Raw genomic sequence first — 144,179 nt, forward strand, 5'->3', positions numbered from 1 at the left:
GGGTCAAATAAACTATTCAAGTTGAAAAATCCTTTAGATACAAAATAGGTTCTACACAAATAAGGAGCTATGAATAGATGTATACACAGTTATGGGTTATGATCTCATGGAATGCATTGCCAAATATATCTCAAAGTGAAGAGGGGGGATAATATATATATATACATACACACACACACATATATATATATATATATATATATATATATATATATATATATATATATAACATTGAAAACTAGTTATAGATTTGGTGTTTAAAGAACCTTTAAAAGTTTGTTTTATGAAATAAACAACTAAACAAACCTTGGTGATAGATGATGACATTTCTACCATTTACAGTAGTTTTCCTATAGAGGTAATAAGTAGCAACAAAATTAAGATTTTGATGTAATCTGTTTGGCTAACATGACTCAAATGAAGTGTTGTAAAATGTCAAACATCTAAATTAAAATGTCACCATCTCATGTCATCAGAGTTTAATTTTACCTAGGCTGCAAATTAACAGAAGAGGGCCAAGTGGTGTAAAGAAACCAAATAGCTTTATCAGGTTAGATATTCTAATCTTATGGCCACGTAATCTGTAGATTGTTTTGCATTTTGTGATTTACTCATTTGTTTGGATAACTTTGGTGCCCCTACATACAAAATCAGCACATGGCAGAGGAGAAATGACCCTCCAAAAAGTATCACTTCTCTTGAGCCTTTTCAATTTTGGTCCACATTTACATGATATTTAAACCATGATTTTAGTATTCAGTGTAACTTGAACTGAAAAGAAAAATATTATGATGGTTGTGGCAAGCGTTCCTAAAGGACACCTGTTAGCGGAAAATAGTTTCCCCACCAAAGGTGCGGGCTAATAGAGCCCACAATCTAGTTGGGGATAACAGTGTTTTTTTTTTTTAAATTGGCCGCACCAGCGCTAGGACACTCACACCAGGAGGGAGCTCCAAGTGCTAGTGGTGATGTTAGTGCACACACATGCGCATAATGAGTGAATGCCGCAACTTACTCATTCTGTGCATGCACATGACATCAGACTCTCATTTTGAGCATTCAGTCTGCATGACATGGCTGCTTACAAAGGGCGCTCCCTCTTGGTGAGAGTGTCCTAGCACTGGTGGGGTCAATTTTTAAAAAAGTACGATTACCCCCAACCAGAGTGTGGGTTGTATTAGCCCGCACCTTTGGTTGGGAAAATTATATTTGGCAAACAGGTGCCCTTTAAACGTACGCATTGGAATTTCAGTGTGCCATATGAACTGTTGCTAAAAATGAACTAGGATGACAGCACAAATATTGTTATGATAAAGAAATGTTACAAAAAAATCCCGTTTCTCTTCCATGATCAGTATAGGATCGATACAATTTTCCTAAGATCACTAAGTCTGCTAAAATCTATTTTTGTCTTATTAATTTCTATTTAATATTGAATTATCTATTTTTCTGGATAATGGATTTCCAGGTTAGGAATACCATACCTACTGTATATATGAATTGATATATTCTAGTTAAAAAAACAATGCATGCTGTTATATTTACACTTATTACATTAGGCATTGAGATGATAAAACGATCAGGGTCAGCAGACTGTTAATGCCTCCCTACAGTGTGCTGGGGGTAGTAAGTATGGAAGTGATTTGAAGTAAATAATGATAGCTTTAAAGGAGAAGGAAAAGTACTCAAGCAGTTTATTGCCAATAGATTAGCCACAATAGTGCAAGCTATAACACTATATTTATTCTGCAGAATGCTTTACCATACTTGAGAAACTGCCATATTGGCTTGGTGTGACATCACTTCCTGCCTGAGTCTCTCCCTGCTCGCTCATAGTTCTGGGCTCAGATTACAGCAGGGAAGAGGGAGGGGGAGAGGAGCAAACTGAGCATGCTCAAGGCCGTACCCTGGAGGTTTAAGCTGAAAACAGGAAGTCTGATACAGAAGTCCATGTATATACAATAGAAGGAAAGAAATGTGGTGTTTCTTTTGACAGAGGATTCAGAGCAGCATTACTGCTGAGGGTTTACTTTTTGTAAAGCTTACTTAATTTTAGCCTTTCCTTCTCCTTTAAGGTAAAGATTAAATGGAATATCTGCAGTTCTGAGAGCTCTGTTTTCCCATAAGGTTCACTTCCCAAACAAAGTATTATTTGGGGGTTCTGCTTTGACTTGGTATATTTTATGGTTGGGCTGCATTTTGTGTGTTTGTTTTGTGCATGTACATATTATAGGTCTTGTTTCCCTTTGTCAAGGTAAATATAAACATTCTTTACATTCCATAAAAATTCTAAAGAAACTTATACTGAATATCTGTACAGCAACATCTCTCAATATTTAATTTCATATTATGGTATACTACGCTTTGCTCCATGATAACACCTTGTATTTTTTGGTACTAAAAGAACTGAAAAGTCAGTTCAAATCTGTATCTTGATAAATATTAGCTGAGCTATATACAGTACATTTGCTTAATTTTGCTTTGCTTTACTGACACAGTGTTTGCATTTTCAAACTTTACATAAGCCTAGTAAAAAATCATATAGTTACACTTTGGGGAAAACTTATACAAAAATATAAAGCATTTTCCCAAGCCTTGAACAGCGAGGAGCACCTTGACATGCAACTAAATAATGGATACTGAAATACTGATATAAATTACAGAAAAGAGAAAGCAGCAGCAATTTTTTAGGAGCTCCAGGGTCTGGTGTTAGGGTGGGTGTTCGGCCTGTTTAGGAGTATCAGATGAAGCACATACTGTAAATGCCTGTAGGTGACCAAAAAATTCCTTTTTTTAAAAAAAATAAAAATTAATGGATTCATGACCTTTTGCTGTAGCACCATATTTCTGGTCTCTAAGGATAATTGGAGGTGTAAATATATTCTTTTTTTAATCATTTATCTTACTAGAGCTGTGATTCTACACCTAAGGAAACCTGAATAATTTCAAAAGTGGTCTGCAGTTTTCTGAATTAAGCAATCTAAGGGGCTTTGAGTTTAAGACATCTGAGCCAGGTTTTGTATTTACCTAAACTTTATCCAATTGTTTTTGGACTTTTTCCTGAGTTAACCAAAGGCTGTATTTGTTGGAGTGAAAAGAAGAAGCTAAATGTAAGACTCCTCCCAAGAGAGCAGACTTATTTCTGTAACCTTATCTTAAAGAATCCACTTTCAGCTTACAAAGGGGTTAATGAATTTTACATCTCATAATTTATGGTAACAGATGAGGTCGCACCCCCTTATTTGGCAAAAGTCCCATGGGAACATAGCTTTTTTAGGATTTGCTTAACTAATGGATTAATTTTGGGTATTTTTAATATTCCAGTACAAATTCTTTCTACTTTTATTTCAAATCCTATAACATCTTAGTGTTACAGTAATTAATGCTTTCACTACTTGAATGCCAAATACTTGTTTTCAGTTACCCATACTGCCTTAAATTACTTTGTGTTTTATATGGTATCTCATTTACATTATTCAGTACAATAGTAACATAGAAGGTTATGTTGCATCAGAACCGGTATTGCATGGTCCCCGAATATTTTTATTTTTTTATACATAGTTATATCAATGTAGCACACTTAATGTTTGTACCTGTAAGACTGCTGGGTAAAGTAATCCCATGTGCCTTCCACTGCAGTACAGAGGAACTAGTTAATGCTGCAATCAGCAGGAAGAAAGGGATTTTCTCCAGCCAATGATAAAGGAGACAGCTGTGTCCTGCCCTCACAGCCAGGAAGAGGAATCAACCTGGAACAGGAGAAGGAAGAACCAGCGAAAATGGAGAGATGTGCTGGGAGATCTAGAGACAGTTTGTGTTCCAGCCTGCTGAGTGACCAGCCAGAGAGAAATGCTGCTGTTAACCTGCAAGGGGAGAACACTGCAGTGTCCAGCCTGCTTGGAGTTGTTTACTGCTGTTCCCTGGAGGAAGTTTTGTTGTCACCCATTGTGATACAGTCAGCCATCTTGATAAGGAGAAAGCTACAGTATCGAGAGAAGAAAAGTTCCTTCTCAAGTGTAAGTTATTAACCCTTGTGTTGTCAGTTTAAGGAACTTTGGGAGTTATAAAACAGACATTATTATAATCCATTGGAGGACGAGACATATTGTGCAAGGAGAGCTGACAGCATTGCTGCAAACGTCCAACTGCATCAGAGGGAGCACCATTTATACCCTTACCAAGGGACACATCACCATCTTTTGTTGTTGTTAAACCCATGGACATAATCCAGTTTCCCAGTTCAGCAGAAACCTAAATTGGAATTTGCTGTTCATTTAGGCTGCTGTGCCATTTGCAGCCCATCCAGTAATTGTCATACTACTGCTGCAGCTGTTAGGTTGTGCCTGTTGCACTGCCATCTTGTGTGCCTGGTTACTGGGTCCTTGGGGTGTCACCGGATTAAGGAAAGCAGACTCATATATACTACTGCCAACACCTAAGGGTGCGCTACATCAACCTGCAGCAATTTTCCTACAGTATGAACAATCCCAACATGGCCGGCCTTTCATCTTAATTGAGACCTTCCATACCCTTTATCTTCATATTCTAGATGGGCCTTACTGGTGTTTTACTATGAGAAACATTGCCCTCTCCTACCATGCATACACATCCTTTAATTTCAGGACAATACCTTGCAGGCCCTTCCTGGCATTGCCTGCTACAGCAAAGTACCCCTTGGCCTTTCTCCATGAAGGATTTGCCTAACCTAGTCCCATTAAGAGTATAAGTGGCTTGAATATTTTTATACACCAAATACATAACCTTACGATTTTAACAATAACCAGCATCTCTCTTAGCTGCAAAGATCCCCAGTTTTTCTAGTAGATAATCTATTAGTAGATAATCTAATTTGCTGATTAAGTTTCCTTCTACTAATATTTAGAGGCAGACATTTTGAGATACAGCTTTTATTTAAAACCAGTGTTAAGGTATGCTGAATAATTTCAACTTAGTTTTGTTATCTGACACAGTTAACATTTTGAAAGGTTCATAAGATATAATTAGGGATGCACCGAATCCAGGATTCGGTTCAGGATTCAGCCTCAGCAGGATTCGGCCGAATCCTTGTGCATGGCCGAACCGAATCCGAATTTGCATATGTAAATTAGGTGTGGGAAGGGAAATCACATGACTTTTTAATCACAAAACAAGGAAGTAAAAAACATTTTTCCCCACCTTTTCCATTCCCGCCCCTAATTTGCATATGCAAATTAGGATTTGGTTTGTTATTCGGCCGAATCTTTCACAAAGGCCCGAAAAAAGTGGTTTCAACTCTCACCAACTATGTTGGTCTAAAAGTATAAGGATAAGACAACATTTTAAATTCATTGAATTAAATTTTTTTCTTGGTTAGTTAAGTGTAGATGTACAAATTTGCTGCACACAAAGCAGTTGTAATCTCTTACCCAACTCACAGTTACATTTGAATACTGTGTGTGTATGTATATATAATATATATATATATATATAGAAGACAGGTTACCAGCACTCACAATTATTTGGTATATTCTGCCTGGGTGTCAACCACATAATTGGTAGTATTAGTCGTAGTAAGAAGTCGCACTCACAGGACTTAACAGGAAAAAGTCACATTTTTTTATTATTATGCAAATGAGCAACTAACATTTCGGCTGACTCCTCAGCCTTTCTCAAAGTACAAACACAGCCACCATCTTAAATACACATAATGGTGGGAACCTATCGTGACGTTCGAGGAGGAATGACACAATCACAGTGAAAATACAATAAAACTGCAAAGAAGGCCTATTGCAAAACCATGTAACGATAATATATAAAAGTGGTCCTATCGATACAAAGTATCTCCTTAAACTATGTGGCCAACAAACAAAATGTAGTAGTTTGTAGCCACCAGTGTGCATCATAGCAGAGATAAGTAAGAGTAAAGTAATGTGAAAACAAGTTTTATTGTATATACACTTGTGTCACTCCTCCTCGCACGTTACGCTAGTTTCCCAATTGAAAAGTTGCTTAGGATTTGCCATTCTAAAACATACTGACAGTTAACTTAAAGGTGAACTACCCCTTTAAGCTTTTGAAAATTTCCCTTTCCCAAAGTAAAAGCACTCTTTTATAAAAACATGAGGGAATCACCTTTAGGTGAAATGTGCAGGACTTTGTATTCACTAAATTAGTTTCCTCTTATTAAGTTATGAAAACTGAAACTTTCTGCACATACTTTAGAAACATTAGTAGAGGAAGTGCAATCACTTGATGCTACAAAGTTTAAGTATAGCCAGCACCTATTATTTCTTGATGTGCCCATAACTAGAATAACATGCCTCTTCAAAGGCTCTGTTTGGTCTGAACATGGTGTTCTTGCAAAGATGATGCATAAACCAGATGGCTTCTTGAATAATAAGAAACCAGGCTATAGGATAAAACATTGTCAATCATGAATCTTAAGTTTCAACACAGCGGTTCTACATTAATTGAAGAGTCCAGAAATGGCAGTAATTGGTATGCTCCTCAGATATGAAATGGGAGACTTTATATGAATGTACAAAAAGACATACTGTAATATTATTCAGGAAACAGAAAGCATATTATTAAGTAGAATACCTCTTCCAATAGAGCATGCAGGTGAATTCATGTCAAAGGTTCTGAGCCGATTGTTTATTCCCTGAACATCATTTTTAATTTGATAGCTGTAGTTCTCAATAGAATAAAAAAACACCCCTTTATGGTTTCTTTATGGTTTATTTTGCATTTGCAAAATACGTATATAAAACCCATGAAAAAAATAAAGTGTTTTTGCTGCCCATGCTTTTTGTGTAATTTCATCTCTTTATAAGATCCACAAAACACTAAACAGAAGGTAGCTTTAACTACAAACAGCAAAACAAGTTGGACTTATGACCTTCCTTGCATGTAGGGGTTTGTTTCTTTTTTATCATGAATATTGTAATTCTCTGACTACAGGTTGGTTCATCATGCCTTCTCCTTCAAAGCTGGTGGTGGCATATTGACAAATAGAGGAAAAACCTACCATCTATTTATTTCCTGTTATTTGTATAGTGCCAACACAATTATGCTGTGGTTTACAAAGATTATACATCATTCACACCAGTGCCTGCCTGCAGAGCTTACAATCTAAGGTATCTATCACATTCACACTCACTATGGCCAGTATAGTCCAATTAACCTGCCTCTGTGTTTTTGCCAAATGGGAGGAAACCAGAATACTCAGAGAAAACTCGCAGGCACAGGGAGAACATACAAGCTCATTGCACATAGTGCCCTGGCTGGAAGTGCTTCTACAATAGAAACTTGCATATTACTGAATCACACATCACAGAAGTTCCTGTGCTGTTCTGAATAGTCAACATATAATTCTATAGGGATGCATAGAACAAGAAAGTTATAGTGGGAGCACTTACCGATTGGGCTGCATTCCAATGTGCTGCACGCGGGCCGCAATCCCCCACGGCCTGTAGTTTAAGTAGAATTCGTAGAGGACGGAGCACCAGTGGAAGCCAAATATATATGTTAAAACAGTTGACAGTGGCGTGAAGCTACGAAACACATTGAGCGCATGGCCCCTATTGTATTTTGGGCACGCTGTATTCAGATTTTAACATGTTAAATAAACTTCAACTGTTTTAATGTATCTATTTGGCTTCCACTGGTGCTCCGTCCTCTACGAATTCTATAGGGATGCATAGCCATACCTTATTGCCATATTTCTTATTGGTACAACAATTTTTCAATCTTGCTTAAAACTGCAGCTCTGTGGAACAACACATTCATTTATGCTAAATTTAAGTTTAATTTTTTAGCAAATTCTTAAATGTGTTTCTTTTTAATTGCATTTATAATTAAGGCAATGTCGTGAATATTAAGCCCAGGGATTGACCTCTCGGTGAGTCAACAAATGACAAATATGAAAAAGTACAGCAAGTACTAGTCAGGCATCTATATGCAGAACTTAGAGACATTCAACAGAGCCTTCTTTGTAAGGGCTGCATAACAGCTCTCCCCATTGAGGTTTTGTGTTACCAGGATTAACCAATCACGCGCTGGGAAATTCTTTTCAACGTGAAGTAAGCAGCTAAAGCATGGGATGCAGTCCTGTGGACCTGATTTCATTTCACTGTGGCAACGACAAGGAATTTGCTATGAATTTTAATCTGTTAAATTAATCAGGAAGGCAACTAGGTAGAGATGTTATTGATCGGCTTTGTAGGTAAATGCTTGTATCAAAAAATATTAAGAAATCATAGATTTTGTATATGAAAACGATACAAGTTTGCAAATTTTCCATAGTAAAAATGAGCATGTCTATTTTGACCACTTTTCCTCTGGGTTAATACAATTATTGAAGAAATAAAATGTCCATTTTCAGAACTAAGTACAGAATAGACACAGATAGATAAGATCATCCATGCGATAAGTAAAAAATCAATATTGATGAGGTCATTTGTTGTGTTAATGCACCCAGTTATTTGCGGTTCTGGTAATACTGTCTGGTAATACTGTCACCAGGAAGCTAGAACAGCTAGAAGCTGTTTGCAAACAGTCACCAGTAGCATACAATTTTATTCTGACGCCAGAGACTGACAACATTCAGGTTCCATTTACCGTTTTTCTTGCTTTTTATAACTTACGAAGAATGAGACGTGGAGCAGCCTCTATTTTTAGATTTGGCCCATGGAGGTAACTTGTATTTTCCTTATGAAATGACAGCAGTGGAAACGCTTCATGCCGTGTCTGACATTAATAAAAAGGTGTTTTTACCACTGATTTTTTTTTTGTTCATAGAACATTTTTTTCCAGATTATAAATAGAAAGGTATATTACTGTCAAATGAAATGATTCCTCTGTGAAACATTTTACTATCTGTGTATTAACCGCAGCTTGCACCGTTGGGCAATAAAAGTTTATGTACCATGTGTATAAATATAGTATCTACAATACCCTGTATAGCTAGAATTCTTAAATGAAACAATGTTTTGTTGATGTTTTGCTTAGGGTTTGCAAATGTTGAAGTCTGATGCTCTGTACATGGGATAGTTTTCTCATCATCTATCTGTATTTGTTCAGTTTATGGTGTCTTGAAATACACAGATTGGACCCAAACATTGACCAGCCATATGTTTTATTAATATATTTAAACGTGAGTCCCAAAAGTATGCTTTATATATCTGCCAGCGGGGGTCCGCATCACTAGCGATATAAAAGCTGAATTTTCCAGTTTATTAACCAGAAATTGGTCTCTTAAAGTAACCAGGAGTGAATTTTTGCCGCCCAGGTAACTTCTGGGAAACTATTACCTAAGGCTAGATGATCACCTTGCCTCATGGCAGAAATGCCCATGACTTTACTTAATAACTTCATAGCTACTATAAATATATTCCAAAAGCAGTGTGTATTTTTACTTACAGCAGCAGTGGAATATGTTGTTGGAGATTCTCTCTCAATCCACAGCAAAAAGTTCAGGGACCCAAAAAGTGTGTTGGTGAAGACCAGTCCTGGAAGGAGTCTCCTGCTCACTAAAGAGTATGATCTCCCAAGCAGTCCCAGGGTTACGTTTATACACAGATTGTGGTAGGTGATTGGTGTACTCTTTTCAGTTATGCACAGGGCTAATGTTCTGATTTCTGTTCTAGTAAATATAGTGTATATATATATATATATATATATATATATAAATATATATATATAAAGTCCAAACTCTGGTGCACGCATAACAAATGCCTCTGCCTAGGTGCTGGTTATGATAAATCATAGATAAAGCAAAAAAAACGCACTCACAGGACTTTTGAAGGTGCAAAATCAAAAATGGTATTTATTTCAACGTTTCGGCTATTCACTTAAGCCGTCATCAGGAAGTGAGAAAACACACAAACAAACACTGCCATTTAAAGATCCCCATTGGCGCCAAAAACTAGTGTATGACGTCACAGGTGGGTGTGTAAGATGACTCAGAAAACATATGCAGTGTCAAAACCCACAATATTGTATTATTACATGTGTACATAATAAAACCGTGATATAGCAAAGTGCGAAGCATCATTAATAGTGTCCCCATCGTGTTGTTGCAAAAATGTGCCGTGATGCTCCACAACAACAATAAACAAATCATTATCACCAATGTGTCAAGAGTGCTCGAGTGAACAAACCCACCGGAGGATATGCGCGTTGTTCCGCATCTGTATCGCCCCTCACTGCAGCTTCCATCATCACATAAGCTACCTGTACAACCGGATCCGCTCAGAACTGCGCCCGTCATGCTTACTCAATCTGTTGTCTCCGTTCGTGTGCGGAGAACTCACATATCGCCTGCAAAGCTGGCACCTCCTCTCCCCTGTACCGTTAGCGAATGGGAAGCCCTACCGAGCGTTCAGCCGGTTGGACAACTAATAGCCCACGGATCAAGGAAGCTCTGGAGAACAGATGGGAAATTGTAAATACCGACACCAGCTTACCATTTTTTGGGAAGAAGACACCGATGTTGGCATATAGGAGGGGGCGCAATCTTAGTGACCATTTGGTGGTTAAGGATATAACAGTCAAGCCTTTAACAGGAGCGACTTGGTTGAATAGACCGTTGAAAATGGGTTGTTTCAAATGTGCCAATTGCCTGACGTGCAGTGGGATGCTGCAAGGAACATCGTTCACACATCCAAGAACTGGGAGAAAATTTTGTTTTTTTTTGTTTTGTTGAGTAAGCATGACGGGCGCAGTTCTGAGCGGATCCGGTTGTACAGGTAGCTTATGTGATGATGGAAGCTGCAGTGAGGGGCGATACAGATGCGGAACAACGCTCATATCCTCCGGTGGGTTTGTTCACTCGAGCACTCTTGACACATTGGTGATAATGATTTGTTTATTGTTGTTGTGGAGCATCACGGCACATTTTTGCAACAACACGATGGAGACACTATTAATGATGCTTCACACTTTGCTATATCACGGTTTTATTATGTACACATGTAATAATACAACATTGTGGGTTTTGACACTGCATATGTTTTCTGAGTCATCTTACACACCCACCTGTGACGTCATACACTAGTTTTTGGCACCAATGGGGATCTTTAAATGGCAGTGTTTGTTTGTGTGTTTTCTCACTTCCTGATGACGGCTTAAGTGAATAGCCGAAACGTTGAAATAAATACCATTTTTGATTTTGCACCTTCAAAAGTCCTGTGAGTGCGTTTGTTTTGCTTTATCTATGATTTATCATAACCAGCACCTAGGCAGAGGCATTTGTTATGCGTGCACCAGAGTTTGGACTTTGTATTGAGGAAACCCTGCTTAATTGAGGGGCTTCGCTTACTGGTCGCACCGCGTTTTTGAGACATACAGAGAGTACATCTTTTTGATTTGAACGAAGAGTGAAGCGCACCAAGTTCATCCACAAGTTTGGCATTCCGTATATCAGCTATGGATGAGGCATTATCACAATCTGAAGTAGATACAACTGGGGAATATACCTTTACAACAGAGGACGTCGAAAGAATATTGTTTGCAGATCTCCCGGCCTCTGCGGCCGCTGGTAGGACCCCTCGGGACTTATATCACAACTTGCTTTCTTTAAAGAAAAGGGAAATTGACTTGTTATTACACGGTACATATCTGTCCAACTATCATAGACAGAAGCTTATACCTAGGGGTTTTCGCATTAGAAATACTCCGACCCTTGGCAGGTCCAACGCTGAGTTCTGTAGCAAGTGGTGTAAAATCTTGAATAAATGTTCTTCTGATTTATTACTATTGGTGATAGAGTTTGTGGGTAAAGATTTGAAACATACCCAGACTGAAATAGAGGACTTTGAGTCCAACCACTTGCCACAGCTCTCACAGGACAAATCAATTGATTGGATTAAGCAAATTGAATCTAATGTGAATAGATACAAAACTGACTTGGTATCATTAAAGGAGAAGAAATTACTAGCGGTGAAAGAGGACTATAGGCAGAAGAAAGTCTATAGGTGGCTGTTGGGTATCCCGGAGTATAAAAGGAGAATAACTCGCAGATATAAACCATTAGCATTAAATACTGTGGATAGTTCAGGAGACTCCACGGACTCTGACCCCAATAACTCCAATCCCACACACCCCACTTCCCTCTCTGCATCCCCTTTTTTAGGACAGGCCCCCCAGACACACACCAACACAAATCCAGGAGGGGAGGGCCCACTAGGAGAGGAGGCAAAAAGACTCACAAAAAAACCGCCCCGACGGGGAACGAGGAGGATATAGTGGTGAATTTGTCTAGCCATATATTAACCTCTGGGGAAAGGAGTGTACTAAACAGGGGTTTGAAATTTGTCCCCACAAATCAGTCAGATGCTTTTGATGTATATAAAGATATCTATAGATTTAGACGCCAACTCAAATTAAAAGATTTTTATAAGGACAAAACTACTACCTACTCCAGTGACTTTATAAAAAAGAGTACTTTTGACCCCCCCAATATGGCTCCTGCGATCTCGACATTTACACATCTCCTGACAAAAGATTCCCTAGCTTTACATCAAACTGAGAATAAATACTACTCCAATTTAACATATATTGAAAGGGAAGCCCTCAAGACTTTGAAAGGAGATGAGAGGTTGATAATAAGGCAGGCGGACAAAGGGGGTGCCATAGTACTACTTGATAAGGACTACTATATCAAAGAAATTGAGACACAACTTGCTGACACCAACACTTATGTTAAATTGAGGGGGGACCCCACAATGAAGTTCAAGGGTACACTAGATGCGTCCATTAAGATGGCTTTGACGGCTGGATGGATTGATACATCCATAAGCCAATTCTTAACTACTGATCACCCTAAAGTTCCCTTCAGCTATACCTTACCCAAGATACACAAGTCCCTTATATCTCCGCCTGGGAGACCTATCATTTCTGCCATCGGATCCATATTCCAACCTATAGCTCAATATATAGATCACTTTTTACAACCCCTAGTTCAGGACATGGACTCATACATTAGGGACACTTCGCATCTACTTACCCTGCTTATGGATTTGACAATTCCTACAGACTGTTTGTTAGCAACAATGGATGTAGCCAGTTTGTATACTGTGATCCCACATGATAGGGGTTTGGCAGCTTGTAGAGACTCTCTCATAAAAGCACACAAAGGCTCTCCTCCCATTGAGTTTTTAGTGTCACTTTTAGATTTGATCCTGACACATAACTATTTTGCCTTTGGGGACACATTTACTACAACTCTCAGGGACAGCGATGGGCTCAAATGTAGCTCCATCTTTTGCAAATTTGTTCATGGAACAATTTGAGACACTTTGGTTACTACCCATGAGTAAAGGTAACATCATTTTCTATAAACGCTACATAGACGATCTTCTCCTGCTCTGGAAAGGGACAGAGGGGGAATTAAGGGAATTCCATCGGGCATTAAATGCATTTAACAGCCCCATTAAATTGACACTCGAGTTGGATAGGAAACAAGTGAACTTTTTGGACATTACCATCTTCAAACAGGGAGAGAAACTGGGCACTACTTTGTTCAAAAAACCCACAGATCGGAACAGTTTAATACAGGCACAATCACACCACCCACCACACATGTCCCGAGGGGTCCTTTATTCCCAGTTTCTACGAGTGATTAGAAACAATTCTGATCCCCTGCAGGCGGAACTACAGCTCTCTACACTTGCGGACCAGTTTGCTTCCAGAGAGTATCCATTGGGGCTGATCAACGAACAAAGACAACGTGCTACACGGAAAACACAGAGTGAGCTTCTATCACCCAAAAAATCTAAGACGCCTTTGTCTCCAGAATTGGTGTTCGTAACTGATTGGACAACTAATAGCCCACGGATCAAGGAAGCTCTGGAGAACAGATGGGAAATTGTAAATACCGACACCAGCTTACCATTTTTTGGGAAGAAGACACCGATGTTGGCATATAGGAGGGGGCGCAATCTTAGTGACCATTTGGTGGTTAAGGATATAACAGTCAAGCCTTTAACAGGAGCGACTTGGTTGAATAGACCGTTGAAAATGGGTTGTTTCAAATGTGCCAATTGCCTGACGTGCAGTGGGATGCTGCAAGGAACATCGTTCACACATCCAAGAACTGGGAGAAAATTTAAGATAGAACATAGGATGACCTGCACTTCAGACCATGTGGTCTACATGGCCTGGTGTCCATGTGGATTGCACTATGTAGGCAAAGCCTCTACGACATACCGTGAACGGATGAACAATCACCGTTGTGCTATTAGAGCTGCGTTAATAACGGAGAGGGCAGATCAACCTGTTGCTAAACATTGGCTGGAATTTAACCACACACTACCACAGTTCAGACATATGATCATTGATCATATTCCAAATCCAAGGAGAGGGGGGCACAGAGATTTGCTACTCCTTCGCAGGGAATCAATGTGGATTTTCAAGTTGGACACTCTGGTACCAAAAGGATTAAATGAAACACTCCCTATGGCCCAGTTCTATTGAGGTTCAGATACACTGACTAACTTGGTTTGAAATAAAACGAAATAAGCAAGGTTGAGGGGATCTAGTATTCGAGTTACAATGATGTACTTATAAGACAATGTATCCCTATACCTACTTCACTGCGTGAATAACGCTACAATGTATACTCATCTAAATAATGGGGCACAACAGATCAGCTTGCTATGATGTTAGGCTCTCAGAATAACTACAATATGACTTGCATATATGTGATAACAGCGATGCCACTACATTGCCCTGGCTGATATATGAGGACTGTTTGATATAGCTCATTATGTTTGTGATCAGGATATTTCTTGAAATGTTTTTAATTTTTTGTTTTATCCATCCTTTTGCCCTGTTTTCTAGACCCACGGTGGAGGTTATGCTGGCTACATATGAAGGTCGGCCCAACACTGGGCTTCGCATCACGCTACCTGTTATCACCATATAGACGATAATACACACTGCTAACCCTAAGTGCAATAGGCGAATCACCCTCCGAGCTCCCTGTGAGTAAACCTGTATTTTGTCACACGTATGTTTACCCGTACCTGAAGTGGTGGTTTTACCATTCAGGCGCATTGGTGCCAATCGGTGGCCTGTGCGCCTTACGTGGTTACCAGGGTAGTAACAAAGGAGCGAAGTTATCCGCTACAATATGACATACACAATGTCCTGTCTGATACGTGCTGTGGTGGGAGGAGGAGCCATACCGGCTGAACGCTCGGTAGGGCTTCCCATTCGCTAACGGTACAGGGGAGAGGAGGTGCCAGCTTTGCAGGCGATATGTGAGTTCTCCGCACACGAACGGAGACAACAGAGTTGTTTTTTGATCCAAATAAACACCTTTTTTGATTGTGATAAGTCCTGTGAGTGCGAGCTTTTCCTTATACTACTTAACCTTTTGAGCTTATTGCACCCAGGCAAGGATGACCCATTGACGAGTTGTGCTGGCCTCTACACTACTTTATATATATATATATATATATATATATATATATATATATATATATATATATATATATATATATATATATCATATATCTTTGGCACATAGAGAGAAAAACTTACATTTTGAGCATTTTGGAATACCCTTCTACCCCTGCAATGGAACAGTATAGGGCATAGCATGTCTTTCTAAGGGATCTTTAGTCCTCTAGAGAGAAACAGCAAATGGCTGCATCATTTCAGCTTACTACTATAATCTATTCCATTCATGTTTGCCAGAATGACATCAGCCCCACCTGAGAGCAATGAGTGCATCTTTCATATACGAATGGCAAATAAAATCACTTTTTCCTTCACAAATAAATAAACTTCAAAAGATGTTTCAACTGTTGCCAATCTACCCACCAAAGGCAAAGCCACTCATATGGTTTCTGGATTTGCTTTTATTTGTTTCCTTTCTTCCTTTTGGGCAAAAGATGCTAAACAGTGAACTTTGGAAGCACAAACACTAAGGATTTTGAAACTTGTTGATGAACTCAATGTGAGAGAAAATTTCCAGTGACGGAGCATTATCCCTTCTTGTACCAGATATAGGCTTTTCCACTTATTTGCTTATTTATGTTTTCTAAACCTTCAACACCCAGCTCTTCAAACATTCCTGTCTTGGGGTGTAATGCAGGTGTGTAGCTTTTGGCTAACCAAACAAGCACTTGCTTACATCGTTGGTATTTAGTAGAGCTCTCTAATAAATTAATGCTTACTTCCTAGGCTTGGTAACTCTCATTGATACCTATACTGAATGACACACTGACTATTGGAACAGATATTACAGTAGTGTGGATATCATGAGCTAGGGTTAGTAAGTTAGAAAATGTGCATTATGTGGTGTCTAAAAACTGATCTTCCAGTATATTTTCCATTTTACTGGGTTCATTTACAATGAGCAAAACACATCATAGGTGCAAAAACGTCACACATGTATAACACGGTGCAATTAGTGCTTTCCTAAATGGGAGTGCAGGAGGCTCAAGAGCTGTGTCTTTGTGCTTATAGCTTAAATCAGTCACGAAAAGGATGATAGCAGAGGGGCAAATGGCAGATTATGATCAGAAGTGGAGTAGCAGTGCAGAAGAAAAAGGGAGTGAGAAAATGGTTAAATCATGAGAAAATAGGGATGGGTTTAAGGGATAAAAAAATCAGACATGGGATGGTCAATAAGAATGAAGTGAAGAAAATGGGAGATCATTATTGAAAGGGGAAGGGGAAAATGTATAGAGAATTAAATTAAAAGAAGGATCATTTGAGGCTGAGCACAGGAAATAACAGTTTTCCCTCAAGAATTGTGGTAAACTAGGGTTTAGAATAATGGAATAGTATCCTCAATGTTAGTGGCTCATGAGCAATCTGCACAAGATGACTGGAGGCAAAACAGCATCCTAGCACAAACCTGAGTGATTTATCCTTGCTCATGGGTCAAAAAATACTTATGGTTATGCAAAAAATAAAGCTAAATTCTAGAAATGTATAACTATCCATTGACTGATAAAACTAGGAAGGACAGGGAAAGAAGTTCATTGGCACACAGGTAATGCTAGCAGGGTGAGACCCTTGCTTTAAATTTATTTAGTGCAGCATGCCACAATAAATTTAAAGCAAGGGTCTCACCCTGCTAGCATTTACATTGACGTGGTATGGTGGCTTATCAATATTATGATCATAACTTTGTAACAAAAAAACCCTGTTTCAAAATTACATGCACTTGCATATTTACTTGAATCATTTAGACAGGACTTTAAACTTTTTGAAATTGGCCTTAGGTGTGCATCCACAATCTCCCCTAGTTTTGATAATATGCTTGTCCAAGAAATCATCCGATTCACTCTTAAAGGCACCAATAGATCCTGCCATCTGAGCATCAGCTGGCAAAGCATTGCATTGTCTCATTTCCCTCACGGCGAAGATCCACCTACGCAGCTTCAAAAGTTCCTCTAGTCTAAAGGGGTGGCCTCTGGTTCATTGATCCTTTTTATGGTTAAAAAGATCCCACTTTTTTTGTCTATAATTCCATCTAATCTAAGAAAGCACCTTTTTTTTCAAAAGAATACAGGCTCGATCCTTGATAGTCTACCCTCTAGAAATCTTCCATCCCTCCAACCATTTTAGTTGCACATCTCTGCACTCTCTCCAACTCATTTATGGCCTTCTTAAGGACTGGAGACAAAAATTGCACTGCATACTCCAGATGAAGCTTTATCCAGGATCTATAAAGAGACAAATTTATGTTTTCATCCCTTGAGTTAATCCCCTTTTCATCACAATACTTTATTTGCTTTAGCAGCCATGGAATAATACTGCCTGGAATTAGACAACTTGTTCTTAATTAGGATACCCCAATAACATTACATTGAGGGGCCGATTCACTAAATTCGAGTGAAGGGTTCGAAGTAAAAAAACTTCGAATTTCGAAGTATTTTTTGGGCTACTTCGACCATCGAATGGGCTACTTCAACTACGACTACGAATCGAAGGATTCGAAGTAAAAATCGTTCGACTATTCGACCATTCGATAGTCGAAGTACTGTCTCTTTAAAAAAAACTTCGACCCCCTACTTCGGCAGCTAAAAGCTACCGAAGTCAATGTTAGCCTATGGGGAAGGTCCCCATAGGCTTGCCTAACTTTTTTTGATCGAAGGATATTCCTTCGATCGTTGGATTTAAATCCTTCGAATCGTTCGATTCGAAGAAATTATCCTTCGATCAAACGATCGTAGCATTTGCGTAAATCCTTCGACTTCGATATTCGAAGTCGAAGGATTTCAATTCCTAGTCGAATATCGAGGGTTAATTAACCCTCGATATTCGACCCATAGTGAATCAGCCCCTTAGTGTATAGATCACATTTATATTATTTCTGCCAAAAATTTTCCAGATTGCGTCCCAGTTTCTAATTTAGTCAAATTGCTCTGCAAAGTGGCAGCATCTTGCATGGTTTTTCACAATTTAGCATTATCAGCAAAAATAGAAACAATACTTTGGGGGGGGGGCTCATTTATCAAAGATCAAATTCAGAGTTCATGTGAATTTTTTCAATTCGAATATACTCACAATTCGACTGGGAGGATATTTAATATTCAATCAAATGGGGCTGACCTGAAAATTCGAATCGTTTTTGATTCGTATTTGATTTCTACAAATCATGTTTTTCTCGATTGTCAGAAAGGCTATTAACATCTCCAAATGGCTCAGTGGACCTCTGCCATTGACTTGTACATGAACTTGGCAGATTTAAATTGGCGAATATTTGAATTAGGACTGTTTACATGGTTGAGGTGTGCTAAATCTCACATTCAAATTTGCATGTCAATCGGGGGGAATACAATTTGAATGTGTGAATTTTGATACACGAAAATTCTAATTTTAATTTACTATTTGACCCTTGATAAATCTGCCCCTCAGTGTCCACCTCCAGGTTATTAATAAAGTTAAAAAGGAAAGGACCAAGAAAGATCCCTGTGGTACTCCCCTAACAACACTGGTGATTGATAGTTCAAGTAATAAATTAATCCAGTCAGAATTATCTGAACTCTAAGGACAGTAAAACCTTTGACATTTGGAAATTATATGTTCTTTACAATCAAGGGCACCAAAGTGTAATTCTGCATCCTACTTTGGTTAATATACAATGCAATGCTAGGGTTCTGCATTAGACACTGTTTAAGGAAGGAGTAAAGCAATCGTGCTTTTTTTGAAAATAAACAAAGTGATTTAATTAATTATAAAGTGCTTTACTTCCTTTTAATAATCTGCTGTATCTACATTAATTTCAAACATCAGACAACAACTTTTTATCCTTAGAAGTAAAATCAGGAAACTTTGTAATTCTGAGGGCCCCAGGGAACCGTGCATGGCTAAGATTATGTAAAGTATTACTCCACCATAAGGAGATCCTACTCAAGTTTTCTGCTCTATAGAAAAGTCTTTCACATTCTATCTTTCTGATATTGTTCCATGGTAGATTTTTTTGTTATAAAACTGTTTGTGTTTTTGAGACAGGGGCGCGCCGCCAATGAGGTGAGTTGAGAAACTCGCCTCAGGCGGCAATGCCGGACAGGTATCCAGGGGCGGCAAAGCCACTCCTGGTACCTTTAAGAGCCGAATTTCCGGTTTTTATATTCGGCTTTACTATTGCGAGAGAGCGCAATTGCGCTCTTCGCAATAGTGTTCTTGCCGGCAAGGGGAGGCGGCATTGAATGAACCGCCTCAGGCGGCGCATTAATTTGTGTTTTTGAGACAGGGACGCGCCGCCAATGAGGCGAGTTGAGAAACTCGCCTCAGGCGGCAACGCCGGACAGGTATCCAGGGGCGGCAAAGCCGCTCCTGGTACCTTTAAGAGCCGAATTTCCGGTTTTTATATTCGGCTTTACTATTGCAAGATAGCGCAATTGCGCTCTTCGCAATAGTGTTCTTGCCGGCAAGGGGAGGCGGCATTGAATGAACCGCCTCAGGCGGCGCATTAATTAGAATCGGGGCTGCTTTGAGATGTCCCATATCTCTTAAAGGAGTTTTTCACTTTCAAGCATGTTTTTCAGTCCATATTTTTTAGATAGTTTACCAGATATAAAAACTTTCCAGTTATCTTCTATTAGTGACCATTTTTCTAATTATGAAGTGTAAAGTTTCATTTTCCACCTTTTTCTGTTGTTCCTAAAGCAGCTGATTGTCGAGTTTGTAACTGTTTTTTAAATTAATACATGAGTTGATACATTTCTTATTTTTGGCTCAATGTAATAACTCACCCTGGTGGTCTAGTGGGAGGGGGCCTACAGGGACGCCTGCAGTCCCCTCAGCGGGGATGCCCGCCACGCTGTAATGTGTCCTCCAAATCTTCTTAGGATGCACGCAGCGCGTCTCTTCCTGGTTTATCGGCGCATCCGGGCTGGCGTCATGACGCCGGCGCGCCATGGCGCAAACTTTGAATGTATTTATGGGCACAGTTTGTATTTTCATATTGCCCGTTATAGGTTTTCTCATTGTGAGTTCCTGATGCCTCTGTGCTGTTCTAAGCTTGTGTATCTTGTGATTCTGATTCCTGTTGTTACCCCTGCCTGTTTTTGCATGATTCTGACTTCTTTATCCTAACCCTTGCCTGGTAACCAACTTCGCGTATTCCGTATCCCTTCTGATTGATCTCCTGGTTTGACCCTTGCCTGTCTGACTCCGTTTGTACTCTGCCTGCCCCGACCCGGCCTGATCTGAATTCGCTTTCTGTCTACACCTTGTACAACGATCTTCTGCCCAAAAGACTTTGCATTACCGTTGTGCCCCTTTGCTTGTTCAGAACCCCTCGCTTTGCACCTCTCTTAATAAGACCTGGCGGCATCCGATTAGCCAAGGGCTCCTCTCGAGGTGAAAGGCGGCTGTTAAAGGCGGAAGCAAGAGCCGAGAACAGGGTGTTTAGCATTGGTTCTGAATTTAGGGTGCCAACCGTGACACTGAGCAGAATCCCTTTAAAAAAATGTATTAAATGCAGCTGTTTGATTTGAATTGATACAATAGCTAATAAGATAATGTATCAACGAATGTAGCAAATTGTAACAGTTCAGAATTTGCACATGAATTACTGAGGTGCCAGACTGAAACCCCAGAGACAGGAATATTAAACTTAAATTTGGGAAAAACTGTAAAAAATAAAAGATGGAAAGCAACTGAAAAAAAATCTTTATTTCTAAACAATATTATAAAAAATCTTAAAACAATTCAACTGAAAACAGTGTTTGTAAGGCAAACAAGCCCTTTAAAGCACAAATATACATATAAGAACATTTTGCCTCCAAGCATATACCCAAAATACAAAGTAGGCATAAAGAGGACATAGGGGCACATTTTCGTTTGTAAGTGTGGTCCCCGCAACTTCCTATAGTAAGTTGCATGTTAAACCACTATCATTAAAGGTACATTTAGCAAAATGTGCTCCAGACCAGATGATATTTCTAGGGTTCCCTCAGCACCCTGCATCAATGGCTGCAGTTTAGTTGCACCAAAAGAATAGGGCACACAAGTCACTCACATACAGAACACAAAGGTGCATGGAAGATATTTTGGTCACGTTTCCATAATGTCGTTGATTGAATGATCTATACACCATTGTTTTCCTATATCTGTGTTTAGTTGATGAGCTAAGAGTGCCTTGAACAAATGTTGTACTTTCAAGTAGGGAAACTCAAAAGCAGATCACCCTACCCAATTTATCTCAACTTCTAATCTCAGGTAAATAAGATCTTTTAGCCTTCGATAAAGCATATATCAAGCGTTTCAAGTTCAATCTACTTGAATGTCCAACATTTGTTCTGACAGAGTTGTGATAATTTAATTATCAAGCCACCATACTATGTCAATGGAAACCCATATGGAGATCCTAACTATTTACCTCCCATCATATTTTTCATAGGCTGGCACCTCCCTGCTTTGGTTACTGACATATTGGTAACTTCTAGGCTATAGCTTGTTTAGGGAAGAGATCTTCAAGATCTGGGAATGTGCATAATCAACCCCCTCTTTTGGATATTTGTGCCCTCTTTTGGATATTTGTGTCACATGTCTATTGTACTTTTAACAGTTATTCTTGCAGAAAGAATTGACAAACTTCCCTCTGGTTGCAGCACCCCCCTGTCTATAAAAATGGGTGCTGGTCTTGGAGCAATGATGATATGTTTCTCCTGCAGCCTTCTAACACCATGCTGCTTTTGACCCTGCAGGATGATCTTATAGCATTTGCATATCATTGTTGCAGCTGATGGAAGGCTCTCAACAGCACACCTGATTGTTGGATCTGTGTGGTTTACAGTACCATTAGTAAACTATGCAAAACTATAAAATATATATGTTATAAACATGACTGAAATATATAAGAAAGGATTGTGGTGGTGTTTTAATAAGTGACAGCTGTGTCTGACATAGGCATCCCCTTTGATCAAATAAACAAAAGACACAAGGGGTCAATTACTTAACCCCTGGGCACAAATGCAAGAACAAGTGGCACAAGAGTGCACCCCTTAGTGCTCATATAGGAAGGACTTGTGCCCATGGGTCTGCTGTTCTCTGTACCAAGCGCTGGAGAAAAATTCTGATGTGGGCAAAGTGTAATTAAATGGCAGATTTCTGCCATTTTTCCCCCACACTGTTTGGGGACATTGTAAATAACCCCCATATTCTTTCTGCTGAAATACTAACATTCTCATTTTCCTTAACAAAAACCATGCAAAGGAATAGCTTCCCCATTAACTTATTGCAGCTAAATTGTTTTCTCCGTTGTTTGAATTCAGGCTTAAAAAACCTGGCAGTGTAAAAACAAATTCCAAAAGACTTCCTTTATTAAAACGTAATAGACTTTCCACTATTTTTAAGTTTTCTATTCTAGTAAATTTATTTTCGGTGCTGTAAACTGGTTTACTGTGTTTAAAGTAGAGTGTTGATCATTGCTTTTTCTATTTTATTAATAAGTTGTGTGAAGGAAATCTCTCTCTCTCTCTCTCTCTCTCTCTCTCTCTCGCTCTCTCTCGCTCTCTATCTCTCTCTCCCCCTCTATTACTTAACAATGCCAGAAAAAGAGTAATGAAACCAAAGTGACCTTGCATGTTGAAGGTGACCCAGTAATACATAGTTTGTAATTGGCACCTGCATGTGACCAGGAAATATTCAAAGGGTGCTGCCTTTTAAAAATGATGACTAGTCATAGCTATGGATAAATGCTAACATATAAAAAAGGGTGTGAGAAACCAAAGATGTGGAGAAAACTAGGAATGTATAGAAACAGTGTTCAATAAAAATAATTGCTATGGACTGCAGAACGCTCCAAGTTTCAGTTACTTTGATATGAATGTTTATAAAATTTCCCCCTAAAGTAAAATTAAAGTCAGTCCTCTAAGGGATGGCAGGCCTTATTTTACAGTGCATGTTCTAAATCACTACAAGGGAAAAATAAAACACAGGAATGTTCTGCATAGCAGACCTAATACAGGCCTGTGATGTAGAACCATGACCCAAAAATGGTTCAAAGTCATTTAAGAAATTATTTTTTATTAGTTTTCCATTAGTAAGGGGTCATAGAGACCCACTTTAAACAGCTGTTTGGACCCAAGATTGTATACAATGGTTGTATATTGGTGACCAACTAGATGCTCAATGACCCCACTACAAAAGTTGGTACTTTGATATGCCCATTAACGTCACAGTTCAAACTATTGTGAAATTCTTTGTTCCATCCTCTTAATATTTTGGCTATTTACCATATTTTTTTTCTTTTTTTTTTTAAAGTTTTTTTTCAGTTTTATTTGTTCAATATTCAAGTGAAAAGTTACGGTCAAGTAGTGCGATACAGTACGCAAAAATGAACGATACAATCTCCACCACACAGTGTGGACAGTTGCTGGTTAAAAACTTTATCATTTAGAGTATTTTCAAGATATAGTGCTTGCAACTAAAAATAAAAAACAAAAAGAAACAGATCAGCCATCACACCTGAACACTGACTAAAATCATAAAACATTATGTAGCGGTATTTTGAATTATTTTGTAAGTAGCCCATTTTTCCCAGATCTTAAGGTAGGTGTCTAAGGAGCCATCTTTCTCTGCCACCGCCCTTTCCATGGAGCATCTAATGTCAATGCGATTTTTGCATTCCTGCAAGGACGGTGACGTGGAAGATTTACAGTGTTTTGCGATCAGGGTGGTCGTAGCATTAAGGATGTGAAAAAGCTGTTGTCTTGTGGGTTTGGGGAGTTTCACTGGGTAGAGTTGTAGTAATGCCACCTCAGGGGCCATAGGAATTTGTGACCCAGTAGTTAGGCTATGAGATCAAAGACTTGTTGCCAGAGCGGGGTCATGATTCTGCATTCCCACCCATGTGTAAGAGCGAGCCTTGGGCCCCACAGCCTCTCCAACAACTCTAAAATAAAAATCTCCAAATAGTGTGGTATGATTTGAGACATACGTACTGGTGATAAGTGCCACCTGTAGATGAGTTTGATGTGCACCTCGTTATGGTTCATGCATTTTGTCACTCCCAGCGGTGCTGCTAAAATGCTTTGCCATTGTTGTGGGGTAAAGGTATTTTGGAGATCTTGTTCCCACTTGCTCATATATGAGAGTTTATCATTAGGGTCCTGGGCTAGGAGCTGTTTGTAACAGTTTGAAATACGCTTTTTCCCATTCCAGCCCTGTTTGAAGAGGTATTCCATAAATGTTTTAGTCCTAATAGTGGTATAGTCATTAGCAGCGTAGCAAAGCCAGTGGGTGATTTGTAGGTAGGCATATTGGTCACCCGGCCCAAGGTCATATTTCTCAGCCAGGCTATCAAACGTTGCAAGGGAGTTGAGTGAGTATATATCTGCTACTACACGTATCCCCCTTTGGCACCAAGTTGTAATTAGGATATGGGGAATGATTTTGGGTAACGCCAGCAGTGGAAACAATGGTGAAGGGAACGAGCCAAAGTTTCAAAGCGAGTTTATGCCATGTTTGTAGCGTAAACCTGGTGGTAGATAGCAAGCTGGTGAGGGGGCTCTGTGATCTTTATCCAGCCAGAAGTACTGCTCCAGTGATCGGAGGTCAGCGTACCCTGCTTCCAGGTCTATCCAATTTTTTTGCCCCAGAGGGGTGTGCATGTGCACTGCGGATTCCATTATCGATGCAGTATGGTAGAACTTTATATTTGGTATACCCAGGCCACCCTGGGTATACCAAATAAAATGCTTAAGTGTCCTCTGTAAAGTCTTACAATAGAAGGGCAGCAGCGAGATCTGGAGGATCCTAAATGAGTACAGTATCTGAGGCAGAAAGTTAATTTTAACGGCTACAATTCGGTCTAGCCAAGATATATATTCTCTTCTCCATCTATTACAGTCCTGGGTCATTTTATGTAGCAAGGGTTGTTAATTTTATTTAAAAATATTCTCAGAGTGTTTAGGTAGTTCAACCCCTAGATAGACTAAGAATTTCTCTCTCCAATCAAACTGAAATGCAGAATTAAGGGCTGCTAGGAAAGCTTGTGACAAGTTAATGGGGAGAGCTTGTGTTTTAGCAGTGTTTATCTTATACCAGGAGATTTTTTGGAATTCTAGGAGTCTCTTCAGGAGATTCGGGATGGATATAGTAGGATTGGTTAAGGTGAGCAAGATGTCATCTGCAAAGAGCCATATTTTCTGTATCCCTGCCTTTGTTGCTAGACCTCCCATATCTATGTCGGCCCTGATCTTCTTGGCCAGCGGTTCTACCATCAAGGCGAAGATGAGGGGGGAGAGCGGGCAGCCTTGGCGGTTCCCGTTAGTGATGGGGTCCGACAGGGGTCCCAGAGACACTCACCTTGGCAGTTGGGAAAGAGTACAAAGGCTGAATTGCTTTTATAAAAGTGGGGCCAAGGGCAAATTGCTGGAGTGTTTTAGTCATGTACAGCCAGTTAACCCTGTCGAACGCCTTCTCATCGTCTAGTGACAAAAGTACGGTGGGTTGTCTAGTTTGCTTAATTATGTGTAGTAAACTGTGGAATCTCCGCATGCTATCGGGTCCCTGCCTACCTAAGATAAATCCAACCTGGTCATTGTTAATCAAAGTGGGAAGTAACTTATTCAGTCTATCGGCTAATATTTTAGAGTAGATTTTCAGGTCTGTGTTTAGCAGTGCGATCGGGCGGTAGTTTTGGCACAGGTCAGATGGTTTATCCGGTCTCGGGATCGTGACAATCTGGGTGACCAAAAAATTCTGGTTTAATCACTCCTGTATCTTTAATATTATTATATAGCGAGGTTAGGTGAGGGATCAATATGTGTTTAAACTGCTGATAATATACATTAGTAAATCCATCTTCTCCTGGTGATTTGTTATGTTTAAGATTTGTTATTAAGCGTTCCACCTCTTCCTGTGTGATGTCTTTGTTCAAGTTTTCTAACTGCTGAGGGGTGGGATGAGGGAGCCGTAGCTCTTGTAAACAATGGTGTATTAGGGCCTTTGTGGGTTGGAACTCCGTGGGATCTTTATTTAAATTATAAAGTTTAGCGTAATGGTTGGCGAAGTTGACTGCCATGTGTTTGGGGTCTGTCAGCTTAGATGTGGGGGTTGAGAGGTAGGCTATTCTGGATTTGGCTTGTTGTTGCTTGATTTGGGAGACTAAAAGTTTATTGGCTTTATTCCCCATCGTGTAGTAAAATTGTTTTAAGAGTTTGAGTCTATACTGCGTTTTAGCTTAGGAGAGTTTGTTAAGTTTGGTCCTAGTTTCTGCTATGTCTCGTTGCCTTTTAGGGGTGGGTTTAAGCAAGTTTTCTTTTTCTAGTTTGGAGAGCTTAAGTTCTAATTGATGGCTCTGGTTGGCCGTTAACAGTTTAGACTTTTTGGCTAGGGAGATCAGTTCCCCCCTTGTGACCACCTTATGGGCTAGCCACAGAATTTGTGGGTCCGTGGTTGGCTGCTTATTGTCTATGAAATATTCCTTAATTTTTTCATCTAGGAGTTTTTTGTGTTCCAAGTTTGATAGGATTGACTCATTGATTCTCTATCTCCCTTTGCTTTGTGTATGGTAGGTGGGCCATAGTTCTATACACACAGGGGCATGGTCTGACCATGTATGGAGGCCGATCCACATCTTAGAGATTTGAGACGTGGTTTGTGGGTCTGCGAGGAATAGGTCTATTCTAGTGTGGGTATTGTGCCTTGGAGAGAAGTAAGTGTAGTCCCTTTCTCTTTGATTTTTAGCTCTCCAGACATCCGTCAAAGCAAGGAGATAGAGTAAGTCTCTGAACTTCTGTGCTGGGGTGTTGGGCGGGGTAGCACTGGCAGTTGGGTTCAATCTGCGGACATCTAATGCGGGGTCCAGGACTTCATTGAAGTCTCCGGCCATGATACACCTTCCCTGTTTGTAATTTAGTAATTTTGGTAGTGTTTTGGTTAGGTATTGATCTTAGTTGTCGTTATGGACATAGATATTGATCAGGGTAAATCTGTAGTTCCCAGTTTACATAGCAACAGTAAATATCTTCCCTGGGGGTCAGCGTTCACCTTGGACACCTGCAGTGGCACCTTAGACGCTATGAAAATTGAGACTCCCCTAGTTTTATTCGGGGAATAGGCATCAAAGCCAGATGGGTAATGTTTGTTGTGAAACCTCGGTCGGGTTGGTTCTGCAGAAATGGGTTTCCTGATAAAAGAGAATATCAGCTCGGGCCTTGAATGTGTCATGAAGTGCCTGGTTGCGTTTGTGGGGGGAGTTTAATCCCCTCGCATTAAGAGAGTAAAATCGTACCATTGTGAGGTTTAAGGCAATCGCTTCTCCCACCGTGAAACCCTCTAGCATGGAAATACAAGCATTAAATTGGCATGATGGCTGATCAACAATAAACAGGCAAAACAATAAACAACAATGTGCACCAGAATGCATGACTAACTGGGTTGTGGTTTACTAGTGAGGGACCACAAAATTTGACTCCTGGCTAAAAATCGTAGGAGTCCCGGGGGGTAGCAAAGGTGGGGTGAATCCGATCCTGGAGACACCGAGGATTCTCCCCAAGGAAAGTAACTCTCCCATTATATCACAAGGGGAGAGAACAAAATATAATGATCCTGATTAATGTGGGGTCAACTTCAAGGATTTAAAATAACAGGAACAAGGAGATAATAATAGTGAGACAGGTCTCCATAGTCACCTTTTAGCCTTCTGGGCCACATCTGCCACATCTTGGCTACTTTGTTGGGTGATGAAGGTCGGGAGGTATGCAGCTGGCGTCTTCGTTCTGGATGTGTCAGCTTGATGTTCCATTTGCCCAAAGCCATTTTGGCCTCCTCCGGAGTGGCTAGGGTGACAGGATTACCGTTTAGTAAAACAATCAGTTTTACCGGTAGCCCCAGCGGTATTGGATGCTGTGCTGACGGAGCGTCGCTGTGACCTCGTGATAAACTTTGCGTTTCAGGAGAGTGGCTCTAGAGAGGTCAGTGTATATTTCTAAGTGCTAAAATTTAGGTGGCCAGCCCTCCTTCTTGTGTGCCGATGATAGCAGCTGTTCCTTGGTTTTGAAGAACAGTAGTCGCAGGATGACATCTCTAGGGGCTTTTTCAGGAGCAGACTTCGGTTTGGGTAATCGATGGATGCGGTCCACTGTGAGTTATTCTGATTTGTAGTAGTTCCAGTAGGTAGGCCTCTAACTCTGCTGGTGGGATCGACTCAGGTATGCCACGGGCCCAGTCTTTCAAGTCGCTCACCTTGTCTCTGAGAGTGTCAAGTTCCGATTGCACCTTGGAGCATGTGTCAGTAAGCTCATTATGTGCGTCAGCCTGAAATTCGGCTCTTAAAGTTACAGGAGGTGGCTTTTTGCTGCCCTTGTAACTGGCCGTTCACCTTGCCTCGTGGCAGGAACGGCCCTGCTAATGCACCTGTTTCAGTTGCTGAGGATTAGCCTTGGTTCATCGGAGCGTGGTTACTTCGCGTCCATCTTGTGGGCTGGTTAGCTCCGCCCTCTTTTTTATTTATTTTTTGATGCAGGATGTGATTATTTGTGTCCATTGGGTAACATCATGTTCTTAGAGTCTGGTGTAGATGCACCAAACCTTAATCTCAATCCTCGGAGCCATAAATGTCAAAAGGTTTGACCATCTTTTGGATCTGTTTACCTGTCATATTAGTGTACACTCTCTTCTCCCCAACACGCTCTATTGATGTCTCAGACTTTAAATTGTAAATAGTAACTTAGAAATCTCTCTAGTATAAAACTTTATGGAAGCAGGGGAAGGACATAAGTCAGTACACACAAACCCAAATATGAGTGTATGGTGTGGGGTACCTTGATGTGGTTGGCAAGCTATAATCTTTACTATAATCTCTGCATTATGGTCATTTCCACTAAAAGAAGCCTTTAATAGATGTGACATTAGTAGACATAGTTGTTCGCGAACGCTTTGCATGTTTGCTTATTTCTATTTTGGTAGATCAGTGGCATTCCAGCAATGCTTAAAGGAACAGTTCAGTGTAAAAATAAAAACGGTGTAAATAGATAGGCTGTGCAAAATAAAAAATGTTTCTAATATAGTTAGTTAGCTATAAATGTAATGTATAAAGACTGGAGTTACTGGATGTCTATCATAATAGCCAGAACACAACTTCCAACTTTTAAACTCTCTAACTCTGAGTTAGTCAGTGACTTTAAGGGGGGCAACATGGGACATAACTGTTCAGTGAGTTTGCAATTGATCCTTAGCATGCATGTCAGATTCAAAAGCAGACAGTTATGGCCCATGTGCCCCCCCCTCAAGTCACTTGGGTTACTGCTTTGTAACCAGGGTAACCAGTAAGTGTAAACCAAGAGAGCTGCAAAGCAGGAAGTAGCGTTCTGGCTATTATGTTACACACCCAGTCACTCCAGCCTTTATACATTACATTTTTGGATAACTATTATATTAGAAACACTTTTTATTTTGCACAGAGAATATTATCTTTGGAAGGAGATATATATACAGTATCATTATAGAGCAGTACTTGATGAATGTGTTATAAACACTGGTGAAAGACAGTGAAAGTGAATAAACAACATATACTGTATTCCTATTCCATGTGTTTTTTGTTAAGACTAATTTACTGCAGCAAACGGACCTGTTACTTGGGGAAGTATTTACAGTACAATCTGTCTAAAACTAGACGCATTGCAAGAAAGTTATACAGGAAATCTGAATCAGACTGAGGATCAATTCCATTACAGAATTGTTCTTTAAAATCAAAATTTACATAACCCCATTTGATGTATGGGACTGTATGTTTTTGTGGCTCTCGATTTTATCACTGCAGTTTGCATTCCCCTCCTGGATCTTTTCATGAAGAATGTTTATACCTGTGGGCAATTGCTTAGTGCTGTTAAAGGCTCACATTCATGGGAACAGTGCGGAATCGCTGTGGTTGCCAAGGTAAGCAGGAATGGCATGCCACTCCACAGCCTCAAAAAGAAACAGTCTCTTCGTTAACAAGCTAGGACCCCTCGAGGCAAAAAATCTGTAGTTTTTAAGACTTAAAAACAGTGAAAAATAATACCAAGAGAAAACACTTTTTTAATGCTTGATGGCTTCTATTTATAGATCTGCGCAAGAATGGAATCCAGTCACTGTTGAAGTGTATTTAGCTAAAAAAAAAACCTTTTCTAGTTTCTGTAAAGGGGCACCCGGGACAAATGAGATGAGGCATGATGGCAATTAAATGCTGACATTCCTATTTGCACTGCAGTACTAAATTTGAGGAAGGGGCCCAACTTTTCTACACTAGGGCTGGACAGATTTTTTGTTGAAAAAAAATGTAAAGTTAAGTTAGATCTTTTACATTTGCTGTTTTTTTTTTCATTGCACATAGAGAAGCAGTTATGTGCCTGTTCTACAAGTGTTTAGCTGCAGGCACCTGAATAAACAAGTGGTTTATGTGACAGGTTGATTTTGTTCAGTTGCTTTGCTGTTTCATTTGGTTACTTTGCAGCATTGAAAGAATAGAGTAGCGTATTCACTGAGCAGCCCCTCACGGAAGCCTCTTGGTATCCAAAGCATGGCATGTAATCTCATTATTCCACTCCCATGCGTTCATATGTACCAAATTCCTAATTTTTTGTTTCCCCAACCATTAACATGTTTTTGAGCTGTTAGTTTATAAAGTATCTTTAAGGTTATATGATATATTTACAAGTGTTTGTAAATGGATAGGAAAATACACCTATATATGTAGAGTTTATTTTCTATTTCCCAAATTAAAAAGCCAGTACCACATACTTTGTATCTGTGTGTTGAAGCCTAAAACAGAAGCCCAAAACATAGTGTACAACATTTCTAGCCTAATTCTTTAGTTTACCTTTCCTTGTCCTTTAAATGTAGGCTTGCCTTGTTTGTGCTTCTAGTTCTTTTTGATTAGGGCCGATTTTCTAAAGCAAATTTTAAGCTGAACAACAAATTTGTTTTTGTTTGTGTGCAGAATTGCACAAGCGCCACAAGTGTGTGCAGAATTGCACAGGGCATGAAACGCAAAAGGCTATTGGAAATGCTTACTTTTTAATTTAATCTCAATCGTGTTTTTTTTACTTCGTATTTGTGGCCCTGTGGATTTCCTAGAGTGCCTGAAGGCCTCCATTGTTTTTATTGCTTATGGTTTACCGCTCCCCAAGCCAAGGGTCTGTGGCTGGTGCACTTGGACCACAGAGTCAATTTGGTGAGTTCTACATGTGGCACCTTCTCTTTTGTTAATAGAATTCTGAATTGTATTATACTGTATTATGAGCAATAAGATATATTGAACAGAAGGCAGGTAGATTCAGTATTGGTGATTGATTGGATATCCACAATATACACGTATCAGAAAGGATTTTATTTAGAGACAAGAACAAACCCAATACTTTACTTTAAAGTTGAGGGAGATTATGAATAATACAGAGTGGGTCTTATTTACAATGGACACACTGGCAATAATACAGTAACTACAACAACCTATTTGTTTGTGTGTTTTTATTTTTGCTTTCATTGGGCTTATGGAGGCTTTATAAACAAAGCTTATCACTAACTGGTACCTATGGGTTGCTACCCATATTCAAAATTGCCCATAGTATATGATCTTAAGTGTGTTTTCTTCAGCGCTTTTGGATTTCTAGGTAAAGGATAGTTTCACAATGGTTCAATGGGTAGCATTTCTGCCTTGCAGTGCTGGGGTCCTGAGTTTGAATCTGGCTTGTTCACATCAGGTTGGCACAGTAGGCCTGGGCCTAAAGGGTGGGAGAGCTGTTTTGTACTTTTAAAAATAGCCGGGACCCCCCTTGAGTGAAAGCCGCCAAAAAAACCTAAGAAACTGCCAAAGCATATTTATCAAGGGTCGAATTTCGAAATTGAAAAACTTTGAAATTCAAATTCAAAAAGACCAACCGAAATTAAGTTGAAGTTTTTTTTGGCTGAATAAATCCGTTTTCGATCGAATAGGTCCATATTCAGCCAAATTCGAATCGTACAAATCGAAGTAATAGCGCATTCGATCGAATTTGAATAGAAGTTTTTCCCCCAAAAAGACTTAGATTTTTCAAAGTCCACCAATTGACTCCAAATAGCCTAGGTCCCCCATAGGCTAAAACAGCAATTTGGCAGGTTTTAGATGGCGAATGGTCGAAGTCGGATTTGTAAAGCGACAGTACATGATGAATTTAGATATTCGAATTTTCGAATTTCTTTCAAATTCTTATCGAATTTGGACTATTCCCCTAGTCGAAGTACACAAAAAAATAGCTTGAAATTCAAATTTTTTGAATCGAAATTTCACCTCGTCCTTTGATAAATCTGCCCCTTAATGTAAGTTCTATTGACTCCAATATTTTTTAATTTAAATCCTGGTCACCAATGTTTTTCAAATCTTCTATGGGGCCATGACACCAATGTTTTTATTTCATCTTCAATGAGGCCCCTGACCACCAATATCTTTTAAAAAAAATCTTTCCTGGGGCACCTGACAATGAATGCTTTTTTTTTACTTTTAAGGATGGCCAGGCCACCAATAATGTTTTTTTTTTTACTTTTATGGGGGGCCGTTACAACCAATTTGTTTTTAATTTGTAGGGGGGGCCTGGCCACTTATGTTTTTTTTTAACTTGTAGGGGTACCCTGGACAGAACCCAGAATATTTGTCATACGGCCTGATTCCTGATGGCTGTCCTGACAGGAGTCTGTATGTTGTCCCTGTGTCTGCATGGATTTCCTACCACATTTCAAAAACATGCAGGAAAGTTAATTGGCTTCCGATAAAATCAGCCTGTACGAATGTGATAGGGAACGTAGTTTTTAAGTGTCACTAGTGCAAGGGCTGATGTGAATGATGGACAGTATCTGTAGTGCTGTGTACATGTGTTGCCACTAATCATTATTGGCACGCAAACCAATTTTCTTGATTTATTTATCAAAAATGAAGAAAATAGCTCCCTCCCTCTCTCTGCACTACTAGTTCTTCTGTTCCTACCCTACCCTAACCTCTGAAGTTTAAAACTTGTGGGTGGAGAATGTTGAGTTGTACATTAATTTATAGTTGAGCTCAAACAAATCTAAATTAATGTATTAACTTTGTTTCATATAGACATGCGTTTTACTCCTGAGCTCCTTACATCAGTCCAAAGATGTCCTTGGTTTCGCCCTGGTTGTTGCTGGCAGTTGTTTTTATATCATCACTTTTTGTCTTACACTTCATTTGCGGTAAACTATGTTATTTTTGTTTATTTCTTTTGTTTAACTGTATGACACTAGTATATGCATACACAGAGATGAAAAACAGCACCTCCATCCTGCACTGCCAGTAGTATGCCAATATGTTGCCTATCCATTAGTATTTTAAAATGTATTTATTCATATTTTGAAGAAGTTATTTTGTACTTGCACATGGAAGCTAAATCAAATTCTAATATGAACTCTTCATAATAGTCATGTCATGCTTTATGCCCAGTGCTAGAATTGGAGAGGGATGTGTAGGCATGACATCCCTCCGCTTCTTTATTTCTTTATTTTCTCCCTCAGGGAGGATTCAAAAGTTTTGAATCCAGGAATTTTTTTTATTGTAATACCAGAGCTTTCTTTTGCCCACTTCTGCATACATATAAAACGGAGAGGTTAAAAAGCACAAGTTAAAAGGGCAGATAGAAGTAGAGAAGGCATGGAGAAGTGTTATATAGATGAAAAAGTTGGAGGCATCAGAAATAATTATACAGAACAGGAGAGAAAAGAAAAAGCAAACGTCTTTGCTTTAAATTGCGTGAAACCAAATAGGGTTGGTGGGTGAGGCTTATTATAATAATGGGTGTTATTTGGAAACAGCGTCGGACTGGGGGGCCCGGGGCCCACCGGGACTGCTGGTCCAGGGCCCCCCGCCCCCCTACTGCGCCGCACAGAGTTCGGCACGACTGTGCATTTGCACCGCTCAAACGCCGCCATGCGCATGCGCGAGCGGCGCTTCTCGGTGCGCATGCGCAGGCGGCGGTGCGCATGGGCATCGCCGAAAACTTTTTTCCCCCATAATTTTTATATGTAGAAGGGGTCTGGCCCGGCGGGGGCCCACGAGGGTCGGGGCCCACCGGGTTTTTTCCCGGTGTCCCGCCGGGCCAGTCCGACACTGTTTGGAAAGTTAATGTTTATAGCTACCATTGATCGGCACACATACCTTCCCTCAACTTTTTTCTCCCAAAGTCAAGCAGTGTTTATGCCTGAGATCCTAGTAGTCTTTTTGACAGTGCATTTAGACCACAGTGGCCACACAATATCACAGTTTCTCATAAAAGTGAACTGAACTTTAAGTGGGTTATCAAAGGTCGAGTTTTCTTTTCTGCAAAAAATGTTAGTTTTCAAGCGTATTTTTTAGTCAAAAATCGATTTTTTTTTTTTTATGGGCTAGGCATTTTTTTTTTATTTTGAAGAATTATTATACCACAACCCTGGAAATAGCTTGAAACCATCTAAAACCTGGCAATGTCATGTAAAAGTCAATGGAATAGCCTTCATAATGTTCGAGTTTTTTCAGTGGGGTTCCCTTGAAAACTCTGTCAATTCAAGCGATTTGAGGTATTTTTAGCGCTGAAAAATCGATCAGTTCGAGTATTCAAGTTTTTCACCCCGACTACACTGATTCAAGTTTTTTACATTACGTTGTGAGTTCATTCAACAAAAAAAGTGCACAAAGCTCTCAGAAACTCGACTTTTGATAAATAACACCCTAAATGTTTTCTTTATATGCTGTCTGCAGGTGTCTGTTTATGCAAATGGTGGACATGGTGAATACTGAAAAATTAATAGCATGCCTTTTGCTATCTGTAAATTCTAATAAACTTTTAAGGCTTATTCTTACTAAAAACATATCTTCAGTTAAAACATGTATAATGTATGAAATAAACATAGGCTTTAGATGGTGGACCTGAACTTTTGGATGCTATATATATATATATATATATATATATATATATATTTTTTTTTTTTTTTTTAAAGTTAAATTATAACTTTTCAGTAGCAGCTGTCAATAAAAGCTTAAATGTTCTCTTAAAAACCAGGAATGTAGACTTACTCATGTTTATTTATATAGTTGTCAGTTACTTTAACTTCGTTTAATACTGATTTCATCACACGACAAAGTTCGTGCTAGCAAAAATATGAGAATATTTACCTATGTTTACCTATTCATGGTCTATTGGCAGTGTGAATAAAAAAGAAAGTTAAGAGATATTTTGGCAGTCTGTGTATAATCAAATGTTATGTATAGTTCATATATACCAGTAGCACACTTAAACAAGTAGCAATAGTCGTGGTTTTGTAGCTGCTCGCATGCTCTCATGCTCTAAGGCAGGGTTCCCCAACCTTTTTGTACCGTTAGCCATGTTGAAATATAAAAAGAGTTGGGGAACAACACAAGCATGAAAAAAGTTCCTGAGGATACCAAAAAAAAGGGCTGTGATTGGATATTTGGTAGCCCCTATGTGGACTGCCAGCCTACAGAAGGTTCTATTTGGCAATAAATGTCATTTTTATGCAACTAAAACTTGCTTCAAAGCCTGGAATTCAAAAATAAGCACCTGATTTGAGGCCAATGAGAGCAACATCCAAGGGGTTTACGAGTGTCATGTTGCTCATGAGCCACAGGTTGGTGATCTCTGCCTTAAGAGCAGAAAATCATACATTTTCTAGGCCACACTTATCAATACATATTCATGTTGAAAAAAGGCTGGCACAATCTGGATCACAGTCAAAAATTGCTGCTTTAAAACAATTTCATTGTTGAAAATGACATCTTATTGTGTTTTAAACAAAGCCTGGCATGTTTCATGCTCCTCATGGGTGTAACGGTTGCCACCCTAAATTCAGAACCGATGCCAAGCACCCTGGTCTTGGCTCGTGCTTCTGCCTGTAGCAGCCGCCTTTGGCTTCAGGAGGAGCCCTCAGCTACTCAGATGCCGCCAGGTCTTATTACGATAGGTGCAAGGCAAAGGGTTCTGAATAGGCAAAGGGGCACGACGGTATGCAAAGTCTTTTGGCAGAAGGTCGTGGTACAAGGCGTTAGACAGAATCGTAGTCAGATCAGGCCGGGTCGAGGCAGGCAGAGAGCAAGCGTAGTCAGGCAGGCAAGGGTCAAAACCAGGAAGTCAATCAAAGGGTTAAGCAGTATCAGAGTCGGTAACAGGCAAGGTCAGGTTTCAGAAATCAGAATGGTCGAATAGCCAGGCAGGGGTCATAACAGGAATCAAACAGGATCAGAATAAAGATAGCTCAAGCTCAAACACCACAGGATTAAACCCTATAACGGGCAAAGACTGGAAGCCCAAATTAGCTATTTATACAGTTCAAATTTCACAGCATTGCGCTAGTGTCATTACGCCAGCGTGCCTTTAAATATTGCAGAAGTGTGCCGCGCGCGCCCTAAGGAACCGGCGCCTGCGGCCTAGCAGTGGAGTGGCCAGAACAATGCGGCAGGCGTTTACAACACAATAAGATTTCATTTTCACCAATAACATTTTTGACTGTGATCTGGTTTGTGCCAGCCTTTTTTCAACATGGATACGTGATTACTCCCCTTAGCTGAAGCTTTGGGGCATGTGCACCCGGATCCACCTTTGTTCACGCTGAGTGGATCGATGGGATTTTTTCATTTTTCGGGTTATCACACTTATTACAATAATCTAATTGCTGTAGCAGAAGTATGGAAGCTACTAAATTGAGTTTTTCAGAGGTTCATCTCTCCTCTAAACCCATGTTTCACATTAATTGTGTCCTTTTATTTAAAGAGCCTGTAAATAACCTGGACTAAATTGAACTATGTATGATTTAAAGGGGTCATTCACAAATCAACTTGTAGCATGTTATAGAATGGCTATTTCTAAGCAACTTTACAACGTCATTATTTATTTATAGTTGTTTAATTTGCCTTCTTCTGAATCTTTACAGCTTTCAAAAACAAATGCTCTGTAAGGCTACAAATGTATTGTTATTGCTACTTTTTTATTACTCATCTTTCTATTCAGGCCTTCTCCTATTCATATTCCAATCTCTCATTTAAATCAGTGCATGGTTGCTAGGGCAATATGGACCCTATCAACCAGATTGCTGAGAGCTGCTAAATAAAAAGCTAAAACCACAAATAATAGAAAATGAAAACCAATTGCATATTGTCATAGAATATCACTCTCTACATCATGCAAAAAGTTAATTTAAAGGTGAACAACCCCTTTAATTATTTTGGTTGTGCATAACCTTGGACATCATAAGACCTTCAAGCTCAGCTCTGCAGGGAGTTTTATTATTCAGTTTGCTTTTGTAATGGAGTACAGTATAAATTACAATTTTAAAATCAATCTTTGTACATCTATCTAACATGAACATTTAATCCCCAGCACCTTAATCTTACTCTGAAAACACTGGAAAAATGACTTAATTAGTAGCCATTTTGGGTTACCCTAGAACTTTACTTATTATAGCTCTACCGTTGGCCTTTATTAAATCATTTTAACATGTTTAACTTTTGAGGTATTCAGTGGTACTATTTGGACAGAACTGATAAAAAATTAGCTATTACTATAATTGATAATAACAGTAACTAAAATGGTAATCCCCAACAGTGCAAGGTTAATACCGATGAGTGCATTTGCGTCCTATTCGCGTTAAAGCACAAGCCAAGTTGCATGAGGTTTCCCCCGGCTACAGTTATGCTCGAATCCTCAAAAATTGCATTTTGCCCTTGTTATAGTAAACTACCTCTATGCTATACTGTGACAAACTGACAAGTCTCATTTCATGTTTTTGTCTGTCATATAAAAAACCAAGTTAAAGTGCTTGTTAAAGCTTATCAGGAGCTGTCAGCCCATCCTCATACTTAGCACATACCATAATATTGTGAAAAGAGAATGTCAAAACACATACCACAGGAAATAATTACACTAAAAAATTTTGCAGTATGCTCCATGCCAGCTATTGTTAGCTAAGAATGCAGTTATTATTTTTAAGTTTTTTGCAGCATGTTAACAATTTATAATATGGTATAATGGTGGCATATTCATTAAATTTACCTGTAATGTGTATTCTTGCGGTAATAAGAGCTGCCAAGGTATTTTGGTATAACATGAAAAAATGCTTCAATGTAGTAAGTAAAAAACGTACATATGCTTTGTGCTTCTGTACCAGCCCAAAGCAACCACAGCCCTTTAGCAGTAAAGATCTGTGTCTCCAAAGATGCCCCAGTAGCTCCCCATCTTCTTTTCTGCTGATTCAGTGCACATGCTCTGTGCTGCTGTCACTTACTGAGCTTATGGAGCAACTAACAATATACAATGTATAGTATATAGTATACAGTATATTCTATACAGTAGAATATAAATGTCACAATATAAGGTTGATTAGTAATTAATACAGATAATTACTACATGGAAACCAGTGCAACTAGCATTAGAATTAATTAATCAGCCTTTTAGCATCATCTTATATTATAGGCCAACCTAATTTTCTGCAAAATTATTTGCAACAACCCCTAAACTTAGCTTCTCAACAGCTTCTCAGAGCCCACTGAGCATGTGAGTGTCGCAAACACTTTCCAAGATGGTGACCCCCCTGTGACAAGTTTGAAGTCCTGGATTATTTATGCTATTGAGAAGCTTTTTTAGGCTGGTGCAATAAGTTCAGTATATAAAATATGTCATTTTTAGCCATATTAATTTTTAAGGTTTAACAGCCTCTGTCAGTAAAAATATTTTCTGTTTTTTCATTCCTCAACTTCCTCCTGTGCACGTCATACAACCAAGGGAGTCAGTAATCCCCTGCCTGAGGGAGAACAGAAAAAAACTGTAAGCGTCCTTCATGTGAAACTTAAGTGGCCTCTATCTTAAAAACGGTTTATTTAAAAAAAAAATAAAGATGATTTTAAAATATTTTTACTGACAGGAGATGTTCAGGGGAAGGCGAACAACCCATTTAAAAAAAAGTGCTGCTTAAAGGAAAACTATACCCCCCAAACAATGTAGGTCTCTATTAAAAGATACTGAGTAAAACAGCTCATGTGTAAAACCCTGCTTCATGTAAATGAACCATTATCATAATAATATACTTTTTTAGTAGTATGTGCCATTGGGTAATCATAAATAGAAAATTGCCATTTTAAAAAATAAGGGCCGCCCCCTGAGATCGTAAGATTCACTGTGCACACATACAAACCACATGTAAGGTCACATGAGCCAATTAACAGACAGAGTTCTGCCTTTTGCTTCCTCACTTCTTCCTGTTACAGTTAGTGTTGTAGTATTTCTGGTCAGGTGATCTCTGAGGCAGCACAGATAGAGTCATGAAATGGTGGTTCAAGGCAAGAGATGTAAAAGGGCAATATTTATGTAAATATATATTCCAGTTTGGTAAGATTCTTTAATATGTCATTCAATTTGATATAAACTATCTGTTGCTTAAGTATTCATTTTGGGGGTATAGTTTTCCTTTAATAATTTGTGTGCATCTGTAACTGGGGAGATAAGGTTCCAGAGTTATTAAAAAGGTAATGAAATGCAATAATGGAATTATCATAAATTAATTTCTCGCTATTTTTAATATGCGAAGAAAAAGTTAAAGGAGAAGGAAAGTGTAAAAATCTGGGGGTTAACAAATGTTAGGCACCCCCAGTGATTATAATCACTTACCTGATAATCTGGATTGGTGCTCCTGTTAGCAGAAAATGGCACTGTCAGGGGGCCTATCGGCTCCCAGCAGGAGTAGTCTGGACCAAGGAGGAAGCTTTAAGGGTAAAATCCAAGTTCGCAGTACAGATAGGGATCAGGCACAATCGTAGTAAAAGTCCAGGCAAGAGTTCAAATAGGCAGGCAGCAACGGATCGAAGTCAGGATCAAAGCAGGAACCAAAGTCCAGGAATCAGTCTATCTAATAATAATGCACCCAGGTACTCACTGGAATTAAGACCCATCATCAGGCATTGAACCGGTGTCCTGGGCGTCCTCTTATTTTGAATTTGGCTCGACTTGCGTGACGTCCTGTGACAGGCACCAAGCCTGTGTTCTTCTTAGCAAGCACCACGGAGCGATCCTATTCTTCAAACTTCTGCTAACAGGAGCACCAGCCTGGGGTATTAAGTGATTACAATTACTTGCCACCCTCTGGTGATTTACACTTTGTTTGTCCTTTAAATACCCCTTTGTTGTGTTTAAAAATATAGATAGCCTGTATTATGATTTACATAGTGTTTACAAGAATTTACAATTAAAGGAATTTTGTACTTGGTAATGTAACATTATCTTGAAAGATATCCCACAAGTATGAAATAAACACTGTCCAATACCACATTAGCACAATTTAAACATTATACTAGTCCCAGTGAGAAGCATAGATGTCTCAAGGTCATCTGCTATTTGTAAATGTTTAGTAACATGCATGCTTGATTTTATAGCTTAAATTTCAGATCATTATTAGATAGATACAATATGGAATGTAAATGGGAAAAATTTATATTTGGAAAATGTCAGTGCTTTTTCAAGACAAAGCATGAACTAAAATTCTTTGGCCTCTATGACGCAGATAAACATGAATTAATTAGAAAAGGAGTGGGAGCTTTGCAAAAGTAGACAGCCTGTCACAACATTTGAAGAGATGTGTTCTTTCAACATGACCAAGTTATGTTTTTACTTTAACACTACAGAAGTTAAATGCTTCACAGACAAAGATTAAATGAAAGTGATACTCATAAAATGTGCCCATGAATTATTGAACCACTTTTAAACAAGAAATATTGTCTTTGCTCAGAAGACATGCCCATGTCAGCCTGGACAGCTCAGAGATGAGAAGATAAGATGGAACTGACATTAATAAATCTACTTGAGGCCTATTTTACAACTTCATATCAGTGTAGTCTTGTATCAAAGATTTTATATAAACTAAATTTGTTGACTGCTGACTGAAATTTGATTATTGCAATTGTCAAATAGCTGCTCATGCAACACTTTTAAATTGCAAGTTTTTATTTTCTATATTGGGTACCTTTCTAATTTAGTGGCGTTTAGATTCAGATGCATGTGTTATTATGCTTTCTTTATATAGTGTCAACATACTAGCCCAAACTTGGTAATAGTTCATCCATTCATATCAGTCTTCATATGAATCTTCATATCAGTCTAAAAGAAAATGTAATGTTAATGGAAAATATGTTTGTAAAGCAAAAAATGATTAGTTATGTGCAAGGCTTTTCCATTGCGCAAATGCAATAGCTTTTGTAAACCTAGAAAGTATTTGGCAGCCCCATCGACCAATGGAAGGAAGAAAAGTAACATAGTTACATAGTTAGATCAGGTTCAAAAAAGACCATCCATACATACACACACTGACCCCTTCATACACTGACAAAATATATATATACTCATACACTAACTATAGATTTTAGTATCACAATAGCCGTGGATATTATGCTTGTCCAAGAAATCATCCACACAATTAACAGAATCGGCCATCACAACATCATCCAGCAGTGCATTCCACAGCCTCACTGTGAAGATCAACCTACGCTGCTATTATTATTTTCCTCTAGTCTGAAGGGGTGGCCTCTGGTGCGCTGATCATCTTTATGGGTAAAAAGGTTCCCTACTATTTGTCTGTAATGCCCTGTAATATTCTTATAAAGTATAATCATGTCCTCTCTCAAGCATTTTTTTTCCAGAGAAAACAACCTCAACCTTGACAGTCTACCCTCATAATTTAAGTCTTCCATCCCTCTAACCAGTTTAGTTGCACGTCTCTGCACACTGTGCAGCTCATTTATATCCGTCTCAAGGACCGGAGCCCAAAACTGCACCACATACGACATAGTTTACAGTGTACGTCATACAACTTCTTAACAACTGGATTTCACATGTCAAATCATGAGAATTTTTATTATTTATATGATTTTGATACATGACATTTTCCCCTATAACATTCACACAAAACACAAGCATGAGTTTCATCAGGACTTATTTAACGAGAATTAAAACTCTCAAACCAACTACTGCAAGACATCAAGGTTAAGCAGTGCACTATCATGCAGCCCATAGTATTAATATTCAAAAACATTCATTGTTAAGTGCCCTATTACAGATTATTTCTTTTAATTTCCTTAACTATGTTATTTGTCATTGTAGTTAAGATAGTGGACATTTTCCAGTTCTGGGATCCAAGAAAATAGACTTAGATTCCACTCTATAATGCATCAGGACACCTGTGTGCATACATATGCATACATCTCCTGTCCAGACTTTGTAGTAGATCCTGTATTTAGCTACATCCAAAAACTGTTAAGGCATCCTTGAAAAAATTGGGCAACGTTTTATTTGCAACGTGCTGGCAATTCAAGGCCCTGGTTGTAATGAAATGTGGGCTACACTGTTGAAATTGCTTTCATCAGTTAGCCAATGAAGCTGTTCTGTGAGGAGTAGGACTGAATGGTCTGCAAACTTTTACATTTTAAAACAAAGCATAATGCAGGGGTAGAACAAAAAGTTCTAGCCACTTTTTGTCATTACATAGAGGAATATATGCAGTGGCATATCATGGAATAAGGAGGCCATATTGCTTTATGCCTATTGTTGAAGCACTACAGTATATACACTGATCCATTTTATCAATACAAATAGATAGTCATCTTATTTTAAAAACTATTATTTTATATATAGTGAATAAAGTACCCCCTCTTGTAAAATATAAGGATATTATGTTACCGAGGAGTTTCATGACCATATAAAAACATGAGGCCGAAGGTCATGGAACTCCGAGGTAACTTCTAATATCCTCATATTTTGCAACTGGGGGTACTTTATTTATTATTATATACACGTTTCAGTGAGTCGTGACAGAAATGACATCAGAAGTCACGGTTTATAACTGATGAGGTCAGAATTTACCGTTTATAAGGATATAATTTACAAGATATTCATGGCTTTTGTGTATTTTATAAATATAATGCTAATGACTAGCTATGAAAATGTAGAAACATCATTGTGAAACAATTATTTGCACTTTAATGGTTTCATAATTAATAAATCTACCTTGGTTTTGGGTATTGTTACTGTATAGTTGTTACTGTGCACTGCTTTGGCTTCTCATGTTAACAGTTCTAAGATATCTCCTAATACTCCTAATGTATTTTCCGCAAGGTGTCAGTATATATTAAACTGTAAAGAACCATATAATTCCTAGAGAATCAAGCTATTACTGTGAAAGATTAAACACTGTCAATCAATATCACATTGGATTACCAAATAATTTTAGAGGCTGATTTGTAGGCATATATCTCCTAGGTAAGATTAGATAAAGGAACAATGTAAAGTTATCAAAATACAGAGTCACGCAATAGTAGAAAGGGATTTAAAAGAAAGTTCACAGAAAAATAAACTCTTATTAGGTTGTATGATATGTCATTTTGCAATAAGTCATTATTATGCTTTAGATTTTATCCAGTTAAAATGGCTCTTAAAATTTCATTGCAATAAGTTTTACTACATACACAGGGCATAGGCACTTACATAAAAACATATATCGAGGGGTGGCAAAAAAGCAGGTAGGACAGAAGAATAAATAACGAGAACATTCTTGAGCACATTTCTTTTTTATTACCACTGGCTGAATGTATTAAAAACAGAACTGAACAAATAAAAAGAGACAGTAAAATTCATGTATAAATTCATATCATATTTTCCTTTAATGTCAATAGCACACAATATAGGAATGAGATAAGTAAATTGTAAGACGCGCCGGGAGATTGGTGCCTTCCCTTACCTCCCGGCCTGTCCATCTTTGAGTCCCGCGGCAAATGCACGTCCGGAGCGTGGTCCCTGGCGTCCAATGACCGTGCACGTCATAACGCTCGTGTTTTGTCGCGGAGCGTCATGACATTATCATGCGGCGCAAAATTTGAAAATTGACACCAGATCTCTTTTTTACGCCCTGCTCTTCCTGATAACAGTGCCAAAGATGGCTTCTGTTTACAGATCCTGCCTAAGCTTTGAATTCCTGTTTTTTTTACTCCTGCCTGATTTTTGACTCCGATTTCTGCTGCCTGCCTTAACCCTTTCAACTGATTTCCGACTACGTTTTGACTAATCCTTGCCGGTACCTCGTTTTGGACTTACTATTTATGCAGTACTCCTTGTAGGTTCCGCAGCAGAAAGCCCGGGGCTCCAAATGGGCGTCGGTGAACAGACGGGGTGCCCTGTGCATCTGAGTGTACCCACGGCTTCTAAGGTTCCTATCAGATGAGTACATTACCATCCCAGGCTGCTGCTGCTCGCTCGGTTATGGAGGGGTACTTCGACATAATGATGAAACACCTGGACAGCCTAGGGCTCAACAGGCTCATCTAGCTCTATAGCACATAATGTAGCACATTATATTATATAGCACATTTATAGCACATTACGTCTCATTTAGAGGCACTTCAAATTTCTGGGACTGGTGCTCACTCTTTTCAGCCTGCAACACCTAAGGTCCCCAAGATTCCTGACTCATTATGGGGGTGATTCAGATGCTTGTCAAGGTCTTTTGACTCAATGCAAGATCCAGTTTCATTTGGCACCAGACCATTTTGCCGACTGAGAGATCTAAAGTTGCTTATTCTATTGCCCTTCTACAGTGGAAGGCCCTTGCTTTGGGCTTCTTCGTTACTGGATAGAGACGAACCTCTGGTTCATGGCTCCATGGCCTTCCTTTCCACGTTTTTCCAAATTTATGATGTTCTGGGTCAGAAACTGAATGCCTCTGATCAGCTCATGAAAATCAATCAAGGATCCAATACGGACTTTGGCTGCAGAAGTGTCTTGGAACAACGAGGAGCTTATTGCAGCTTCATGAGGATCTAAAGGATGAGCTGGTTACTCACTTCCTACTTCTTTTGAAGAGTTTGTCATCTTCATTGTCAAGATAGATTCCAGAATGAGGGAGAAGTCCTCTCTTAAGTTCCGTACCCGCAAATCTTCTGCTTCTATATTTGTTATATCTGAATTTACCTTTGCTGTGACACAACCGGTTCGTGACGAACCTATGCAGATTGGAGCTACGTGCTTAACAGCCGTAGAAAGAACACATAGGAGAACTGAAGGACTTTGTATGTACTGTGGCCTCTGTGTTCATCTCATTAGGTCTTGTCCAACTAGACCTCAGCATCAGGGAAATGCCCCAGCCTAGGTGTGAGGGGGGAGTCTTCTGTAGGCTAAGATTTGTGCACTCCCAATTGTCTCTGTTTCTCCCTGTTTCCCTCTCAACCTTGTCTGGAACAAGCTTTTATTGATTCAAGAGCTTCAGGAAATTTTATCGACAAATCTTTTCCAAAATCCTGTGGTTTAAGTCCAGAGCCGCTATAGGTCCTGCTTTCTGCTAGTGCTGTGGATGGCCGGCCAATCTCTCATGGGGGCAAATTCATTAAAGGACGAAGCGCCTAACGCTAGCATAGCGCATTTCCGTTAATTCGCCGATTCGCTAGTGGACACTGGCGTAAATTCGCTAGTGTTACTTCGCACCTTTACGCCTGGCGAATTCGCGCAATGGACGTAACTACGCAAATTCACTGACGCGTGCATTTTTCTGAACACTACCTTTTACACTAGACTTCCTTCGCCAACTCAGACCAGGCGAAGTGCAATAGAGTAGATAGGGATTGCTTCAAAAAAAGTTGAAATTTTTTCAAAGTCCCAAAAAACGCTGGCGTTTTTTCTTTTTTTTATGGATGATTGGCTGAAAAAGATCGAATTTTTTTTGGGGGCTACCCTCTTTCCCCCCTACATTTCCTAACTCATGGCACCTTAACTATACAGTGGGCACATGTGTAGGGCAAAATAAAAAATGTATTTGATGTTTTGAAGGTTTCCCAGGCTTGTGTAGTACTGCTACGTATACTTCCATTGTAAATTCAATTTGGCACCGTATGCAAATTAAGCATCGCTAGCGTAACTTCGCTTTGCCTGGCGAATTAACCCTAGTGCAACTTCGCAACCTTTCGTTTCCCCTGAGCGCAACTTTGCATTTTAGTGAATTTGCTTAGCACTGGCGAAAATTCGCCTGGCGAAGTGCGGCGAAGCAGATGCTGGCGCAACTACGAATCTTAGTGAATTTGCCCCCTGGAGTCCTGCCTTCAACTACCTCCCCAGTTCTCATCCAAATTGGCAGTCTTCATGAAGAGGAGATTTCCTTTCTGATCATTCAGTGTGCTGAAACTCCCTTTATTTTGTAGTCCCCCTGGCTCCAGCTACATAATCCCTCATTTGATTGGTCATTCTGCCGCTCAAATTGTATTTTTACCTCCATTACTCCAGTCTCTGCTACTTCGTTGCTCTCAACTGCTAGTTTTCTCCCAGATGTGTACAAAGGTTTCACTGATGTCTTTGAAAAGAAAAATGCTGAGATTCTACCTCCACATCGGGCTTTACAATTGTCAGATTGTCCTGGCCCTATTTCTTCTAGGGGAAGAACATACCCTCTATCTGTGCCTGAAACACTAGCCATGAAGGAACATATTTTGGAAAATTTATCCAAAGGCTTCATCAGGAATTCTACTTCACCTGCTGGAGCCGGATTCTTTTTTGTGGAGAAAAAAGATGGCAGTCTCAGGCCTTGTATTGACTATTGTGCGTTGAATAAGACAACGATTAAGAACCAGTACCCCCTTCCACTTATTCCGAAACTTTTTGATAGGTTAAGGGGAGCCAAAGTCTTTACCAAACTAGACTTACGGGGAGCCTTCAATTTGATACGTATCCGCCAGGGGGATGAATGGAAAACAGCTTTTCAATACCCAGGATGCCATTATGAATATTTGGTCATGCACTTTGGCCTATGCAAGGACCCCTCGATGTTTCAAGATTTTATCAACAATGTTCTTTGTGATCTTTTGTAGTCTTGCGTCATTGTATATGTGGATGATATTCTGATTTACTCTTCTTCACTTCATGATCATGTTGCCCAAGGAAAACAGGTTTTGGCCAGATTAAGAGAAAATTGTCTCTATGCCAAACTTGAGAAGTGTGAATTCCACAAGACCAGTATTTATTTTTTGGGGTATATTATTTCTCCCTCAGGTTTTGAGATGGACCCAGTCATGGTCTTTGCTGTTTTTAACTGGCCAATTCCTACTGGCTTGAAAGCCATACAACGATTTTTAGGATTCGACAATTTTTATCCCAAGTTCATAAAGAACTTCTCTCAGACCGTAGCTCCCATTACATCACTCACGAAAAAACCATAAAAGGCTTCATGGACTCAAGCACAAAAGGCTTTTTGTAGGCTCAAACAATTGTTCAGTTCGGCTCCTCTACTCATTCGTCCTGATCCTGCTTGTCCATGTATTTTAGAGGTTGATGTCTCAGAGGTGGGCGTAGGTGCCGTTCTCTCCCAGAGACTGGACTTCCAAGGAACTCTTCACCCTTGTACTTACTTTTCTCACAGACTTTCCCCTGCAGAAAGAAATTATGACATGGGCATCCGCAAATTATTGGCAGTAAAACTCGCTCTAGAGGAATGGCGTCACTTGTTGGAGGGTGCTAATCAACCTAATACCATTCTGACAGATCACAAGAATCTAGAATATATTTCTTCTGCCAGAAGGCTCAATCCTCGTCAATCTCGGTGGGCCCTTTTCTTTTCCAGATTTAATTTCCTAATCTCTTATCGACCAGGTTCCAAGAATATGAAGGCAGATGCCCTATCCAGATGTCTCATGGAAAAGGAAGCTGACCCCTCCCTACCCTGGCCTATTATTCCCCCTAAGTTTGTAGTGGCTCCTACTTCTCTTGTCCGAATGTTCCTCTCTGGATTCTACTCCCGAATGTCTGGCTGGGAAGATTTTTATTCCTCAACAAATGGTTCCTCAAGTTCTTAAGTGGGCCCATTCAAGATTTCTGGTCATCCTGGGGTTAAGAAGAGGCACGAGTTTGTGTCAAGATACTGTTGGTGGCTAGTGATGATCAAATTTATTTGGCAGGTGCAAATTCACGGCGAATTTCCATGTTTTGCCGCCGGCAAATAAATTCGTGAAATTGGCGAGAAAATCCAACGTTTTTTTTACGCCGGCAACAATTTTGACACAGGCGACAATTAAATGGACACCCATTTCGACCCAACATATCGAACTTCTTTTACCATCTCCCAAGTTTGGACCTTGTTCCATTGGCCCTTTCAAGATTAAGGAGATCATTAATCAGTCAGGTTGGATCTTTCTACTATGAACATTTCAAACTCTTTCCATGTATCTTTGATCAAACCTCTGGTGAAAAACATTTTTTCCTGTGATCAACCTCCTCCTGCTCCCATTTTTCTCGGTGATCATCAAGAGTTTGAGGTCGAAGAGATTCTGGATTCTCGAAGATTTAGAGGCAATGTTTAGTATTTGGTACACTGGAAGGGGTTTGGGCCTGAGGAGAGATCTTGGGTAAAAGCCTCCGATACTCATGATCCTTGTTTGGTCAGAGCTTTTCACAAAAAATTTCCTGACAAGTTATGAAGGGTACTCCTGAAGGGGGGTACTGTAAGACACGCCGTGAGATTGACGCCTTCCCTTACCTATGGCGCGTCCATCTTCGGGTCCCATGGCGCATTTGCGGTTCTGGTCGTCGAGGGCGAGATATATATATTAAAATTTATACACTACATATGTTTTTTTTTGGCTCCTGACTGGGACCTTTATTATTTGTTTTATACCTTTTGCTTTATATATATATATATATATATATTATATATATATATATATACACACACACTGTATAATGACAACCCTTTCTTGTTGCAAGAAGGAAGCACGTGATTAGTTACAGTCATGTTGCTGTTTGATGGAACAGATATAAATGCATCACATGGCAAGCCTATCTACAAACACTCATGGGAACAGAGCCATGTAGTCTGTTCTTGACTAAAATCAGCACAACTTAGAGAAACAGAAATTCTATACACCATTATATGATGATGTTATGTGTTAAGTGTTAAGTGTGACAAATTCTTTTTCAAAGGGTTGTTTAATTGGCCATGGACATAATGTAGGTGGGTGCTAAAGTACTGACAGCCATTATTACAGCATAATCCTTGCCCAAAAACTCTCTAGATTTAGTTGTTTTTTCTGCAATTTGAAACAAAAATATTTTTGTATTCTTCACTATTATATACACCCTGATTCTGCTTCAAAGGAAAACCAGCCAAACACTACCATAAAATCATATTAAGATCAACACAATGCTTGTTAAGCATAGTGGAAAACTGTGGATGTTTTTATGACATCATACATAGCATACGGATTTGTAATGGGCCATCAATATGACCACCCACATCATATGTACTACAGTATAAATATTTTGTGTTGCTGTCTGATATTTAAGACTATTCTGTGGCCCCATGCACATAAGTCAATGTTCTAAAAGAGACAAGCTTAAAATTAATGGCCTGTTTTTAGATATTCTTAGCAACAAAAATGGATATACCATACACGGTGATGAGTGCTGTAGAAGTAATTTATCCAACTTGGCTCTGTTTTCAAAAGCTCAAATAAATGTAATGGTATTTGGGGACCCAATTCCCATGAAGCATTATGAAGCCTTGACAAAACACTGATGCCTTTTATATACAGAAGAGACTTGTGAGTCATCTGTCTCCTCTGATTACTGAGTGACGGCACCTCTGATTTCTTTAGCAGATTGGGTTCTTTGCTCAAGACAATGTTGACATATTTAATTATACTATGATTACAATCATACATCTTTTATTATATGATGGAGGTGAAAAAATATCAGTCTTTGTAATTTAAAAATTACTTGCACCAAAATATTTCAAACTTAGGTGCACATTACGAATACATATTGAAATGGTTTTTAATGATAATTTGGAAAGTGCTACAGTATAGGCTACTTGTTTGGTTTCTTTAAAAAAACAAAAATATTAACATTTTTCTCAATTACTTGGACCAAACAGTTTGTATTAAAGAGGAAATATATTCTATTAAATATATCTGCGTTTTTAATTTTAATATTTTTATCTGTAAGCCAACATTTCAGGTATAACTTCTGAATGGCTTAGTATAGAACCCCTTTCTTGTTTTAGTTGATGCATAAAAGCTACAGATGAAGCAATCTTTTTAATGCAAATGTAATTATTCTTTTTACTGGGAAAAGGGTTTAGTTGCATAAAAAAAACATTCTTCACCACTCTATTCTAAGGAAAGGTCAGTTTATTCCTCATAGATAAAAAAAATAAAATGAATCTGCATTTAATGTTCATTAACCCATCAATTAACTCTTCCGCCAAATTTCAATACATGTATTACTGGTAGCCATTAATTGTAGTTATGTGAATTCATTATATCACATCACATGCCAATGACCAAATTTATCCTTGCAGTTGCCCCTAGTGTATGTTCTGTTTTGCATTAATTGTTAAAGAACCTATCATTTTTAAAATAGACATTGTGCTAAGTCTATACTTTTGCAATTCACAATTTTTCATGTACTTAGATTACTAGTGAGGAAAGGATAGGGTTGGTGCTGAGTTAAGCTGTAGTTGCTGCAGAAAAATCAAGCTCTATTTTTCAGTGATGGGTACAGTCTTCCATGTTATCACAATAACACTTCTCTTGCCTGCCACTTTACCAGTAGTGTTCCCTCTAATTCTTTCCTGGCTATGTGTGCAAAAAAATCTTTTGTGCACGCATTTTAAATTGGGCATATTTGTAAAAATGGTGTGTCAGGTCAGAATGTATACAGAATTTGGTGTTTTCACAAAAAATTTCTTTATGCCTACCACAATTTGTCATGTGCACTGGTCTCAAAATTTGTTTGTGAGCAAGAGTGTACAGCAGTGGCGTAACTACTCACCGGCAGGCCCTGGTATAGGATGAGCACCTGGGCCCCCCTGTCGGGCCCTCCCCCCTATGAATCGCGTACGCTGTAAAATCTCCCCCTGCCCAACCACCCACGATATCCATTATCGTGGGTCCGGTGGGCCCCAAGAGGGTGCTGACCCCGGTGCCATCGCACCTCCTGCACCCCTGGTAGTTACGCCACTGGTGTACAGCTTAACATTGTATTGGATTATTACAGACCAAATGGGGGTTGTAAACTATACAGTTCTAGTTACCTATAGCAACCAATCAGATATTTCAAATAGTAGACTGGTACAGTCATATGAAAAAGTTTGGGAACTCCTCTCAGCCTGTATAATAATTTACTCCACTTTCAACAAAAAAGATAACAGTGGTACAGTATGTCTTTCATTTCCCAGGAACATCTGAGTACTGGGGTGTTTTCTGAACAAAGAATTTTAGTGAAGCAGTATTCAGTTGTGTGCGATTAAATCAAATGTAAAAAACTGGCTGTGCAGAAATTTGGGTACCCTTGTAATTTTGCTAATTTGAATGCGTGTAACTGCTCGATAATGATTACTGGCAACACCAAATTGGTTGGATTATCTTGTTAAGCCTTGAACTTCATAGGCAGTTGTGTCCAATCTTGAGAAAAGGTATTTAAGGTGGGCCAATTGCAAGTTCTGATCTGTTTTACTCTCCTCTGAAGAGTGACAGCATGGGATCCTCAAAGCAACTCTCAAAGGATCTAAAAACAAAGATTGTTCAGTATCATGTTTTAGGGGAAGGCTACAAAAAGCTATCTCAGAGGTTTAAACTGTCAGTTTCAACTATTAGGAATGTAATCAGGAAATGGAAGACCACAGGCACAGTTGCTGTAAAACCCAGGTCTGGCAGGCCAAGAAAAATACAGGAGTGGAATATGCAGAGGATTGTGAGAATGGTTACAGACAACCCAAAGATCACCTCCAAAGACCTGCAAAAACATCTTGATGCAGATTGTGTATCTGTACATTGTTCTACAATTTTAACAAAGAACATCTGTATGGCAGGGTGATGAGAAAGAAGCCCTTTCTGCACTCACGCCACAAACAGAGTTACTCGTTGTATGCAAAAGCTCATTTAGACAAGCCACAGTCATTTTGGAACAGAAGTGCTTTGGACTGATGGAAGTGCTTTGAACTGATGAGTCAAAATTTTAGTTATTTGTTCATAACAAAAAGCACTTTGCATGGCTGAAGAAGAACACTGCATTCCAAGAATAACACCTGCTACCTACTGTCAACTTTGGTGGAGGTTCCATCATGCTGTGGGGCTGTGTGGCTAGTTCAGAGACTGGGGCCCTTGTTAAAGTTGAGGGTCGGATGAATTCAACCCAATATCAACAAATTCTTTAGGATAATGTTCAAGCATCAGTCAAAAAGTTTAAGTTACACAGGGGTTGGATATTCCAACAAGACAATTACCCTGATCACACTTGGAAATCTACAAAGGCATTTATGCAGAGGGAGAAGCAAAATATTCTGGAATGGGATGATTTGAAGCAGGCTGTCCATGCTCGGCTGCCATCAAATTTAACTGAACAGGAGAGATTTTGTATGGTCAAATGGTCAAAAATACCGCAATCCAGAATCCAAACACTCATCAAAGGCTATAGGAGGAGTCTAGAGGCTGTTACATTGCAAAAAGAGGCTCAACTAAGTATTGATGTAATATCTCTGTTGGGGTGCCCAAATTTATGCACCTGTCTAATTTTGTTATAATTCATATTGCATATTTTCTGTTCATCCAATAAACTTTATATCACATTGCTGAAATCCTACTGTTTCCATAAGGCATGTTATATATTAAAAGGAAGTTGCTACTTTGAAAGCTCAGCCAATGATAAACAAAACTACAAAGAATTAAGAGGGGTTCCCAATCTTTTTTCATATGACTGGAAATTCTGCCTACTAACAAATTGCTGTGGGTTACTGGAAGTGGAGCAAACATTTCACCTGTTATTACAGGCTGCTTGCTATAGATAGGTATATAGGTTAGATTACTATTATAATTTACATATAAACCAATATAAAAACCATATTACAATATAAACAGTTGATGTTACTATATAAGTAGTTCATATAAATAATTCAAATAATTAGTGTGCAAAAAAGTCAGTCAGTCAGTTAATTGGGAGTCAATGAAATGTATTATTTTAATTCATTGGGGGTCAGTGGAAGTCACCCTACATTTAAATCCTATATATCTGCCTGCTCCAGTCAAGCTTCTCTGAATTGTCATTGCTCAGTTGTAGATACATTTCTATGTCCTCTTTCCTTCTAATGGTGGTCCTTTCATCAAGGCTTGACTCTTTCATTGCTTCCACATGGTGACTTTCAAAAGTGGATGTTCCTTTTTTACTAAATCCTAAACCACAACATTTTTATGTAAGTTGGTTGTTGAATGAAACTGTGAATAGTTTACTCATCTGTGGTTTAAGGCAATTCTTGCCCTTTAACAACTTGTATTTCACACAGAACCATTCAGTTTAGTAAAGTATAGTTAAAATAGTATTTTCCACTGTTAGAGTACAAAGTCTTCTTTCTGTGAAATGCACATGACCTATCACATCTATAAGCTCAAACCAATTATCAGCTGTTACATAAAAACTGGCTCAGTCATAAAAGGAAGCCAAAGAAAAGGAGCTTCAAATTAAGTATTTTTACTCATCTGAAGCTATTTCTATACAGCTTGACTAGTGCCCTTCACCTTACCTTTTCTTGATTCTATGTTGAATGATAAAGAACAGTGAAACCCCTTCACATCAGAATGAAAAATAAATAACTCCCCTGTTTCCTCTTCCACAAACACTCTGGCATGCCTCTGGATGTAACTTTGTTGAAGGTTCCTAAATTGTGGTGACCGTAACAGCTGGGTAAACAAAAATAAAAAAGGGAAAATATGTTTCCTATATATATATATATATATATATATATATATATATATATATATATATATGTGTGTTTTTTTCTCCAAATGTTTAAAAAAATATTCTCCTGGCAGCACCTCAAAAAAGTGAAAAGCAGTAGCAGAACTCTGTAAATTAATTTGTTGCACCCTTCTCCCCCTTAGGTGGACCAGCAGCATTAAAATGTGTGATCTTTGGACTCTTTCTGCAAAAATTCCATAATTTAATGGCTTCCTGTAAGACATGTTAAAATTCAAAGCCTGTCTTGGTTGGGGTTGGTTAAAAATATGTGTGAAGCATTCTCTTTAATTCCAGGCCAAATCAAATGTTTTAATAATCCAGAAGAAACACAGAAAAATGTGACCCAACTGTTTTTAACTTGAAATAGGAAGTCACATAATTAGTCTGACTTATCTATAAACATTCACACTTCCTGCTAAGGTTACTTACAAATAAACTGCACTGTCTCATTTTTAACAGTTTGCAGTGTGCTTAGCACTGTAGGTTACTGGAAAACTTTTAAAGGGGAAATTAAGGGATAAGGTACTTGAATACAATGAAAATCACAATCCTATAAATTGGTGCCAGCATGGTTTTATGTGCAATAGATCTTGACAGACAAATTGATTTTCCTTCTTTAAGGAGTTGAGCAGAAACCTAGACACTGGGGTGGCAGTGGATGTGATCTACTTAAGAGTTTTATTAAAGCATTTGATTAATTTACACAAATATGCTTACATATTTAAGTAAGTTATAGTGGTCTGGAATCTAATAACTGTACTCGGACAAAGAACTGCTGAAGCATAGATTATAAAGTTTTGCTTTTAGCGGAGTACCAAAGGGTTCTGTCCTTCCTTCTTTGCTTTTTCATTTGTTAATTACAGTACCTTCAGATTGGCATTGTATGTACAGTTTCTATTTTTTTCTGATGATACTAAATTGTGCAAAACTGTAAATTCCATGCAGGATGTTGCATCTTTTCGGAGAGATCTGACTAAATTGGAGACTTGGCAGCAAACTGGCAAATGAGGTTCAATGTTGATAGGTGTGAGGTTATGCACCTTGAAAGCAGTTACGTGAATGTAAATTATACACTAAATGGTAGTGTGTTGGGGGCCTCCTTAAAGGAGGTTTTGAGAATTTATTTCATATCACAAAAAACCCTACCCCCCTACCCTACGTAGACCCCCTCCCTCCCAGCCTAGCTGCCCCCCCCTTCTACAGGGAAATGCCCCTTACTTTTTACTTACCCCTCGGCACAGATTCAGGGATCGCAGTTCAACACAGCCATCTTCCAGGTCATCGCTAAGCTGAGACTGAGACCGGCGAAGCAATTTACCAGTTTGCAATAACTGCGCATGCGCCAAAATGGACGGAAATTGCCGAAGCGCCAGAAGAAGACATGTGGACCCGGAAGATGGCTGCGTATAATTATAATAATGATAACATTTTGGGATATAAAATTAACCTGCATACATATGGGCAGACCTGCCACCACTGGCAGGTTGGCAATACACAGTGTAGGCCAATTTTGGTCAATACAGGTCTATACTTTATGCCAGTGCTGTCCAACTTCTGTGGTACCGAGAGCCAAAATTTTACTTTACTATTATGTGGTGAAAGGCTGATAATGGAAGTCAGTGTTGGCCCCTTTTAAACCAAACCAACTGTGAACCACACCCATATTACCACAAGCACTTTTAAGATCATATCCACATTAACGGTGGTAGCACACCAAAAAACCAAATAGTTGGTGCTCACTGCAGGGAAATCCCTCATCACTTATATGTTAGAAATAGATTTTATGTTAAACACATACCCTTAAATCCATATGCCTCATCCTCCCCTGTGGATAATACAGCAACCCTGCAACACATGATTAAACACCTAAGGGGCCCTTAACAACAATTTCCAAATGCTAACAAACCCTAAGAACAAACCCCTAACAGGCTTACATCCCACAGGTAGCGTAGGGCAAGCAGGGGGCCGCCAGTTGGACAGCCCTGCTTTATGCCATATCAGACATCTTACATTGTTTGTCTCAACAGGCTATTAAACTTCTGTATGTGCTCTTTTCAACATGTTTATTAGTTTCATAAACAAGTCTGAGATAATACAGTACAAGTGTGAAAATCCCAATGACCTGTATGTGCTCTAAACAATTAAGAAATCTAAATATCAGCAAATGAGAATGAATGCATTTAAATGGATGATCTATACGAATATATGCCATGTAATGGTGAGTGCCTATACAAATATTGTATAGTGATTTTCTAATTGTCAGTTTTTTTCTGTCAGGTCAGGTAAAAAAACACAGTGTGTTAAATGACATGTAATGAATCATTGTAAATGAAGTACAAACATCCATTGTACAAAATGAGTCAGTTAGTAGATCCTTAACATCTATAACACATGAAATAGTTCAAATGAAATGCATACTCCACGAGTTACTATGCAATCATTAAGCATACTGGCATGCAATGCGTGATATAATGAGGCTCCACAGCAGCTGTTTTCCCATAAGGCCTCTTTTAGAAGGTATCATTCTGACAGAGTGCCAAAAATGTTTCCTCTTTACTTCCTGTCAACATGGGGATTATGAGAACACATTATGCTTAAAAATGCCAGAACTACATTCTGAGGGCATTTACAGCAGCCTTTTACCCAGTTGCCAAAGTCTTTTATTTCCTGTAAGTCATGGTGTTTATTAGAAGCATAAGCTTGAAGATATCAAAGCAAAATTTGGAGTTGATGCCAGTAAAGAGTGTTGGAATTGTAATATTTGATTTAAACCTGGCTGGTAATAATATATGACTTAACTGATAATTCATGCAATAAACCACACTGACATTATGAAAAAAACTTGAAGGGGATCTATCGTGTAAATCAAAATTTAATATAAGCTTCATCTTGCTGAAATAAGACACTTTCTAAATATAACCAATTAAAAATGTTGTACTATTTATCAAATAATCAAGTTATTTGTTACTCTGCCACTCTGAGCAGCCTGTATCGCTTCATGCAGAAGGTGGAGTCAGTTTTTGCTTGACAGTTAGGTCTAATACATTCTTTAGGGAGTTGCACCCTTAACCTAGGTGTTCACTCTAAAAATAACTGGCTATGATTGAAATCCTGTTTCTCTGCGTGCAGGGTGTTGCCAGAGTCTGTTATTGTGTTACCTTTTGTGCTGGAATTGGTTATTTGAGTCATTCTGCTAAGAAAGGGAGCCCCTCTAAAAGATGTATTAGACATCCCGTTCAATCAAAATCTGAGCCAGACCTCAGCATGTAGAGAGCATAAAGAGTGAAAGGTTGTGGAGAGTGAGATACTGAAGGCTAACTTGATTATTTCTTAAAATGTATAATATTTCAGCAAGCTAAAATATTTAACTAGGTATGATTAAATGTTTATGTTTTTATGGTATGTCTGTTATGCTTTATTAGTGTTTAGATATAGATTTCTACATCTATTTGAACTCTGCCTATGCAGTTCAGTAATGGAACAACACCAAGATGTTAAACAACACAAAGAATACATTTGTTAAAGCAGAGCCGGGCCAGGCTGGCCATGCACCCTAGGCAACCTGGGCAGAGAAGGTATGTGCCTGGCGTCCCCCAGCTTTGCGTCCTAGCCACGTGCCTACTCTGCCTACAAATAATTCTGGCCTTGGTTACAAGAGTTTTCCCCTTTTCTTCAAACACTTACAAATTCATTTCAAATATGGATTACCTACCTCCAGACATTTAAAGCACTCTTCTTGGTACAGATGAAGTAACATCATTTTGCTGGAGAGCAACCAAAAATAATTGGGGGTTCAAAATTAGCGATGAATTACCGGGGTGAACATATGAAATAATCAGCTACTCCCCTTTTCTGAATTTGAGGTTGGTAGGGACTATATAAATTTAATTGTCTGGAGTCTGAAATAACCCCCCAGTATATGCAGGGAGGTGGAAATCAAAACTAGGGGCTTACAATATTATAACTGGGTATTAATAAGCCCCTCTAAATCTAGAAGTTTGGATTTTGCACAGAATTCAGGTTGAGCAAAATTGAGGCAGTTTGGCCAATTTTCCAGTTTAACAAAACTTTTGTTAAATTGAGGAGCATTGTTAAAAAATGTGGACATTTATCAAAGCTGATACCTGTGTCATTTATGTCTGAATGTTTTCCATTGCTTTGAGCAGTTCAATGCCATTCAGTCAGAGAAAACAAACCAAACTAGTGTTTCCTTCTAGTGTAATTATTCCTTTCCTTTATAAGATAAATTGCATGTCTGCACCTTCAACAGCTTTCCTGATGATCTATACATTTTATATCATGATCATTAGCTTTTGTGGGCATGAGGCTCATTAATGATAATGGGCTAAGGTGTAAGATATTTTTGCACCTTGCCCCCATAATATTCCCTAGTTCCATAGACCATGGAAACAGAATAGCTTTGAGCAATTTAACAAGTTGTGTATAAAAGTTGTGTATAAATATAGTATTGGTTTCAGCACTAGCTACAGCTACAGACTAGTGACAGTTCTTTATAGCTGGTAATATGGAACCTGCCTGTATCTTTAAAATAGCCCTAGTTCTTAAATACATAGAAGTGCAAAGTCAAGGAATTTAAAGTCATCTCAGGAGAACAGGTGCATGCAAGGGTACCAACAATAGTGCACCAAAACCTGAAACATTTCTCATCTGAATCCCCTCCCCAGTCATCCCATCTGACTCACCATTCTTTTAATGTTCCTCTGTTTCTAAGATGATATTCTATCCTACAGAATAAAGAACACAATGAAACACCAGAAATGGCTTTGAACAGCAAGATTAGGTTATTACAAAACTGAAAACTGGTCTTATATTTGTAAACCTTTAATGCCAATCCTTTTATTACATATAACTTTTTTCCTATTGCAAATCCTCCCAAAACTTGCTGCATGTTTTTAGAGACAACTAACAAAGGTGTCAACAAGCTATCATTCCACTCGGTACTTTTCCTTTGATAGCTGAAATAGAAAAGCTTCAATGAAAAATAATAGAAAAATAAGCCAAATGCCTGGGCAGCTTTTATCAAAGGAGCTAACGCCTAAATGTCATTGATATCAAACACATCCTTTCTCTTGCTGGCTACTAAGTTCAAAGCACTGGGTCAAAGGAAAACAAGTCCTTTGGTATTCCAGAAGACAGACAGCTTGGAGACATTACAACTATAGGGCTTTAGGTTACCTACCAGCTTTTAAAGGTCCATTGTTGTCTCCCTTCTAACTGGAAATGGTAATTTATGCCAACATCGACTGTTGGCACCACATTAAATTCGTGTAATGTTCCCTTGTTCAAACACCTTTTGCAGAACAACTGTTTTTTGTTATTTTGGCCATTGAAAAGCTATGATAATATTATGTTAACTTAACAAACATATATTATACTTATCAAAGATGCTCACTACAGTGAGTGCCATCAACCTGTTTGTAAATTTCATTCCATTTGACATTATGTATACATAATACAAAATTTATACATTAAAGATAATTGTGAATTTTAATTCCGCACTCTTAAGAAGTGATTGAAGGTGTCTTAATCTTTTGGAGCAAACATAATGACTTTTTCAGTAAGAAGTTTTATTACATTTACTGCACATTGGCGCAAACTATAAAATTTGCATTGGCGCAAACTTTCACTTTCGGAAGTGGTCGCTAAACAGTTTCCGGGTTCGCAAAAGCTATATTAAATTCACGCAAAGCAAAATTTGTTCGCGCAAAGGCATAACTTTTCGCATTGCGAATAGTTTTTCCGTTACCGACTTTTATTAAATTCCCCCAATAGATTATTGGAGATATTTACAAAAATCAGACACATTTCTAGATGCTTAAGTGAGGGCAGAATGGCACCATGTAGGCATCCACAAATATGCTAGCATCTATATGTGCGCCTCTATAATTGTGCTCTGGGCCTGTTGCTGGTTGTACCTGGTTGCACCTGCACAAACCACAAATCAGAATACACACACACACTAGTTTAATTTGTGCCTAGGGTTGCCACCTGTCCGGTATTCACCCGGACAGCTTGTTTTTGGAAGGGCTGTATGGGTGAAAACCTGCCTGTCGTGATTCCCAAATTAGGAAATTCAGACAGGACATTGAAGTTGATGGCAAGTTGATGGCATGGTGATCACCACATCATCAGTCCCGCCCCTGATGTCATCATCCCCACCCCTATGCACCCACCTCACCTCCTACGTCACCCAGTCCCCTCCCGGCTTCACCTTCTCCACCCCCAATGTCACCGCCCTGCCCATTGCCTGGAGTTGGGCAAACAACAAGGTGGAACCCTACTTATGACTCATTAACAAAAGTGGTGCAATGGGTTAACGCATCATTTGAAAGTTTTGGCAGGCAGCTATGCAACTGCGCTGGGATGCTGGGTAAGAGGATGCATTGTGAGTAAGCATATGTTGCATAATAAGGTATCCTAGGGCAATAAAAGTAGTTAGTTCAATAGATCAAAAACACCACACAATGCAGGCAGAAACGAGCACTACCAACAGATTCTATTCTGTGTATATGTAGTACCACAGAGCTTAAAGAGATTGTTCATCATTCATCAGTCCCTGCCCCAGTGATGAAGCTGCCAGACAGGGACACAAGTGGATAAGCTCAGGAGCAGGGAAAGTGCCAAGGAGCAAGATACCCTGTGGGATCCCCTGGGAAAAACACCAAGACAGGCTATACTAACCCTAGCTAGGATCTACTTGCAATACTTCAATGTCTGAAGGTTTTACTTTAAATGTACCTGAGGATTCTATGCTGCCAGAATGCTGTGAACAAGATATACTGCCAATTGTTCAAGAAACAAGTTACTGTTTAAAGCAACTCTCTGGACTGTCCCTTTTCTCCTCGCTGAGCTGTACCTTAGGCAACCTACAGGATTCAGGAGGGTAAGGGGTAAGGTACACACACACACACACACACTGCTGGGAGTTGCCCACAGATTACAGGTGCTCGATACACTGTTAGCAAGTCACACTCCTTTTTAATCACTTTTCTCAGGCCCACCTACTGGTGTGCTACATTATTATAGAACTCACCACAATAAAACTCACTCACTTTCTGTTCATTCATATGGGATATTTAAAAAGTATATTTATCAAAAGGTGACCTCCATTGATAAATACAATTCTAATAATCCCATAGGAATGAATAGTGAAGTGAGTGAGATTTTATGTGATGAGATTAAATCTCTGTCCCTAAGAGTACCCCAGACAGAACTTCTCTGTCTCTACAAAGCTTGCAAGTCTTCCTCAATCAATGTATTTTTTCTATAAAAAGAGGGGGAAGGGAAGACCCACTGGCAGCTGAAGCCAATGGATGACCCTGCAATACATTAGCAAAGTTTTTAAGTATATTGTTTTATTAGTTTAATTAATACTGTAGCTGAAACAGAGAACTAAAAGAAGGTCTCATTAATTAATATCACGTAATTTCCAGTTAACTTTGTGAAAATAGAAGGCTAAATATCAAGTTGCAGAACAATAATCAGTAGAGCAAAACTCTCCCCCAGAGATGTGCATTAGCAAGGAAAAAAAGATCAAGCTTGTTCTTGTATATGGAAAAAAATTAAAAGTGTTTTTAAAGTTCAAGTTAAAAGTAGAAAGAAATTTAAGTTAAGGAAGCACATAAAGTACATAAAAGCAAAACTCAATTTGGGACCTTGGAGAACAATTTCAATTTTGTTTGTGGCTAAATTTACAACTGCCATTCTGTGTGCAAAATCAGGAACAGTAATCATTGCACTTGCATATGTGTGTATTTACAAAGTGTTTGTTGTCTGCACTGGTGATTGAAGATTTTATTATTAGGTTGTTTTCAAACAGTCTTTATATATCCACAACCTGGGTATAAAACCAAAGCAAAGTGATTTTAAGAAATATGGAAAAATGTATCCCCTGTTATGAAATGTTCCATGCCCATATGAAACCACAAGACCAAAGGTTGACTTCTTTTATTCAGAGACTCATGCGACACACACTACATCATAAGTACTGTTTATAAGGATATTCTTGACATGTTAATGATGCAAAAGTGTTGAAAGTGCAGACCAAGTGACCATTATGAGCAAATGCATTCAGGGAGCCTGGTTGGGCTCCTATAATTTTAAATATCTTCAAAATCCACATATATTCTTCTGAGAAAAATCTTACAAAAGCTCGAAGAGTAAAAGAGATATCACATTTACAACCCCATAATAAAAAAACCCTACCCCCCCCCCCCCAGCCTAGTTGCTACCCCGGGCAAATGCCCCTAACTCTTTACTTACCCCTCTGTGCAGATTCTGTCCAGCGGAGTTCACGGCAGCCATCTTCTTCTCTTCAGTAATCTTCGGAATGAGTCCGGCGTAATGGCGCATGCGCAGTTGGAGCAATTTCCTGTATCACGACAACTGTGCATGCGCTGAAACTCACGAAAATTTCCGAGACCGTTGGAATGAGACTGGTCTCGAAGGGGGGTTTATGTAGGGTAGGGGGTAGGGTTTGTTTTTATTAAGGGTTTAAGGAAAGGGTTAATCGCTGGGGTGTCACATTTTAGGCAGCCCCCCAATAAACATAATTACTTACCTAATACCCAGGGGTATTCCTTCCTTCCTTCCATCCTTCGTTATTTCTTTCTTTAATTTCCCTGGGCCGAATTATTTATTTTCTTTGCACCTGTGCAAAGAACGAAGAAGCAGGAATGCTCCATGGTGCTTGCAGATAAGTACCCTGGGCTAGTTACTTGCTTAGAAAGCATTAGCCAGGTTAAAAGTGATTATAAGTGATTGTAATCACTGGAGGTGTCTAACATTTGGCACCACCTAGTGATTAAACCTTTACTTTTCCTATAAAAACAAAACGCTATTTTTGGGGCTAATGGTGCCTGAACTTTTAGGCACTAAAAGCTTTTTATGGAGCAATAAAAGCCATTGCACATTTTTTTCTGTGCACAGCGGCCTGACTTCCCAAGGCACTTCTTTTTAATCCGGGTTATGAAATAAGGCTGCTGTTGACTGGAAAATAATGAAGTTTAAAAGAAAAAGAAGCAACGCAAAGATTTTAGTTCTATAGATAAATTTTTAAAATTTTGCTGGTATAATTTTAATGGTAGTTGTCCATCACATTTACACACACATTTTAAATGTTATTTATAATTAAAATGTTAAAAGTTTTTAACTGAAGCTTATTTCTATGCTGGGGCATCTGATATAATTCTTAACTCCTTTTCAAACACATGGACACTGATGTTCTTTACAAAAGCAGAACTAAATCCAATTTAGAAACAAAGAAGACGCAAGGCAGTATTTGCTGCAATAGTGAAGTCTGACTATGAAGATTTTCATTCATCCAGGTCATGGTAAATCTAATATAGGTACATCTGTACACCGGCAGATTCAGAGCACTTCACACATCAATTCATGCAACTCTCACAAGTAACACCTGTTTCTAGGAGTTGCATGACACATTGGATGATCCTATCACAGTAAGTACACAGAATCAACACCTCTGTAAATCTCAGAAGTCACCTCTTTGAAGAGTTACAATGTGCCATTGTAATTGGATTAGTGGAAGAGTTTATATGACGATAACTTCCCACACCAGTCAGTTGAACTGAAGAAGCTGCTCGGATGAGTAGTGAAACATCTTCAATAATTACTGAGCAAGTCCAGTTGTTTTAGATTTAACTATACTAGATCTGCAATAGTGAAGGTTTTATGTGCAGCATGTTATAATCATGTTCTTTGTTTAAAGGGGCACTCTATATTCTATGCCATATTTTATTTGAGATTTGACTGTATTCCTATTGCTTATTGTATGTTTAAGAAAGTGCAGCCAATTTAAGATAGACATACATTTCTGAAATATGTACTAAATTATATTTCTAATGGTGTGATAATGCAGAGTAGATACAATCTAAGCTTTTCCAATTTGTGTCTGTCCTGTGTTTTACCCTATATATATGCTGTATTTCATCTCTGAATATAATGGGCATGATTTAGAAAAACTTTTCTTGTGGTTTATCTCTTAAAAACACCAATTTAGCCATGAATCTCTATGCAATTCTGGTGCATTATCTCCTGTAGTATAATTTACAAGAAATTAAGATTCCCATTTTCCTAAATACTGTATTATTTTTCAGAGCAAAAGGCCCATAAGTACTTCTTCCTCATTTCTGTCAGTCCACTTGCAATTTCTCAATACTCCAGCTCCCCATTGGCACCTCTGGGTGATGTGTTTAGAGTAATCCAATTGACAGAGGTCCTAGCCAGGGAGCAGAAGTAATGCTGATAAAAGCAGAGTGTCAAAGTAGGAGAGGAGGTCCTCAAAAGAATACTGAAGCATATCTTTCTCCTTTTTATCTTATACAGACTCCAAGAAATTATTTTTTGCAAATTATCCAAGAAATTACGCAGAATCTACAGAGCTTGGTCCAGAGTTATCTGCATGGTTAAATCATGCTTCCATGTCTCCACCACTATTACTAATAGGATTCAAAGGTAAGCACCTCAAATAACTTAGTAGGACATGCAGTAAGGACAAGGCCTTTTGGGGTCTGAGGCCTCTGACACTCCCTAACTTGTGCATCTGAATTACAAGCAAGTTAGGGGACAGGTAAGTGACAGGAGGGGGGACCATCTTCCACACTAATGGTGATGAACACAGACACTGTTCTATTCAAAGGATTAGCTGCACATATTTGAGCTCCAAAATGGAGCACAGAGGCCTGCGTGAATTTTGCAAGGGGTTTATTTAAATTTTGGCTTTAGAGGCAGAAATATTTGCACAATATAAATGTTGCAAAAAAGAGAGAAGAATGTTTTTTAATTAGTTTTATTTATTTTTTTCAATTAAGTCATATTAAGTGAAAGTATATTAATTGTATATGTTGTTTGATATGATTAAATCGTTTTTGCATTTAGTTAGGTTAAATATAAGTAAAACAAGAAGGTTCTGGTAACACATGTGAAATCACTTTGAGGGGATCCATGCTGAGCTATTCCTGGCAGATTTTTTTTCTGTATTTTTAACCTCAAAGGCTACATGTGTTTCAAAGACTAAAATGGAAAAAAAGAGCTCAAGAAAGCATACCCTTATTGGCCTTTACCATAAGGAAATGCATTCTGGGTAAGAAAGTCCTCTAATGGTGACTTTGAAGTGTTCAAAATGTGCAGAAACTGAAGTGAAAGCATGATTGTGGTTTAATTTGCACCGGTGATTAAACCCCCTGCTTACAAAGCATGCAAGAATGTATGCCATTTTTTGGAAACTCTTTGATTTAAGATTTTTTTCACGTGTCAGATGATGCCCTTGGCTTGCCTTTCAGACAAACACTCTTATTTAATGTTTTATATGAAGACCTTTTGCTCTTTATTTTAATAAGCTTGATGCAGGAGTCCGTTAGATAATCTGAACTCTTGAAATAGAATTTATATTATTAAAGTTCAGTATGTTAAGTTTGTGGCTTAAAGACTAGTAAGGCATGTAAAGTATTTTTTTTGTAGTGGGAAATGTGCTTTTAAAAACATATAAAACAAACAAGATCTCATTTATTATAGCACCACAACATGGGAAGTGCAAATTTCTGCAGCAATAACTAGTTAATGAGACACGATTGCACTGAATATTTTCTAAATCCAGTTGGTATAATTTCCAGCATCTGTGGGGGAATGTAATATGTTTTGTCAGATTTGTGGAAAGGCCACCAAGGCCTGGGTCTAGGTTGGCAGGATTTTAGGGGCAGCATGCTGCCTAATCACACCCACATTGGTTCAAAAACACTGGGGATGTGCTGGAGATACAATCATTTTTTAAATTTCCAGTGCACCAATCCCTGTTAAGGGGAGGGGACAGGGGCGACGAATGTCAGTGGGCCTAGGGGCGCCTGCTATGTAAATCCGGTCCTATGTTTTGTTGCAAATGTTAGCAGCCATGTTTGCATCCTGTTTGACCAGGATGCAAACAGGATGCGCTGTGTGATTTTTTGCAGAGGGCCCGGAGCACTATGTACCGGAAATAGTAGCAATAACAATACATTTGTAGCCTTACAGAGCATTTGTTTTTTTAGATGAGGTCAGTAACCCACATTTGAACCACCCCTTTAAGGGTAATGGCCAATAGGGAGATTAGTCACTCGTGATAAATCTGAACGACCACCGGTGACTAATCTCCCAGAAAAACTTTCCCACCAGTGCAGGTGGGAAAATATACATGCTGCTTGAGTGACACACCAAATATAAGCTTTTTTTCCTTATTGGATATCTACAATAGAAAGTATATGAACATTATGATCCATTAATGCAATATTATGAGTGTGTGCCAGCATGGTTTTATGCATAATAGATCTTGCCAGACTAACTGAATTTCTTTTTCTGAGAAGGTAAGCAGGGACCTCAATTCTGCGATGGCAGTGGATGTGATTTACTTAGACTTTGCTAAAGTATTTGATACAGTGCCACACAGAAGGTTACTGGTTAAATTAGTAAAATGTTTGCCTGGAAACATAGTATTTGTACCTGGATAGAGTATTGGCTAAAAGATAGACTACAAAGAGTGGTGGTAAATGGAACATTTTTTAATTGGTTCAGTGTTGTTAGTGGAGTACCGCAGGGCTCTGTACTAGGTCCCTTGCTTTTCAACTTGTTTATTAATGACCTGGAGGTGGGAATTGAAAGTACTGTTTATATTTTTACAGATGATACTAAATTGTGCAGAACTATAGGTTCCATGCATTATGCTGCCATTTTCCAGTTTGCTGCCCAGTTTACCAACTTAGACAAATCACTCTGCAGTGTATTGGGAGTTTCCATAAATGAGAAGGATCTAGGGTTTTTTTGTAGATAACAAATTGTCTAATTCTGGGCAGTGTCATTCTGTGGCTACTAAAGCAAATAACGTTCTGGCTTGCATAAAAAGTGCATTAACTCAAGGAATGAAAACATAATTATGCCTCTTTATAGGTCACTGGTAAGTCCTCATCTGGAGTATGCAGTGCAGTTTTGGACTCCAGTCCTTAAGAGGGATATAAATGAGCTGGAGAGAGTGCAGAGACGTGCAACTAAACTGGTTAGAGGGATGGAAGACTTAAATTATGAGGGCAGACTGTCAAGGTTGGGGTTGTTTTCTCTGGAAAAAAGGTGCTTGCAAGGGGACATGATTACACTTTACAAGTACATTAGAGGACATTATAGACAAATAGCAGAGGACCTTTTTACCCATAAAGAGGATCACTGCACCAGAGGCCACCCCTTTAGACTAGAAGAAAAGAACTTTCATTTGAAGCAACATAGGGGGTTCTTCACAGTGAGGACAGTGAGGTTGTGGACTGCACTGCCAGGTGATGTTGTGATGGCTGATTCAATGCCTTTAAGAATGGCTTGGATGATTTCTTGGACAGACATAATATCAAAGGCGATTGTGACATTAAACTCTATACTGTAGTTAGTATAGATATGAGTACATATAATTTATGTGAAAGTATGAAGGGGTGTATGGATGGATGCTGGGTTTTCATTTGGAGGGGTGGAACTTAATGGACTTTTTCTTTAATCAACCCGATTTAACTATGTAACTATGTAAAGGAAAAATGCAAATGATTCTACCAGTTCTCAAGAAACAAATGCTGCACATTTGTTGGCTGAACCTTTGTGAGAGCAAGTCATTACATTTATTGCATGCTATTTCATGGTTTGGGATAAACTCTACTAATATTCAATTAAATCTGGGGAAAACAATATTACAGTAAATCAATGAAAAAAAAAAATGGTTCATTGCGATGCAATGGTTTCATGTGCGAGACAAAAACAAGAAAAAGAAGTCCATTAAATATAGGGTGTAGAAGATGTCAGGATTTAGAAACCCATACTTAAACATTTATCCAACATTTATGTTGGAGCTTTGACTTACTGTAACATTTCACTGAGAAAATAGGAAACTTGGCAGGTATGGCTTCTTGTAAGCTATACATTCCTGCTGTAGATTGGATATAATATCAACCTCCCAAAATGTAACTTTGGCATTGTCCCATAATAAACTAGCAAGTATATTTAAAGCACGATTTAACTAGTCAAACCTATCTTTCATTATTAACAGAGAGTGAGAGAAAGAAAAACATTATCATGGCACTCTTGTCAGAGAGCAAAATGGCTGTCACCTGAAAAAGGTTGGAAAAATATTAAAGACATTGATGGGTATACAGTCAACGTTTCTTCCCAAAGACGCTGAAATAATGTTTGCATACCACACTAGTTTGCTAAACTATGTTTGAATAACACATAAGGTTTTCTGTTGTTCTAAGTTGAAATTTTTAAGATTGACATGGGTTTTCACTGGAGAATACAGCTTGATTTGACTTTGTATGTTATCATTCTACCTCAATTTAGTTTTTTAGTTTTTGTTTGTTTCCATTGGCTCTAACTTTGTACCATGGTTCCTAAACATGCATTTATTTAAAGCCATAATGTCTGTCTTGCACCCATGTGCTAGCAATTTACGGCTGCCTTTGCATCCTACAGAGAAATGGGAGCAAATCGACAACATTTTGGGTGCACAATACAACTTTATATAAAATATTTTCTGAAATAGTTTTCATTTTTTTTGATGGACATTCTTTCCAACATAACCTTTCAAAATGGTATGTTTGTAAAAATGCAACAGTTGTGCACATGAGATCTTTGTAGCCTTCTCAATATAACACTAAAACTTTATTTATGCATTTTAAAAAAAACCTGGGCACAGATTGGAGGTTTTAACCAAAAAGGCTGATATTTGCCTAATAACACCAAAAGGATTCACAGCTACACATACCCTTTAAATACACCATGGTGCAGGGTCCCCTAGATGTATATTCCAGAATACTTTTAGTACAGAAGATAGAAATTGCACCCACTGAAAGCTTTCAATCAGGGAGCATTTATTATGCCAGTGTAACCACACAGATCAACATTTTGGGTTTGGGGAGAGGGGGGTTCCCTCCATTTGGGTTTGGGGGGGGGTTTCCTTCCCTTCGTCTTCGTGACTACCAAAAGATCTTGGTTGTATTGGCCAATGTTTCCACTATGTTTGTAGCCGCAGTCTCAGATTTATTTTCTTAAAGGGGATTTAAACCCAAAAAAATAACTGAAGTAAAGTTTCTCAGGTTACTGTTTACACTTATTTTTAATTGTTAGCATTTTCTGAGATGTTGCATTGATAGACTCCAGGCTTTTGGCTCTACTATGAATCCACAACCCAAGGGTTAATTGAATAACTGAAGTGCATAGACAGAGTCACTGCCACTCTGGGCTATCAAAAAGCTGTTGAGCTGAAAACCTGTCTAACTGCATGAAACTGTCTAAAATTGTGCTAATCTCAGAAACCACTAAAAATAATTTAAAGTAAATTACAAAAGTGCCTAGAACACCACTCTGAGTATGTTTACACCAAACCATGTTTTTGGGTTTAGATCTCCTTTAAAGAACCTCAATTTCTTAAAGGAGAACTAAAGCTTAACTATAGAAGTAGGCTAGAAATGTTGTACATAATGTTTGGGCTACTGTACCAGCCCAAAGCAACCACGGCCCTTTAGCAGGAAAGATCTGTGCCTCCAAAGATTCTTCTGTAGCTCCCCATCTTCTTTTCTGCTGATTCACTGTCACTTACAATGCACAATATACTGAATATATATAATAAAAATGTCACAATACAATGCTTAGTAATTAATAAAGATAATTACTACAGGCAGCACAGAAACCAGTGCAACTAGCATCAGAATTTAATAATCAGCCCTGTAGCATCAGCTTATATTACAGGCCAACCTCATTTTCTGCTTGATAATTTGTGACAACCCCCTAAGCTTAGCTTCTCAACAGCTGCTCAGAGCCCACTGAGCATGTGAGCGTCGCAGACACTTTCCAACATGGTGATCTCCAGTAACAAGTTTGAAAGCCTGGATCATTGCTGCTACTGATAAGCTTAAACTTTAGGCTGGTGCAATAAGTGCATTATATAAAATATGGCATATTTACCCATACAAATTTTTAGGGTTTAGTTCTCCTTTAAGTGGTTAATTCAACTAGTGCTCTTTGTTTCAGTTCGGCCTTTGATTAGTCAAAGAATTTTCATGTTTGGGTATTTAAAAGTAAGTGATTTTCCATTGCAAATTTTGATTGAAGTTCAAATTGATTTGAATCAAAGTGTAAGTGTAGCCAAATGTTGCCAGTCCCAGTGGCCACACCCCTCAGAGTTCCAACACATGAACTGAGCAAAAAAAGAAACGTATAATATAATCAGTGCCTTGTCTTTTTTTTCTCATCATCTGTGTAACATGCTCAGTAACAACAGCTAAAGATGATAAAAGCAGAACCCCACTGAAAGGCTGGATGGCCTTTTTGCCCAGCAGATGACAAAATATAGAGAAGACATTGATGATGGTCAGAGTAAAGTTCTGTTTATTCCTGCAGCTACAATCCCACCATTACTGGTACTTGCATTCAAATATTCTCCTTGCACTTCCATGTAGTTATGCTCAGCAAATCTCCTGCAAGTGCACATATTGATGCAGGTGAACAACTACAACCAACTTGAAGATGGCAGTAGTTTCAGGGTTCTCGGAGCAGGATGTGTAAATACACATAGGAAGTTATCATAAAATGTACTAAAATCAGCAAGCAATGATTATTAAACAATTGCAAGGCCCAGCAGATGTACAAGATCTTTGTGAAGTAATCACATAAAATAACTGTACAGGTATGGGACCTGTTATCCAGAATGCTTGGGTCCTAGGGTTTTCCAGATAAAGGATATTTCCTTAATCTAGATCTTCATAACGAGTCTACTAGAAAATTATGTAAACATTAAATAAACCCAATAGGCTGGTTTTGCTTCCAATAAGAATTAATCATTTCTTAGTTTGGATAAAGTACAATGTGCTGTTTTGTTATTACAGAGAAAATGGTTTTTGACAGTTTGAATTATTTGGATAAAATAGTCTATGGGAGATGACCTTTCTGTAATTCAGAGCTTTCTGAATAACGGGTTTCCAGATAACAGATCCCATACCTGTACAACAACAGTACAACTGGTACAAACAAAAATGCCTTCTCCTGTTGACTAATGAGATCCTCATATAACGGACTATCCAGTACTGATGATATTTTCCCCTGTTTATCATACATAGTGTTAAACTGTAACTTACAATATTGATTCAGGTCATATAACTGTCTCTTAAACTTCATACTAATTATAAGCAGCCTACTGTATGTAGAGAAATGTATTGTCTGCTTAACAGTCTTTTATTACATTGTCTTTTAGAAGTATTCTATTGAATGTGTAATTAAATGCACTTTTCAATGGATTCAACTAAAGTATCGTCTCAAGCCTTTCCTAAAAAACTATTCTTTTTTTCAAATCCTGGCACTGTATCTCGCACAAAAAACCTAATTGGTGTTAAGTTGTCTTTTTTGTAGCATTTGTAGCGTTATAACGTACAATGCTTTAGGTGCTGTATTTGTTTTTTAAGAGATGGCATGAGAGCAATGATTTCTTTATCTCTACTGGCACCTTAGGATTTGGCTGGATATATAAAGGATGATATCATTTCCTTGTTTTGTCTGCAAACTGATGAGTCACATAGCCTAAGGAAAATTCACTAAATTCCTTGCATAATAATATGAATAAAGATTTCTCCTCAGCATGATCAGAAGGCACAAGTGTACATTATTTCTTAAAATGGGCTTGTAATATTAGTAAATAACCCTTCAGTGTGACAGCAAGTGCAACCAAATCATTATGACAGACATTATTCTCTTTTTATTCTCCTATTTAACTGTTTAGATAGTTTTGGCCCTTGAGAGAGGAACACATGGTGTACAATCAGAGGTGTTCAAGGCCCAACAGAAGTGTGACTTTAAGGGCCTTCTATGCAAACTGATTCTAATATTTCACAGCAAAAATGCAACTGCCAAATACAGCTGTAGATTATACATTCTTGCAGAGTAGTATTGTCCGATATTCTTTATTTAGTGAGGCAATTATTTGATGTACTGTCGGATTATATAAAACTGTAATGCAATGAGGTATAGGGTGCCTATGGCCACATTGTAGCTCAAAAAAACTCTTTGGAGAGTCATATGAATCTTATCCAGTTGGACGATGATTTAAAGAGAAATTCACTGCTGCTGCAAACTTTATTTTAAATGTGAAAGTTATAATTTGGAAGGACAAGCTTTAAGAGAACCTTCTTATTTCCAATTTCAGTTTTTATTTATTTTCAGTTTTAGGAAGGAAAAGGAGAAGGGGACAGAAGTGATTCAGCAGATTCAGTGACAATAAGGTCACACTAATTCTGTCCTCTGTTGCTTTTTATACATATGTAGGAAGGTAAACGTTTTGCCAACTTTTAGGTCCTTTGGTCCCCTGGGCATAACTTAGTCAGCTAGATTGGGTCCTCAGAAAAAAGGAAGCTGTTTCAATCTGGGGTGATGTGAACACTCATCCTTTAAGTTGTAAATAGAGGTATACACTGTAAGAACTTACATGTCATTTGTGTGACTACAAACAGCATCCATCAAAAAGAGACTGTAAAGAGATCCATATTCTGCATGTTATTTACAGTTACAGTGTTCTGCAAATACACGTTTCAATTGTATCCCTGTGTGTGATTGTGGATCAAAGAAGTTCACAGGGATGGGTATAACAGCCCAGTCTGTTCTGACCCTGGGTAGAGTCACGCCATTTTATAGTGTACCTGCTTATGTGTGGCTGCCATATAGTGGAGGCACAGGACTCCTGTAGAAAATGTGTACTAGATCTCTTGCAGTAGCAGAAGAAAGCTAAATATAATGAAAGTTATGTTATAATGCTACTTTCAGCTTATATTTACTTGAATAGGAAATATGTGACAGCACTGGTAGCGGTCATTTCAGTCCAAAACTGCTCAGTAGATTATCTTTTGCTTAAGAACTCCATTAAAAGCACTGTTACATGTTACCCATTCAAGTGAATGCGTAGCAGCAATGACAGTTTTTGGCACCTCTTCACAAGCTGAAATATTATCTATACTTCAGTTCAGCAGCTTTATACTGCTGCATCTTTCTGAAGGGCTAAGAATAATTTACTAATAATGTGTACATGAGTATATGTATTGCTTTCTACCGTAGCAGTAAACTTGTTTTTCTCTTGCCAGTGAGTTAATTCTGATTAGGCCAGGAAATGGAATGACTGCCAGGAATTCTTATTACTTTTGCTGTAAAAGCTTTTCGCATCGCATGACATTGTCCTGATCTCCACAAATAGCCACATGCCTATATGACGTAAGTAGCAATAAAGGACACTCCAGGTGCTAGAAAGAAACTGTGCGGTAAAATATTTATTTAAATGTCGGTTTAAATAGTTATACCTAATTTATAATGTAGAAAATGTGTATATTAAATAAGAGCTAAAAAATTAAAATTTTGTAATCTGAATGACATCATTAGCAAAGTATCTCCTGGGTTTTTTAAACATATTGTCTGCTGCCTATCCCATTTGGAAAGAATGTTAAACAGCCCTGGAATGAAATACTCAGAAACTCATAAATTGCTGGGTCACTTTACGTTTGCATTTATTTTATCTTAATGAGCAGTAGTTGACATCAGTTCTAAATTTGTGCAGTTTATCCTTACATAAACTAGGGGATGCAAGGTGAATAGAACAGACAAAAAATTAGGATTAGTGTATTATAAATTATAAAGATCGAAATAGACATTATCGTATTTTCCTAGAAGAATAGTGTATCTTTTGAGTTTTAGCATTAAAGTCTATTTTTTTAGTGGCTATATCACAGGAGTCAAGTTATATATACTCTGGGCACACAATATATTAGACCACCTTTTTGTTTTATTATTATATAGAATATATAGAACTAACATATTCTGTAGCATCCTTTAGAAATTATACAGTACATTGTTCACATCAGTCCCTACTCCTATCATATTTTCTAAGATTAATTTCATCCGGAGCCATTTAACCTGCCTGTATGTTTTTGAGCACAGGAGGAAACTGGAGTATCTGGAGGAATCATACAGAGATACAAGGAGAACATAGAAATAGGGCCCTGGCTGTATTCAAACCCTGTGTTGCATGGCATATATTCTACCTGACTACACCCCTGCAAAGTATTTGATTAAAGTGCATTTCATAATAGCCATGTCACAAGAATAATTAAATTATTTTGCTTGAAGCAAAGGGAGCAATTCCATATATTTTTTAATAGTTTCTTTTAGCTACAGACCTTAAGGCACTCGGTGGCTGAACCATAAATTCCTAACTGTAAAGTGAAACTTTTGTGTGCTTTGCGCATTTTAATGCAATGAGCTGCTTTTCCATTTCTCATAGACAGTGGCGTAATTTAATGGCCTTCTGATATCACTAGCATACCTTCCTGGACCAGACTCCTGTATAGCAACACCCCAGTAATACATATGACAGAATCAGAAGTTGGCTTCAAAGGATCTGTACTGCGGGCTGTCAGTATGCACTTTACAAATTGGACAAGATGAGTAGTGGAATAAATGGCTGCAGTACATGAAAAAGCATACAGCAGCCCTATGCATGAAGTTATGTATTTTGTACTGGACACAGACTAAATATGATAATCTTTTTGCTCAGCAAAAAGGTGGACTGAATGCTTGTGTTGTGAACCCAATAAAATACTCAATGTTAACTACACAAAAAACTATATTTAAAACCATTTATAGTAAAGTCATAAAGTAATCCTTATATTGCAACAGAAGCACCATATCTGGCTCTTTAGCAGCAAGTGCCTCCTTGAGAAGTTCTAACTCCCCTGCTCAAGAAGTACACCTTGGTCTTGAGATGAACATATTCACTTGCTAGCTGCCAGTATTTATTTTTAATAAATAAAAAAGAAAAAACAGTAGGTGCTCAAGTTATAGCTCAAAGCACCTCAGTTACCCTCCCTGTTTTAGGCCACAGGGAAGAATAACAGTTCTAGTAAGAATATATAACAACAAAATCATAGATTTTCAACCATGTGAACCACCTACCCATCCAATTCCCAGATCAGACAGGCATTCTTTGCCAACAATAAGGCTACCAATCATAGCCTAGAACTTGAAAATAGATCTGTTGCAGTACCATCAGCCACCTATGCCATGCTCTCTTCCAGGGACTGTCATCCCTTTTTCATGGGACAAGCAGACTGAATGTTTATGCAATCAACCCAGTGAAGGACACCATAAACCACACTAAAAGTACACCTGAAATTTCTGATGAAAGGCAACAGTGACTTTACCAGAACTCACTGTAAAACATTAGTTCCGTATCAGATGTAGGAAGGCCTCCTTTCTTCATGGTCATTTAGTGACCTGCCTCTTGCAAGCAGATCACCGCTGACCAAAGATTATTTTAGGTTACTTTTAAGAAAATCAGGGCACATTTATTGTGATGTATTCATGCTTTATATTCATGAGAAGCAACTTTGTAAACAAAAGAACAAAAACAGTCAGAGGAGCATGAAACACTTCAGTGAATTTTTAGAACTGTACATTGCTTTAACTTGCATTGGCTTAACTTTAAGTCAATGCAATTCTTTTCTGAATACAGAGAAGTATAAGCATGTTGTTTTAATCTGGAGCCTACATCGATCAATCATTGTCACATCTTATAATAGGTAAGGAAACCGCTCATTGTGTCTCAATTTTCATCCACATTAATCACTTTTCTCAAAATAATATTACAAAGGAATCAAGTTTTCTGTAGTTCTAACAAGATGACAATTCACCTAAGATTATACAATTTCTATTGGAGATTTTTTTTTCACATGTCTAAATGCATGAAACATGTCAACACAAGCCTTTAAGCTTCTGACAGATATATCTTGTGAGCAGTTTTATCTGAATTAGTCATGACATTGCTATTCTCTGCTCTATTAAGTACTATAAACATATGGAAAGTTCTAACAACCTAACAAAAAAAGCAAATAAACCAGTCTGATATATCAAAGAATACTGCCTACAGTGAGAAACAGATGTTGCACCCAATGTAACGAGTCAATCATAATCTGAATAAGGAAGCCATGTTTTTTAGGCTTTTATTGGATTGTTAAAAACAGCACAAGATTATTGTTTTCAGCAACACAAAACACCTGGGAAAATTCTAGATTTCCAAATTTTAGTGAATATTCAAAAATGCAAATTGTACCACAAAACTGTACCAGTCTAAAAAGTTTCATACCTACAAAATAATTATAGGGATTCTGTAGTGTTTTTTTTTTGGTGTCGTTTTTATTTCTAAATTACACTGCAAATAATTAACTCTACCATGTAAAATTTCATTCCTGAACCAGCAAGTGTATTTTTGTTGTATAATATTGGTGTTTAGGCAGCCATCTCAGGTAATTTTGCCTGGTCATGTGATTTCAGAAAGAGCCAGCACTTTATGATGTAACTGCTTTCTGGCAGGCTGTTGTTTCTCCAACACAATATAACTGAATGTGTCTCAGTGGGACTTGGCTTTTTACTATTGAGTGCTGTTCTTAGATCTAATAGGCAGCTGTTATCTTGTTTTAGGGAGCTGTTATCTGGTTAACTTCACATTGTTCTGCTGCTGGGGAGGGAAGGGCGGGGGGTGATATTACTCCAACTTGCAGTGCAGCAGTAAAGAGTGACTGAAGTTTATCAGAGCACAAGTCACATGACTCGGGGCAGCTGGGAAAGTGACAATATGTTTAGCCCCATGTCAGATTTCAAAATTAAATATAGATATTAAACGTAATTTAATGCAGAATTCTGGTGGAGCAGCACTATTAACTGATGCGTTTTGAAAAAAAAACATGTTTTTCCATGAAAGTAGCCCTTTAAATGTTCATTTTAAGGGTCTTAAAAATAATGGGACTCCATACCATAGCATCTTTTACACCCTGATGGCTGCCTTGCATCCATAATTACACCCTTTTTCCCCCTCTTTCTCAATTGGCTAACATAGGTTTATAGCAACTTGGCGCAGGAAGTGTGTTCATTTACGAGAAATTAAGAAAAATATGAAAAAAGAAGCAAGAAATTATTATATTATAGTAGAAAGACATATATACTCACTCACTATTGAACTTGATACAAAATGTGGCTTCAATTTCTCAAATGTAGGACAATAAGGCATGTGGTGGGAGGTCCAAGAAACCAAAATCTGCTATCCAATCAGATGTTGGCTGACAAGTAAATGCTACCTTTTGTTTGGTTTATATTGCTTGGTACATGCACATACATACATGGCAGATATTGCTATATTCAAGGGGGTAGCTTGTAAGTCTCTGTGCTCCAAAACGAAGCGCAGAGACTTACATCAAATCTACAAGAGGAAAGGGCAAAGTGCAATAAAGGGAGAGTATTGTGCATGTTTTTGCACTCTGTCTTGGAGGTCACAAATGACCCCTATAGTATTCCTTGAGGACCAATTACGCTTTTTCATTCTAACTAGTGTTCCATTTCAGGAGCTACTATTTTAGGCTGTTGTAAAACAGTTTTACACCATGCTGATAGCTCATAAAGTTGGATATGCAAAGGAAGTTATAGCTCCCACTCAACCAACTAAAACAGCACATGTATCCCTGACGCAATGTGGAGACTTAACGTAAGACCTTCTTCAAAGAGTCGTTTCAATGGTGTAGGCATTTGGTTGGCATTGTATCGACACTTTGCATTTTACTTACCCGTAGGTTTCTTTGCACATTGCAATACTTGATGTTTACATGGTCAGATTGACCTTTAAAGAAAAAATCACCTTCAGTACTTGCCAACTCATAAATTATTAGCACTTCAATCCAAGGGAATAATGAACCGAGAACTGGGAACTATCAGCAAGGGGGTTGTGTCTTGTGTCTTTTCTCTAAAAACATATGGCCAGTTAGCTTCTGATAAAAAATTACCCTAGTATGTGATAGGGACATTAAATTGCAAGGTACACTGGGGCAGGGGCTTATTTGAATTATTAAATCCTTTCATTTCTTTAATACTACATTTAATTTATTGTATTTCACGTAGGAACAGACAACTGCCATCTTAAGACCTGCAAATATTTAGAGTGGTAATGAATTTAATTGCAATAATGCAGTAATTATTGCTGTTTTTTTTATAGAAACATGCGGTATATTTTAGTACTGAAATTTTATTCTGGATAAATGACAGTGGTTGATATTGTTTGCCTTATAAAGCTTTGGATTTACATTGATAACTGTGTGTATTTGTTATCATGCTGACTAAGGGGATCCCAAGTTGGATGATTGCGCATTTCAGTTTAATATTTCCATACTCCATATGGAGATAGAGAATTGGAAAAAAAATGAACAGACACATTAACTTTACACTAACTGATAAATCAGAGCGCTAATGCAGAACTCAACAAGCTTTTTAAAGAAAGTTATACCTACAGAATGCATTCTAAAAAATGAATCCATACAGATAATTTATATTATAATACATATCAGCAAATATTGCCATTTTGTGATTTTCTGTGTTGTTCTTCTGAGATCACGTGGCCAGAAAATATGCAGCTCTTATTGTAACAAGAAGAAGTACATGACTAAAAAACACATTTGTTTTGTGTGTGTCTCATAAGAGCCAGAGGGTGGAGCTTAGTGCTTAAAATGGCACTTTCAATTTGTGATTATACAATGACACATACTATTAGAGAACTAATTTTTTATGAAATGGTTTATTTATATGAAACAGTGTTTTCATGCGGTTTGCAATTTAGGGGTATAGTTTTCCTTTAATAATATATTGAAGCTTTTGATTCAAAAGGACTTCATACAAATCTAGGGTATTCTCTTTGATGCAGTCCTGGCATGTACAAGTAATTTGTTTAATATAGTTCAATCTAAATTCTTGTATTTTTTTTCCTCATTTCCCTCAATACTTTAAGCCTGGCTCAACTGCTCAATCCATTTTCTAGTGTGCTTCAACATACCTTTATGAAGCTGCAAATAAATTATATGACACGGCAGGGTGCAAAAAGGATCAGAACTGGAAGGCCAGGAATTCAAAGAATTAGTGCTACTAAAAGAACCTTTGTAGTGAACACACTTGAGTGCCAGATGTGTTTGACAAATGATACAGAATTCATGCCGAGAAGTGACATTAGTTTAGTTTTAGTCCAATGCAATTCTAAAAATAGTCAAGTCCCACAGCTGCAAGTAAAGTTAGAACTTAAAGGTAGTCCCTGTTAGTCTACCTGCAAATTCTCATCCACCAAATTACATTTTTAATTCTAGAAAAATATCAGGATCAATACTTACATGAAATAATAGACTTATTTCACATACCTAAAAAGCAACTCTTGTTTGACCAATTGGATATGTTAATATTCCACAATTATCCTTTCTAGACTGTCTCATAAACTGTGTTTGTGTCATTGTTAGTCTGTATTTGTTTGTACTATTTCTATAATGCACTGTACATTTCAGGGGTTATTTACTAAAATTATTTTTTTTCATACTATGAATAAAATAGACTTAACCAAACTCCCATCCAAGGTTTTACCTTATTTATTAATGAAATAACTTGAAAAATTCGGTTTGGGAAAAGTCTTGATAAAATCAAACAAAAACTGGAATTGTACAAATTTTTCAGATTTGAGACCTTTTGGATTTAGGTTGTTGCCTGAAACCCCCAAATTTTTCAGATTATCATACGAAACCCAGCACAGACCACAATATCTTCAAACTAGAAAACGGGCATCTCCCATTGATGTATCGATGAAAAATTTTCTGTTTGAGGTATTATGGCAAAATCTTGAATTTTAAAAGGGAAAACAAACTCAAATTTTCGACATTTATTATACCACAAAGCTGCAAAAAAGTCTGAATCCAAAAACCCTCCGTCTCAAACATGTAGAGGTCATGTATAAGTCAATGGGTGAGGCCCCTTTTCCAATTTGAAGATATTGAGTTCTGCACTAGGTTTCATAGGATAATCGAAAAAATGTGGGGTTTTCAGGCGATAAATTGAAATAATTTTGCAATTTGGTAGTCAAATCAGAAAAATTCATACGATTCGAGTTTTCGCTCGATTTTATCGAGACTTTTCCAAAACTTTTCAAGATATTTTATTAATAAATAAGGTACAATGGTGGATGGGAGTTTGGTCAAGTTTGCTTTATTCAAATTATGAGAAAAATGTGAGTTTTAGTAAATAACCCCCAATAATGTATGACATTTTGCAAGACAAGTTTCCTATTTTGTAAATGCAAACTGACCTCAAAATTTTCAACCATGCAAACCTATATGATTAAGATCAATATACCATTTCGAGGTTGGGAACAATTCCCAAAGTATTTTAACGTGTGGAGTTTTCATATGTTTTTTGGTGATTTTTTTTTTCTGTTTCATGTTGTGTTTTATCTCTAAACCATCTCTGCTTATTGCAGATACTATTTAACAGGTAAGTAAATTAAGCTGTGCTACTACAAAACAATTATAGTTATATGTTAGAATAATTTATTTATAGAATCTATTTAAAATAATTGCATTAACCATTTTGCTAATTTAAGGGGGTGATTTATAAAAGTTTGTAGAACACTCTCTTCTCTGAATTGTACTGTTTAGCGTACAGAATTTTTTCGTATAATTACTTAATTCACTATTTTTTCTTAATTTAACAAGTGTAAAAACCATAAAATCTAGGAATACAAAAGTATGTTTTGGAAATATCTCAGTTTGGTGCAGGGTACAGAGACAATAATTTATGTTGGATCATCTATGATGTAAGAAGACCTAGACAGCATCTGGTGTTGTCTCTCTACATATGATCCATCTGCAGTTTAGACCTTAAGAAAGAAGATATTTTATTCGTCTGACAAGGTCTATCCCAGAATAGCAACTGAGTTTCTCACACATGAAAATGCATGGCCTTTCCACAAACGTCTTTGAACCGTGTCAGTATGTGTTAAGTCAATAGCTAAATCCACCTTAAAACTCACAAAAAATAGTCAAACTTACCGGAAGAAGCTGCAAAATGTATACAAAGTGTATATGGTATCTCCCAATGTGCAGCAGGTAAAAATAGCCCCTTTAAAAATAAATAGTTTCTCAAAACAGATGGGCAAAATGCAGAAGCACAGACGATGCTACCACACACATTGTAACAGGAAATGTCTATATAATTGTCTGTATTTTGTTTTTATAGCTTGTTAACAGAGCCTACTACTCATTAGAACTTTAAGGATACCAACTATTTGATATTTTTTCCAACTTCTTGTACTTCATCATTTGCTGAACTCACATTTGGTCTATTAATTTTAAAGAAAGCGACATCCATTTTTTTGTGTGGTTCAGTGTAGAGATGGGTATAATTAAAGGGTAAGTGTTTGATAGGGGGAGTAGTGTAATATAACTGAAGGAGAAGATACATAACATAAGATTGAGCAGTCCGATTTAAAAAGTGGATAATATATCAATGCGTTAAACTCTAGAAACGGACTCAATGCTTTACACACTAGTAACATTAGCAACTGATCTTGTTTCTTTTATGTAATATTGTAACATAAGTTTATATGAGAGACATAGGTAGGATTAACAACATTTGGGGGCACATTTACTATGGGTCGAATATCAAGGGTTAATTAATCCTCGTTATTCGACCATCGAAGTAAAATCCTTCGACTTCGAATACCGAAGTCGAAGGATTTACCGCAAATACTTTGATTGAACAATCGAAGGAAAAATCATTCGATTTTAAACCATCGATCGAACGATTTTCCGTCGATCAGAAATTGCTTAGAAAGCTTATGGGGAAGCTCCCCATAGGCTAACATTGGTGCTCGGTAGGTTTTAAGTGGCGAAGTAGGTAGTCTAAGTTTTTTTTAAAGAGACAGTACTTCGACTATCGAATGGTCGAATAGTCGAACGATTTTTTAGTTCGAATCGTTCGAGTCGTAGTCGAAGGTCGAAGTAGCCTATTCGAAGTTTTTTTACTTTGAATCCTTCACTCGAGCTTAGTAAATGTGCCCCTTAGTAATTGGAATTTATTTCCGCTAATAAAACGTTACAAGAAAGAGTTACAGGATTGCTTCTAATAGTACTGTGTTACTGTAATAAAGGCGTCTCACCCTGGTGGTCTAGTAGGGGGACGGCGGGGACGCCCGCCACGCAGTTTTCCTCCTCAAGTAATCTTTTCTAAGGCGCGCACGCGTCTCTTCTAATTAAAGGCGCATGCGCAATGGCGTTGTAACGTCAGCACGCAATTGGCGCAAAATTCAATGTTTAAAAGGGACACCTATGTGTAGAATCCTTGCCCATTATAGGATTTGTTCCTGGTGCTTCTGAGCTTTAAGCTAAATCTGTCTGAACCTGTTTTCTATTCCTGTTGTGACCTCTGCCTGGCTTTTTGACTATTGTGAACTTTCGATCCTGACCCTTGCCTGAATACCGACTACCTCTCCTGCTAAATCCTTTCTGATTGATATCACGGTTTGACCCTTGCCTGCCTGACTACGCTTATTCTCTGCCTGCCTTGACCCAGCCTAATCTGACTACTCTATTGCCTAACGCCTTGTACTACGACCTTCTGCCCAAAGACTCTCACTAACAGTCGCCCCTCTCCCTATCCAGAACCTCTAGCCTTGCACCTCTCGTTTAAGTCCTGGTGGCATCCAAGTAGCTGAGGGCTCCTCCCGAGGCCAAAGGCGGTCACACTACAGGTGAAACATGAGCCGAGACCAGGGTGCTTGCCATTTGTTCTGGTGTTGGGTGCCGACTGTGACAATTACAATGTACTTTGTTTTTAATAATTGTATGTGAGATTAGGAGTGAGTTTATTCTAATTACATGAATGGTTGTATGTTTAGTATTATACTAATTATGGCTTGTTAATGATGTCGATCACGTGATAACGCTACAGCTGTTGTTCCCACCAGGTTGTGGTTTTAAGACATGTCTATAGTGCGTTTTGGCACTTTGAGAAAGGCCTTAGGGTAGACCGAAACGTTAGTCTTTAGCTGCCCTATGAATAAAATATTTTTTATAACTTTTTAAGACCCGAGAGTGCTTATCTCTTTTGGAGTGGATGAAGATTATTGGTTGATCTTGCACCCATGCAAACGAGCAATCTTTGTCGAGAGTGCCGGCTTCTAATGGAGATATATATATATATATATATATATATATATAGTAGACTGTGAAGGAGTCAGCACTCTAAGTACAGAAATGCCTGGGTGCAGTGTCCAAAATTTTTAGAATATCTATCCACAAAGATATTTATATATATTTATAAAATTATTAGCTCCTGGTCATTCAACAAAGTTTATTGTTACGTGAATCTATATCCCTCAAAAAAGCTCAAAACCTTGTGGTTTCCTTTCCCTTGCAGTTGCTCGCATTGCTTGATACAGCCAAGTTTATTATTTATAAGGACCCATGGTCTTTGTCCATAATGGATTTACCTAACACATTCCCAATATGGGTAAAAGTGCTCTGCATATTTTTACAACATAGGTACTGATTAGGGGCAATATTAGGGGCTGATTTACTAAAACTTGAATTTATCTAATTTTTTTCTGAAAACAAAGTCAACCTAACTCCCTTCCACGAATTGAACTCCATTTAGCAATCATTTTTCTCGAAAAATTGGAGCTGCAAAATGTCATGACAAAATCAAGAATCAATTCATATCGTAAGATTGATGCTCCGAAAACATGATTTTATAGAATTTTCTTTGCGAAAACGCAACTTTTTTGGATTATCAGATGAAAATGCTGACTTTTTGATTATCCAGTGCAGATCATATTGTCACAAAAGAACTTCAGGGCCATCTGCCATTGACTTCTACATGACCTCGACAGGTTTGAGCTGGCATATTTTCAGATTTGGATTTGTAACCCCCTTAAAACCTCAACCAGAAAAAAAAATCAAGGTTTAATAAATGGGCCCTTAAATCTCTTAGCTGCCACTTAGCTACCCAATTTGTCAACCATCCTGGTTGGATTGTTTTGCTCTGCATAGTTTTGTGTCATCTGCCTACTTTTGTGTCATGATTGATACCCACTAAGACATCATTTAAAAAAACAAATAAAAAAGTTAACCCAATACATAAGAATACACAAATAAAACATTTAATACACAAATAAAAATAAACCAAATACACAGGAATAGGGATGGGCGAATTTTTTCGCCTTGTTTCGCCGTGTAAATGACGCCCATAGACTTGTATGGCGTCATGCGACAAAAAAAAAAGATGCACGTCCAAAAAATGTAGTCGCGTTTTAAAAAATTGCTATTTGTGACATTTCGCCGGTGGTGAATTTTTGGCAAAATGAAACGGGTCATTTTAGCCCATCCCTACACAGGAACATTCCAATACAGAGCCCTGTGGGAGCCCACTAAGAACCCTAGTTTCCTCTATACACATTTAGCCAGTTCCTATCCATGTACAAACAACATAACTAAGACCAACATACCTAAGTTTAGAAAGAAGTAGTTTATGGGGAACTGTATCAAATGTTTTGGCACATCTACTGCAACCCCACTGTCCAACTTCTTATTGACTTCAACATAAATAGCAATCAAATCCATCTGACATGAGCTATCCTTCATAAAGCCACGCTGATCATTATTTATAATACCATTCTTTAACATGATCATCTTAACAAACCTTCAAATAACTTGCCCACCACAGATGTCAAAGTTACAGATCTATAATTTCCAGGGTGACATTTTAACCCCATTTATTGAAATTACATCAAAAAATCTGGTGTTTCATGCAAAGAGCAGCTTCAGGTGGTGCACCCCACTCCTGTACTTACTGCCTACTTTAAAGCAGGCAGTAAGGACAAGGCCCCAATGTGGCCTGCGCCTCCGACTGCTCTGTACCTTGAGCACTTGAATGAAGAGCAAGGTATGGGGCTGGAGGGAATTAACCATTTTTGTGAAAAAGGAGCTTGGGTTTATATGTGTTTTTTTTTTTTTTGCACTGGTTCATTTGGAGTCCTCATGAGACTGCATGTCTGGCAAACACATTGTGGCAAATTCACTAAGATGCGAAGTTGCGCCACACTTCGCCAGGCGTAGTTTCACCAGCGCTCCGCAAATTCACTAAAATCTGAAGTTGCGCTCAGGGGTAGCGTAAGGTTGCGAAGTTGCGCTATCGTTGATTCGCTATGTAAAGCGAAGTTACGCTACCGAAGGCCAATTTGCATACGGTGCGAAACTCAAATTTCAATGGAGGAATACGTATCAGCACTACAAATGCCAAGAAAACCTTCAAATCATCAAATAAAAATTTTATTTTGCCCTACACATGTGCCCACTGTCTAGGTAAGTTGCCATGAGTCAGGAAATGTAGGGGGGAAGGAGGGGAGCCCCAAAAAATTTTTCGATCTTTTTCAGCCTATCACCCATAATGTAGAAAACACGCCAGCGTTTTTTGGGACTTAGAAAAAATTTTGACTTTTTTTGAAACAATCCCTTTCTACTCTATTGCGCTTCGCCAGGTCTGCGGTGGCGAAGGAAGTCTAGCGTAAAAGGTAGCGTTCAGTACACTGCGCAAGTTAGTGAATTTGCGTAGTTACGTCGCTAGCGAAAATTCGACTGGCGTAAGGATGCGAAGTAACACTAGCGAAACGACGCCAGCGTTCGTTAGTGAATTTGCGCAGTAACGAAAATGCCAAACGCTAGCGAATTAACGCTAGCGTTCGTCGCTTCGACGCTTAGTGAATTTGCCCCATTAAGCAGGAAGGGTTAACACAGGGCTAAAGGTGACATAAATAGAAAAGCAGGATTATAGATCAGAGCAGAAGGTGACATGTGGGTGCAAGAGCAGTGTGCAGAATAGGGGTTCGCTTCTGTTACCCAAAATAGAATGAGGCATTTACACTCTGCAGTGGGTACAAGAATTAAATAGTGGAAACAGTCAGTGGGGGGGGGTAAAAAATTACTGAAAACATGACAATATATAAAAGATAGAAGAAAATGTAGTGTCAGTGGGGATAGGAATAAAGAGTAAGAAAAATGGAAGTAGAAAATGTAGGAGGGAAGGGCAAGGGGAGCAAAAGTGGTTGGGGGGCCAATAGACAATACATGTTTTCTTTGTAATAGGGAAAGTGTAGAGCTTTGTTTAAAAAAAAAATATATATATATATATATATATAAATATATATATGTATATATATGTGTGTGTATATATACGGTATATATGTATATATTGAGGGAAAAATCAGTGTTGTGTTTCTGTGCCAATTTTACAGTATGAGGGGCCTGCCTAAATGCCTGATGTGTCAGTACCCACTGAAAGTGTCAATATCCACTACCTTAAAGTCAGACCCAGACTTACAATCTGTGGATTCTGGCAAATGCCAGAGAGGCTGCTGTAAGATGCCATAGTCAGTGACTATTTAGAAAAGCAGCGATGGGAGCAGAGAAACTGTAAAACTGCACGTGCACAGTACACGTATATCGGGGAGGGGCGCAAGAGGCAGCTGGCCTCGAGGAGCAGAGTTTAGAAATCCGGCATTGCCTGCTTACATTTACTGAATATACAGTGTCTGGTGTGCCAGTATTCACAGTTTTTCATTGTATATAACATGCTAGTTTTGTTGTATACACTGCATCTTACTGCATATAATATGCCTGGGGTGTCAGTGCCTTCTGCCTCTGCAGTATAAAAGTAACTAAAACTCATTTAAAGGGTAAGGGTAACTCTTAGCTAATTCTAAGCAACTTTTCAATTGGACTCCATTTTTTCTTTTGTATAGTTTTTGAATGATTTGCTGCCTTCTGCATATAGTTACATGGTTACATCAGGTTGAAAAAAGACCATCAAGTTCAACCCCTCCAAATGCAACCCAGCATCCATACATAAATTATATATACCCATATCTATACTAACTATAGATTTTAGTATCACAATAGCCTGTCCAAGAAATCATCCAAGCCACTCTTAAAAGCATTACCAGATTCTTTCCAGCTTTCAAATGGGGTCACTGACCCTGTCTGATAAACAGATGCTCTATAAGGCTACAGCTTTATTGTTATTACCACTTTTTATTACTCATATTTCTATTCAGATTCTCTCTTATTCATAATCCAGTCTCTCATTCAAATCAGTGAATGGTTGCTAGGGTAATTTGGGCCATAACAACCAGGTGATATTGCAAATTGGAAAGCTGCTGCATAAAAAGCTAAATAAAAACCAATTCATATTGTCTCAGATTATAACTATATATATTATATTAAAAGTTAGTTCAAAGGTAAACAATACCTTGCTAACCTACCTAAGGCAAGATGCGTCAATCTTCGATCAGAACCCATGCAAACAAACCAACCAATTTTTAGTCTACAGCAAATTTTCAATTTATAAATTGTAATAAAAAAGCTCCTTCCTTTTAAAATAGGGCACCTAACAAAAAAAAGATTACCTTTTTATTATGGATGAGCAGAATTAAGAGGAACAACTGTAAACTCATCCTGAGCATTTTGGGTTGGAAAAGCACTTCCACCTGCACTTCTGCACGGTTCCCATTGAAATCAGTGGGAGGTGCATGAGGTAGTTGCAAGGGTTAATTTATTTAGCAGCGTCTAATACTACATCTGACATTAGCATTAAGTCATAGTAACCAATCAGCAATTGAATTTCATATAGAAAACAAAAGCAATGTTCTAATTGGTTTCTATGAGCAACATCACTGGTAATATTTCTATAACATCCTGCCTGAAGTTAAACCAGTGACCTGGTGTTTCTGTGCTGTTTACATTACTCTTGCTCTATGTGAGCAGACAGCTAAGGCCCTGGTTCACTCCTATTTGTATTGTTTGTAATTTCAAGTAGGCATGGCTTGTTTCACCTGTGGCCAGATCTGTGCAAGCCATTAGTCAGGCTATAAAACCCCCTACTCTGCACTGACTCATTGTCCAACATAGGTCTATTTAAAATAGTTCCTGAGTGTGATTTAAAGGAGAAATCAACCTGTGGGGAAAAAAAACCCTACCCCCCACCCCAGGTAGACTTCTCTCCCTCCTCCACCCAGGATAACTACCCCCCCCCGGGGAGATACTCCATACTTACCCCTCGGCCCAGATTCTTCCAGTGAAGTTCCATGCGTCCATCTTCTGCGTCCTCTGTAAGCTGACTGAGAGATCGGTATTTCTGCGCATGCCCAGTTCGAGTAGTTTGCCTGTTTGCGCAACTGTGCATGCGCGGAATTATACAGAAATTGCCGATCTCCATGTCAGGTTACCGAGGACGCAGAAGATGAACGTGTGGAATCTTGCTGGAAGAATCTGCACCAAGGGGTAAGTATATGTTACTATTCCTTTGTCTGCCCAGAACACCCCCCTTGGTCCTCTCACGATGAGACATGGCTGCACCCGAGTAGCAGAGGGCTCCTCCCGAAGTGAAAGGCGCTTGTTAGAGGTGAAGTTTGAGCCGAGACTGGGACTTTGGGGTTTGTTCTGGCTTTTAGCATACCATACAGTCTCACTCTACTTTTAACATAGCATGGTAAATAGATCCCGTTGTATATGCTATCAAATGCACTTGTGTGGGCTTATATATGTAGGACTGTTGACTGTGCAACTAAAAATTAGAATAGGGGTACACAAATCTATTATAAGGAGGAATGATGTGTTAAATTCTGATTACTTGCCACTTTGTGAATGTAAGCCATACTATAGGCCAGTTAAGGTGTCAGGTGCTACAACAGATTCCCAAACACAGGAGAGGGGAAGATAGTTTTAAAAACTTGCTGAAATGTGAAGCAGGGTGGATAAGAAGATTGGGGACCTTAATGTCTAAGGGACTGAATAAAAAATATGAATTAGGCCAATTGATAAATGTATGGCTTTGGTTATTTTCTTTTATGTCATTTGAATCTTTGTTTTCATTATACTTTAGTGGTCACAAAAGATCTTTAAAGTGCATGTGGAACAACAGTATCAAGTAGGCCTTCCTTATTATAAATTAGGGATGTGCATTGATCATTGGTGGTAATCGTGTGTGATAAACTTTTAAATACGATTTATGTATAATGTATGACTTTGTAATGACCAATAGTAGGTGATGTTATATATATGGGTAAAAAAATTAAGTTGTGGGTGTTTCAGCTTGAAAAAGGACCTGCATGGTCTGGAACATTGCTGTTACACATATTTCGGGGCACATTTACTTAGCTCAAGTGAAGGATTAGAATAAAAAATACTTCGAAGATTTTTTTTTGGCTACTTCGACCTTCGACTACGACTTCGACTCGAACTAAAAATCGTTAGACTATTGGACCATTCGATAGTCGAAGTACTGTCTCTTTAAAAAAACTTCGACCATCTACTTCGCCAACTAAAACCTACCGAGCACCAATGTTAGCCTATGGGGAAGGTCCCCATAGGCTTTCTAACCAATTTATGATCAAAGGAAAATCGTTCGATTAGAAGGATTTAATTGTTCGATCAAATGATTATTCCTTCGATCATTTGATCTAACGAATTGCGCTAAATCCTTTGACTTCGATATCCGAAGTCGAAGGATTTAACTTCGAGGGTCGAATATCGAGGGTTAATTAACCCTCAATATTCGACCAATAGTAAATGTGCCCCTTCATGTGAAATAAAGAATGTTTTATCATTGTGAATTGGGAGTGCTTTAATCCTTGTAACATTGACCCTTAAACTTATCAAAAGCTGCCCAGGGCATACTAAGCATGTGCAGTGTCACTGACAGACAAAAGATGACTTAACAAGACCACACATTTTCAAGCTGCTATGGAAAACTTTGAATACACAGATTATAACTGTTAGAAGGTGGTGAAAACTCTGTGCTGGTTCAATAATCAAATATCAATAATAATTCACTATAAAAAATACAGCATTTCTACCCACAATGATTTTTTAGACTTGGAAAAAAAATGAGAAGCAAAAGTGTGGTTGCCCTACAAGGTTCTCCTGCATATACTCAAATATCATAAAACTTCCCAAGGCCTGTGATGCCAGGAAGAATTATGGTTGTGATAATGGAGTCTGCACAATGACAACAACTGTAGAGTCCAGGTCAGATTCTGGCACTTGCAATGTCTAAGGTACCTATTTTTTTTTTTTTTTAACAAATGTTTTTATTTATTTTCATAGAACAAACAAACACAAATAAAATAAAATAAACAAATAATCTGTTGGAGATTTGGAGGAGCAAAGGAAGGGAAAGAAGAGAAAAGAGTTGCCATAAACCGCAAAGGTTAACATTATTAGGTATCGTACAAAGGAAATCACTTCACTTCACCATTTCCATTGAATAATAGCTGTAAGGTGTGGAGAAAAACATATCCAAACTGCAAGCCATATTGCTTATATACATGAAGATAACAATCTATTGATTTGGTGACTCCTGGGGGGTGATCGATGACTCTGTCCCTGCGGGCTATGAAGACTCTGCATATAATGACATGTGTCTTGTAGTGCATTATTGTTGAGCAGCAACTCTGTATCGAACTATGTGGTATGACGAAATGTATAAATCGTTAAATGTCGAGTATGTGTTGGGAGTGAGGAGATATATGTCTCCCAAGTTGAAATTTTTTTTTCTATGCATTCCTCTTTATTCATAATAGTTTCTAGCCAGTCCATGTGGAAGATATGATGGAGTTTTTGTTTAACCAGAGTAAGCGGAGGTATAGATGGGGAGAGCCAATGGTGTAAGGTACCTAATTTAAACCTGTTCATGTGATACTGAATTGACAGCTTTTACAACCAATGATTTGCTGTAGGTAACATATGTATTAGAAATAATACCAGTTTTCTCTTCTTATACTTGGGTGGGGGAGATCACTAGGGCAGTACGCAATATTACTGCAATAAAAGAGACTACCTTCCTATTTGAAAAACTTCTATTTCATATGACCCGGGCAGTGTTAAGGCCACCGTCTTACCTTGTTCCACTGATCTTCCCCATTCACATACGACTCATCATACACAATAAAGACACTTGAAGCCCAGGATGGAATTTAAAGGCCGCAGCTTTATTAAACATTAATAAATGTAAATAACCATACAGAACTGTAACTGTAACAGTAACTCACAGGAATGCTTGCCTCACAGGTTACTCCACTGAGTGACTGAGCCAATGCCATGCCGGCCACCAAGGCGCTGCCCTTGGATGGGCAAGTAGTAGCAAATGACCTCACTTAACTTACAACCCGGGGCCCTTACCCGGAGAGGCATTAACCCACCACAGATAGGGTACTACAGCCCCATTACCCCACTCTGGCAAGCATTCCCCCGCCCACCATTCCTCTCGCTAAATAGTTAGCAAGTTAACTTGATAATATACTTCAATAGTCAAAAAAGGGGGCTGGAGGGTGGGATGCTGCTTCACCTCGCTGCTCCAGAAGGATGGCTGCCAACCAGTTCCAACTGGATACACCCTGCTGGTAAACCCTCCTTAATTCCTCACCACCAATCCTAACCCCCTTTTTTGCCTATAGCCTGCCTAGCCCGGTCAAAGCTTCCCTCCCTCCACTTTGGCTTGTCCAGGAAGCCCTATGACCCGGGCAGTGTTAAGGCTACTGTCTTACCTTGTTCCACTGATCTTCCCCATTCACATACTACTCATCATACACAATAAAGACACTTGAAGCCCAGCCGCAGCTTTATTAAAGATTAATAAATGTAAATAACCATACATAACTGTAATATAACAGTAACTCACAGGAATGCTTGACTCTCAGGTTACTCCACTGAGTGACCGAGCCAATGCCATGCCGGCCACCAGGGCGCTGCCCTTGGATGGGCAAGTAGTAGCAGATGGCCTCACTTAACTTACCACCCGGGGGCCCTTACCCGGAGAGGCATTAACCCACCACAGATAGGGTACTACAGCCCCATTACCCCACACTGGCAAGCATTCCCACGGCACGGGCCGCTTGACCCCTTGAGCTGGCCAGGCTCCACCACACACTCGCTGAACGCCCTCTCAATTCCATCCTGGAGCCCCACTATAAAGATGTCCAAAGCCACATCACTCAAGTGAACACAATCTTTTAAGTAATACACTGGTTCCCCAACAGGTATGCATTCATGTCGAACTACAAAACCACCCATCTTCCGAATGGCACTAGCTGTCTGTTTGTTAACTACTTTGCGACTTTGCTCAATAGCTTCCCAACTGTGTGCAAACCTCCACTGAACCCTGCCCACCATTTCAGAGAAAACTATTTGGATCCGCTCCAAATCACATTGCATGACTCTTATCAGCTCCCTCTGGGATACTCGGCCCAGATCGTTCCTACACAATGTACCACCAATATATCCGGTGGTGTAGCGATGCCCTGAAAATTTGAGCAATACCTGTTCCCAGTGCATGCCACCAATCCCCATCCATTGTATCACTACTTGCTCCGAGAGGAGTCCTAATAGTGGTCCTGGACGGCGATTTTTCAGCCTCTGGTTCGCCCTGGCGATGTATGAATCACCCATGCCATGATCCAAATTAACACTCTGGATGAACCTGAAACGAAACCACAAGAAGAAAGAAATGGGGATAGGGGCGGGGGATTAAACAGAATCACAGCTTATTCAGACGCACATAAGACTTAAAACTTGCAGTCTCCTTCCTGCCGATATGCCTGATGGAACTGTTCGACAGGCCTAGCTGAGCCGCCTCTGTGGCCATCCCTATACGAAAAGAGTGAGTTCCAAATTTCATAGGATTAAGTCCTAACTCCCCCAAGGTTTTATGCAGTATAAAAAAGAATTGATATCGGGTTAGCGGGGTGCCATTTGCATGCCGAAGAAAAGGGCCCGGGGAATCCCCTCGACTCAATAAAAATTGGTGTGGTAGTTGAACTGGGCACCCCCCAATCGCCTCCAAAGGAACTAGCACCCCTTTTCCTTGCTGATCTGGCAAATGCCGTTATTGACCGACCCCCCTTTTGGGTGAGACAAGTGGTGAATTAGGCGGAACTTGCCGCGTTCCTTTTTTGGGACCACACTCAGTGGTGATACCCGCAAGTTATGAATGGGCAATGTCTCAAAGGGGCCTGCCATCCATCCCAACGACACCTCTTTATCAAGTTTTTCCCTCACCACTTTCGGATGATCGGAAACGGACCGTAAGTTTTTCCCACAATCCAACCCAGGTGTCTCCTGAAAAGGGATCCAAAATCCCTGCGTGAAGCCTTCTCTTAACAAGACGGCATCCCCCTGACAGCTGTAACTACTTAGCAATCGCTCCATCCCCTTTAGATTCACGGGAGTGCTCCCCCTTCCCTTCTGCAGGTTTGTTGCTTGGTTTGCCTTTTTTAAAACATCTGGCGAAGGGGTGCCCCCCACCACAACCGGAACATTCGTGCCGAAATCTGCACGTGTTCCTCCACCGGCACTCATTAAATTGAAAACATACCGGCTTCCCTTCTTTCGTGCTTGCCAGCGAGCAGGGCTGGCTGAGCCCGCTGGCGCCCCCCTGAAAGGGCAGGCCCTTTTGCGGGCCCATCATCTTTAACCATAAATTTATGTCCTTATAATCCCAACGCATGGTTGGGTGCGCAGCCTTCCGTTGGCGAAAGTGCTCATCGTACCTCCACCATGCATATCCCCCAAAGTCTCTGCTTGCCGACCAAATCTCATCCACATTGCAAAAGAGGGATGAGCACAATTGGGGTTGTTTTTCCCCCAGTACCCCAGCATATATGCAAAAGGCCCTCAGCCAAGTCCCAAACGTTTTCGGGATTTTTCTATATCGCTTCTTTTCCTTCTCCCCACGCTTTTTTGCTTTCTCCTTATCTTTTTCTTCATCTACATCTATAAAATCTTCCTTAGGAAGTAACGAGTACAACTCTATAAACTCCCCTTTCCAAATCTTATCTTTCACTTCGGGCTTAAAGGAATTGTTCAGTGTAAAAATAAAAACTGGGTAAATAGATAGGCTGTGCAAAATAAAAAATGTTTCTAATATAGTTAGTTAGCCAAAAATGTAATGTATAAAGGCTGGAGTGATTTGATGTATAACATGTTAGTCTGAACACTACTTCCTGCTTTTCAGCTATCTTGGTTTACACTGACTGGTTACCCTGGTTACCAGGCAGTAACCAATCAGAGACTTGAAGATAAAAGGCAGAGTGAATCCATATCCAGCAAATAATATGGTGCAGAATTCTACCATGTATAATTTGCAATTCTGACACTAATTATGATGCTGGTGAAATGGAAATCTGTTCCAAGTAAACCTGATAGCCTCGTCGTGCCCCAGAGTGCACTGTGAAAATGGAGGAAGTCATTGTGATGGCTAAATCTTAGCTACTTATTTTAGCTCCTACTACAACACTTTCCAGAGACCCTGGTGTGGTTCTGTCTCATTTGAAAATATAGTTAGCTTATCCTTGAGGACTTTTACACCACTGAGCATGTAAATGTTTTTATAATATTACTTTCTTTCAGGGATACGATGGTCTCACCTCGATCTACAGTAGCACCTCTTTGTATGCTTATCTAGATTCCTATACAAGTTTTATTACTAAAGATATTGTTTCAATATCAATCTCTACCATTTTTGTTAAAAAAATAAATAAAACTTTAATTCCAATAAAAGAAACCCCAGTTAATGAATACTTTTTCAGTCAGCATTCCAGCCTCTCTAGGAATGGTGGCAATGAGGCCAGCTCTGGGCCTATACAGATTGTGGTTATAGGGGACTCAAAAATGTAAAGAAGATACAGGTATGGGACATGTTATACAGAATGATCGGGACCTAGGGATTTCTGGATAATGGATCTTTCCATAATTTGGATCTTCATACTTTGTCTGCTAGCAAATCATGTAAACATTAAATTAACCCAATAGGCTGGATTTGCTTCCAATAAAGATTAATTATATCTTAGTTTGGATCAAATACAAGGTACTGTATTATTATTCCAGAGAAAAAGGAAATCATTTTTAAAAATTTTAATTATTTAATAAAATGGAGTCTATGGGAGATGGACATTCCATAATTTGAAAATTTGTGCATAACGAGTTTCCAGATAATGGATGCCATACCTGTATGTAATTGTATCTCTAATCTGGACTGCTAAAACCAAAGAGTTTTCTGTCTTTCAGCATGTGGCTGGTCAGGTGGAAAAAGACTAGGAACGACCCACCATTTAGTCTTATTACTGAGCCACTCCCCAGTCACCTAATGCTGTGAGAGACAGTGTGAGTTTATTTATGACTCTATTATCCTGCGTGTTACTACATGACATTTGGCAAAAACCCTTTATCAACACCACTAATCATGAATAAAATATGTGACAATATGTGATATGTAGGCACAGGTTTTTAATTCACAATTCAGTAACAGACAACATTACAATTTACAGTATATGATTGTAAATTGTAAACATTACAAAACTACTGAGTTAAAATAACAATTCAATAGCAAGTCAACTGTTTGTCTTAAGGTATTACTACATGTAATCCTATTCAATAGCAAGTCAACTGTTCGTCTTAAGGTATTACTACATGTGATCCTACCCGCTGCAACAAAATGCATGCGACAGAAATAAGGTAAGAGATAGAAATGTTGGATGAAGTCACATCGTTGATCCGATGCGACGCGACTGTCAGATGCAGCATGCAGCATCTGCATCCGACAGTCGAGTCACGTCGGATTAACTATGCGACTTTATCCGACATTTCTATCTCTTACCTATTTCTGTCGCATGCGACTTGTCACAGGCGTTTTGTTGCAGCGCATCGGATCGCGCTGAAAACATCCATGTAATCGTACCCTTAGTTAATGAACTTACTAGGAGACATGATCTTTTGCATCTTGTTTGCACCAAATGTTTCTCCAGCTTGAATGTAGGCGAGCATTTAGGGAATGATAATAAATTTGCAAATAAACTTATTTGATTTCTTTACCCTATTAGTCTAGGTGGCATTCCTTCAATGCTAATGAAATTGGTTGCCTGACAATAGTGATCTTACAACAATCTTCTTTGAGATGATACTACATTTTAAGTGTGCAAACTAGGGCAGTGCAGTTAGAAAGGATATTTATGAGCTGGCAGAGATGTGCAACAAATCTGGTAAAGGATATGAAAAAGTTTAGGCTATTAAAGGAAAAGCTATCAAAGTTGGGTTTGGTTCTGCTGTTGAAGACACTTGTGGACTTCATAAATCTTTATGATTAAAGAGTTTCAGAGAGGAGTCATTATAACATTATTATAACATTATTTTCATTATTCACACAATAAACAGAGATTAATCATTTTCCTACATTAAAGAACAAAGGTCAAGAGCCCACCCACTTAAGGAACAATATTTTCACTTGAATCATGTGATATGGCTGTGAAATAACCTCCTGAGAAATGATATTCTTTAATCTAATTCTGTAAATCGAATTGCTATTCTGTAAATCTAATTGCTGATTGGTTGCTCTGGGAACATCACCAGTAATGCTTCACTCCACTCACAGCATGATAAATAGGTTCCTTAGTGTATATAAGTGTGTACAGGTGTATATGAATGCATGCATGCATATACGTGTGTGTGGGTGTGTATACTGTAAATGTTTGTGTAGTATATATGTGTGTATGTAGTTACTGAGAGAGGCACAAAGTCAGCATGTATTTCCTTGGGGATCCTGTGGAATTGTTGAAAGTTATTGAAAATTGTAATTTTTTAATGCAAATAGGCAATGTAAAATCTGATGATCCAATGTTAAAGGGAATGCCAACCCAAAAAATAGAAATTTGCCTAATAAAAGAAAACATAATTGTAAATAACTTTGAAACATACATTTATTAAAAAAATGATATGGTTTTTAAGTTATGTGTATATCTATTGCTATCAAAAGCAATGTTTGTCTGTCCCTTTCTATTCTCTGCCCTGAGGCTTAAATTGTTACGATACAATGTAAGACAAGGCAGCTGATTAAAGGGATTGTTCACCTCTGAGTTAACTTTTAGTATGATGTAGAAAGTTATATTCTGAGATTTTGTATTATTTGTATTTTTTGAGCTAAGCGCTTTAATCGGCAGCTTTCAAGTTTGCAATCTGGTTGCTAGGGTTCAGATTACCCTAGCAACCATGCACTGATTTCAATAAGAGATGGGAATATGAATAGATGAGGGCCTGAATAGAAAGATGAGTAATAAAAATAACTGTGTAGCCTAACAGAGCCTTTGTTTTTTAGATGGGGTCAGTGACCCACATTTGAAAGCTCAAAAGTGTCAGAGGAAAAAGACAAATAATTCAAAAACTATAAAAAAAATAAATAATGAAGACCAATTGAAAAGTTGTTTCGAATTGGCCATCCAATAACATATTAAAAGTTAACTTAAAGGAAAACTATACCCCCAAAATGAACACTTAAGCAACAGATAGTTCATATCATATTAAGTGGCATATTAAAGAATCTTACCAAACTGGAATATATATTTAAGTAAATATTGCCCTTTTACATCTCTTGTCTTGAGCCACCATTTCGTGATGGTCTCTGTGCTGCCTCAGAGATCACCTGACCAGAAATACTTCAACTCTAACTGTAACAGAAAGAAGTGTGGAAGCAAAAGACACAACTCTGTCTGTTAATTGGCTCATGTGACCTAACATGTATGGTTTGTTGGTTTGTTTGTGAGTACAGTGAATCCTACGATCCCAGGGGGCGGCCCTTATTTTTTAAAATGGCAATTTTCTATTTATGATTACCCAATGGCACATACTACTAGAAATGTATATTATTATGAAAATGGTTTATTTACATGAAGCAGGATTTTACATATGAACTGTTTTATGCAATATCTTTTTATAGAGACCTACATTGTTTGGGGGGTATAGTTTTCCTTTAAAGGTGAACCACCCCTTTAACAGCCCTGTCTTTGCTGGGGAACTAAGACTTAAGCAAATAACTTTAAACTGAACATTTTTAATAAATGTATATTGGAAATTTGTTTAGAATTATGTTTTCTTTTATCGGGCAAAGTTAGATTTTTGGGTTGACTTCCCCTTTAAGGATCTGCTGCTAATATCATAGATGGTGCCTCATATTAATGTCTCCATTTTGACTTCCTAATGGTTTGTTTGTTTTGCAATTAAAAACACAACTCTCTTCTACTTCTCTCATGCACTGCAAGTCTGCAAAAAAGTGTTTTAAATAAAGAATTACTGTATCCAGAGCCTTATTTTAGAAGGTGAGTTGAGCTTTCACATTGCTGGTATCCCATGAGGATCAGAGTGCCAAAAAAAAGCATTAATGCCTGCTTAACTTCACCCAACTAAAAGGAAAGTCCAGTAAAGCACATTGTGTTATTCTCTGGAAATGGTGTGCATATTTTTAGTATATTAAACAGTGAATAATATAGAACAAATTGGCAAATGTCAGTATAAGACATCATTTGTAGGAAAGAGAAAGAGACAAAAATAAGCATCTTATTAAGCGAGGCAAAAAATGTAAAAATTACATGTAGATAAATATTTAACAGTAACCCTAAAGCTATATTTTCTTGGTCTCCATAATCAGATACTTTACTTGAAAAACATGAAGGTTTATTTATACTTGTGCCTAGAGGATATGAACAGATCTTAGTGCTGAAGAATGTCTTTTTTTTTCCGTTGCTGGATTTCATAATTGCATGGGATGTTTTACAGTAAAATCTCAGGTTGATTAATTTGGCAGGCTATCCAAAAAATGTTTGTAGGTTGATTGGAAACCAGCTGTCTTTCACAGACTATTTTTTTACATGCCTGGCTTTCATATTTCAAACATATTTTCCAGGTGATTTATAAAAAGGCATTCCTCATTCCTCTCTAATGTTGCTCTAATCATGCAGTTAAGAAATCCAGGGATGATTATTCTGGCAGGGAAAGCCACTTAGATAGCATGGGAGATGTCCACGTCTAAGTGAACACATGTCATTTTTTACATAATCAGTTTCAATAGAGTAAAATAGAGTCAAATAAATGTTTCCTTCCTTTGCAGACTACACCTTGTTCATTGGGAAGGTCTGAAATCATGCTATTAATAATAATTTAGTTTCCAAATATGAAATAGTATCTTAATGGCTTTCTGTATATACACAGTATGTATAAGGAACACATATATCTGTATTACCGTAATATGTTAAAAGTTAGCTTGCACTGCACATATGCTTTTGTGTTATCTTTCTTCATAAAAATGCCTTTAAAGTAAAAATGGTAGTCTCCAAATGGATGCTTAGGCACCACCCCAGAAAACCTGCCATGAAATAATGCAGCCATATTGGTAAAACTTAAATTGTATTTAGAAAAAACACACAATCCTGACCTTCCATCAGCAGTACACTTATCAAATGGATTTTACAAATAGGCCACCATACAAAATCCACTTTTTATACTGGGCCTATACAAAGAAGCTGAACAATGTGATGGCTACACTGTCTAGGTATACACTGGTATAGGATCCATTATCTGGAAACCTGTTATTCAGAAAGCTCTGAAGTAAGTTATAAAACAGAACCTTGTACTAGATCCAAAGATCTTGGTTGGAGGCCAGTTGGGTTTGTTAAATGTTTTAATGTTTTTTTTTAGAAGACATAGTATGGAGATCCAAATTATGGAAAGACCTGTTATCCAGAAAACCCCATTTCCCAAGCAGGCTGGATTACAGTTCCCATACCTATACTGCTAAAATATTGCAAGAATGACGGCACTGCACAGCATCACAATGCAATGGATATGGTTTGTGCTATTTAAGTTTAAAAACAGGTTGATTTATTAGCGGCCATAAAAGCCCCTAACTGAACTGCTGCTTGTGTGCAATTGTGCCTGTCTGGTCACGACTAATTCACTGTTATAAGCCTATCTAAAGATATAGTCATATAGCCTGACTGGAATGCAGTCTTCAAGAGGAAGGAAATCAAGTCATTTCTTCAGTCAAGCAAAAAAGTTGCCCTTTAAAAAAGAAAGTATTTAAAACACTACTCTGCTTTACTGAACATCACAGTTTCCAGACACATATCAAAACATTCCATTTTGATGCTAGTGCTAATGTAATTGAGCTATACTATTTGATCTCAAAGCTGACAAATGAGACTGAGTAGGTGATGTTCAGCATCATGTAGAATTGTGCAAGATGGTGGGCAGATATCCTCTTAAGTTTATTTGGTATTCCTCCTTACAAATTGCATACTGTATGTGCTATGTAATGCATTGCAACACAGTTCATTATATGCCTCTGGCAATATAAGATGTTGCCGTTGACAACTGTATTTTTTTATGATCTCAGCTTCCGCTATACGATTATCTTTTGTCTGAGGGTAAAACAGATGTAATGTATATGGTAGACGCTGGTCATTTAGAGGAGACAAATGGCACGTCTGCACTGGGTGGAACAAGCTTTCATTATCTCACCATGCTTCACCTTTTAGGGGCACATTTACTAAGGGTCGAATTTCGAAGTTAAAGTCAAAATTCATACTTCAATAGTTGTAGTATAAAACGGCCGTTTTCAAGCGAAGTAAAAATCGTTCGGACAATTCGAAGGATCGTACAAAAAAACTTTGACTTCTAAAAACTTAGCCAAAGACTGAGAGAGGTTCTAGGAGGTCCCCCATAGGCTAAACAGCAATTCGGGAGTGTCGAAGTCGAAGTATTTTAAAGAGACAGTACTTCTATTGGTCGAATTTGTGAAGTTTTTTCAATTCAAACCTAATTTTGGCCTATTCGATGGTGGAAGTACCCAAAAATTACTTCGAAATTCGAAAATTCACTTTGACCCTTAGTAAATGGGCCCCTTAGTGTACGGTTTTAGAGTCTATCTATTCTGTGGTTGTATACTGGTGGTTGGAGAATGAGAGACTTTTCATTTCTGTGACAAATCAACCCTGTATCAGAAAAGAATGAAGTCCTCTAAAGAATGTGTTTGACTACCAGCCCACCCAAGAGCTCAATCGACTTATTTCTATCACATGTTTATGTAATATGACCTGGTTGGTCTACCAGACATATACAAATACAATAAAGCCATGCTGAAAATGTTCATTAATAAAGCTCAGGTAACCTAGGAGAGAATCTACTAATGCACTATATCTTGACTCCAGTAAGCAACAGGGCCAAAAAGCCAAATTGGCATAGTAATGCTACTATCTCTGGATTAGTGAACACAAAACACCTAGCTATAAGAATCAGATAAAATAAAGCACTTGTTAGGGATTTTATATTGAATTGTCATAGGATGGCACAACTATTCTCTTTTTGTCTAAAACAAAGGGATTCCCGTGCCTCATAAATATGAATTTATTACCAAGACCCCAGTCAGAAGTCAATAGCATTCAGAAGTATAAAAGTACTTCTGTCTGGGGTCTGGCTATGCGCTGCACCTTGGACTGGATAAAGAAGCATAGTGTTAGCAACCACGTCATCCTATTCCTTACTGCCTCTGCTATTACATTGCCTGTCTAAGTAACAAAATGAGTATTAGGCATGGGGGGCTATGCGCCACCCTTGCCTGCCTCTTGTGCGTACATGCCTCGTATGAATACACTGTCAGGGGCTGCCATGGCCTTATCTTTATCTTTTATGAAATTAAAACAAAACTTTGTGTTAAAGGGCCAATGAATATTCCCACATAGAGGCTTTCCCCTATATAATAAAATACACACCATTTGTCCAGGTGTTGTAAACCATAGCAACTGTTATTATGTTTGCTTAAAAACATATACCGTATATACTCGAGTATAAGCCGACCCAAGTATAAGCCGAGGTACCTAATTTTACCTACGAAAACTGGGAAAATGTATTGACTCGAGTATAAGCCGAGGGTGAGTGGGTTAAAGAAAACTGGTACATTTCACAAGTCTAAGCCAAGGCAGTTTGTCAGCAATGGAGAATGGGTGGAAGTCTCTTGTACACACACATAACACATATTTATGGTGCCTCAGTCTAGCTATGTATATCCATCAGTGAAGAGATAGTGTGTGCCATACAGGGGCAGCAGTAATTAGGCATGGTACATGGCTCCTAACAAAAAATGGAGGCTTTCAAGGAGAAAGAGAGGCTGGAAACACTTGGGGGTGCCAAACGTTAGGCATCCCCAAGTGATTGTAGCGACTTACTAAGCATCCCCAAGTGATTATAGCGACATACAGGGGCAGCAGTCATTACCGTAGGCATGGTACACAGCTCCTAACACAAAATGGAGGCTTTAAATGAGAAGGAAAGGCTGGAGACACTTGGGGGTGCCAAACGTTAGGCACCCCCAAGTGATTGTAGCGACTTACCAAAACCCCAGGACCTATAGGAGTGAGCACCACGGAGAAAGCTACAGTACTTCTGTCTTCGCGCAGCTGCGCATTTCCCTGTACTGGCGCATGCGCATTTGAACAAAAAAGCCGACTTTACAGTTAAAGTTCGGCTTTTCGTTCTAATGCGCATGCGCAGCTGCGTGAAGACGGAAGTACCGGTAACTTTCTCCGTGCTGCTCACTCCTATAGTAAATCGCTACAATCACTTGGGGGTGCCTAACGTTTGGCACCCCCAAGTGTCTCCAGCCTTTCCGTCTCATTTAAAGCCTCCATATTGTGTTAGGAGCTGTGTACCATGCCTACGGTAATTACTGCTGCCCCTGTATGTCACGTCACAGCTCCATTCACACACCATTTGTTCTCCTGAAGCGCAGCCTTTCGGTTTTGCGTACTGACCCGAGTATAAGCCGAGGTACAGTTTTTCAGCACATTTTTGGTGCTGAAAAACTCGGCTTATACTCGAGTATATACGGTAATCAGGCAACATGGGCACTTGCCCCCCCCCCTTGGAGTCTCTGGCCTAAACTGAATCTACTGCCTGTAGATACAATCTCAGTGTCTAAGTTCCAGTAGAAATGAACACCGATTGGTTAGGCTAGAGGGATTGACCCAGCAGTAAAGCCAATCACTGAGCAGCTGTACACAGTTGGATAGACTGCAAGGATTCACTCTGCATCCTAGCCAATCCCTTTGCAGCTGTACCGGGACTTAGACTTAGGCAGTTAAGACTAGTTTGTGCAGGCAGCAGCAGGCTTGGAATAAGGTAATAACACTAAAGTTCATTGTCACTGGAAGCTCTAGATTTGTCCTAATCTTCTAATGGCTTGTGTATGTGCTTGTCTGCCATGTACATGTGAGTGTTTTACTTAGTACAGGTACGCGACCTGTTATCCAGAATGCTGGGGACCTGGGGTTTTCCAGATAACGGATCTTTCCGTAATTTAGGTCTCCATGCCTTAAGTCTACTAGAAATTAATTTAAACATTAAATAAACCCAATAGGCTGGTTTTGCTTCCAATAAGGATTAATTATATCTTAGTTGGAATCAAGTACAAGCTACTGTTTTATTATTACAGAGAAAAATGAAATCATTTTAAAAAATTTGGATTATTTGGATACAATGGAGTCTATGGAAGACAGCTATTCCGTAATTCGGAGCTTTCTGGATATCGGGTTTCCGGATAAGGGATCCTATACCTGTATATCTGATTCTGCATTTGTGTGTTTGGACCTGACCCAGATCTCTTCGTGCTGCTGCTTAATGAATTGTGTATTATTGTGTGTGTTTGCCGAGTATTGTCACAATTTCTCTACTTGTGCAACTGTGCCTGTTACATCTGCTTTTGTTGCGGTGCCTTCATGAGCCTATATATGTGTGTGTATGAGTGTGTTTGTGCACCTGCTTGAGTAAAGCCCATGTACACTGCTGGCAGAACCCTCACAATATTTATTCTCCCATGTGATCTGAGCTATCAGCTTTACAACTGCCATTGTGTATTTAGGTCTATTATACACAGAGCTGGCCCTATTATCACATGGAGACATTTTACATGACATTGGCACTGAAACTATTCTGGGGCATTAGGTATCAGATTTGCACTGCACTGTATGTGCTTGCATCAAGTGCCATTTGACTATGAAACAAGTAATTGCGTTTATAGCTGTAATTAACCTTCCCAAATCAAAACATCACCCTCTGCCTGTGCCTGCACCACTTCTGGAGCTCTCAGCACCAGTGGCGTAATTAGATATTACTGGGCCCCACAGCAAATTATTTTTTCAGGCCCCCAAAATATCAAGAGCTTGACTTCTTTTACCAATATTTATTGAAATTATATATGAATTAGGGCCTCATGGGGTCCCTATACCGCTTGGGCCCCCTGCAGCCACAGGGTCTGCTTCCTCTGTAGTTACACCCCTAGTGTGTAAAGGATCAAAGATGTCTTCTCTGAATAATGCAGGTTTTTTCTTTCACATGTGTCTATCTCATGCTAGTGCCACACGCGATGTTTATTGGCTTCAACCCACTTACTTATGTCTCTGCAATGAGAGGGCACTGTTTCAGCCTGGGTAAAAATACACAGAATGGGTTTCAGCACAAATGCATGTTTTCAATCCAAAATCTGCTCTGTCTGTCAATGAAGAGGCAAGTGGGTGGGTTCAAGCAGATCATTTGTTTGTCACTAGTCTAAGACTGTGTGAGTCAATGCAAGTGTGTAAGTAAGAAAAACTACGGTTACTGACCATTGCACTGATTCATCTGCTAATATGTGTGTGCCCAAAGCATGATTTGCTTGTAAAGTGGATAAAGATGGCCACATTGGCTCAGAGTTATGACTCATTTTTTTTCACCATCAGGCTATTTAAAATGTTAGCTGGCCAATACTTCTCTCTTTCAAGTGTATTAACAATTATATTCCTAGATTTGTGTCTTTGGCATGAAAATATGTGTATACATTTTGCTTGTGATGCTTTTAGCTACTTGCCCCACACTGAAAACTTTTCTGTGGACGCCCATGTCAGGCAAATGCTACCAACTGATTGGTTGGTAGAAGTGGTTAGATCTGTAGCAAACTTTGCTAGAGGATGGTACAGGTATGGGATCCGTTATCCGGAAACCCGTTATCCCGAAAGTTCAGAATTACGTAATGACCATCTCCCATACACTCCATTATAATGAAATAATCTAAATTTTTAAAAAGGATTTCCTTTTTCTCTGTAATAATAAAACAGTACCTTGTACTTGATCCAAACTAAGATGTAATTATTCCTTAATAAGCCTATTCGGTTTATTTAATGTTTACATGATTTTCTAGTAGACTTAGGGTATGAAGATCCAAATTACAGAAAGAGCCGTTAACCGGAAAGCCCCAGGTTCCAAACATTCTGGATAATAGGTCCCACACCTGTATAAAGAAACTGATTGGAATTTGGCAATGACATGGAAGGAAGCACTATGCACAAATGTTAAACCAGGGGTAAATGGTTCATGCTTGCATTAATATACTGTATATAGATAACCTATGCCAGTACTTTTTTTACTAAACATTTATAAAAAAATAAAGTGAACATTAACTTACTTGGAAATAAGGTGTACTGTCCCTCAATTTTACAAACACTCATTTTGTTTTCCCTCATTTACACAATTTTTTGTGGTCCCACCAATATATTAATGCATTTCATGACTTTACACCATTATATCTGGTCCCCTGAAATACTTAAAATGGGGGTTTTATTGTATATCCTATATAAATAACAAAATAAAATTTTTTTTAGGGGGGGGGTGATGAAGAATCTTTTTTCATGGGATTGTACAATTCTGCCAGTTAAAACACTTTCAAATATTTCAGGGACTATTTTAATTGGCCTGACTGGCTTGCAAGTTTGGTCTCTAATCTGCACAAGAATGTTGTTTGGAAAGCCTTAAGTATGCCTAACATGTAGGAAGCATTCATCAGGCTTACACTTTCTGGTCACTTTGGAATTGGACCTCTCTGCAGTTGGCAGCATGAGCAGAGCTCACTCCATAGATCATATAAAAGCCTAATTCACCTTGATCTAACTTAGATGTCTGAATATGTAGGTGTGGCCCTCAGCTAAAGAGCACTCATTTCAGGAATCAAATGTAAAGAACATTAAATAGATGGGGTCATTTGATTATGATGTGATTTAGAATGTACACAGTACTTTGAACTAAATGATAATGGACCAGAAAAGTAGCCGTGGTTTAATGAAAGGGACTCTGTGAGAACAGTTTTCTTCTTGCAGATTGATGGGGAATGTTATTCCATCACTGCATATGGCAAATTAAAGAAGGACCTGTTTATTTTGGCCTGGCTTGTTGTAAATTTTATGAAGTTGTGTCTTCTGTGGCAAATCCAGTTCTCTCTTGAATGTGGTTATGTAAATAACTAGTAACTGAACATCCTATGTAATATTACATTTGGAATAGTTAAACTACAGAAGAACCATTCCTAATATATTTTCTGAAATCTAACCTAGCAGACCCTCTGTCAAATATTTCAGGATCCATGGAATGAAATGTTATGAAAAGGGACATACAACTCTTTCATCTACAGCTTCTTTTTACTTTTAAGGTCACATCTGGTGATTGCTTTAAAATTTGGCTTCTGAAGGGAAAAAAGTAACCAAGTTGTTGTCCATGTAAATTCTCCCCTGTTCAACATTATCAAAATGCTGAATCGCCAATAAGCATATCTGTGAGGACTTTGGTGGACTATCGGGGCGGCAGGGACGCCCCCCCCCACGCTGATCCTTTCCCCTTCGCTGCTGGTTGCTCTATGGCACGCACTTCTGGGTTTTGACACATCGCGAGCAGCATGACATCATCGGCTTGGCATGAATTTTGAATATTTAAAGGTGCAGTAGGTTCTACTTGCTAGTTTCCTGGGTGAGATTTCTCATGTTTTATTTCCTGGTTTTTGATCCCTGCCTGTCTGATTACTCTGAACTCTGCCAATATTGACTCTTGCCTGCCTACCTATCCTGAACTCTGATTATCCTGACCCTTGCCTGCCTGACTATTGTGATTCTACCGGTTTTGACCCTTGCCTGCCTGACTATCCTTGAATGCTGCCTGTACCGACGCCAGCCTGATTGACCTTGCGTGAACTCCACCTGAACCGACCACTGCCTGTCTTGTATTCTGCCTGCACCGACCCTGGCCTGCCTGACTATGATTTCTCTATGCCTAGAACTGTGCCGTCCATCCAAAGACTATATAACGACGTGCCCCTTTGCTCGTCCAGAACCCTTGTTTGGCTCATCTCTTATTAAGACCTATCAGCATCCAATTAGCTGAGGGCTCCTCCCGAAGTGAAAGGCAGCTGTTAAAGTAAGAAGCAAGAGCCGAGACCAGGGAGCCTAGCACCGGTTCTGGATTTAGGGTGCCTATCGTTATAATATCTAGAATGAGAATAATGGTGTGTCTCTGGCTGCAATGTTGTACTGAATCCAATCTTTGATACCGTGACAGGATAACTTATAGATTTTCTGTAAATTGTTCATTCATTATTCTTCAACTAACTGAACACACAGATCTCAGGGTGTTAAATGGAGGACTATGGCCATGGGTGGATTTTCATTATGGCTTGGAAATTTTTTCAATTAGATAGATCAGGGCTTTGACTGGGCCACTGCAAGGAATTCAGCATTATTGTACTTAAGCCACTACAGTGTTATCTTGGCCCTATGTTTGGCATCATTCTCCTATGTTTCATTATTTATATGCTGAAAGATGAACTGGCACAAGCTTCCGTTTTTTTAGTATTAGTCGCAATCAGTACTGTACTTACTTCTAATAACAAGATGCCCTGTTCGTGCTGATAAAGAGTAGCCAACAGCCTGATGCTCCCCCACAATAATTCACTTTAGGTATTAGTCAGCCATAACAAAAGCATGATGTAAGCTTGTAAAGAAGGTGTCATATAAGAGGGTGGTAAAAAAAGAATGCATAGAGTCAGTAACCAGGAAAACAATAGTACAAATTTGGGCTAAAGTCTGAGGATCGAGAGCCAGCGTGGGTAAAAAAAATCTTACAGAACCAGCTATTTTTGTTTGAATTAAATGGCAACGGTTATGTCAGCACATCAGAACGCGCACTTGTCCAGATACACAGGCGCGTCGGTACAGGAGTAGATAGATATGCAGGTGCTCACAGCCAGTTGACCGGTTCAATGGAAGGTTGGAAGGCATGCTGGCTACCCAGGACATGGAGCTTGCCAAGAAGCATAAAAAAACACTGTACCTACAATGAAGTATGGTTGTGATACCTTCATGATGCGGCATTGTATGAATTATGGATGATATAATAGTCACACTATTTATTCAAGGCATTGTATACGCCAAGGATTATTAAACTATGGATTGGTGTCAGGGTCTCTTGGCCTTTTGTAGTTGAAGTCAGAAAAGAAGTGAGCTAGGCACTGAAAAACAGACTACCGTAAGTCCAATATGCAGAATTAAATCAGAATAGTCAAGATCAGGCAGGAAGGTCAGAACGCAGTAAATTAGACAATATAGGGAGCACCCAGGAATGGCATGAGGAAGACCTCATGCGGAGGCCCTGGAGGTGAGGATGTTTAATGATTACAGCAAGTACACTGCTGATAGTTGGGATCCCATGCTATTTAGTTTGGGTCTCTATGATCTCCCTATATAATGCAATCATAGTGATTAAATCACAACTAGTAAAAACATTATTGGGTACAAGCAGGCATGCAGTAGTACTAAAAACAGAATATTTCATTCTCAACAAAAATTAACGCATCATTTATAATATTTTTTTTTGCAATTTTTTTGTAATTTATTGATCACAGATGACCCTGGTTCTAACTGTAACAATAAGAAATGTGGATATAAAGAAACAGCTCTATTTATTGGTTGATGTAACATGGCATGCCAAGGGCTCAGGTTTGTGAGCCCTTGGCATGCTATGTTCATGCTCAGAGCTTTGAAATGCCAATGTTTCATGAAAAGGATTTATTTATATAAAAAAGCATGTTACATATGGGCTGTTTATATCATATACTGTATGTGTAACACACCTGCGATGTTCAGTGATGTAATTTTCTTTAAGTAATTACTACCTTTTATTTGCAATTCCTAGAACTAATGGCATTAATACCTGGCTTGTTAAAACGTTATGGTCTGGATTGGGAAACTCTGCACTATATTCAACCTAAGACTTTTGTTTAGTTGTGTCTTTCACATAAATACTGAAAGGACAGCAAATTAAGCAATTACTCCCATAAAAATATGAAGGCTTATTTACAAAGCAGTGAAAGATGACAAATTCACACACAATCTTCAGTGTATTTTACACACAATGCGGCTATACCATAATTCTTATTGCAGGTACCCAAACTTGTATGCAATTTACCAACTAAAGTTTAAAGTACATTTGCTTGGTGAATCACTACATTTAAATTGTATCACTGTAGCACAATGGCATGGAGATTTTTTCAGCAGTATTAGTGTATCATTAAGTAGGTGCCAATCAGTTTTGCGTAAAAGAGAAGGAAACCCTGTAAAAAAAACCCTGTACCCCATATTCCACGTAGACCCCCCTCCCTCCTCCCCTTATCCCTCTTCGCAGATTCTGGCAGCGGACTTCACTGCATCCATCTTCCGGATCCTCTGTGAGCTGACTGGGAGATCGTTATGTTGGCGCATGTGCAGTTGGAGCAATTTGCTGGTTTTCAACAACTGAGCATGTGCCAAAATTGATGGAGATTTCTGATCTCTTGGTCAGCTTACAGAGGACCCGGAAGATGGATGCCGTGAAGTATGGGGCATTTCCCTGGTGGGGGGGGCAGTTAGCCTGGGGGGAGGAGGGAGGGGGGTCTACGTGGGGTGGGTTTTTTTTCTACAGGGTTTCTTTCTCCTTTAAGGCAGGTGTCATTTCTTTGGCCTCTTTTCATTGTTGCGCCACATACTTTGTAACTTGCACTTAATACACAAGAAAGACACAACAAAAAGATGTAAGTATATAGTGTGTATTTATTTTACTTTTTACAATTTGTGATCATAATTGAGCTGTGTGTTTTAAATGTTGATCATATGAACGAACGTAAATTAACTTTTAGTATGATAGAGTACTAGAGTAGATTCTGAATAGAGTGCTATTCTGAGACAATTTGCAGTGTGTGGTCATTTTTTTATTTGCAATAATTATTTAGTTTTTTAGTTCTTGAATTTTCCAGTTTGGAATTTCAGCAGCTATCTGGTTGCTAGGGTCCAATTTAAACTAGCAACTAGGTAGTGCTTTGAAAGAGAAATGGGAATATGAATATGAATAGAGGAGGGACTAAATAGAAAGATAGGGAATAAAAAGTAACCAAATCAATACAATAATAGCTTCAGAGAACAATCTTTTTTTGGCTGCTGGGGTCAGTGACCCACATTTGAAAGTTGGAAAGAGCCAGAAGAGGAAGGAAATAATTAAAAAACTATAAAATAAATAAAAAAATGAAGACCAATTGAAAACTTGCTAAGAATAGGCCATTCTGTAAAATACTAAAAGATAACCTGAAGGTGAACAACCCCTTTAATCCTAAAAGCTGTGAAGAATTGATCAATTACTTTTCCACTTAGTTGTACACTAAGCAACAAACGTTGTTGACTCAGTTAGTTATGATGATACAACACTTTGGGAATGTTCTTTCCACCGCTACTTTTTGTACATCCTTTGCAGACAATCTTCATATTTTTGTACAGTTAATTATTTGCATGATTTAATACAGTTTGATGTATCCCCCTATCCATTTTGTCTGTTCCAAAGTATGTAATATAAATGTCAACCACCTGGAAAAGTCTAAAACAGGCACAAATGGCCTAATTTCATCATTGTTAATGTCCTTTAATTTACCAGTAAAAGGGAACATAATCACTAAAAAGTGGAAATTACATTGAAGACACGCCTCCCACAGGGGTTAAATAGTGATTGGGAGGTTTCATGTTTTCTTTAAACTAAATTGAATTAATTTAAAAAAATATATATATGGATAAAAATAGTCCCCAATTTGGATTCCGATAATTGTACTAATTTGATTAATGTCCCCATGATTATATAGTAAATTGACAGCCTGATAATAAACCTAAAGTGTAATAAGTAATTTTTAAAGGGTATGTTGTTTTAATTGTACTCACTATATAAGGCAGAGAGCTAGGACTAGACTCCACCTCTGAAACGCGTCAGGTGACTAGACACGATATGGTTTAGCTAAAGAGCTCCAAGAGGATGCCTGTTTGTGTTTTTAAAGATGCTTGGAAATAAAGATGCTTTTTTTATCTTAACACTATCCGTGGTTTTCGGCTCCTGTCTATCTGCTATTGCTTAAAACTAAGTAAGCCTTATCAGAAAGGTCCACATAAATATACCAGTAAACTCAAAGTAGTGCTGCTCTGAGTCCTCTGTCAAAAGAAACACTGCATTTCTTTCCTTCTATTGTGTACACATGGTCTTCTGTATCAGACTTCCTGCCTTCAGCTTAAACCTCCTTGCCTCGGGCATGAGCATGCTGTAATCTGAGCCCAGAGCTATAAGTGAGCAGGGAGAGACTCAGGCAGGAAGTGATGTCACACAAAACTAATACTGCAGCTGCTATATTAAACAAACAGAGAGCTTGTAGAACTTTTTACTCAGGTATGGTAAAACATTCTACAGAATAAATATAGTATTCTAGCTTGCACTATTGCAGCTAATCTATTGGCAATAAAATGTCTCTGATCATTATCCCTCCTCTCCAATGTGGATATTTCTCTTAATGAACTAAAGTAATTTATAATATAAATACATTCTAATTTTTAGAACATATTTGATCTTTAATCATTAACTTATGAATGTGACTGTGGACACATAGGAGCACACCTTAGTTTTCCTGCAATCTAGGTATGTTCCACATGTAAAAAAAGTCTATATTTTCTTTTTTTTTCTCATTTATTTCCTTTAATGTGAAGAAACTTGGCAATAAACCTTGTTTTATGGTTTTCTTAATTATCAACTACAGTTTCCTAATAAGGTTGAGATCTGAGTGTGAACTACTTTAACTATGTATTTTCAAAACAGTGCAGCACAAAAACATGGATTAATTCAGTAACAGAAAAATACACATCACATTTTTAAGTGTGTATGCAAAATAATAGCAACAACAGCCAGTCATGCATAATAGCTATGTAAGGACTACTCACCCTGGTGGTCTAGTGGGCCGGCGGGGACGCCCACCATGCTGGTCTTCCTCTTCTCAAGCGCCGGTTCCCTAGATTTAAAGGTGCAGTCTTCACGTCAGCGTGCATTGGCGCAAAATTCAAACACTATAAAAGGGAATTCCAATGTGTAATTCTTTGCCCGTTATAGGTTTTCTCCTAGTGAGTTCTTGGTGCTTCTGTGCTATTTAGGTTCTGTTTCCTGATATCTGATTACCTGTTGTGACCCCTGCCTGTTCTAAGACTATCCTGACTTCTGGAATCCTGACCCTGCCTGGTAACCGACTCTTCTGTATCCATATACCCTCTGATTGATCTCCTGGTCTGACCCTTGCCTGTCTGACTCCGCTTGTAATCTGCCTGCCTCAACCTAACCTGTTTGACTACGCCTTTTTGTCTACGCCTTGTACTGCGACCTTCTGCCCAGAGACTTTGCTTTACCGTCGTGCTCATCCAGAACCCTTCACTTCGCACCTCTCTTAATAAGACCTGGCGGCATCCGATTAGACGAGGGCTCCTCCCGAGGTGAAAGGCGGCTGTTAAAGGCGGAAGCAAGAGCCGAGAACAGGGTGCTTAGCATTGGTTCTGGATTCTGGGGAGCCGACCGTGACAAACTACATCCATTCTTTAAAAAATAAAAACAAAATATTATTTCTTACACTGCTCTAGCTAGTAGCTAGTATTTACAAATGTTGAAAAAGAAGCATGCCAATGTTTACAAATGTTACAAAAATAATACATTTCAAATATATAGTTAATAAAACACCTCACATATTTAACCACTACAAAACAAATGTATTTTAATGTATGCCAGTTCAATTTTAAAAGCATTTTGCAAGATATCAACAATGCTTTGCGTGGTTGCACTGTATATCTTGTTTTTTTTCTGTAGGCAATTCATTCTTCTATTTCAACATTTATAAATGTTGGCTTCCACATACAGTATGTGGAGCATTACTTTTAAGTTAAACTCACCTGAAGTACAAAAACATTCTTTAAGTGAAAAAAAATATTTGAACTTTGGAGCATTTTCTATTAATACCTCAGGATTCCCAGTAAAAATATTTACAAATACTTCTTACTCCTTATCCATGCCTTCCAGTATATCCTGTGGGACAAAACATATTTTCTGTACTGCAATTTTAAAATTATTCATGCTGGTCTGAACTGCCTCATTCTTCATGAAACTATATCATATAACATCTAAATTACACACAAATATACACATCAAATGGATGATTTGGATTTCAAATACCTTAAATTCAGTGTACTCTGGTATATATATATATTTCATATGAGAAGTTCATGCACTTTGCCTCTAAAAATAGGTAAGTTCTGTAAAAAAGATAATTGCTCTATCAATTTACCTTATTTTTTTATTTTAACCCTAAACACTATTACAGGACATGACTTTTCAAAAGTAATTCCCTGCTATTATAACATTCTCCAGCAGAGCAGTCGCTTTGCCTGTAAAGCCGTATTCACAATTACCTTTTCAGTATGGCCATTCTGATACCGATATAGTTAGCTCAAGTTTCGTATGTCATTTTTGTTTTTTTTTACTACATGAGTTCCAGTTCTTAGGTCAGAAATGGAGGAAAGCAAAGTAATTATGTACATTTATTCTGAAAAACAATGTTTGCTAATGTCTTAATAAACCTAATTCGAAAAACAAAAATAATATATATATATTCTATCAAGTCCACAAACCCAAGGCCATCTCCCATGGACTACATTATAATAAATTAATTCAAATGTTTAATATTTTTTTCCTTTTTCTCTGTAGTAATAAAACAGTACCTTGTACTTGATTCCAGTTAATATATAATTAATCCTTATTGGAGGTAAAACAATTCTATTGGGTTTAATTAATGTTTCCATAATTTTTTAGTAGACTTGAGGTATGGAGATTTAAATTACAGAAAGACCCCTTAAATGGAAAACCCTAGGTTCCAAGCATTTTGCATAACAGGTCCCATAACTGTAATTATTTTAAATGAACCTGCTTCTATTGTAGCAGTGGACTACTGATCTAACTCTGTGGGGGAGAAAGGTTATAAAGATCTCTGGGAAAGGGTAGAAAAATTACAGCTTAGAGATTTATCAAGGTATAGTTTTTGTTTTTGAGTTGCTCAGTGGTGTCATTGTTTTGAGGGTTTTTAATGTCTCGCAAACCTTTACTTAAAGATATTGTATTTAAGAAATACTATTTACCCAGAAATTTACATCTGTGTATATTACCCTTTCCTATTTCTATTAATAAAACTCAGTGTGTAGCTTTGGAAGGTATAAGGACAACATGTTTACTATCCTGTTTTTACACATATTTAAAGTTTCAGTATTAATGATTGTGTAAAGTAAGTATTGCACTTGGGACATTATAAAAAATAAGCACCTTTTCTATTTGTAAAATAAATATCTGAAAATGATATATAGACACAAGGAATGTCAGATACTGATCATATCAAGTGGATTTGCTTAGAGGTCAACCCAAGTCCAAACTAGCCATTCAGTCCTCACAAACAGCACGGCCCATCTTGACATTACTTTACTTTGATGTTACCTTTTATTTATTAACCTATGAAATGCAAATGAAAAAAATTAAGTAATCACAGCAGATCATATGACAAAAACTATTTGACTGTTTGCATAACAGTAATTTCAAGTTAGATTGTATTTTTAAAAGCAGTGCCGCAAAATGTCTTTTGTGCCTTATTAATGATTTATATTAGTGAGTGAAGTGTATTGCTTACCACTCCAATTGACGTCTAGTTCCCAAGCCACACAGTGTTCAGTTCATTCACTGAAGTCTTTAGCGTTCTCTTATTTGGGCCTGTTGAACAGACACTGTAAGCATTTTGTTTTTCATTAGGCCATTGATTCTAATTGACTGTGACTCCCCTTTCAACTGACCTAGTTTCCCAACTCTTTCAGTTAAAATAAAAAAAAAACCTTGAGAACAATGTTTTTGTTTCATGAATTATGAATTTATTTATTTATTTAATGGATATCATCTTTTCTCAGCAAATGATGTGTTCAAGTGTTATTCTTGAAAGTCAACCATGTTTCAAGACCATAAATTACATCCAATTGACAAATTCAAACACTGAACGGAATACTCTCTTTTAGCAAATAAACCTGGAATGCCTTTATTTGATCCTTAACAAATCATTGTATTTGAACAATCCAGAATAAATTCATTCAAGCTGTAGTGTGAAAGTACAAAAGGAGGCCTTAAAATAAAGTAGTCATCTTACTGCCTGCCACTTCAAAAATACAAATGTCAGCTCTTTTGTTATGTTAACTTAACAATACTTGAAGACAAGCCTGTAAAGATGTAAAATAACTCAAATGTTGGTTATTTTGGTAAATGTATTACTGCACTTTCAAATTCACACCAGAATATACAAACAAAGCTTGGAGACAGCTTGTTCTTTGACCCTAAATTCATTCTATGTTGCTATAGCATTACCCCTGAGAAAAAGGGACTTTTTTCTCTTTTCAAGCTTATACCAACTCAATAGGCCTTTGTCAACTGTTGAATTAAATACTGGGGGTTTAATAGTGGATATGACACCTCTCAACATTTCTCTAGTTTCCACTGGCAACAAATTCAAGGAATACATTTTTAAAATTAAGACACCCTTGTTGAAGAAAAGCCACAGTTGATGAATACAATGTTTAATTTCTGTATAAATACAGATCATTTGTATTTGTTTGTGATAGAGAGGCATCATTTAAAATAAAACAAATTATCACTATGTTAAGTTATTTAGTTTTTAAGGAGTTGCCACATTCACTATTATGGAATAGATGTTTGCAGAGAACTTTCATCACTAATACTAATTTATTGAAGCAATGAAATCTACTGAACATTTCATAAATCAGTGGAAATGTTAAGTTTTAGAAAGCCTTTTGTGACAAGTATTTGAAACTTCTTCAATGGAAACACATCTAAGGTTTCCACCAAAACATAACTGCACATAATTTAGTATAGATTTACTTGTGGTACAGTAAATTACATACACTTGAATGTTGCAATCTAGGCCACGAGCAACTTAAATCCTAGGCTTTAATGACTAGCCTGGCCCAGGTATTGCTAACACTGCATATTTGAAAACCAACAGTGTGTATGCTGCCTACCATTACTTTGTGCAATAATTAGAGTCAGGAATTTACTGTTGGTACGCTTGCCAGTCTAGTTTTTTGCTTAAAAAGGGACACATAAACCACCTCAAATGTTGAGGACATGCAAATGAATTCTATTTATATCCATAAAGGGGGTTTGTGAATTAATTGATCCCATTCCAAGTAAGCCTCTATGCTTAACATAACGGCTTAAACCAAACAAGATAATATTTATGTGATAGAGAGATTTTGGGCTGGGTAGTACAGATACTAGACGAAACTGTATCCCAGGAGCAAAAGAAACTAGGCTAGAGGTCAGAGAATCTGGCTCTGATGCTTCAGCTTAATTTAGAGATCCCCTGTGGCAATTTCGATTCCCTGTGGCAAATTCTTGTGACCTGGATTAGTCACAAAATGTCCTGTTATTCAGAATACTTAGTGATACTTGATTGTTGATAACCTTAAGTTTCCTACTGAGAAAAGTACCAGGTAAATAATTCCTTTCCTTCTAAGAGAAGCTTATAAGTTTCAGTATTATTCCTATATAGATACAGTTAGTGGCATCATATACTTACTGCACAGATGTGAAGGTTGGAGCATACTCAAGTCATATTGAATTGGTTACAGAGATCAAAACACAAATACGTCATAGATGCATTGTGTTTATTGCAAAAACGGGCAATTGTCCTTTCAATAAAGTGCATGCAACAAATTAGTGGTTGAAGAAATCAAAAAAGACAGATGGAGGATAACTGCGTTTACTTCAGAGGTGGGATGAGGCTAATGACTGTAATTGCTAACAACAGAATAATTGCAGCAGTCTGGCTTTAACAAGTGCTTATTTAATATAAAGACTTTTTGACATGGAATTAGTTCAGATAATCTTTCTAAAAAAACACTGCATAAGTATTAAGTCTAGACCTTAGAATGATGCTGTATTTTGAGATATAAAATCACATTTTGCCAGGCAAGTTTGTTCAAGGTCATTTGACTTTTCTCATCAGGATGGGGCCCAAAAGCCAGGAGTTTTTTTTATTTTTAGGACCTTTTTTTTTTCTTTAATCCTCAGAGAAGAGGTTGAAGCGAGTTAAGAGAGCCCACTATCACCCTGTCAAGGTTTTATAGTAATTTTTGGCCTTTCATGAAAAGTGGGGATACGGATGGGCCAGTTCTGCCTTAAAGGGGACTCGTCACCCAGAAAATCCTATTTTATCACATTAGTCAAGCAAAATTAACTTTAATTACACTATATAAATTATTTGAATCATGTTTCCTCCAGTCTGGGAATTCATAATTATAGCAAGCGGGTAGGAGCAATTTTGTGGACAGAGTTATTAAAGGAACAGTAACACCAAAAAACTTTACACCAAAAAGTGTTGTAAAGTAATGAAAATATCATGTAGTGTTTGTTGCCCTGCACTGGTAAAACTGATCTACTTGCTTCAGAAACACTACTATAGTTCATATAAACAAGCTGCTGTGGAGCAATGGCGGAAATTGAAAAACGGCTATATGGCACAGGTTAACTAATGGATAACAGATAACACCATTACACAGACAGAGTTTATTTGCTATCTGTTGTGTAACCTGAGCCTTTTCTTCTTTGAATGGCTGCCCCTTTTGCTATACAGCAGCTTTTTTATATAAACAATAGTAGTGTTTCTTAAGCAAACACAGCAGTTTTACCAGTGCAGGGCAACACTGCATTATATTTTCATTACTTTAAAACACTTTTATTTTTTGACGTTACTGTTCCTTTAAGGCAAGCCTTGGATCATCTCAGAATCTTGTTTGTGCACCAGAATGGGGGACCCGATGTCCATCCCCATGCCCTGGCTACACAATTATAGGGTGAAGAGAACGGGGGAATGTGGGGAGAGCAGTGGCATCTAGGAAGTGCTGAATGGAAAGTGAAAGTAATTGTCTACCCCGCCTCTATGCCTAAGGCATAGAGGAGGGGCAGACAATATTTGATTGACAGCTGAAATTTGTGAAAAGTGTAAGGCCACACTGGGCGTTTTGGGGAGATTTGGTCGTCTGGCGACTAATCGCCTCGTCTTTGCGGCGACCAATCTCCCCAAACGCCTTCCCTCACTCTGCGCCGGCTAAAATAAAAAAACGCTGGCTCTAATCACATGAGCGGGTTCGTTTTTCGAAGTCACCCGAACCGGACTCACCGAACTGCCGCTTGTGATTAGCGCCGGCGTTTTTTCATTTTAGCCGGCGCAGAGTGAGGGAAGGCGTTTGGGGAGATTGGTGTTGGAGAAATCTCCCCAAAACGCCCAGTGTGGCCTAACCCTAAATGAGCTTACAACAGCTATGAATGTTTAAATAAAAAATAGAAATTGGATTTCATGTTTATTATACAGATTTTTGTGTCTGGGTGACAGGTCCACTTTAAAAGCAGAGATTTAAGGCATCAATGTTTATACAGGCTAATTAAACTATACAATTTTGTTTTATTAATCAGTAAAGCATAGGGCTACTGTAACAATTCTGAGACTGTATTCCTACTTCTTGACTTTCTACCCACTACCTACTCACTGGGATTCTGCCCACCATATCATCACACATACTTCTAGACTGGCGTACCAGTTTTGCATCTGTTTCTTCTATGATTTATATTATCTCACAGTTGCAATTTGATGTAAAGTACAGCTACAAAAGAGTAACTGTGGGGATGTGCCACCTGAAAGACTACCCAATACAAGGAATATACAGTAGTTTAGTGTACTGAACATATAGGATTAGACAATTTTAAGAAGATTATGTATTTGCAGTAGTTGCATAGACTCAAGGGCCTGGGTTAGATAATAGGGACTCTGGCAGTGCAGTAATAATAAATCACAGCACCCTTGACCCTCAACTGGATGCTAGATATTTAAAAACAGAATGGACTATATACAAATGTAGTCATAGATATATTATGTTTTAACTGGTAATGATGATATATTTTTACAATTAGCTATAATTTTACAATTATAGTATCCACAATTATTTTTTTTACAATTTATTTACATCTTTGTGTAAAACTCTGTTACACTATTGTTCATATGTTGTTAAGGCCATTCCTGCTGTTATATGGCTGGCAGCCCTTATTATTGTTTTTATGCTGTAGTCCCTTTGGATCACATCAGATCCCAGTTGGTATGTACAAAGAGAACTTGTGCGACAGTTCATCGCCATACTGTATATTTGACTAGTTATAGGACCAGCTAGTCCATAATGCTGTACATTTCAAACTGCTAGTAATAGAAAATAATGTGCACAAAACAAGTAAGAACATGGTATTTTACTTAAATAGTTGATTTACACAATAATAAGGAAATTCCTTTGAGAAAAAAAATTACTCCCCTTGTAATAGGTCACTAGAATTCTTCTGGGCTTGTTTTATTCTAAACAAAAGACCCTATTCATATGTTTTCCAATGCACCTGTTTTCCAGTAACTCATTATTCCTTTTGACATGGCATTTAGAAAACAATGCCCAAAACAGGTGCATGAGATTTTAGTGAACAGAATCCAAACGTTGTTTATAATGTTAACTGTATTTATCCGACATGCTTGGAAAATCTGCTTGTAAAGTAGCCTCTGGTTCAGATTTTATGAAGTTTGTACAAAGTCTGTTTGTATTTTATCTCTAGTAATAAAAAAAGGATGACTGCTACTATAAGCAGCTTAAAGGCATAACAAAATGGATATGTTGTGTATGGAAAATAAAAAACAAAAAAGTTCACATCACTACAAAATCAATAGGAATGTTACAGGCGAGCAATATTTTTTAGCAAAGCAATTATTATTTTTTATTGTTTTTTGCATGTCATCTGTATGTTCAATGTAAACACCCAATAATAATTAACAATATCAATAATAATAGTCCCTGCTAGCATCTGCCATAGTCAGTTAATCTCCTGTTGTCACCTCATACAGTACCACACCAATGAGGTCTGGATTATATTAAAATTATAAAAAGTCTATGGAGTCTTTTTGAGAAGGCTAGGGACCATGCAAAAATGTTCTATCCTAGTGCAATTTAACAAAATCATTTAGGGGCATATTCACTAACTTCGAGTGAAGGATTCGAATGAAAAAAATTCGAATTTCGAAGTATTTTTTGGGTACTTCGACCATCGAATTGGTTAAATTCGTTCGAATTCGAACGAAATCGAACGAATCGAAGTAAAAACCGTTCGACTATTCGACCATTCGATAGTCGAAGTACTTTCCCTTTAAAAAAAACTTTGACCCCCTACTTCGGCAGATAAAACCTACCGAAGTCAATGTTAGCCTATGGGGAAGGTCCCCATAGGTTTGCTAACCTTTTTTTGATCGAAGGATTTTCCTTCGATCGTTGGATTAAAATCGTTCGAATCGTTCGATTCGAAGGATTTAATCGTTCGATCGAACGAAAAATCCTTCGATCGATCGATCGCAGGATTAGCGCTAAATCGAAGTCGAAGGATTTCAATTCGAGGGTCGAATTTCGAAGTATTTTTAACTTCGAAATTCGACCCTTAATGAATCTGCCCCCCTGAGTCTTGAGTTTACTATGTTGATTTGAAGAAACAATGTAGGAATTGCTTCTGATAGAAATCTGCTCCATTTGCAAATTGCCTGAGTACCTAGGCCCACGTAAAGCATAATGAGTTACATTTGTTTGGGCACACATTGTTTAAATCCTTAACAGAATTGATGCCATTTGTGTTCTGTTCCTTTTTTAGTTCATTAAAGCAATGGTCAGTAAAATGTTGCCCATTAAATACCCTCAATGATCTGTTGCTATTTCTCTTGCAAAATAAAATACTTGCAGATGCATTATACTGTATAATAAAGCATTCATTGTTTACCTCAGTACTGTATGTTCCACAAATGCATTCACTCTAGTCGCGACAAAATTAGTTAGTGGTTCTCCTATTCTTCCTGTAAAAGCAACAGAATGTTCTTATTGGTATTCTTAGGCATATGTGGCTTTATTGGCTAGAATTCTGGTTCTTGACCAAATATAGTGACTGGGAAAAAAAGTACACACACACCTGATACCGTAAACAGGCGTTTTAAAAACATTTTTCAGAGTTTGTCTCCAAACCCAGCAAGTGCAATAAACTGACAATAATATGCAAAAAATTGTGTGTAGTGGGAAATATTCCACTTGCTCTGTTATGAACTTGGGCACAAACATGTTGACAACAGTACAAAGTACAAGGCACACAGTAAATGTTAGAGACAAACATACAATATACAGTAGTTATGATATTTATAGGGGTTAATATGGGTATCTTTCAAACCTTTTACTTATTACAGTATAAAGGATGCTGCTTGAACTAGAGAATGGTACAATTCTGACCACAATTGACTTGAATCATGACAATTGCTAAGGCCTTCTCCAAAATGGCAAATGGTTAAATTTCACATGTTCTAGTCTCTGGTCTTGATCATCCCTTGAGACAACCAGCCACCAATAGTTATATTATTAGTATATGGTACATTTGCTGGTTCCTCAGACAAAAAAATAGTTCAAAATCCCTGTTTTTTTTCTGCTCTCATCAACCTGTTTATTGCTTTTTTTACTTTATACATATTTAAAAAATACTCCTTACTGCAATTACCTTATCATTCTCTATTTTGGACCTATGTTAAAAATGCATTATTTTTGGCATTTAAAAGTTGTTGTTTTTTCGCTTAACTTCCTGCCCCCTTCCCTTTATAAACAGGGCGAGCCTTTTGAGCAGCTTATTTTAGAGGGTTCATCAGTGGACACATAACTAGTTTTTTCAGCTCGTCATCTTCTCTACAGAACAAGGAAGTGACAGGAAGCATTATGTATTTGTTTGACTGCCATTATTAAAGGGGTTGTTCACCTTTGAGTTAACTTTTAGTATGATGTTGAGAGTGATATTCTGAGACAATTTACAATTGGTTTTGATCTTTTATTATTTGTGGTTTTTGAGTTATTTAGCTTTTTATTCAGCTGCTCTCCAGTTTGCAATTTCAGCAATCGGTTTGCTAGGCTTCTAATAACCCTAGCAACCATGCATTGATTTGAATAAGAGACCGGAATATGAATAGAAGAGGCCTGAATAGAAAGATGAGTAATAAAAAGTAGCAATGACAATACATTTTGTAGTCTTACAGAGCATTTGTTTTTAGATGGGGTCAGTGACCCCCATTTGAAAGCTGGAAAGAGTCAGAAGAAGAAGGCAAATAATGTAAAAACTATAAAAAAAAAATAAAGAATGAACATTTCTTAGAATTAGCCATTCTATAACATACCAAAAGTTAACATAAAGGTGAACTACCCCTTTAAGTGCTACATACAGTATAATGCTATGAAACATAATTGATCTTGCAACAAACCATAAAGTATCTTTTTTAAAATAAATATTAGCATGAACTAATTATAAAGTTAAATTCATTTTCTGTCATCATTCCACGCAAGAGAATTAGAAAAATAGATTACAAATAATAGTGCAGATGACTGAGCTAAGCTCTTTTGGGTCTACCATTAGATTCTGGAGTTTAGTTTGCAACCATTTGTGATAATTTTAATAATTTTGAACATAACTTACAGATTGTCGCTCACATACGATGCACCATTTATTCTATTGCTGGGTATGCTAGATGACTAGATCACAGCTGCTTAATTTTTTAATATTGTATCCCTGGTGCCTCTGTTGTGGATGGGGGTGCCCAGGACCTCCAACTCACACCGAACACCGCCACAATATAGGTGGCTGAAGTGGGGGTTATTAGGATTACTGCAATTGCCAAAGTATTAAATACTTCAAATGAGTGATAAATATAAGCTGGTGAATGAATTCCTTGATTGTTCCAAAATGAAAGTGACTTAGATTCATGAGTAAAATTTAATACAGTGAGTATGTCCTTGTCCTTTTTCAAGAATTCTCATATTATCACATGTTCATGATTGTTAAAGAAAGGAAAATAAGCCCATATGTTTTAAATAAAGATTAGCCCCGATTGCTTTGAAGCTAAATCAATATTCTTGAAACTAGAAATGGGTACACCACACCCATAATATTATATTTTTTAATCTCTGTATATTTGGATTCTGAAGTGGAAAAGTTTTAAGTAGTGTTTGGTTGATCTATATAATTGTTTATTTATTATTCATGGATTAGATTATATTTCATTATGCAGTAAGTCTCTTAAATCTTTTATAAAAGTGATTGACAAGGCTAGCTGCACAATATTTTTACTATAGAGTTTAAGAGAAAAGAGGGTGTTAGGGTGCATCTGGAATGAGCTGCAACAGTATTAGAGTTGCTCAACTTGCTGATTTTTGAAGTGATGGTTTTAAATTACATCCAAATGCCAAGATTAGCTACAAAATATTAGTCTAGGACTGTATTTCCCTTCTTACCTTCCCTAGGCTTGCACAGAGCAATGGCTGGGAGGCCTCAACATGAGGGCCAGTTAGGGTAATATGTGCAGAGAACCAATTTGTTATCTTTGCAAAGTATGCAATGTCACATACAAAATTTGTATTTACCAAAATACCCAAATGTGTAGGATGGTCACAAAAGGCTGGGCATAGAGCAAAAAGACTTTAGGGGCAGTCACCTGCATCCTAATTTTTTCAGAAGCTCTGGGGACATGCAGGAGTTTTCAAAGCGTTTTACATCTGCCATGTCTTGGCTAGGTCACAATTGCTGGATAACTAAGGGATACTAAATTGCAAGATAGGGACTGCTTTAGGGGACACACATGCCATCTGCCTACTGCCAAATCTTTATGCAGAGCTGCGAAAAGCAGGTAGTGGTACATACAGTGAGGTGCAACTTTTAACATTTTATCCTATACAGTAAGTGGAAGTATCCGCACCTCAACGTGTAAGTCACAGAGCAAGGTGAAATGTGCAAAAACACTAAAACAGCTGAAAAGTGAACAACCCCTTTAAGTGGTGTTCCAACAATGAAAAAAAAATCTGAATTTATTTCTGAATTTGTAAGTGGAAACATATACATTTTAAAGAACTTTTAGCTTCATTCACATACATTTTGTATGGTCTTCATATTTATAATTGTAAATGGCAGTCTAACTCTCTACTGGTATTCAAACTGTATATTTGGTTTAGGCAAAACATCAGCATACTGTACACAGTTTAGACTACACTCGTTTAACGTAGATACAATTAAAGCAAGTAAGTTAATTAAAGCCTAAATAAAACCTAATGGCTTCTCCCGCTTTATTACATTGTCTGTTATTTATGTTGTCAAATAAAACAAAAAACTGCACTTCTCATACACCTTGTAACCTTGCAGAACATTTATGGACTCCATTTCTTCCTACACTGCATCAACTGTGGCACACCTTAGTGGTCTTTTGCATGTTTTGTTGGTTATAGCACTTAACAGATCCACAGGCATATAACACTCATAATTTATCTGCTAATACATTTATGTTTACATGGTGTAAAAATTTCTGTGGCTGAAGAACATATATTCACTAGTGATCTCACCAGTTTAGAAACAGTCTAAAGAGCCCTGCTTTTCTAAGTCGTGCATTCAGTAAATTATTCTTTTTTTTTGTTTAATGGTTTTGGTTGTTAAATCAAATGTGTCATTGCTTCGGTTTATATCTTAACATTTGGGATATTATTAACCTCATATATTTGTACCTCTGTTGGGCGTATGCTCTTTAGTAGATTATGTTTCATAGATTCATTTTTCTGTTATGACTCCATAGAATTCCATAGAAAAATTGTTTGGTATGTTAAACTGCTGAACAAATGGAACATCAACACACAAAATCCCAATATATAGTACAACATTGTTCAGTTCAATCTTACTGCTTATACTACAGAGCCAAGTTTAACGCCCTTGGATTTAGTCCTTTATTAAGAAGCAAAAATGTTCCACTTCCAGGAAACATACTGTACTTTTCATGTGGAAAATGTAGTGGTTGCAGTCTTAGTTTGTTTTTGGCAGATACTATAGGATGGAGCTTTAAAACAATCTAGCAAAAGAAAATATCTGGTTGTTGCTGTAGGTGCAATGGTGCAAATTACTATCTAAATTAATCAGCCCTGTGGTCTTTTTGATGTTGGTCATAATGGTTCTTCTTTAACTTCTAACAAAGATCATTTAATACATATAGGTCACTGCGTGGAATAATTTTTTTTTCTATATTTAAGCCCTATAGATATGTTTTTTGTGTATATAAACTCTGTAAAGGACCATTATCATGTTATTAAAGTTATATATGAATGTGACTTAATCAAAAATGTGATTTTTATTTTAAATCCTCTGTTGGTAGAGGAGAGTCATTCAGCTCTCTCTCTCTCATCAAGTCCCACAGCACTTATCTATGGAATATCACAGAAATCCAGAATACCTCACTAAGATTCCACCAAAACTCTTGTACTTGCTCTCAACACATTACATCTAGACTATGCCAACTCTTTATATCTGACCGTCCACTAGCAGCTGCTCCAGCTAAACTCCATAATGAAAGTTTCTGCTACACTTACCAACTAAACCAGCCACTTTATTTATGCCTGTCCATGCTGTCAATACCTTTACTGAAAGCTAACTGTTTGCAGGGAAGGAAGCTGTTGCTTCCAGAATTAAAATATAAATTCTTCCAGCTCTATGAAAAGGGGTTTACAACCTCCATTCACCATTAAGTCAGGAACAACTTGAACTTCCCCAGATGGAACTTTGTGGGAAAAATGCACCCTGCCCTAACACTTCTAATTTCATGTAATACTTTCATACCCTTCGACTGGATAAGTTAAGGTCAAAGATTACATACTCACCATGTGTTGTGCCAAGTCTCCTCTATTTCTATCCTCTTCCTCTACCTCTTCTCTTTCTATACTATTGTTCCTGTAAATGTAAAAACTCAAAAAGTGTTAAAAAATATATCCCCTGGACAGCACAGTGGCTCAGTGTGTAGCCCTAGTGCATCACTGAAGAATCTTCTTCACTAATAGTGAAAAAATGCATGTAGGAAGGGAAAAAGCAAACAATGTTATGAAGTTGGAAGAGAAACAGCCACACAGCCTGACATTTGCTTACACTAAATCTACCTGATGATATTTCATTTTTGATGTGCTAATGCTTAATATTAGATATATTGTAGATATACAGTGATATGACATTTTTGGCATGGTAAGGAACAGCATTGTTTAATTGTGGTGTTAAATATATTCACAGATATAATGATAACATATAATCTGAAGAAGCCAATGTCAATGAAGCCAATTTACTGGTTTCAGGGCATAGTACCATCAACCCAATCTATTCTGTTTATAGTAGAAATAAACTATATCATAACTCATAACTATGGTATGAAAGCTAATATGAATACATGAGCCACTAAACCACAAAGGCGATGACATGGTTTTTATGTAACCATTTGGCACTAGCCAGATAGGATATAGAGAAACTCTTGATGGTTAGTTCTATCCGTTCCATTTTAATATTGTGGTAACAGCTGGGCTTGTGATAGTATATTTTCTTGAATACGGTAGATTTATAACTATTTTGCCACAACATAAACTAATAATTAGATTAAATGATGGGAAAGTGTAATGGCACAAATACTGTAATTTAGTCATTTTTAGGGTATTGCTAATGGAACAAACTTGTAACATAATACAGCATGCTAAATATCATGAATGTGTGTTTCGAGAAGTGATGCTGTCATAACATAAATATATGAAAAGCATCATTGAACAGCACTGTGCATAGTTATGACTGACTAACTAATGTTGATTTAATAACATGTTTTGTTTATTTTATTAATGTAAAGTCAATACATTAACAGATTTTCTGTGATTTTGTATAATTAATAATTTTTTCTCACCATTATTTGCTTGCTTTGCTGCAGTGAGACATTATATTTTAGAAATTTGCTAAGGGAGTGAGAGCAAAGATTTTTTTTATGAATGAATAGCCACACATAAGCCTGATTGTAACCATGCACAAGGCCAAACAATGACTGGAATCATGTAAAAGTTTCTGCCATTGGCCTTTGGAACAGTGAAAATGCATTTTTTAGATACATAAATCGCTTTTCAAAATCTGGCATTTGGCACCCATCAAGTTTGGACTTGATGGGTGCTAGGAGAACACTTAGGGGCAGATTTAGAAATTTGAGCTCACCACAAAAAACCAACCCCACTCTATTCATTGGTATTGGAGATTTAGAAGCATATTTATCAATGGGTGAACGCTAGAGTTAGATAAATATGCTTCTAGAGATCCCTTAGGAATAAATAGAAAATAAGTCTGGTGAGCTCTAATTTCTAAATCTAGCCCTTACTGTTCTTCCCTATGCCCCTAAACAGGTATAGGATCAGTTATCCAGGAAACCGTTATCCAGGAATCCGTTATCCAGAATGCGCCGAATTACAGGAAGGCCATCTCCCATAGGGGCAAATTCACTAACCTGCGGACTTGCGCTAGCGCAGGCTTCACCACACTTCGCCCCGGCTCTGCTAATTCACTAAAATCCGAAGTTGCGCTCAGGGAGGTGAAAGGTAGCGAAGTTGCGCTAGCGTTAATTCGTCAAGCAAAGTGAAGTTACGCTAGTGATGCCTAATTTGCATACGGCACCATATTCAAGTACAATGGAAGTATATGTAGCAGCAAATACATTACACTACACAAGCCTGGGAAAACTTCAGAAAATAAAATTGTTATTTTGCCCTATACATGTGCCCACTGTCTAGTTTAGGTGCCATATGTTAGGAAATGTAGGGGGGAAGGAGGGTACCCCCAAAAAAAATTAAGATCTTTTTTAGCCTATCACCCTTAAAAAAGGAAAAGACGCCAGCGGTTTTTGGGACTTAGAAAAAATTTCAACTTTTTTTCAAGCAATCCCTATCTACTCTATTGCACTTCGCCTGGTCTGAGGTGGCGAAGACAAGTCTGGCGCAAGAGGTAACATTCAGTAAAATGCACAAGTTAGTGAATTAGCATAGTTACGTCCCTTCGCCATAGGGCATCTTCGTCTGGCATAAGGGTGCGAAGTAGCGTTAGAGTAGGTCCACTTCGCTAGCGAATTTACGGCAGCACCCGTTAGTAAATTGGCGAAGTAACGAAATGACATCACGCTGGCGCTTTAGTGAATTTGCCCCATAGACTCTATTTTAAATAAATAATTCACATTTTTAATAATGATTTCCCTTTTATCTTTAATAATAAAACAGTACCTTTTATTTGATCCTAACTAACTAAGATACAATCCTTATCGGAGGCAAAAACGACTTAAGGTATGGTGATCCAAATTATGGATCTCTTATCCGGAAAACCCTAGGTTCAGAGTATTCTAGATAACAGGTCCCAGTGAAATTTCCTTTTGGCAAACTGTGATGAGTTCTGTTTCACTCTTTAATGGGTTATTGTATTAAAATACGGACATTGACACCATCTCTAGTAACTCAGAACAACCAGTTAGATATCTTTCAAACAGCACAGAAATGCTAACTGCTGGTACAGTTTACTAAAACTAGAGAAAACTTTACATTTGTTATTATGTTACCATACCTCCCAACATTTTGGAAGTAAAAAGAGGGCCAAAAAAAATTTTCAGCAGCAATTTTTTGACCACACCCCTTTCTGTGGCCACACCACCCAATTACCATGTTTGTTTTACAAAATTTGGCAGGTTATGAAAGTTTGAAAATATTTCTCCTTATCTAAATTGTGTTTTTGTGTCTCAAAATTGTTACAAAGTATCTTATTTGCACCTGTTAGCTGTTCTGGGCTCTCTGCTAAAAGCCAATTAAGTGAGAAACTTTTTTTCTTTTTCTGGCTGTTCAGTGCATAGAAAAGAGGGACTTTCCAGTACAAATGAGGGACTGCGGGTTGAGCTGTTAAAAGAGGGACTGTCCCTCCGAAAAAGGGACAGTTGGGAGGTGTTACCCCTAAAACAATTTTCAGATTTGACTCTACCTTCAATGTTATACATTATCTTCTATAGTAGTAAATACCTGCCCTGCCCTCTGTGCTATATCTGTATGAGGGTAGAGTCCCCACCCCTGTGAGCTGACAGGAAGGAAGGCCTGCAGAAGTGCTGGGAGAGAAAAGCAGTAGTAATCATAGTCTAATCTGTACCAAAATTCATGAAACGGCAAAAACATTTGCGAAACACATTGAAGTAAATGTGCATCAAAATAATTTTGACATGAGCGACAATTTTTTATACACGCGACTATTTTGTCAAATGAATAAAAGTTAATGGGCATCCAAATAATTTTGACACACAACAAGTTTTAGGCCGGTCAGTCGTCCCAGGCAACCCAGCCGGCTTTGTTGCCCATCTCCACCTTGCGCATGTACATAAGCATTCACGCTGACAGTCCGCGTCACTCCCCTTCATGTATGCTGCACCCTTCCCTCATGTTCGCGTGTGTGAATGTGCACAAACAAGTGCAGGACTCTGCAGACAACAGCAGGACTCTGCAGAATGGACTGGGGTAGGCAGCAGTGAAAGTTAAGTGCCCGGCGCCCCCAAGTTTTGCGCCCTAGGCATGTGCCTACTCTGCCTACCACTAGTTCTGGACCAGGCTCCTTTGTAGCGAAATTATCATGCAACATAAAAAAATACCATATTTTCACTGTTTTCTGGACAATAGTGTACTTTCTTTCCCATTTCAATCCTAGCACAGAAATGCACTCATTACCAATACTTTTATAATATAGATGAATTGACCATCCCCCTCAGTTAAGGTCACCAGATCACTTAAAATTCAGAGACCTTTTTAATAAATGCAAGTTGATGTGCTTCAGTGTTTGCAAAATTACATCTGAATAAAATCAATCGGTGTAGTCTCTCTAGTTGTGGAGAGGTTGTAAAGACCCATTTTTTCAAATGATTTTGTAACATTACACCCAGTTGTTTCGTCACTGTTAAAAAAATTGTGTAACCATGCAAGATTGAGTTAAAATGATTTAGTTTTCTAGCTGTGGAAGTAAATAGGTATGTGAACTTAATGAGCACAGTAAGTTATCAGTTGCACATTTGTAAATATAGGTTATCATCTCCCTCTAGTGTTCAATTATGTGAATGTATGTAATACTTTTTTACCAGCCATTTGACATGCTATCTAAGTTATTAATAAAGATGTGATTGGCTACATCATACATGTAAATAACATGAGTGCTGGTAAATTGTTATAGAACAAATGCTCCAATTAGCATCATAATTTTGGTAATTCACTTTAAAACTGCCTCAGCCCAATGGGATTCTGTGATTATGTCTGTGTGTGTGGCCCTCATCTGAAAAAGGGTAACAATGATAGCGTATAAAATTAACCAAAGAACTCTTTATCTAAAGTTTATACTGAACTATAAATAACATGAATACAGGGAAGTTGTTAGATGCATAATTGCTATATACATATCATATTCACATACTAATGACTAACCTAGCAGTGCTGTATTTATGAGAATGTTAAGGAGTGGCAGCTGGTTGTACTCTTAACATTTTGAAATATCCGGTGCTAGGTGCAAACCAAAGCAATGCCCCGGACACACTAGCGTCTGGAGTTTATGTAGAAAGAGACACTGTGGTCATGCTGCCTACTTAATTCACAGACAGTTACTGTACATGAGCAGCATTTAAATAAAGATGTTCACAAGATTTATTGTAGGTTGCCAAAAACAAAGGAAGAAAGAAATGTGCTTGGCATAAATCAGTTAATCAGTTTCTCATGCCCCAGATTAGAAATGATCCCTGCAATCACATTAAGTACATGTTACTGTGAAACCAAAAATCCCTTGGTTTGAATGGAGTAGTTATTTTTATTCTCTCTTGCACAAGCTATGTTACAGTCAGTTCACTTGACAGGGGAAATCAGTTCATGTTGTATATTTTTTATTTATTTATTGAGAACAACAGGAAAATAGCCTATTGCACTTTTTTTTGCACTTTGCAGTCTGTGTCCTGCATTTTTAATGCACCCTAATATATTTTTTCAACACCATTTCATTTTATGTAGCACCAACACATGCACAGAATTATGTAATGGATCACAGAGATCGTTCAGACCATCTATGTATTTATACATAGATGGTCTGAACGTGTATTTATATACCACCACAAGTGAATACAATGCTTTACAAGGCATAAACACAAATTGGGGTACTGTTAATATAAATTAAACTAACAAGAATAATGTAATACGTAAGCGGTAGAAATGTCAATAAACATGAACATATATTTCAATAAAGTCCCTTCCCCAAATATCTTAAGATCTTTGAGAAAGAGGAGACAAGCAGAAACAAAAAAAAGATGAGGGCAGTGGGCAGCTGCATAAGTCATGAGAGTGTTATTGCAGATGAAAGTAGTAGAAGGAGGACTTCCAAAGGAGGGCTGAAATAGGGTACTTGTGTGGTGCATGATGATAGAAGTGGGGCAATCAGGGAGATTTTTTTGACCCTTTTTCTGGCAGCATATATGTCCTGCTTTCTTGGAATTGAAATAGTTAAAAGTGTGCCAATAAAAAACAGATTGCTTTATTGTAGTCCATTTTAGATGTACATCCAGGAAGCACTTGTGTCTGGCTGTGTTTTGCAGATCAATAAGTCGGCAGGCGCAGGCCAGCCCTAATCTTCTGCCATCATGACCTGCATCTTGTGCGTAAATTAGAGAAATTAGAGGATTAGTAGGGGGCATGAACTGCGTTTGGATTGAGGCTTTCTTTGCACTTTGCTCACTTTCTTCCTAGTAATAAATGAGCTGTTAAATACAGACATACTCTGTGTACTGAGTCATTAGCATGCATTTGGAGCCAAATCTAGGGGTAGGCACATTCCTAGGTGGTGCAAAGGTGGTATGGGTCACGGCACTAGTGATGTGCACATGGCCCACCATTCAAAAATCCATGGGTCCACTTCTATTTATATACCCACGCCAACCCACCCCATCTCTGACATCACGAAGGGGGCAGGGCAATAGTGCCTCTATAAATAAACCTTGCTGGAATCGAGGCATAGTTAGATTGCAGTTGGCAAGGGTGGCAAGAAGAGTGTGGCCTGAACCCACATAACTACAAGGCACATACTTTGTCATCGACGCCTAGTCCGGGCTCTAATTCCCCCACCATATGTTCCTCATTGTCCCCCTGCCACCACCACATTGTCAGCACACTTATTCACACAAGGATAACCATGGACCTGTAACTTCCTCCATTATAAGCAAAGCTTGGTTATGACAATATGGGCAAGTCGTGATGCATCAGGGGAGGAGCGTTATGATATGGCGATTAGCGATTGGCTGATCACCATACCATTAACTTCAACTTCCTGTTGGAGATACATTTCTACATTGCTACTCAAAGTGTTAGAGCAGTATTTGTCTGCTTCATACTTATGTGCAGGGAGGGGGAGGAGTCCACATCCCTGTCATCTGTGCAGGAAGGAAGGCCTGCAGTAAAACTAGGTCTCTGAAGAAACTGTGGGGATCCTTCAGCAGACCTTATATCAAAGAATCTTTATTTTATCAAAAGAATCTTTATCTTTATGTGTAGGCACTCGTCACTCCATGCTAGCAGACCATATGTACTAAAGTTGTCTTCAAGTCTGAATTTTCAAAACTGTTGCTCTCCCATGTAGGGGAGTTGGTGCACTGGCATTTACTTACCTTGCAGTTGTCAGTGCTTGTGCTTTGGCCATAGTGCATGCGCTGTAGAGTAAAATACTGCTTTTATGTAACTGCACTTGCACGTATAACAATCTTTGCCTGTTAGCTCAGAAACTAGTCTCTTTATACTTGCAACAACAGGCACACAATGATGCAGGGGCCCCGTGTTGTACCAAATAAATGCACAGCATAATCCATCCATTGATACACACAGTTTGATTCATACACAAGAGTCATCTTTTATAACCACAGAGCACAAACATGTATGTAGTATAGGTAAAAAGTACTGATTTGTACTTTATTTGAGCAATGCAGCTGCCCAGCATTCTGTGTGCCTGTTTATGCCAGGAATCCATGAACATGATAGTAATTTCAAGTTTACAGCAGCAGGTTGTGTCAACAGAGGGGTTCCAAGCAAATAACATGCTAATACCGTTATTAATGCTACATTCACTGACATGCTGGGACTTATGCCATCCCTATTCTGATAATGCCATCTGCACCTATACACCATGCATGTGCAAGAATGCATTGCTTGCAATTGCACAGAGTGCAACTTGCCACATTCCAACCTAAAAAAAGTGCAACCGATTTTTATTGGTACAGGTATAACATCCATTATCCGGAAACCCGTTATCCAGAAAGCTCCAAATTACAGAATGGCTGCCTGCTATAGACAAATACAAGAGGTCCTCTGCACTTAATCCATTATCAATATATTTAAGACAGAGACAACAGTTGCCCAGCTTAAATATATAGTGAATAAAGTACCCCCTCTTGTAAAATATAAGGATATTATAAGTTACCGAGGAGTTTCATGACCATATAAAAACGCGAGGCCGAAGGCCGAGTGTTTTTATACAGGTCATGGAACTCCGAGGTAACTTATAATATCCTCATATTTTACAACTGGGGGTACTTTATTAATTATAATACACAAATTTTAGTGAGTCATGTGACAGAAATTACATCACTACTCACCGTTTATAACTGATGACATCACTACTCACCGTTTATAAGGATATAATTTACAAGATATTCATGGCTTTTGTGTATTATATTGGAATATATGGACAAACAATCCCTGTTTTGTTTAAAGGGTAAGGCATTTTTCAGTAGCAGTATGCACTAAATGTCTCTGTCTTAAATATATTGATAATGGGTTGAGTGCAGAGGACCTCTTGTATTTGTCTATAAGTATTTTGTGGTCATAGCCTCATTGCACCCCCACCTAATGGTTTTAAAAATTAGTGGTGAGCACAACTTTCCCTTGTTTGCCTGCTATAGACTCCATTGTATCCAAATATCCCAAATTTTAAAAAATGATTTCCTTTTTCTCTGTAATAATAAAACAGAACCTTGTACTTGATCCCAACTAAGATATAATTAATCCTTATTGGAAGCAAAGCCAGCCTATTGAGTTTATCTAACATTTAAAGGATTTTCTTTTAGACTTAAGGTAGGAAGATGTAAATTATGGAAAGATCCATTATGCAGAAGACCCCAGGTCCCAAGCATTCTGGATAACAGGACTCATACCTATATAAGAAAAATCCATATTTGTGTAAAATGTATGTAATCATTATAGCTTGGGTACATGTTCAATTATAGTTCTCCATAATGCACTATAAGGTCTAAATTAAATTGCAGCAAAGAATCAGTATTAGGTCTTTTAAATTAAATATTTTTATATACACTTGCTCTTTATTCCCCTAATCATTCCTCTTCACTTCTTTACTTTTTTTTCATCATAAATTATATGATTTATATCAACACAAACCTACACTATGTAATAATTACCTGTATACAGGTACCTGTATATACCTAATTTAACAGTGCATTGTGTAAAATAGAGGTTGCTGCTTTATCCCATGTTGTGGTTAAACCTAAGATCTTTTACAGTTAGCAGTAGTCTGCTCACAATATACATAGAGTCATCGGATTTTCATCACAAAGAGCTGAGGTAGTTTGCGTGCAATGTTTATATATACATGGAGCTTATTTTTGTTCAGGGAGGCCTTAAACTCTTTTCATCACATAGCAGCTATGATGTGTGCCAGAAATTGGAGATGACAAACATGCTTTATGGATTAAGAGCTCTAGTTTTGCTATTAAAAAAATGGGTTTGCAACGGGATTATGATTTCCACATATTTCAGTTGTTTTCACCTTTAATGCACATGGCAAGCTACATATACGTGTAATGCTCATACGTTTTTGTAATTCGTTATGTTATGTTACAACTTGTGTTTAAACTTATTTTTTTCAGTTGAGACTTTTTCAGGCTACAGTAGCCAGGCTAGAGTTAATGTGTGTGGGAGTAAAATATATGATGTGTTAACATCATATTGTCTCATCTTGCAGCCCTATTTATATAACTCATTAAACAACATGGTGGCCATGCCACCCTCTCCTCAAGGATGTGACTGACTAGTTAGCTGATCCTTGGAACTCTGAGAAGATTCAGCAGTGCCGGGCATGGGTGGACCACAGTGGGGTCCCAGAAGGGCTGAAACAAGGGAGGCACGCAGAAAAGATATATGCCCAGCGCCCCCACTGCATTGAGCCTTAGACATGAACCTTCTGCTTATCGCTAGTAGGCCATGTAATTATTTACTACATTTCTAGGCAGTACAAGTTCTACGATTCTTATTGTGGCATGTACATGTGAACCTTCATCAGTAATTGGCAAGCAGGGCATTTTGATAACCGTTGTCACTGGCATGTGTGAATACAGAAGGAACTTTTAGTGGCAACCACAGGGACGTGCAGTTTACCATGGATGTCAGGTTTAATGCATAATTAAGGCATAATGCTTTTGTCTTCATATAAGGCAGGCACTTATTGTGAACACATTCTGCTTTACTAGTAGATGCATGTAGGTATCTCCCCAACCACCCCCTAACTTGCACATCTTTCAGACAGAGAGCCCAGGCTGCAACTTGATCGGAGTGTTTGTATTGAGTGCATTGAGCAAAATTTGCATAGGAGGCAAGTACACTGAATAAAAACAACAATGAATACAGTTTACTCCAAAAGATTTATTAACAAATTAAAAACAAGAATTTAAATATACAGGATAGTTCCTTTCAATATGCTTTGTATCACACTGAAGAAAGTGTCTGCAGTCTGTAGATTTTCCATCAAAACTGCATGTTCTACAAGAGAACTGGATATTTCTGCTTAAATTCTATTATCCATTTGGTGTCATCAGTTGGCTTACATATTAAAATAAATTAAAGGTCGGTTGTAACTGAAGCAATGGTAAGGAAAATATATTCAATTTGATTTTGGAGATGATACTTGCAATAACTTCCAAAACCATTGCTATTGTTGATTTGTCACAAGGTTTGTTGTTCTGAAGTGTGACAAGTTGTTCCTTGAGCTCAGTCACTTCTTTGTTTAAATTCTCCATTTCCCCTTGAATGTTTTTCACAAATGAGTTCAGTTCCTTGAAATCACGTTCATATTCACTTATAGTATCCAACATAGTCTCCATCAGCAGCAAAGTCTGTCTCAACGCATCCAAATCATTTGTTTTTTGGCTTTCTATGGACTGCTCCTTATTGGCCAAGTGCTCATAATGAGTAGAGATAGATTGCACATCTTGCTTGATTTCATTGTAATTTTGGCCTTGATTGGAAAAAGTTGTAAATTCTCCGGAATATTTGTATTGCAGCATTGTTATAGAAATAATAAAAAAGGTAAAAGTAAAAATCATGTTGTATTGTTTGGAAATTCTAATATAGTAGCTTGTAAAAACAGTCTGCTCACTGCGAACGCAACTCACAGACTAAAGCTCCCTGCCGCGATGTAGTATTTATAGCCTGTGGTGTGATGACATCACAATGGTACTTAACTATGACATCATTGTGCGGGGGATGGGCATCTCTGCAACAGTATAGCATTTATAGCCTGTGGTGTGATGACATCACAATGGTACTAAATGATTACCTCATTGTGTGGGGATGGGCATATCTGCAATAGTATAGCATGTATAGCCTGTGGCATGATTACATCATAATGGCACTAAACTATTATATTGCTTTGTGGGGGATAGTCATCTGTGCAACAATGCTTTTTTTCTAACCTGAGGTTTGAGGACATTGTACTGGCACTATATTATTACATCACTTTGTGGGGGATGGGGCATCTCTTTTAGTAGTAAAAGGGGACATTAAACCTTTTATATAAATATGTAATGTTAAACAAAAATGAGGTACACTAAAAATGTCAGAAAAACCAAAACACTTTATTTTTCAGTAGGATAATTGTACCCTGTTAAACAATTTCAAGTAAACAAAGTAAAACAAAGTGCAAATAATGAGTTCACTTAACACCAATACTTACTTTTAACACAAACCCTGTGAGAGAATATTAAGAAGGTCTACTGCTAGACTGTATTGCCAATGTACCTGTGCCAGCATTTACATGTATTGCCCCTATGTAACTGTGATTGATCCCTATCTGTACCTGTGCCAGCACCTGCCCTGAGCCCCAAATCTGTACTTGTGCCAGTAGCATCCAACTGTACCAGCGGCAGCCAAAATATTGCCCTGACTGTAAAATCTAATCCCTAATAATATGATAATAATTTCCCAATGGGACACCTACAATAGGTGGGAAATGAAGAGTTAACCAAAGCAGCGCAAATGATTTGACACATGGGGAAGAGTTATACTGAGCTTTACTCCATTTTAAAATGTCAGGAGAAAATGTTGTTCAAAATGTCATTTTAAACTACATTTTGTTTAAAATGTCAAATTGTCTTTCTTTCTTTAAAAAATGAAAAGTGCCAATTGAGTCAGAATTTAGGCAGATTTCTGTTTGTGAATATGGAATAAGTATTTGACTCCAGTTCACCACCACTTTTACTCCAAAAATGGGCTCTATTTTTGTGAATTTCCCCCTATATAGTTTACCATTAGCACAAATGCATTGAGGACCCTGTCCTGACAACATCCAAAAGTCAACTTGGTTACCTGCTTGGTCCAGACATGAGTGCTCACAACTGGGTGATTTGTTAACCCTGTGTTTACTGGTGCAAGTAAATATATACAGATTATAAGGGCTAGTCCACACGGGGAGATAGCGACGCGTTTGCGGTCGCGGCGACAAAGGCGAGGCATTTTCAGGCGACTGTTGAAAAGCGCATCGCCTCGTGTGGTTAGCACAGGCGTTTTTACATAGGCGCCCATACAAAACTGTCGCCTGCGCCGGTCGCGGCGACTGTCGCGGCGCTTTGTCGCCGCGACCGCAAACGCGTCGCTATCTCCCCGTGTGGACTAGCCCCAATATTCAAAAGACTGAACACTCATGGTTCCAGAAAGGGCCACATATAATGTACAAATGAGCCAGGTACACAAAAGTCCACTATTAACTTTCATGCAGGGATATTTTACCCTTCATTCTATGGAGAAGAGGAGAAAGTATAACCTTTATTATGTATTCTTTATGAATGTATGATTTTTTAAAGAAAGCAAGTTAACCTTATACACATGCACATAATCTAAAACAGCCACTTATATTAACTGATACAGTTAGTCATTTAGCATGAAGCACAAATAACCTATTGTCAATGAATGTGTTTTACTGAGATCTAATACAATCCCAGCACTACAGATGCTACCTCCACTGCCATCAAACAAGTGATCTCTACTCCAGCCCATAAATCCTCTTATTCCCACCCATTTCCTAAAGTCATATATCTGCCCACATGAAAACTTACATTGGAAATTGGGAAGCATGATAAACTGCAGGAATTCTGTCCCTGGTTTAAGTTCAGCACACAGGCCTGACCACAGAGCATTCATATACTCTCTGAACCACACATCAGAGACGCCAGTCATGTGACATCACACACACATATCAATCTTCTATGCCCCATTGCTCTCTATGGTGCATGAGTTCAGGAACACAATAGTTGTACACAGTCACAAGTGTTGCAAGTGCTTTTTTTTTCAGACAGGTCAGATTCAATTATGTGAGAAAAAGCTTTATCACTTGGGAATTCATGGATGAGTTTTTTTTAAACAGTGTCATACCTTATTATTGTACAGGTATGGGATCTGTTATCCCGTTAACTTCTGAATTACAGAAAGGCTATCTCCTATAGACTCAATTTTATTTAAATATTCCAAATTAGTAGAAATTTCCTTTTTCTGTGTATTAATAAAACAGTACGTCCAAACTAAGATACAGTATAACGAATCCTTATTGGAAGCAAAACCATCCTTATGGGTTTATTAAGGGGCAGATTTACTTAGGGTCGAATATCGAGGGTTAATTAACTGTCGAATGTAAATCCTTCGACTTCTAATATCAAAGTCGAAGGATTTACCGCAAATAGTTTGATCGAACGAAAAATCGTTCGATCGAACGATTAAATCTTTCGAATCGTTCGATTCGAAGGATTTTAATCCATCGATCAAACAGTTTTTCTTCAACCTAAAAATTGTTATAAAGCCTATGGGGACCTAACATTGCACCTCGGTAGGTTTTAGGTGGCGAAGTAGGGGGTCGAAGTTTTTTTTAAAGAGACAGTACTTCGATTATCGAATGGTCGAATAGTCAAACGATTTTTAGTATGAATAGTTATTTTTGAAGTCGTAGTCGAAGTAGCCAATTCGATGGTCGTTTCGAAACATTTCGAAATTCAAAGTTTATTTTTATTCTACTCCTTCACTCGAACTAAGTAAATGGGCCCCTAAATGTTTACATGATTTTCAAGTAGACTTAAGTTGTGACAATCCAAATTATGGAAAGATCTGTTATCCAGAAAAAGAAACAAGGTCCCGAACCTTCTGGATAACAGGTCATATAGCTGTTGTTGTTTTCTACTTCAAGTGGATTCCCATGAGTGTTGATGGGTCCAGGCCCGGATTGGCAAATGCCAGAGGGGATGCCATTGGATTTCACAGACATTCACTTTTTTTATTTATTGTTGGGGGCTGTTTGGACCTCTGTGTACTTAAAATGGCAGGGCAAGTGATGTGCGGGCCGACCTGATACTCGCGGAACAGGCGGTTTTGGCCCAACCTCGCACAATCCTTTCTGGGTCGCTCTCCTCGCCCAGGACCTTCCAAATGCCGGCCTCTGACTTCTGGGTTGAGTTTTTAAAGATGAGTGTCTCTTGCCCCGCCCATTTTGTGATGTTATCGGTGGGGCGGGGTGGCGCAGGTCTATAAAAGAGACCCGGAAGTCGGGCTTGGGTGGTGGGAGGACGGGTTGGGGAAAGCCCGACCCGCAAATCACTAGCCAGGGCCTGTCTCCTAGCCGGGGCCTCGATGGGTCATAATTGGATCTGTGCATTGGCAGCTAGACTGGGTGTATTCTAGAATATTTGCTGTGTATCACCCTATCCTGTATTTGGCAATAAAATCTAGTAATGCCCTCAGTAATTGATTGATGAGTGTTAGCTACAGCATGTTTACCATGGCTGCTTTAAAATACTTACCTTATGATTATCGGCTGGGCTAAACTACTATCTAAGCCTTATTTCCAGTAACATATTCTCTGAACATTTGTATTCTATTAATCAAACACTTGTAGCTTGAGAATTCCTCTCCTGGCCATTGAAGATTAACTTGTAATGCTATACAGGGCAAAGCTTACCCTTGACAATTACAGTAATGATTGAAGGGATCATGTTTTATTTGTGCAGCAAAAAAATTATTTGATGACCTTGCAAAGACTGAGGTGTGGTGCAGTCTTTTTTTTTCCTTTTCAACTTCTTCAAAAATGTGTAGCATAATTAATGCCATATTCTGCTCTGTACCTTTCCGTCCCACTAAGCAGAACATGAAAATATACATTTTGGCATATACTGTAAGTAGAAGAGCAGAAATGATTTATTTAGGCATATATTGTAAGGCAAGTTTTGTGCAGCCAATAATATAAAAAATATCTGTCTTAAAGCAGAATGGATAAGGGCATTTTATTTTATGTTATTTATCTGCATTAAAACGAAATCCATCAAAAGGTTTACAGTGAGCAAAATTCTTGGTGCATGCTTATTAACATAATATATGTCCATGCGCTGTATACTACTTCTTATATCCATTTACAGTGTCTTTAGAGTGCAGGTGAAGAGTGTAGAAATAATTTACAGCCCTAGGGTAGTACCAAATCTCGTAATGCATTGAAAATCCTTGAACCCCCAAATAGCAATGTCCATGAGTAAAACATGTATCCAACCAGAGTACATCTGAGATGTCAACCCACAGCAAAAAATGCATGAAAGTATTGCAAATCGCTGATCACCACGTCATCAGTCTCACCTCCCCCAAATCACCCGCCCTATACCCCGACTTCACGGCCCACACCCTGCCCATTTTCGACAAAAAAAGTGGCAACCCTACTGACAATGTCCAATCACCCATAGGCAGTATAAGTACATGCTTGTTCTTCTTTTCTAGCAATGGTACTCATTCTTTAAACGACCCCATTCCTTTCTAGACATCAGCCCCATTAGTCACCCTCCTACTCTCCTCAGCATTGCATTGTGAAAGTTATCTGGCACATCTGGCATCTGCTTGATGACTGTCTGACTAAAATGCCAAGTTTAGCTGCTTCTGTGTAGTTGCTTGGAAGCAGTATCTTCAGGCACATGCATGTAAAAGAGAAGTTTCATACCAAAGTGTTGCACGCCGAAATCCTAAGGTGACTGCCCCAAACACTGAGCAATGCTCACAATGTACAGTAAGTAGCACTACAAGAATACTAAGGAGTTTTAAAAGATTTGTTTTATGCAGAGAGACTGGGCAGTATTATATCATGGAAATGGTACTTAATTATTTATTTTTGTGGGGTATTGAGGTGGCTACTTGTTTAACCTCTACAGAATAACAACCCATCTGCACCACTCATAAGGGCTGTTTCACACATTAAAGGAACAAATCAGTATAAAAATAAAAACTGGGTAAATAGCTAGCCTGTGCAAAATAAAAAAAATGGTTTCAATATAGTTAGTTAGCCAAAAATGTAATCTATAAAGGCTGGAGTGGCCGGATGTCGAACAGAACAAAACAGAACACTACTTCCTGCTTTTCAGCTGTCTAACTGAGTTAGTCAGCGACTTTAAGGGGGCCACATGGACATAATTGTTCAGTGAGTTTGCAATTGATCCTTAGCATTCAGCTCAGATTCAAAAGCAACAGTTACGACCCATGTGACCCCCTCCAAGCCCCCCCCCCCGGCCCACTCGCGCTTTCAACATGGCTGCCATAAACTCAACAAGAGAGGAACTGCACGGAGGGGTCAGTAACAAGTTAGGGGCATTTGCCCGGGGGGGGGGGTAGGTCGGGAGGAAGGGGGGGCAACACAGGGGAGGGGGGAGGGATTTTAGGGTTGATTATCCTTTAATGGTATGAGAAGGGCTGGGGTGGGAGGACCCTGCAGTCTGGGCCCCCTAGAATGGTATATAGGTATGTAACCTATTTTTGGACTATTCAGGCCAACGGGGTTAACATCCAGCTAGTAAATTAGAGCATGGGTTACACTGGACTCTAACACTTAAAGGAGAAACAAACCCGTAACATAAAAAATCCATACCCCCCTACCCTTTGTAGACCCCCCTCCCTCCTCCCTCCTAGATGGTACCCGGGCAAATGCCCCTAACTTTTTACTTACCCCTCGTTGCCACCATCTTTCTTCAGAAGCAGGACTTCGTTTTCGGCGCATGTGCAGTTGGAGTAATTTTCCGGTCCCGAATAACTGCGCATGCGCCGAAAGTCACAGAGATTTCCTAGGCTGGGGGGGAGTAGGGAACCTACAAAGGGCAGGGCCGGAACTAGGGGTAGGCAGAGTAGGCACGTGCCTAGGGCGCAAAGCTGGAGGCGCGCCAGCCAGGCACGTACCTGCTCATTCGCCTACCCCATGTCCGGTCCCGTCTCTACCCGACAGTCGCTTCTATTCATTGAGTAAATGTGTTTCTGCGCTGGAACGCAGCTTCATGCATGCGCGGTGGAACACAGTTTCGCGCATGCGAGCGGAAGCACAGTTTTGCGCATGCGCTATCGAGCGCGCACTCAGCCGGCGCCGTAGCCGGCCAGGTTGCCTAGGGCACCTGGCCGGGTTGGCCCGGCTCTGACAAAGGGTAGGGGGTAGGGGTATGGGTTTGTTTCTCCTTTAAGGCAGGGCCTTCGCAAAAGGGAGGTATTGAAGGTGTAGTGTAGTGCAAATACAACTCCCACAGACTACTGTGCTTTAACCAATAAAGAAATGGGCGCCAGGAGATTCTTACAAATTAAACAGAACAAACTTTTATTTGTCAGAGACAAATGATCCACAGGTTACTTACATCCGTAAAGAGGCATTTGCAGAATATATAATACACACAGCTCAGACAGTATATCGGAGGCAGATGCAGGTGCATTCCCTGAGGATGTAGTCAATGCAGTGCAGCATATCTCCAGGCAGAAATACCTCACATGTGGTCTGGATCTCACCCAGCGGAGTGGTCAGGGAGGAGAACCTAAAGCCTAACACCCTATCCACTGTGGTCCCTTAACTGTAGGCAAATCTTGTATCCTGGGAAGCTACTGCATGATACACCTCCTTGTTGGGGCACAAAACTGCTCTTTTTCTCTTCCCTCACTGTCTTACTCTCTAGCTGAATCAGCAACCAGAAGCCAAAGAGGAAGATCCATCCTTTCTCACTCACTATACCAAGGTGTGACAGGAAGTGGTCACAGCACCTCTTGGCCAATAACTTGTATATGTAAATTACAACTAGCTACATGGGCTTCTGCCCAGCATCTAGAGGTCAGAAAGTGTAGGGATCGAAAGCCATAGGGGCACATTAACCCAATGGGTCCCTACAGGTACTGTATATACGCCACTGCCCTGAAAAACACTGTTACCAATGTGGATGAGCTTCTTGTAACTGACCTGTGTTCAATGGCTCGGTGTGGTTTAATGCAGTTCAATGGCAGGCCTCTTATATACCCCTTGCCTGAAATGCTTTCATTTCAGCTACCATAAGCGTAAACATGTTTTCAAAAACCATGCTCCATACTTTCGATTTCTTTTTTTTTTTTTTTTTATCAGTATTACCAGAACAAAGTTACTACTGTTCCCCAAACCTTTCTCGGTTTGTAACCAAATGGAAGCATGCATTGGAAAAACAAGCTGTTTCTGAACCGAAGCCACTATCAATAATGTGCTGAATAATTTACTTTTCCTTGCAAATCATGTTGTTCGTTTATAAACTCAGGAATGCGTTAAGGGAAAAGCAGGAAAAGCTACAATTTTCTTTAAAGGAAATAGGTTTTAGCAGTTACCCATAATGTTCCAAGTCCTGAATTTA

The sequence above is a fragment of the Xenopus laevis genome, chromosome 5L (genome assembly GCF_017654675.1).
Source record: "Xenopus laevis strain J_2021 chromosome 5L, Xenopus_laevis_v10.1, whole genome shotgun sequence".
In the NCBI taxonomy this organism is placed as follows: domain Eukaryota; kingdom Metazoa; phylum Chordata; class Amphibia; order Anura; family Pipidae; genus Xenopus; species Xenopus laevis.